This window comes from Pseudophryne corroboree, chromosome 6 (assembly GCF_028390025.1).
Source record: "Pseudophryne corroboree isolate aPseCor3 chromosome 6, aPseCor3.hap2, whole genome shotgun sequence".
NCBI lineage: Eukaryota > Metazoa > Chordata > Amphibia > Anura > Myobatrachidae > Pseudophryne > Pseudophryne corroboree.
Genome location: NC_086449.1, coordinates 792,140,928 through 792,285,106, shown reverse-complemented (window position 1 = coordinate 792,285,106; position 144,179 = coordinate 792,140,928). Strand labels below are relative to the sequence as shown.

The 144,179-nt window shown below is 47.4% G+C and overlaps 1 protein-coding gene across 2 annotated transcripts; it reads left to right on the top strand.

The window, feature by feature from the left end:
• The first annotated feature begins 27,758 nt into the window (after positions 1–27,758).
• Positions 27,759–131,129, top strand: LOC134933551 (protocadherin gamma-B3-like). Of its 2 annotated transcripts, none has more exons than XM_063928856.1 (4): positions 27,759–28,207; positions 123,960–124,018; positions 125,214–125,302; positions 127,652–131,129. In XM_063928856.1, exons 1-4 carry the CDS (start codon positions 28,013–28,015, stop codon positions 127,867–127,869), a joined length of 561 nt encoding a protein of 186 aa, XP_063784926.1. In that variant the 5' UTR covers positions 27,759–28,012; the 3' UTR covers positions 127,870–131,129. The 2 variants fall into 2 exon arrangements, with proteins under 2 accessions (XP_063784926.1, XP_063784925.1); XM_063928855.1 differs by having other exon boundaries at positions 27,759–30,457.
• The last annotated feature ends 13,050 nt before the right edge of the window (positions 131,130–144,179 follow it).

Genomic DNA, 144,179 nt, shown 5'->3' with positions numbered 1-144,179 from the left:
GCCAATCGCGGCTCCCGGAGCGGCAGCCAATCGGAGAGGGGCGCGGCGAGCCAATCGGCGCTTGCCGCGTCATAGGCCCCGCCCCCGGCGTCTGACGTCAGACGCCGGGCGGGAGCCTGAAGGAAGGACGGCGCGGAAGAGCGCGAAGAAGACAGACGCCGCGCGGAGGAGCCCGAAGAAGTCGTCGCGGTGGGAGCTCGGGTGGCCGCGGAAGAGGCCTGAAGACGTCCGGCGGCAGGAAGATGTCCAGCGGCGGCTGGACGCGGCGAGGCGACGGCGGCGCCGCTGGCCAGGACGGGCCAGCGGCCGAAGATTGAAGAAGAGCGCCGGAGAGGTCACCAGGGGTGGGAAGAAAAGAGCTGACGAAGCTCCCCCCTGGTGCCTCTCCCAGCGGGTCAGGTAGGCCCTTTTCAGGTGCCCCTGTACCCGCTCCTCCCTAGACCACCGGGTGTTCGGGCAATAGGCCCGTGGGCACAGTCAGGCCCTCCCGGCCTGTGGGCGCAGTAGGCGGGCACTAGGCCCGTGGCCAGATAGGCAGGCACTAGGCCTGGGGGCACAGGTTGGGCACTAGGCCCATAAGGATAGTCAGGCCACCGGCCTGTGGGCGCATTAGGCGGGCACTAGGCCCGGGGGCAGTTCAGGCAATAGGCCTGGGGACAAATAGAGGGCATTAGGCCCTAGGGTATTTCGGCCAAATAGGGGATATTAAGGGACCCTGGGCATTAGGCCCAGGTCACCCAACGGGCAACAAGTTAGGCGGGCACTAGGCCCGTGGGTGAAATCAGGCCTCCGGCCTGTGTGCAGCTAGGGGGCGCTAGGCCCACATAAGGGAAGGTACAGGAGGTGGGTAGGCCGTGCGGCGCCCACTCCTCTTTCCAGAGTCGGGTAACTAAAGGGACCGTACCGTCGCTTGCATTGTGTATCGTGATGTATGTTACCGTGCGGGGCAAAGTGTGAGCTCGTTAAGTGTGTTTAGTTTTGTTGCACCACACCCACAGAGCTAGTTTGAGGGCTCTGCCGTTGTAGTTAGTATAGGGTGTGACACTAGGTTAGAGTTAGGCCCTGCACGGCTGTTTGCTTGCTTGTTTGTTTACCTCCTTACAGGGACCTGTAAGAGAAGAAGACGTTCGCAGTGCGAAACTGACGGTGAGTAACATCTGTGTGCGTTTGTCCCTTGTCTGTCCCCGAGCGCCGGAGTCGGGATTGCTCACGGACGTGAGAATCCTGTTCATCACACTACGTGCGAGAGCGCGAGTGTGTGAAATCTGGGTGGCTGAGGCTTTGTGCCTGTGATGACCTTTCACCCAACCGGTGAAGGTCGCGGTCACCCCTGGGGTATCCCCTCTTCCAGTGGAAGAAGGGTCGATACCCCCTTTAAGGTAAACTATTCTCTCCTCAGCTCGGTCGTCGGTCAGCTCCGAGAGGGAATCGCCATGTCCGGATCCGACTGAAGATTTCCAGGTCCGTTGAAGGTTCCGGTACCTGAAGGTGAGAGAGAGCGGCGCCTGGTGAGTACCGAATCTACACCTGCACGGCAGCAGGCACCACACGCACCGCAGTCGCACCTCTCACACTTGGCGTAGTCGGCAGGATCAAAGAGACCGGATCACGGACACGATGTGGAACGCCACCAAGAAGACCTCCCTGCGGATGGCTCCGGAACAGACTCACCCACGGACGCGTGCGGACCAGAGCGACTGGGTGACGGTGTCTGGGGCAGACCTCCTGAAGATAGTGCAGCGGTCGGTCCAGCGTAGAAAAGAAGAGCGCCGGGAGAAGGGGCGCAAGAAGGCCGCTGTGACGCCCTGCAAGAAATGTCGGCAAACGGGGCACATTGCCGACGAGTGTACGTGGCGAGAGACGTCCCCAAAGAAGGTGGTCCAGGAAGCGGACCGAAGACGTCAGCAGGGCCAAGTGAAGAAAGAGTCCTGGTGTTTGCTCTGCGGAAACTACGGGCATGAGCACAACAGTTGTCCCTGGGACGAAGAGTTGAGCGAAGACGAGGTTGATCCCCGGTGTGAAAGCTGTGGAGATCCCCGACATCGGCTCCTGGAATGTCCATGGACGGAAGACAGGACGGACTATGAGGCCACGGTGAAGCAGATGACGGAGTCTCGTCAGCAACTTTGGGACCGGGTGGCTGCAGAGCCTGTGTGTGCGCTCTGCGAGGCGAGAGGACATGCGCTTCCCGATTGTCCGTGGAATGAAGACCGGATGATTGCGGATGGTCGCGCCCAGAGATGGGAGGAGGAAACCAGGGAAATGGAGCGGAAGGCCTTGCTTGAAGTTAGTTCGCAGGTGTCCATTTCCTCTGAGCCGGAACCAACGGGTGAAGATTCCCCAGTGAAGGAGGTGGACCAGGAACCCGTCTTGGAGAAGGTGGAAGTGGCCCTCCCTTGTTGGAAGTGTCGGCGACCAGGACATGCGGCCAGTGAGTGCCCCTGGGAAGATGCCGCGGACCTACTCTGTCCCAAGAAAGTGATCCCAGTAAGGCAGAATCCTTTCCCGCATGGGGCGGAGGTGGACGACTGGGAGGTGAAGAGACCACGCTGCGAAGAAAAGCGTGAAGACCCAGTGACGGAGACGTCCGGAATCTCCCCGCGATGGAACCGTCCACGACCAGGACGTGCGGAACAGGAGTGTCCTGGGTACCAAAAGATGCCAGCGGAAGCGAAGGAGTACGCTGAGGAAGTCACGATGCCAGCGGAAGCGAAGGAGTACGCTGAGGAAACAGAGGTGCCAGCGGAAAGGAACTAAGTACGCTGAGGAGGAAAATGATACCCCAGTCCAGATATCGGAGGAGGACTCGGACTACGGTGAGCTGTCCGCCGACGAATCCCTCCAAGAACAGACGGAGGACGACTCTGGCATCGGAAGCGCCGACGAGAGTGACTGTCAGGATCGGGTGGAGTCGTGCTCCCAGTTGAATGCCCTCCATGAAGAGGAGGAGATAGTCCTGGAGCAATACCTGCCGGAAGTACCGAGTTGGACGGACGTACGGGGAGAGGATCGTGATGCCGTGGGAGGACCCGTTCCAGAGGAAGACATGGGACCTTTGGAGATGCCCCACGAGGAGATGCGACAGATGGTGGTTGTTGCTCGGGAGGAAACGGATGCCCCGGAGGATTCCGCTGTTGGGTGGTGGTCAGTACCACCCCCTGAAGACAGGGACGATGCCACTGACGATCTGAAAGGCCAGGAGTGGGTGACTGTTGTCCCCGTGGAGGAAGAGTCCCCTTGGTGGCCAACGTCGAGCGACCGTGAGGAGATGCCACTCCCCCAGAGGATCCGCCGATGGAGGTCGGGAGGTAAGAAGAGGAACCCGGAGCTGGAGGAGGAAGGAGGTGGGGTCACAGCCCGTCCGGGCTGGGCCTTCGAACACAACCTCGCCGGAGGGACCTTGGAATTCCCTGACCCGCGGACGATGGACGTCGTGGAGATCTTTGTAGGGACTACAAAGGAAAAAGGGGGGGGAAATGTGGGAATGTGTCCTGTTTTACAGGACACATTCCAGCTGCAGCAGCCAGGGCGCCTGTGTCCCCTGCGGGACAATGTCTCTGACAGCGCGGGGACAGCTTGTCTGTCCCCAGCGCCTGTCAGTGTGTGGCGGCGGCGGGTGTCCGGTGCAGGGATTACCTTTTTCCCTGCACCGGACAAGAGACTGCAGGGGCGTTTGAATCTTGGCGCCCTCCGGGAGCCAATCGCGGCTCCCGGAGCAGCAGCCAATCGGAGAGGGGCGCGGCGAGCGCCGATTGGCTCGCCGCGCCCCTCTCCGATTGGCTGCTGCTCCGGGAGCCGCGATTGGCTCCCGGAGGGCGCCAAGATTCAAACATAGTCATAGGCCCCGCCCCCGGCGTCTGACGTCAGACGCCGGGCGGGAGCCTGAAGGAAGGACGGCGCGGAAGAGCGCGAAGAAGACAGACGCCGCGCGGAGGAGCCCGAAGAAGTCGTCGCGGTGGGAGCTCGGGTGGCCGCGGAAGAGGCCTGAAGACGTCCGGCGGCAGGAAGATGTCCAGCGGCGGCTGGATGCGGCGAGGCGACGGCGGCGCCGCTGGCCAGGACGGGCTAGCGGCCGAAGATTGAAGAAGAGCGCCGGAGAGGTCACCAGGGGTGGGAAGAAAAGAGCTGACGAAGCTCCCCCCTGGTGCCTCTCCCAGCGGGTCAGGTAGGCCCTTTTCAGGTGCCCCTGTACCCGCTCCTCCCTAGACCACCGGATGTTCGGGCAATAGGCCCATTGGCACAGTCAGGCCCTCCCGGCCTGTGGGCGCAGTAGGCGGGCACTAGGCCCGTGGCCAGATAGGCAGGCACTAGGCCTGGGGGCACAGGTTGGGCACTAGGCCCATAAGGATAGTCAGGCCACCGGCCTGTGGGCGCATTAGGCGGGCACTAGGCCCGGGGGCAGTTCAGGCAATAGGCCTGGGGACAAATAGAGGGCATTAGGCCCTAGGGTATTTCGGCCAAATAGGGGATATTAAGGGACCCTGGGCATTAGGCCCAGGTCACCCAACGGGCAACAAGTTAGGCGGGCACTAGGCCCGTGAGTGAAATCAGGCCTCCGGCCTGTGTGCAGCTAGGGGGCGCTAGGCCCACATAAGGGAAGGTACAGGAGGTGGGTAGGCCGTGCGGCGCCCACTCCCCTTTCCAGAGTCGGGTAACTAAAGGGACCGTACCGTCGCTTGCATTGTGTATCGTGATGTATGTTACCGTGCGGGGCAAAGTGTGAGCTCGTTAAGTGTGTTTAGTTTTGTTGCACCACACCCACAGAGCTAGTTTGAGGGCTCTGCCGTTGTAGTTAGTATAGGGTGTGACACTAGGTTAGAGTTAGGCCCTGCACGGCTGTTTGCTTGCTTGTTTGTTTACCTCCTTACAGGGACCTGTAAGAGAAGAAGACGTTCGCAGTGCGAAACTGACGGTGAGTAACATCTGTGTGCGTTTGTCCCTTGTCTGTCCCCGAGCGCCGGAGTCGGGATTGCTCACGGACGTGAGAATCCTGTTCATCACACTACGTGCGAGAGCGCGAGTGTGTGAAATCTGGGTGGCTGAGGCTTTGTGCCTGTGATGACCTTTTACCCAACCGGTGAAGGTCGCGGTCACCCCTGGGGTATCCCCTCTTCCAGTGGAAGAAGGGTCGATACCCCCTTTAAGGTAAACTATTCTCTCCTCAGCTCGGTCGTCGGTCAGCTCCGAGAGGGAATCGCCGTGTCCGGATCCGACTGAAGATTTCCAGGTCCGTTGAAGGTTCCGGTACCTGAAGGTGAGAGAGAGCGGCGCCTGTTGAGTACCGAGTCTACACCTGCACGGCAGCAGGCACCACACGCACCGCAGTCGCACCTCTCACATGTGTGCAGGAGGCCTATTGCACACCTTATACACCCAGCAAGCCAGCGCACGACACGTGATGTACTTTCATGTGCCACGCGCTGCCGACGTCATATGTAGGAGGTGGTCATAATAAAGTGACTTGACCATGTGTATTTTTTTTAAAACTTTTTTTTAAATGAAGCCATTATTATTGTAATATAAGAAAAAGTAACAACCAATAAAATAATAATTATAATAAAAACATATATACAAATATTATTACATTATTATTATTATTATTATTATTATTATTATTATTATTATTAATAATAATAATAATAATATAAAATACAATTTTATAACATTTTTAAATACTATTTGTTACTTATTATTTTACATAATACTTGTATATTAACAATAATAATAACAACTATTAAAAATAAAAAATATTTACTCTTTTATGTTTATTATAGTAAAAGTGATTTATTCAGTACAATACTATCTCTACGTCAGTTTGATACAGTACTATGGATTTTATGATTATAGGGGTCTATTTACTAAGCCTTGGATGGAGATAAAGTTGCTGGAGATAAAGTACCGGCCAATCAGCTCCTAACTGCCATGTCACAGTCTGTATTTGAAAAATGACAGTTAGGAGCTGATTGGCTGGTACTTTATCTCCAGCAACTTTATCTCCATCTAAGGCTTAGTAAATAGATCCCTTACTTTGGAGGAACTTGTGATTGTTTACTGTAGCTCATTCAACCAATCAGATTCTAACTGTAATTTATCTAGCACAGTCTTTGGAACGACCGGTATAAGCTGATTGGTTGGTTTGGGCAACTACTCCACTTTGGCCCTCATTCCGAGTCGTTCGCTCGGTAATTTTCTTCGCATCGCAGCGTTTTTCTGCTTAGTACGCATGCGCAATGTTCGCACTGCGACTGCGCCAAGTAATTTTGCTATGAAGATAGTATTTTTACTCACGGCTTTTTCATCGCTCCGGCGAACGTAATGTGATTGACAGGAAATGGGTGTTACTGGGCGGAAACACGGCGTTTTATGGGCGTGTGGATGAAAACGCTACCGTTTCCGGAAAAAACGCAGGAGTGGCCGGAGAAACGGGGGAGTGTCTGGGCGAACGCTAGGTGTGTTTGTGACGTCAAACCAGGAACGACAAGCACTGAACTGATCGCACAGGCAGAGTAAGTCTGGAGCTACTCTGAAACTGCTAAGTAGTTTGTAATCGCAATATTGCGAATACATCGTTCGCAATTTTAAGAAGCTAAGATTCACTCCCAGTAGGCGGCGGCTTAGCGTGTGTAAAACTGCTAAAATCGCCTTGCGAGCGAACAACTCGGAATGAGGGCCTTTATCTCTTTCCAAGCGGTAAATTTACCGTTTGAAAAATTGGGTTGGGCTTTTTGGGAAATTTTCTGTCGTTTTTGCAAACTGACTAAAACCGAATATCTACCAATGGCAAGACTGACACAAAACCAACCAAAAACCCGACTTTATAACACTTTAGAACATCAGACCAACAATCAATATTTTTAGCATAAACAATAATAGGATCTGCAGATTTACTAAAAGACTGTTTTAAAACCAACCAAAAACCGATGAGAAAATGATGGCGATCCCACCCAAACAATAGGCCTGCTTGTTGAAGGTGAGTTATGATCTGTGCAGGCTTTATTAGGAAAAAATGTAAAGAAAGAGTAAAAAATAAATAAAAAAAAATAAGATTTTAAACCTACCGGTAAATCTATTTCTCCTAGTCCGTAGAGGATGCTGGGGACTCCGTAAGGACCATGGGGTATAGACGGGCTCTGCAGGAGATAGGGCACCTAAAAAGAACTTTGACTATGGGTGTGCACTGGCTCCTCCCTCTATGCCCCTCCTCCAGACCTCAGTTAGAGAACTGTGCCCAGAGGAGATGGACAATACAAGGCAGGATTTAGCAATCCAAGGGCAAGATTCATACCAGCCCACACCAATCATACCATGTAACCTGGAACATACATAACCAGTTAACAGTATGAACAAACTACAGTAACGGTCCAAGACCGATGTCAACTGTAACATAACCCTTATGTAAGCAACAACTATATACAAGTCTTGCAGAGTTTCCGCACTGGGACGGGCGCCCAGCATCCTCTACGGACTAGGAGAAATAGATTTACCGGTAGGTTTAAAATCTTATTTTCTCTTACGTCCTAGAGGATGCTGGGGACTCCGTAAGGACCATGGGGTTTATACCAAAGCATCCAATCGGGCGGGAGAGTGCGTATGACTCTGCAGCACCGACTGAGCAAACGCTAGGTCCTCATCAGCCAGGGTATCAAACTTGTAGAATTTAGCAAAAGTGTTTGACCCCGACCAAGTTGCCGCTCGGCAAAGTTGTAATGCCGAGACGCCTCGGGCAGCCGCCCAAGAAGAGCCCACCTTCCTAGTGGAATGGGCCTTAACCGAATTTGGTACCGGCAATCCAGCCGTAGAGTGAGCCTGCTGAATCGTATTACAGATCCAGCGAGCAATAGTCTGCTTCGAAGCAGGAGCGCCAATCATATTGGCCGCATACAGGACAAATAGAGCCTCTGTTTTCCTAATTCTAGCCGTCCTGGCTACATAAATTTTTAAGGCCCTGACTACGTCCAGGGATCTGGAATCCTCCAGGTCACTTGTAGCCACAGGCACCACAATAGGTTGATTCATATGGAACGAAGAAACCACTTTAGGCAAAAATTGCGGACGTGTCCTCAATTCAGCTCGATCCACATGAAAAATCAAGTAGGGGCTCTTGTGTGACAAAGCCGCCAATTCTGACACTCGCCTTGCTGATGCTAAGGCCAACAACATGACCACCTTCCAGGTAAGAAATTTCAACTCAACCTTGTTAAGCGGTTCAAACCAGTGTGATTTTAGGAACTGCAACACCACGTTCAGGTCCCATGGTGCCACTGGAGGCACAAAAGGGGGCTGGATGTGCAGCACAAACGTCTGGACTTCTGGAAGAGAAGCCAATTCCTTCTGAAAGAAAATCGAGAGGGACGAAATCTGTACCTTAACAGAACCTAATTTCAGGCCCATATCCACTCCTGTCTGTAGGAAGTGGAGAAGACGACCCAGATGAAAATTTTCCGTAGGTGCATTCTTGGTCTCACACCAAGACACATACTTTCGCCAGATACGGTGAAAATGTTTTATTACCATCACCTCCTTCCTAGCCTTTATTAAAGTAGGGATGACCTCGTCCGGAATCCCCTTTTTCGCTAGGATTCGGCGTTCAACCGCCATGCCGTCAAACGTAACCGCGGTAAGTCTTGAAATACACAGGGCCCCTGCTGCAACAGGTCTTCCCTCAGAGGAAGAGGCCAGGGATCTCCTGTGAGCATTTATTGTAGATCCGAGTACCAGGCCCTTCTAGGCCAGTCTGGGACAACGAGTATCGTCTGTACTCTTCTTCGTCTTATGATCCTCAACACTTTTGTGATGAGAGGAAGAGGAGGAAACACGTAGACCGATTTGAACACCCACGGTGTTACCAGAGCCTCTACTGCTACTGCCTGAGGGTCCCGAGACCTGGCGCAATACCTCCGAAGTTTTTTGTTGAGGCGTGACGCCATCATGTCTATTTGAGGAGTTCCCCAAAGACGTGTTACGTCTGCAAAGACTTCTTGATGAAGTCCCCACTCTCCTGGATGGAGATCGTGTCTGCTGAGGAAGTCTGCTTCCCAGTTGTCCACTCCCGGAATGAAGACAGCCGACAGAGTGCTTACATGATTTTCCGCCCAGCGAAGGATCCTTGTGGCTTCCGCCATCGCGACTCTGCTTCTTGTCCCGCCTTGGCGGTTCACATGAGCCACTGCTGTGACATTGTCTGATTGAATCAGAACCGGTAGGTTTCGAAGAAAACTCTCCGCTTGTCGAAGGCCGTTGTAAAAGGCCCTGAGTTCCAACAAATTGATGTGTAGACAGGACTCCTGGTCTGACCAAAGACCCTGAAAATTTTTTCCCTGTGTGACTGCTCCCCATCCTCGGAGGCTCGCGTCCGTGGTAACCAGGATCCAATCCCGAATTCCGAACCTGCGACCCTCCAGGAGGTGAGCACTTTGCAACCACCACAGGAGGGACACTCTGGTCCCTGGGGACAGAGTTATTTTCCGATGTAAGTGCAGATGGGACCCGGACCACTTGTCCAGAAGGTCCCATTGAAAAGTCCTTGCCTGGAACCTTCCGAAGGGAATGGCCTCGTAGGCCGCCACCATTTTCCCCAGAACTCGAGTGCATTGGTGAACTGACACCCTTTTTGGTTTTAGCAGGTCTCTGACCATGTTCTGGATGTCTTGGGCTTTCTCTATTGGGAGGAAGACCTTCATTTGTTCCGTATCCAGTATCATACCTAGGAACGGTAGTCGAGTTGTCGGAATCAACTGTGACTTCGGTAGATTTAGAATCCAACCGTGTTGCTGGAGCACTCTCAGAGAGAGCGCCACACTGCTCAGCAATTTCTCCCTTGATCTCGCTTTTATCAGGAGATCGTCCAAGTATTCGATAATTGTGACTCCATGCTTGTGCAGGACCACCATCATTTCCGCCATTATCTTGGTGAAAATCCTCGGGGCCATGGAGAGTCCAAACGGCAACGTCTGAAATTGGTAATGACAATCCTGTACAGCGAATCTCAGGTATTCCTGATGGGGGGCATATATGGGGACATGAAGGTATCGCTCTGAGTGATTCCATTTTGAATTTGAATCTTTTTATGTACAGGTTTAGGGATTTCAGATTCAAAATAGGTCTGACCGAACCGTCCGGTTTCGGGACCACAAATAGGGTTGAGTAGTAACCTCTTCCCTGCTGGTGCAGGGGAACCTTGATTATCACTTGTATACACAGCGTTTGAATTGCAGCTAACACTACATCCCTTTCCGATGTGGAAGCTGGTAGGGCCGATTTGAAAAATCGGCGCGGGGGCACCTCCTCGAATTCCAGTTTGTACCCCTGGGAAACTATTTCCAACACCCAGGGATTCAGGTCTGATCTGACCCAGGCCTGACTGAAAAGTCGAAGACGTGCCCCCACCGGTGCGGACTCCCTCAGGGGAGCCCCAGCGTCATGCTGTGGGTTTTGGAGCAGCCGGGGAGGACTTTGGTTCCTGGGCATCTGCCGAAGCAGGTGCTCTTTTGCCTCTGCCCTTACCTCTGACGCGGAAAGAGGATCCCCGACCTCTTTTGGACTTGTGAGACCGAAAGGACTGCATCTGATAGGGTGTTACTTTCTTTTGCTATTGGGGAATATATGGTAAAAATCTGATTTACCTGCTGTAGCTGTGGAAACCAGGTCCGTCAGCCCATCCCCAAACAATACATTACCCTTATAGAGTCCATAAGGATCTTCTCGCTGAGATAGACATGGCATTGGCCCTAGAAGCCAGCAATCCAATGTCCCTTTGGGCATCCCTCATAAATAAGACTGCGTCTTTTATATGGGCTAGAGTTAAGAATATAGTATCCTTATCCATATTATCAAATTGATCTGTCAGTTCATCTGTCCAAGCTGCAATTGCGCTACACACCCAAGCCGACGCAATTGTCGGTCTTAGCACAGCCCCCGTATGAGAATAAATACACTTTAAGGTAGTATCTTGCCTGCGATCTTCAGGGTCCTTAAGGACCGCTGTGTCAGGAGACGGTAGCGCCACTTTCTTGGACAAGCGCGTCAGGGCCTTGTCCACAGTGGGGGATGATTCCCAAATCTCCCTGTCCTGCTTAGGGAAGGGGTATGCCATATAAATTCTTTTGGGGATCTGCGGTCTCTTTTCCGGAGTCTCCCAAGCTTTTCCAAAGAAATCATTTAATTCATGAGATGTGGGAAAATTAATAATCTGTTTCTTTTCCTTAAACATGTGTACCCTTGTGTCGGGGACCAAGGGTTCATCCTCAATATGTAACACATCCCTTATTGCCACAATCATACACTGAATGGTTTTATTCACCCTAGGGTGCAATTTTACTTCGTCGTAGTCGACACTGGAGTCAGAATCCGTGTCGGTAGTAGTGTCTTGTGTTAAGGGACGCTTTTGAGACCCCGACGGGCCCTGTGAGTCGGTCCAATCCGAGGATTGACCCCCTGATGTCCCCCCTAATTCAGCCTTATCAAGCCTTTTATGTAAAGATGCCACACTTGCATTCAACATATGCCACATGTCCATCCAATCCTGAGTCGGCACAACCGACGGGGACACACCACTCATTTGCTCCACCTCCTCCTTGGAGAAGCCTTCCGCCTCAGACATGTTGACACACGTACCGACACCCCACACACACAGGGATAAACCTATAAGGGGACAAAACCCCAACCAGGCCCTTAGGAGAGACAGAGAGAGAGTATGCCAGCACACACCAGCTCTTAAAAACACTGGAATATATATACCAGATAGCGCTTTTTATATATATAGCCTTAATTCCCACTCACTGCGTCTCCAAAGTGCCCCCCTCCTCTTTTTTCCAGCCTGTGAAGGTTCAGCAGGGGAGAGATCAGGGAGCCAGCTTTTCTCATGCAGTTTCTGTGGAGAAAATGGCGCTGGTTAGTGCTGAGGATCAAGCCCCGCCCACCCGACGGCGGGCTTCGGTCCCAGTAAACTTATATAAAAAATGGCGGGGGATTTGTGGATTTACTGTGCCACAGCCTAATCCTGCTTATATTGCCACAAAATGAGGAATATTGCTGCCCAGGGCGCCCCCCCCCCCCTGCGCCCTGCACCCTTCAGTGCCTGCTTGTGTGTGTTTACTGGGAGCAATGGCGCGCAGCTTACCGCTGCGCGCTTACCTCATGAAGATCTGATGTCTTCTGCCGCCTGATGTCTTCTTTGCCTTCTTATACTCACCTGGCTTCTATCTTCGGCATCTGTGAGGAGGACGGCGGCGCGGCTCCGGGACGAACCCCAGGTGAGACCTGTGTTCCGACTCCCTCTGGAGCTAATGGTGTCCAGTACCTTAGAAACAGTGCCCAACTTGACAAGCCAGCTCTGTTTCTCTCTCCTCAGTCCCACGATGCAGGGAGCCTGTTGCCAACAGGACTCCCTGAAAATAAAAACCTAACAAAATTCTTTAAAACAGAAAACTCTGGAGAGCTCTCTGCATTGTACCCATTCTCCTCTGGGCACAAGATCTAACTGAGGTCTGGAGGAGGGGCATAGAGGGAGGAGCCAGTGCACACCCATAGTCAAAGTTCTTTTTAGGTGCCCTATCTCCTGCGGAGCCCGTCTATACCCCATGGTCCTTACGGAGTCCCCAGCATCCTCTAGGACGTAAGAGAAACATTGCGTGGGAGACACAGCGTGGAGCCCCCCATCACATCGTAATCCAGCCCCATATTGGTCAGCCGAGGCATAGAGTTCCTCAGAATTCCCACCCAAATGGGGTCCCCCCTCCCAAGGAACCCCTAGGCCTGAGCTGAAAGCCCAGGTTTATTCCCCACACCCAGGGGCATATCCAGAACTTTGTGGCCCCATAGCAACATTTTGAAGGGGCCCCTGTCCCAATGCTTCTAGAGAGACACCTCTCATTTTCTAAACCATAGTAGTGCCTTAGTTAATGTTATGCCCCATAGTAGTGCCCTGATTTATTTTATGAACCATGGTAGTGCCCTAGTTCACATTATCTATAGGGCTGCCACTACACATTATGCCACACAGTACCCCCTTTTTACATTATGACATATCGTGTCTCCCAGTTCATATTATGCTACATTACAGTGCTGCCTCCAAGTTCATATTATGCCACATTACAGTGCCCCCGTTCATATTATGCCACATTACAGTGCTGCCTCCAAGTTCATATTATGCCACATTACAGTGCTGCCTCCAAGTTCATATTATGCCACATTACAGTGCCATCGTTCATATTATGCAACAGTATAGTGCCCCCATTTCATATTATGCCACATTACAGTGCCCAAGTATATATTATGTAACATTATAATGCCCTCCAGTTCATTTTATACCACATTACAGTGAGCAGGTCCAGAGACCTACCTAGATATATTGTAGGTACCAAGGCAAAAGTTTGTAAGGGCCTCTATGTACCCCCAAATGTTGAAAGATGTATATAACACATGGGGGGAGATTCAAATGTTTGAAATGTCAGTTAAGAGTCTGTTTTTTCCTATCTAATAGACAGACACCCAACCGACTTTTCAAACATTTGAATTTCCCCCATGTACTGTAACTCTCAGCTCTAACACCATAGCAGCTGCACTCCCTGCACCTATGGTAGCTACACCCTTGTATATATTACATATAACTGTGACATGAAAGGTGGCCCCTCTCAGAGCTGGGCCCCATAGCAGCTGCACTTCCTGCACCTATGGTAGCTACGCCCTGTATATAACACATGTAACTGTGACAGGGAAGGTGGCCCCTCTCAGCTCTTCGCCCCATAGCAGATGCACTCCCTGCACCTATGGTAGCTACACCCTTGTATATAATACATGTAACTGTGACAGGATAGGTGGCCCCTCTCAGAGCTGGGCCCCATAGCAGCTGCACTTCCTGCACCTATGGTAGCTACACCCTTGTATATAACACATGTAACTGTGACAGGGAAGGTGGCCCCTCTCAGCTCTGGGACCCATAGCAGCTGCACTCCCTGCACCTATGGTAGCTACACCATGTATACAACACATGTAACTGTGACAGGGAAGGTGGCCCCTCTCAGCTCTGGGCCCCATAGCAGCTGCACTCCCTGCACCTATGCTAGCTACACCCAGTGTCGGACTGGGGCATGAAGGGCCCACCGGGGGAATGCAGTGATAGAGGCCCATACTTAAGGGTGTGGCCAGCCTACAAAGGGGGTGTGGCCAGCCTCCACAGAGGCTTGAAATACACAATAGTTTAGTGCAGTGTAATGCAACATATCTACTATGTATAATACAAGTGCACAGTCTGGAACCTGATCCCTAGAGGAAGGAGTGGGCCCTCAGGCAGTGGGGCCTACCGGTGGTTTCCCTGGTACCCCTGTGGGCCAGTCCAACCCTGGCTACACCCTGTATATAATACATGTAGCTGTGACAGGGAAGGTGGGTCCCTCTCAGCTCTGGGCTCCATAGCAGCTGCACCCCCTGCAACTATGGTAGCTACACCCTTGTATATAGGGAAGGTGACCCCTCTCAGCTCTGGTCCCCATAGCAGCTGCACTCCCTGCACCTATGGTAGCTACACCCTGTATATAACACATGTAACTGACAGGGAAGTTGGCCCCTCTCAGCTCTGGGCCTCATAGCAGCTGCACTCCCTGCACCTATGGTAGCTACACCCTGTATATAACACATGTAACTGACAGGGAAGGTGGCCCCTCTCAGCTCTGGGCCTCATAGCAGCTGTACTCCCTGCACCTATGGTAGCTACACCCTTGCCCACATCCCTGGTGGCGGGGGTGGGTACAGGGTTAATAGTGTACAAAATAGAAAATAAAATTGTTCTTTACAGTGGGACTACAGGTCCCAGCAAACCTGTTCCTGTATGGCAGCACTTGTGGAACAATAAGTGCCAGCAACAGCATGACTGCACAATAAGGGCACGCTGGCACCAGTAGTCTGTCTGTATAGAAAATAAGATTTTAAACCTACCGGTAAATCTATTTCTCCTAGTCCGTAGAGGATGCTGGGGACTCCGTAAGGACCATAGGGTATAGACGGGCTCCGCAGGAGATAGGGCACCTAAAAAGAACAACTTTGACTATGGGTGTGCACTGGCTCCTCCCTCTATGCCCCTCCTCCAGACCTCAGTTAGAGAACTGTGCCCAGAGGAGATGGACAATACAAGGCAGGATTTAGCAATCCAAGGGCAAGATTCATACCAGCCCACACCAATCATACCATGTAACCTGGAACATACATAACCAGTTAACAGTATGAACAAACTACAGTAACGGTCCAAGACCGATGTCAACTGTAACATAACCCTTATGTAAGTAACAACTATATACAAGTCTTGCAGAGTTTCCGCACTGGGATGGGCGCCCAGCATCCTCTACGGACTAGGAGAAATAGATTTACCGGTAGGTTTAAAATCTTATTTCTCTAACGTCCTAGTGGATGCTGGGGACTCCGAAAGGACCATGGGGAATAGCGGCTCCGCAGGAGACTGGGCACAAAAGTAAAAAGCTTTAGGACTACCTGGTGTGCACTGGCTCCTCCCCCTATGACCCTCCTCCAAGCCCCAGTTAGATTTTTGTGCCCGAACGAGACAGGTGCAGGCTAAGGGGCTCTCCTGAGCTGCTTAGTGTAAAAGTTTAAAGTAGAACAGCAGCTATATTAGGGAAAAACACTTATATAAGGTTATCCCTGTATATATATAGCGCTCTGGTGTGTGCTGGCAAACTCTCCCTCTGTCTCCCCAAAGGGCTAGTGGGGTCCTGTCCTCTATCAGAGCATTCCCTGTGTGTGTGCTGTGTGTCGGTACGTTGTGTCGACATGTATGAGGAGGAAAATGGTGTGGAGGCGGAGCAATTGCCTGTGTTAGTGATGTCACCCCCTAGGGAGTCGACACCTGACTGGATGGTCTTATGGAAAGAATTACGTGATAGTGTCAGCACTTTACAAAAGACTGTTGACGACATGAGACAGCCGGCGAAGCAGTTAATACCTGTACAGGCGTCTCAAACACCGTCAGGGGCTCTAAAGCGCCCGTTACCTCAGGTCGATACAGACACAGACACGGACACTGACTCCAGTGTCGACGGTGAGGAAACAAACTTATTTTCCAGTAGGGCCACACGTTACATGATCACGGCAATGAAGGAGGTTTTGAACATTTCTGATACTACAAGTACCACAAAAAAGGGTATTATGTGGGGTGTGAAAAAACTACCCGTAGTTTTTCCCGAATCAGATTAATTAAATGAGGTGTGTGATGAAGCGTGGGTTTCCCCCGATAAAAAAACTGCTAATTTCTAAAAAGTTATTGGCATTATACCCTTTCCCGCCAGAGGTTAGGGCGCGTTGGGAAACACCCCCTAGCGTAGATAAGGCGCTCACACGCTTATCAAAACAAGTGGCGTTACCGTCCCCTGATACGTCCGCCCTCAAGGAACCAGCTGATAGGAAGCTGGAAAATATCCTTAAAAGTATATACATACATACTGGTATTATACTGCGACCAGCAATCGCCTCAGCCTAGATGTGCAGTGCTGGGGTGGCTTGGTCGGATTCCCTGACTGAAAATATTGATACCCTGGACAGGGACAATATATTATTGACTATAGAGCATTTAAAGGATGCATTTCTATATATGCGAGATGCACAGAGGGATATTTGCACTCTGGCATCAAGAGTAAGTGCGATGTCCATTTCTGCCAGAAGAGGATTATGGACGCGACAGTGGTCAGGGGATGCGGATTCCAAACGGCATATGGAAGTATTGCCGTATAAAGGGGAGGAGTTATTTGGGGTCGGTCTATCGGACCTGGTGGCCACGGCAACGGCTGGAAAATCCACCTTTTTACCCCAAGTCACCTCGCAGCAGAAAAAGATACCGTCTTTTCAGGCTCAGTCCTTTCGTCCCCATAAGGGGAAGCGGGCAAAAGGCCACTCATATCTGCCCCGGGGCAGAGGAAGGGGAAAAAGACTGCAGCAGACAGCCTCTTCCCACGAACAGAAGCCCTCCCCCGCTTCTGCCAAGTCCTCAGCATGACGCTGGGGCCTTACAAGCGGACTCAGGCACGGTGGGGGCCCGTCTCAAGAATTTCAGCGCGCAGTGGGCTCACTCGCAAGTGGACCCCTGGATCCTGCAGGTAGTATCTCAGGGGTACAAATTGGAATCCGAGACGTCTCCCCCTCGCCGGTTCCTGAAGTCTGCTTTGCCAACGTCTCCCCCCGACAGGGAGGCGGTATTGGAAGCCATTCACAAGCTGTATTCCCAGCAGGTGATAATCAAGGTACCCCTCCTACAACAGGGAAAGGGGTATTATTCCACGCTGTTTGTGGTACCGAAGCCGGACGGCTCGGTGAGACCCATTTTAAATCTGAAATCCTTGAACACTTACATAAAAAGGTTCAAGTTCAAGATGGAGTCACTCAGAGCAGTGATAGCGAACCTGGAAGAAGGGGACTATATGCTGTCTCTGGACATCAAGGATGCTTACCTCCATGTCCCAATTTGCCCTTCTCACCAAGGGTACCTCAGGTTTGTGGTACAGAACTGTCACTATCAGTTTCAGACGCTGCCGTTTGGATTGTCCACGGCACCCCGGGTCTTTACCAAGGTAATGGCCGAAATGATGATTCTTCTTCGAAGGAAAGGCGTCTTAATTATCCCTTACTTGGACGATCTCCTGATAAGGGCAAGGTCCAGAGAACAGTTAGAGGTCGGAGTAGCACTATCTCAAGTAGTACTACGACAGCACGGATGGATTCTAAATATTCCAAAATCGCATCTGATTCCGACGACACGTCTGCTGTTCCTAGGGATGATTCTGGACACAGTACAGAAAAAGGTGTTTCTCCCGGAGGAGAAAGCCAAGGAGTTATCCGACCTAGTCAGGAACCTCCTAAGACCAGGCCAAGTGTCAGTAAATCAATGCACAAGGGTCCTGGGAAAGATGGTGGCTTCTTACGAAGCGATTCCATTCGGCAGATTCCACGCAAGAACTTTTCAGTGGGATCTGCTGGACAAATGGTCCGGATCGCATCTTCAAATGCATCAGCGGATAACCCTGTCTTCAAGGACAAGGGTGTCTCTCCTGTGGTGGTTACAGAGTGCTCATCTCCTAGAGGGCCGCAAATTCGGCATTCAGGATTGGGTCCTGGTGACCACGGATGCCAGCCTGAGAGGCTGGGGAGCAGTCACACAGGGAAGAAATTTCCAGGGCTTGTGGTCAAGCATGGAAACGTCACTTCACATAAATATCCTGGAACTAAGGGCCATTTACAATGCCCTAAGTCAGGCAAGACCTCTGCTTCAGGGTCAGCCGGTGTTGATCCAGTCGGACAACATCACGGCAGTCGCCCACGTAAACAGACAGGGCGGCACAAGAAGCAGGAGGGCAATGATGGAAGTGGCAAGGATTCTTCGCTGGGCGGAGAATCATGTGATAGCACTGTCAGCAGTGTTCATTCCGGGAGTGGACAACTGGGAAGCAGACTTCCTCAGCAGACACGATCTTCACCCGGGGGAGTGGGGACTTCACCCAGAAGTCTTCCACATGATTGTGAACCGTTGGGAAAAACCAAAGGTGGACATGATGGCGTCCCGCCTCAACAAAAAACTGGACAGATATTGCGCCAGGTCAAGGGACCCTCAGGCAATAGCTGTGGACGCTCTGGTAACACCGTGGGTGTACCAGTCAGTGTATGTGTTCCCTCCTCTTCCTCTCATACCAAAAGTACTGAGAATCATAAGAAGGAGAGGAGTAAAGACTATACTCGTGGCTCCGGATTGGCCAAGAAGGACTTGGTACCCGGAAATTCAAGAGATGCTCACGGAAGACCCGTGGCCTCTACCTCTAAGAAAGGACCTGCTCCAGCAGGGACCATGTCTGTTCCAAGACTTACCGCGGCTGCGTTTGACGGCATGGCGGTTGAACGCCGGATCCTGAAGGAAAAAGGCATTCCGGATGAAGTCATCCCTACCCTGATCAAAGCCAGGAAGGATGTAACCGTACAACATTATCACCGTATTTGGCGTAAATATGTTGCGTGGTGCGAGGCCAGGAAGGCCCCTACAGAGGAATTTCAACTGGGTCGTTTCCTGCATTTCCTGCAAACAGGACTGTCTATGGGCCTCAAATTAGGGTCCATTAAGGTTCAAATTTCGGCCCTGTCAATATTCTTCCAAAAAGAACTGGCTTCTGTTCCTGAAGTTCAGACGTTTGTCAAGGGAGTACTGCATATACAGCCTCCTTTTGTGCCTCCAGTGGCACCTTGGGATCTCAATGTAGTTTTGGGATTCCTAAAATCACATTGGTTTGAACCACTCACCACTGTGGACTTAAAATATCTCACATGGAAAGTGGTAATGCTGTTAGCCCTGGCTTCAGCCAGGCGTGTCTCAGAATTGGCGGCTTTATCCTATAAAAGCCTTTACCTAATTTTTCATACGGACAGGGCAGAATTGAGGACTCGTCCTCAATTTCTCCCTAAGGTGGTTTCAGCTTTTCACTTAAACCAGCCTATTGTGGTGCCTACGGCTACTAGGGACTTGGAGGATTCCAAGTTGCTGGACGTAGTCAGGGCCCTGAAAAGTTTCCAGGATGGCTGGAGTCAGAAAATCTGATTCGCTGTTTATCCTGTATGCACCCAACAAGCTGGGTGCTCCTGCTTCTAAGCAGACGATTGCTCGTTGGATTTGTAGTACAATTCAGCTTGCACATTCTGTGGCAGGCCTGCCACAGCCAAAATCTGTAAAAGCCCATTCCACACGGAAAGTGGGCTCATCTTGGGCGGCTGCCCGAGGGGTCTCGGCTTTACAACTTTGCCGAGCAGCTACTTGGTCAGGGGCAAACACGTTTGCTAAATTCTACAAATTTGATACCCTGGCTGAGGAGAACCTGGAGTTCTCTCATTCGGTGCTGCAGAGTCATCCGCACTCTCCCGCCCGTTTGGGAGCTTTGGTATAATCCCCATGGTCCTTTCGGAGTCCCCAGCATCCACTAGGACGTTAGAGAAAATAAGAATTTACTTACCGATAATTCTATTTCTCATAGTCCATAGTGGATGCTGGGCGCCCATCCCAAGTGCGGATTGTCTGCATTACTTGTACATAGTTATTGTTACAAAAATCGGGTTATTGTTGTTGTGAGCCATCTTTTCAGAGGCTCCTTCTGTTATCATGCTGTTAACTGGGTTCAGATCACAAGTTGTACGGTGTGATTGGTGTGGCTGGTATGAGTCTTACCCGGGATTCAAAATCCTTCCTTATTGTGTACGCTCGTCCGGGCACAGTATCCTAACTGAGGCTTGGAGGAGGGTCATAGGGGGAGGAGCCAGTGCACACCAGGTAGTCCTAAAGCTTTTTACTTTTGTGCCCAGTCTCCTGCGGAGCCGCTATTCCCCATGGTCCTTTCGGAGTCCCCAGCATCCACTACGGACTATGAGAAATAGAATTATCGGTAAGTAAATTCTTATTTTTCTCTTACGTTCTAGAGGATGCTGGGGACTCCGTAAGGACCATGGGGTTTATACCAAAGCATCCAATCGGGCGGGAGAGTGCGTATGACTCTGCAGCACCGACTGAGCAAATGCTAGGTCCTCATCAGCCAGGGTATCAAACTTGTAGAATTTAGCAAAAGTGTTTGACCCCGACCAAGTCGCCGCTCGGCAAAGTTGTAATGCCGAGACGCCTCGGGCAGCCGCCCAAGAAGAGCCCACCTTCCTAGTGGAATGGGCCTTAACCGAATTTGGTACCGGCAATCCAGCCGTAGAGTGAGCCTGCTGAATCGTATTACAGATCCAACGAGCAATAGTCTGCTTCGAAGCAGGAGCACCAATCATATTGGCCGCATACAGGACAAACAGAGCCTCTGTTTTCCTAATTCTAGCCGTCCTGGCTACATAAATTTTTAAGGCCCTGACTACGTCCAGGGATCTGGAATCCTCCAGGTCACTTGTAGCCACAGGCACCACAATAGGTTGATTCATATGGAACGAAGAAACCACTTTAGGCAAAAATTGCGTACTTGTCCTCAATTCAGCTCGATCCACATGAAAAATCAAGTAGGGGCTCTTGTGTTACAAAGCCTCCAATTCTGACACTTGCCTTGCTGATGCTAAGGCCAACAACATGACCACCTTCCAGGTAAGAAATTTCAACTCAACGTTGTTAAGCGGTTCAAACCAGTGTGATTTTAGGAACTGCAACACCACGTTCAGGTCCCATGGTGCCACTGGAGGCACAAAAGGGGGCTGGATGTGCAGCACTCCCTTTACAAACGTCTGTACTTCTGGAAGAGAAGCCAATTCCTTCTGAAAGAAAATCGAGAGGGACGAAATCTGTACCTTAACAGAGCCTAATTTCAGGCCCATATCCACTCCTGTCTGTAGGAAGTGGAGAAGACGACCCAGATGAAAATCTTCCGTAGGTGCATTCTTGGTCTCACACCAAGACACATACTTTCGCCAGATACGGTGATAATGTTTTATCGTCACCTCCTTCCTAGCCTTTATTAAAGTAGGGATGACCTCTTCCGGAATCCCCTTTTTCGCTAGGATTCGGCGTTCAACCGCCATGCCGTCAAACGTAACCACGGTAAGTCTTGAAATACACAGGGCCCCTGCTGCAACAGGTCTTCCCTCAGAGGAAGAGGCTGGATCTCCTGTGAGCATCTCTTGTAGATCCAAGTACCAGGCTCTTCGAGGCCAGTCTGGGACAACGAGTATCGTTCGTACTCTTCTTTGTCTTATGATCCTCAACACTTTTGTGATGAGAGGAAGAGGAGGAAACACGTAGACCGATTTGAACACCCACGGTGTTACCAGAGCGTCCACTGCTATTGCCTGAGGGTCCCGAGACCTGGCGCAGTACCTCTGAAGTTTTTTGTTGAGGCGTGACGCCATCATGTCTATTTGAGGAGTTCCCCAAAGACGTGTTACGTCTGCAAAGACTTCTTGATGAAGTCCCCACTCTCCTGGATGGAGATCGTGTCTGCTGAGGAAGTCTGCTTCCCAGTTGTCCACTCCCGGAATGAAGACAGCTGACAGAGCGCTTACATGATTTTCCGCCCAGCGAAGGATCCTTGTGGCTTCCGCCATCGCGACTCTGCTTTTTGTCCCGCCTTGGCGGTTCACATGAGCCACTGCTGTGACATTGTCTGATTGAATCAGAACCGTTAGGTTTCGAAGAAAACTCTCCGCTTGTCGAAGGCCGTTGTAAAAGGCCCTGAGTTCCAACACATTGATGTGTAGACAGGACTCCTGGTCTGACCAAAGACCCTGAAATTTTTTTCCCTGTGTGACCGCTCTCCATCCTTGGAGGCTTGCGTCCGTGGTAACCAGGATCCAATCCTGAATTCCGAACCTGCGAACCTCCAGGAGGTGACCACTTTGCAACCACCACAGGAGGGACACTCTGGTCCCTGGGGACAGAGTTATTTTCCGATGTAAGTGCAGATGGGACCCGGACCACTTGTCCAGAAGGTCCCATTGAAAAGTTCTTGCATGGAACCTGCCGAAGGGAATGGCCTCGTAGGCCGCCACCATTTTCCCCAGAACTCGAGTGCATTGGTGAACTGACACCCCTTTCGGTTTTAGCAGGTCTCTGACCATGTTCTGTATGTCTGGGCTTTCTCTATTGGGAGGAAGACCTTCATTTGTTCCATATCCAGTATCATACCTAGGAACGGTAGTCGAGTTGTCGGAATCAACTGTGACTTCGGTAGATTTAGAATCCAACCGTGTTGCTGGAGCACTCTCAACGAGAGCGCCACACTGTTCAGCAATTTCTCCCTTGATCTCGCTTTTATCAGGAGATCGTCCAAGTATGGGATAATTGTGACTCCATGCTTGCGCAGGACCACCATCATTTCTGCCATTATCTTGGTGAAAATCCTCGGGGCCGTGGAGAGTCCAAACGGCAACGTCTGAAATTGGTATTGACAATCCTGTACAGCGAATCTCAGGTATTCCTGATGGGGGGCATATATGGGGACATGAAGGTACGCATCCTTTATGTCCAGAGACACCATAAACTCCCCCTCCTCCATGTTGGCTATTATCGCTCTGAGAGATTCCATTTTGAATCTGAATCTTCTTATGTACAGGTTTAGGGATTTCAGATTCAAAATAGGTCTGACCGAACCGTCCGGTTTCGAGACCACAAATAGGGTTGAATAGTAACCTCTTCCCTGCTGGTGCAGGGGAACCTTGATTATCACTTGCTGTATACACAGCGTTTGAATTGTAGCTAACACTACATCCCTTTCCGATGTGGAAGCTGGTAGGACCTATTTGAAAAATCGGCGCGGGGGCACCTCCTCAAATTCCAATTTGCAACCCTGGGAAACTATTTCCAACACCCAGGGATTCAGGTCCGAACTGACCCAGGCCTGACTGAAAAGTCGAAGACGTGCCCCCACCGGTGCGGACTCCCTCAGGGGAGCCCCAGCGTCATGCTGTGGGTTTTGGAGCAGCCGGGGAGGACTTTGGTTCCTGGGCATCTGCCGAAGCAGGTGCTCTCTTGCCTCTGCCCTTACCTCTGGCGAGGAAAGAGGATCCCCGACCTCTTTTGGACTTGTGCGACCGAAAGGACTGCATCTGATAGGGTGTTACTTTCTTTTGCTGTTGGGGAATATATGGTAAAAAATTTGATTTACCTGCTGTGGCTGTGGAAACCAGGTCCGTCAGCCCATCCCCAAACAATACATCACCCTTGTAGGGTAGTACTTCCATATGTTTCTTGGAATCCGCATCACCCGTCCATTGGCGCGTCCATAAGGATCTTCTCGCTGAGACATTGGCCCTAGAAGCTAGCAATCCAATGTCCCTTTGAGCATCCCTCATAAATAAGACTGCGTCTTTAATATGGGCTAGAGTTAGGAATATAGTATCCTTATCCATATTATCAAATTGATCTGTCAGCTCATCTGTCCAAGCTGCAATTGCGCTACACACCCATGCCGACGCAATTGTCGGTCTTAGCACAGAACCCGTATGAGAATAAATACACTTTAAGGTAGTTTCTTGCCTGCGATCTGCAGGGTCCTTAAGGGCTGCTGTGTCAGGAGACGGTAGCGCCACTTTCTTGGACAAGCGCGTCAGGGCTTTGTCCACAGTGGGGGGTGATTCCCAAATCTCCCTGTCCTGCTTAGGAAAAAGGGTATGCCATATAAATTCTTTTGGGGATCTGCGGTCTCTTATCCGGAGTCTCCCAAGCTTTTCCAAAGAATTAATTTCATTCATGAGATGTGGGAAAGTTAATAATCTGTTTCTTTTCCTTAAACATGTGTACCCTTGTGTCGGGTACAGAGGGTTCATCCACAATATGCAACACATCCCTTATTGTCACAATCATACACTGAATGGTTTTATTCACCCTAGGGTGCAATTTTACTTCGTCATAGTCGCCACTGGAATCAGAATCCGTGTCGGTAGTAGTGTCTTGTGTTAAGGGACGCTTTTGAGACCCCGACGGGCCCTGTGAGTCGGTCCAATCTGAGGATTGACCCCCTGATGTCCCCCCTGAATCAGCCTTATCAAGCCTTTTATGTAAAGATGCCACACTTGCATTCAACATATGCCACATGTCCATCCAATCCGGAGTCGGCACAACCGACGGGGACACACCACTCATTTGCTCCACCTCCTCCTTGGAAAAGCCTTCCGCTTCAGACATGTCGACACCACGTACCGACACCCCACACACACAGGGATTAACCTATAAGGGGACAAAACCCCAACCAGGCCCTTAGGAGAGACAGAGAGAGAGTATGCCAGCACACACCCAGCGCTTAATAACACTGGAAAAATATGACCAGATAGCGCTTTTATATATATATAAAATGACCAGATTCCCACTCACTGCGCTCAAAATGCCCCCCTCCTCTTTTTTCCAGCCTGAATGTTCAGCAGGGGAGAGATCAGGGAGCCAGCTTTTCTCATGCAGTTTCTGCGGAGAAAATGGCGCTGGTTAGTGCTGGGGATCAAGCTCCGTCCACCCGACGGCGGGCTTCGGTCCCGGTGATTTTTTAATAGAAAATGTCGGGGGATCGTAGAATTACTGCCCAGCAGCCTAATCTACCGTGTTAGTGCCCAAATGTGAGGTTTATTGCTGCCCAGGGCGCCCCCCCCTGCGCCCTGCACCCTTCAGTGCTGCTCTGTGTGTGTGTGACTGGGAGCAATGGCGCGCAGCTTACCGCTGCGCGCCTTACCTCATGAAGATCTGAAGTCTTCTGCCGCCTATGATGTCTTCTGCCTTCTCATACTCACCCGGCTTCTATCTTCGACATCTGTGAGGAGGACGGCGGCACGGCTCCGGGACGAACCCCAGGTGAGACCTGTGTTCCGACTCCCTCTGGAGCTAATGGTGTCCAGTAGCCTTAGAAGCAGTGCCCAACTTGACAAGCCAGCTCTGCTTCTCTCTCCTCGTTCCCACGATGCAGGGAGCCTGTTGCCAACAGGACTCCCTGAAAATAAAAAACCTAACAAAATTATTTTTCCACAGAAAACTCTGGAGAGCTCTCTGCAGTGCACCCATTCTCCTCTGTGCACAAGATCTAACTGAGGTCTGGAGGAGGGGCATAGAGGGAGGAGCCAGTGCACACCCATAGTCAAAGTTCTTTTTAGGTGCCCTATCTCCTGCGGAGCCTGTCTATACCCCATGGTCCTTACGGAGTCCCCAGCATCCTCTAGGATGTAAGAGAAAATAGTAAAATAAAAACAGAACTTGCAGACTGAAGGGGGACAAACACATCGACAATGTCAGTCGATTTTGGTTTGGAACCAAAACCGACCTTTAGTAAATTTACCCCCAAGGCTTGATACATATCCCTCTTTCTGAGCACAATAAATGAGATTGAGATTCAGTTACAGGGGTTGAGGTCCAACCCTGTCCCAATAATTGTGAAATCTGTACTACACCAAGCAAGCTTTTCATATCTAAGTGAGCATGCATATACTAGTCTCCTATTTTCATGAATGTGTTTTGTTGTTGGGAATAATCCCATCTCCTGTGCGACCACTATTGTAGACGGAACAAAGAAAAATTGTAGTGTCAAAACTAATTTCTAATACTGCATCTTTCTTTTTCTTTTCTTTTTTATTATACAATTCACACAGAAACGTGACCTCTCTTCAGCTCATCTGTAAAAGACCGACTCAAATCTGGGTTGTCTGAGAGGACTGTGCAGAACTGACAGGTGGAGGGGTAGGGGTATTGTGTCCAATTCTCTCTTTGTTTCCTTCCCCCTCTTGCAGTGAATGGCTGAATCCCTCCCTCCTCCCTTTTCTTGCCATTCACACTATGAAAGAAGCTACTACCCATCACAGAAACACCGTTGCTATATGCGAAAGGCAGTAAAAGATCCCCCCTGCTTTATATTTCCATTTCAGGACCTTGGTCAGCAGGGTACCATACTACACTCGGTCAGCAGACAGTGCATCTCCTAGATTGCAGTGGCCAAATTGTTGGTGGATTATTTTACTAAGGATATGCACTCCCAATGCTTCATAGAAGACGTAAGATGGCAAGTGTTTGTGTCTCTGTAGGTACTGGACTGTTGTTCTGCATACTGTATATCCTTTAAAAGAAAGACTGAGAATATTTGAAAAGTTTGTAATGTCAGTATTATCCTGCAGAATGTGCTGGGCTGAGAAGTAAGTTTTTTTAATATGGCATTTTAAACTTTTGTCATTGTGATTTTGCATTCAATGCCAACTGCTACTAAGGTTTATTTGTCTTAATCTTGCGTAAAAATTATATAAACAAATTTTGAGGATTAAGTAAAACTAAAAAGGGAGCATCACATTTACAGGGAGCTTCTTTAAGATAGATCCTGAATGACATTTAAATTATTGAATAGTAAGACGGCATTATTGCAAATATGTCCTGTACCATTTGTTTACTTCTTGCATCTTTTTGCTGTCAGACTGTTGGAAACAAGTGAAGTGTGTTGTGTCATCTAAAATAAAAATTAAAAAAAAACTGTTACAACTGTCATTTGCTAATTTCTCACAATGTTATTCTAATTAGCCCTCTGTGCTAGAACAGCAGATTGCGTTGTGGGAGTAATGTTTTTTTCTGTTTCCAAAACATGTTGTATATTCCAAAGCCCCCTCATTCCATTTCTGATTCCTGTCTCTGGCTGTAACTGATGATTCTTTGTCCGTGTGGCATGCTTCTTTATAATATTTAATTGCCTATATATATATATGGATGGATGGATGGATGGATGGATGGATGGATGGATGGATGGATGGATGGATGGATGGATGGATGGATGGATGGATGGATGGATGGATGGGTAGGTAGGTAGGTAGGTAGGTAGATAAGTAGGTAGAGAGATAGATAGATAGATAGATAGATAGATAGATAGATAGATAGATAGATAGATAGATAGGTAGATAGATAGATAGATAGGTAGATAGATAGATAGATAGATAGATAGATAGATAGATAGATAGATAGATAGATAGATAGATAGATAGATAGATAGATAGATAGATAGGTAGATAGTCATGAAGTATAACAGATTGGCTTAAATCATTGCTGGCTGCATTTGTTCCAGCTCATTTAACACTGTCCTATCTCCTAAATCAGAGTGTCAGCAAAGAAAGTGTTAATCCACAGATCATACCAACATGTTTTTTTTTTTCAAAAAAAACAAATATTTGTTCTTGTCTTGTGAGATCTGATTGCACCTTCTTGCCTTTTCAATGAGTTACGTTTCAATTTGAATTTGCTTTCCTGGAACGTCGGTAACTTATTTTAATACGTAGAAAATATTTTTCTCGCCGGTGATTGGATACACTAAAACATATCTGGAGCCAATGCAATGCTGCATACAATTCAATGGCTGCTATCTGCTCGCTCCTCCTTCCTTTCCTTTCTGTTGCCAGCTAGATTTTACCTTAGCCTCTCCGTCTGATGGAGAAAAAATTACAAAACAACGTCGACTGCATCCTTCTTTTTCTTCCAAAGGATTAGCTGCTCCGTATTCAAGATGTGCTGAGGGGGAGAGAGAAAAAAAAGGGACGGCTTTTCATACCAGGCGTTTCTGCAATGATTCATCCAGCAGGTTACCGTGTTTTGCAAGTCGGAATACTGCATCTCTTCCCTTTGTGGCTGCTTGTAAACCTTACATATGCACAGTTCCGATACTCTATCCCCGAGGAGCTGAACAGGGGAGAAATTGTGGGCAATATCGCTAAGGATCTTGGAACAGATGTGGCAAAACTAGTAGCTGCTAATCTCCAGGTACTTTCCGATTCTGATTCCCAATATTTCTCTGTAAATGTAAACAATGGAGCCATATTGGTGAATGACAGAATAGACAGGGAGCTGCTTTGTGGTCAGAGTGTTACATGTATCTTAAATCTAAAATTTGCTATAGAGAATCCGGTAGAAGTGTATAGGATTGAGGTGGAAATATTAGACATAAATGATAATTCCCCCCGATTCCAGAGTGAGGAGCTGACTTTAAAAATAAACGAGTTGGCATCCCCTGGTGCTAGATTTCTTATTCCAAATGCACAGGATCCAGATATAGGATCCAATGCTTTGCAGGAATACCACCTTAGCTCAAGTGAGAATTTTGCTCTCATAGTCAAAAAGCGCACTGACGGCACTAAATTTCCCGAGTTGGTTTTAGAAAAGGCTCTGGATAGAGAGCAGACAGCTGTCCACCATCTGGTGCTGAAAGCAGAGGATGGTGGAGTACCTTGTAGATCTAGCACCATGCAAATTACTATCATTGTCCTAGATGCCAATGATAATCACCCAGCATTCGATCAACCTTCTTATAATGTCCAGCTGAAAGAAAATGCCCCCAAAAACTCCCTAGTCATAAAACTTAATGCAACAGATCTAGACGAAGGGCCTAACGGAGAGATTGAATACTTCTTTAGCAGCCACAACTCTGAGGCCTTAAGCAATATTTTTCAACTCAACTCAGAGAGTGGAGAAATCCGTGTCCTCGGAAATCTAGATTTCGAGGAAATTTCAGTTTATGAGATTGATATTGAAGCTAGAGATAAAGGGAGTCCTATAATGGAGGAACATTGCAGTGTAATTGTCCATATTATTGATGTAAATGACAATACACCTGAGATGATGATCAGTGCGTTCTCTAGCTCAGTTCCAGAAGACTCACCAGCTGGGACAGTAGTTGCTGTGATAACTATAAAAGACAAAGATCACGGTGACAATGGAAGGGTACAGTGCCAAGTAGACAAAAATCTCCCGTTCACAGTACGGGAAGATTTCGAGCACCAATTCTCCTTGATTACAAGTGATAACTTAGACCGTGAAAGTGTCTCTGAGTACCATATAACTATTACCGCCAAGGATATGGGCAGCCCCCCTCTCTCCACAGTGAAAGTTATATCAGTTGGGGTCTCTGATGTGAATGACAACACCCCTCAGTTTGTTGAACCAGTTTATGAAGTCTTCGTGGAAGAGAATAATAAAGCCGGTGAGTTGCTTTGTACTGTTTCTGCCACGGACCCAGACTTGGACCAGAACTCACGACTCTCTTACTCCATTTTACAAAACCCTAAAGAGGACTACGCCAGCTCGTCCCACATCTACATCAATTCAGAAAATGGACAGGTCTACCTTAAGTTTCCTCTTGATTATGAGAGGATTAACTACTTCCAGTTCCAGATAGAAGTTTCCGATGCTGGTTCTCCACCCCTCAAAAACAAGACTGTTGTGCATGTTTTTGTTCTAGACCAAAATGACAATTATCCAGTGGTTGTGTTTCCTTTAGTTGGAGCTAATTCCGTTGCCCAGTGCAAGATCCCACGTTCCACTGGGCCGAATGTCATGGTGAGCAAGATATCTGCGGTAGACCATGACTCGGGCCGAAATGCTTGGCTCTCCTACAACTTACTGGAGGCGACAGATCCTACATTGTTCAGCATTGTCATGAGAACTGGGGAAATTAAAACCAAGCGCGCAATTCAAGATGTCGATCCTAACCTACATGAGCTTCTTCTGTTGGTAAAGGATTCTGGAGAACCTTGTCTATCCACCTCGGTTACAGTGATGATGACCCTGGAAGACAAAGATCTAGAAGTGTCACAGGGTGTAAAAGACCACTCTAAAAAGAGGAATATTTCTAGTCTCACTCTGTATCTGATTGTCTGTTTAATTGTGATTTCTGTCATCTCGTTAATTGGTTTGGCGGCCCTCGGAATTAAAATCCACAAATGCGAGAACAAGAATTTCCCCCTCTGTTGCCGGCAAAGCCAAAAGAAAGGTGTGATGGCAGGATCAAAGCTACATGGAACTTTTCAGCTTCACCCAAGCCTTTGTAACACTATAATAGGGGTTCGAGTGGATTGTGCTGGAAATATCCCATCTAATCGAAGGGTCAGGACATGTTTCTCCCCAGTCTCAGATATTAGTGAGTTTATGTTTATGAGACCACCTCATGTCACTGCTAGCTCCTCTTCCCCCGGAATATTGGTTCCAGATCCCAACTTCTCCATTGCTTCCAATGAGGTGAGCTCCCAGTATTTGCCATTACTTGAAACCAAAGTCAAGCAAGATGAATGTCATTAAATTTTCTATATTTCATCTTTCATGGCATCAGTGGAACGTATTTACAGCCCATTTCTATCATCACAGGTCATTATGCCATACTCTTCACTCTCTTAGGAGAGAACATTACTACGTTTGCTTTTTCAGCAAAACACTCTAGAACCGATTATTGGATGATTCGTCCATAATCTGTATTAATCTGTTGACAGAACAGGCAGTTAGATTATTTATTTACTATACTTTTAAAGGCGATATTAATCTGTCAGCAGATTTTATTTGTTATTACGTAGATCTGTCCGCAGGGGAAGGGCGGCTTTTATACAGTACCACCTAATACCATAAATGAGGGAAGTCATATAAGTAAGGGATTCATTAACGAACTATAATAAAATAGGGGCAGTATGTGGTGGGTTCATGGAGAATGTACTTGGTGTCTTCAAAACTTTACTATTTTTGATAAGCGGATAGTGTTACATAGACATCTTGGTAATATATAAGATATAATATGCCATTCCTGTTCTAAGCCAAAACTTTGAAAGCATTCCAAATATTTTACTTCAGTATGAAAGTGCCTGAAACATTATAAGGAGTTTTTGGGCCCACTGAAAGGGATGCGGTCACCCATACCCAACCCCATTGAAATTGGCTGCAATTTAATCTCAGTTGTTTTGTAGGAAATGCCAAATTTTTTATCTAAGTGAAGCACAGAAGTGACCAGTCCCAGTCACTAAATAAAAACATCCAGGCATGGACAAATGAACAAAGTTTACACAGATAATAGTTAATTTACTGGTGTAAAACTTAAAAAAAAAACTCAGCACTTAAATATTTATTCATTTCTTGTGCCAACAATAAAATGGGCAAATAAATTCTTTAAATGAAAAGTATATAGATAACTATTATGTTCAAATACTGCAAAATAGTCAATTTCTTCAAATTAATTTTGAGAAAAAAATATTTCCGTTTTCTCTGTTACATTTAAATCCTGGGTTTTGCAATAGTATATTTATTCCTATCCCGCCCATCCCCCCTCCCCCCAAAAGCTTGTACACGTGGCATTTTCCGTTACTAGTGTCAGTAGACATTCTGCAGTCATATATGATAGATATTATTAGTCCATTATCTTTGCTCAGCCCCAGGAATGGCCCATGCATTTCAATGGTACAGTATTTCTCAGCCCGTAGTCATTATTACAAGCCCGAATACTAGAAACCTTTTGCCTACGGACAATGATACTTGCCAAGATGTGATCTAGAATTAGCCGTTTTCACTGCGGATTGTCAATCTGGAATATATGTCACTTAAGAAACCTTTGGCAACCTCGAAGCATGAAAAGTCCACCAGATACTGTTGGGTTTTGGACCATGACTAAACAGCCGAATTGACTGATCGTCTATTTATAAACTTGCAGCACTTTTTTTAGAATGCCTTATAAAAGTTGGTACTGTAGTCGGAGCAGCCAGGAGAGACGTTTGATGAATACACACCAGCAAAAAAACTAAAAAAAAAACAAAAAAACGCCATAATTACAATGTAATCGACAAGGCGTTGTGAAATACGCTGACATAAGTTTCAGTCTGTTTTCACAGACACAGACTTGTTTATACAGTTTTTATAGTGAGTCCAGATTAACATACAAGCATCTTTCGAAGACCATACGATGGGGTAAGAAACGTCATGACTCATGAAATTATTATTTTAACATTTTTGCCATAGAAAAAAACAAAAAAAAAATCATTTTTGTGCAATACATTTTTCTGCATTCATAATAAAGCATTTTCACATTTTCTTTGTGTCAAATGAGTGTGTGGAACATTGTTTTTCTCATCCTGTTTTACACCGTTGTTTCAGCAATACTACTGTGTTTTGTGATGATGTCACTGACTTTTCTCTCGTTTTTAAGTCTGCTGAAAATAAATAAACTATTACATATTATGCTGTCAATGGGGCAGATTTATTAAAGCTTGGAGAAAGATAAGGTGGAGATAAACTACCAACCAATCAGCTTTTACCTGTCATTTTTTAAAACACAACCTTAAAATGACTGTTAGGTGCTGATTGGTTGGTTCTTAACTCTACTTTATCTCTCTCCAAGCTTTGACCCCCCACAATCTTAAAGTGTACGCAATACAGGCAGCCATTTTAACAGCTGAACCAATATCCATGAAAATCAGGGACGGAACACTGCATCACCAGGTCCTGTAACAAAACTTTGGTAGGGGCCCAGAGATACTGCTATGGCTACAGCCTCAAGGGAGACCTGCTGGAGCCTGGAAGCAGGAAGCAGGGGCCTCAAAGTGAGCCAGCAGCCTCTGCACCCACGGCCGTTTCACCACTAATGAGTATTCAGCTATCGTTTCGCCAGGAAAGGCTGATGTCATCATTGCCTGCTGAATCGATTCTGTGATGTCACTGGTTTTAGATACATTAATATAAGTTGCATGGATATAAGGTCAGCCCAAAAAAATTAGCTGCCTTCACTGTGTATAAATAATGTGTGCATTTTAATCAGCATATGCATGTAGCCAAACAAAATGTGGAATATAAAATCAACTCTTGGGTATGTATCCAACCTTTAACCTAGTGATATGAAATTATTGGGCAAGCACAGTATTCATGGATCATAAGGAGAGGTTTTTGTGTATCAGATGTTTAAACTAAATTTCTTTAATAAGCATTCTCTCGTGTTACTGTTCTGTTTGATATGTAAGCTGTGGTATACTGCCTCATACAGAGAACAGGCCTCATGTATTTTACATAATAGCTACGTGCACAGAAAAACAGCTTTGTATTTATTTTCTACGCTAGGCCTGGCCCACCTGTGGCCCTGCAGCTGTTGTGGAACTACACAGGTTTAGCATTTCCTAATAGCAAAATTGTGGCAGAGCACACTGGGACTTGTGGTTGGACAACAGCTGGAGAGCCACGGGTTGGCCAGACCTGGTCTACAGCAGCACCGGTTCGAGAAAACAGAATATGTAATTTTTGCATCATTTGAGTCCATATACAGTATGTGAGTGATGCTTTAGTGGTATATCCATGATGTTGCTTTTAGCTGATATCAATACATAATGGGGCAGATGTATTAAGCCTGGACAAGTGATAAAGCAGTGATAAGTGGAAGGTGATAACGTATCAGCTCCTTACTGTTAATTTACATATTGGAGCTGATTGGCTGGTGCGTTATCACCTTGCACTTATCACTGCTTGATCATTGCTTTATCACTTCTCCAGGCTTAATACATCTGCCCCAGTGTAGATTATCGCCATGTCCTTTTCTCCTTCCAAGTTTGAATGAAGCATCGATCCAGGAGGTAAGGTAGGTTACACATTCCCGACTGTAAGAATTACAGTACATATGTCAAAGCATCCAGCACGTGTCAAAGTCACAGATACACATTTGTGAATAGAAAAGAAGCAGTGTGGATACCTTACATGTTGTCTACTATCTAATGTGTTGGCATTAAGAGAAAGCCTCATGAGGTGGATTGTACATAAGACCAGGGCAGAGGCGGTTTAAGGAGGGGGCCCGATCGAAACCTGCATCGGGCCGCCTCCACTTCAGCGGTGCAGTAAACTCTGGCATTGTGCCACTTTTCTGGTGAATTCTGCAGCTCTGCAGCCAACGGACGGAGCGCTAAGTATAATTATATGGGTGCAAGGTGTGGAGTGCATGCCCCCCCCCCCCTGGACCCAGAGGCTCGTGTGCTCCGCACAGCTTGCTCCCACTATCGATATGCCAATGGACCAGAGGTGCCACTTGACATGAGTCAGTACTTTATTTATTCCTTTAATGTTACTTACTTTATATAGTATTAGACTGGGGCATGTATCGCCCACTAGGGAGGGTCATGGACGGCAGCCGGTGTAGGTGCAACCAGCCACCAGAGAGGCGTGCACGGCTGTTTCTACACAATTTGGCTCCCAGTGCGAACACGAAAAAATGCACCCCCCACAGTTATGGGGGGAGGGAAATGGAAAAGGGGTGTAGTCTAGCAGGAAATGGGTGTGACCTTGCTGCAATGGGCGTGGTCTTGCAGGAATATACTACCTTACGCCATATTATGCCCCAAACAGTAATGTCCCTAGCACCACATAATGCCCCACACAGTAATGCCACTAGCACCATATTATGCCCCACACAGTAATGCCCCTTGTACCTTATTATGCCCCACACAGTAATACCCCTAGCACCATATTATGCCCAACACAATAATGCCCTCGCACTAAAGTATGCTTCACTCAGTAATGCCACTTGTTATGCCCCACACAGTAATGCCCCTTGCACCATGCCTTACTTAGCAATAATGCATGCCTCTTAAAATTGGCACTGTACCTGCTTGTTGTAAGGAGATGTTTCATGCTGCTGCTAGCCTGCTCCCTCAGCTGCCAACGCCGCCGCTGCATTCCCAGCACTGCTGTGCCGTTGCCTGCCTCCTCCCTCCGCCCGAAAATGGCTGCTGCCTCCTCTAGTATCCTTCAAAACTGTCCTCTCCTCGGCTGCGGCCATTTTGGGAGGGACGTTTTCACAGTATTCTTTGTGGCCAGCGAGACCGCATATAATACTGCGCACAGGACTGGCCCAGCCCTAAAAATGGCACTGGGTTTTTATGCAGAAAACATAATAGACATTGAATAATTTATAGAGGCCTTAATTGATATTGCTTGCCTATTGTAAACTTTTATAAATACTGTATATACCATATACAGTACGGATGGTGTAATGGTTAGCATTACTGCCTCACAGCACTGAGGTCCTGGGTTCAATTCCCATGGCACTAACTGTATGTAGTTGGTATATTCTCCCTGTACATGCAAAGGTTTCCTCCCACAATCCAAAAATATACAGGTAGATTAATTGGCTCCTGGGAACAAGCACATTGTTTGTACATTTCCATACCTGCCCACTGTTTCTGACGTTCCAGATAATATAATACTTTAATTTTGTTAAAGTTATTTGCTTTACAATATATATTCCTACAGTACATGTTAAAACATAAAAAGTGTATACCAAAATGACACCTAAACCAGACTACAGTAACAAACCATACATACTGTATCACAATGTTTATCAGGACTTCGTGAAATTCAAATCCCTCCCTCCACTGCCAATGCAGCAGCCACATTCCTGGCACTGCTGTGCCATTTCCTGCCTCATCCCTCCGGTCTCTGTCTATTAAATGTCCCTCTCAAAATGTCCGCCGCCTCCTCTGGTATTCTTCAAAACTGTCTTCTCTCAGGCGTTGCCATTTTGGGTGGGATACTTTCACAGTATTCTGCCAAGTCACATAGTTGGGGGGTGTGGAGGAGGTGGTACGGGGGTGTGGTGATACAATCACAACATCATAGCCCTGCCCACCACATTTCAATGCCCCACCCGCATCTCCTCTGTGACACGATGTTGGGGGGGGGGAGGCGACGAGGGTGCTGCATACCTCCCAACATGACCCTCTCCAGGAGGGACCCAATGCTCTGCTTCTGGACTTTTCTCTTAACTTATAATTGGCGGGACCTAATGGATAAGAAAGGTGTTTCAGCACAGGTGATGGCAATCGTAAATGAAGAGAGAAGTCCAGGAGCAGAGCATTCTGTCCCTCCTGGAGAGGGTCATGTTGGGAGGTATGGTGCTGTAAGTATGCTACAATACTGCACACAGAGGGGGTGATTCCGAGTTGTTCGCTCGCTAGCTGCTTTTAGCAGCATTGCACACGCTAAGCCGCCGCCCTCTGGGAGTGTATCTTAGCTTAGCAGAAGTGCGAACGAAAGATTAGCAGAATTGCGACCAGCTCAGTCCTTTTCGTTCCTGGTTTGACGTCACAAACACACCCAGCGTTTGCCCAACCACTCCCCCGTTTCTCCAGCCACTCCTGCGTTTTGCAACTCGAACGCCTGCGTTTTTCCGCACACTCCCATAAAACGCCCAGTTTCCGCCCAGAAACACCCATTTCCTGTCAATCACACTACGATCAGCACAGCGATGAAAAAGCTTCATTATGCCGTGAGTAAAATACCTAACTTTTGTGTAAAATAACTAACCGCATGCGCTCTGCGAACCTTGCACATGCGCAGTAAGCGACTAATCGCAGTATAGCGAAAATCGGCAACGAGCGAACAACTCGGAATGACCCCCAGTGTGCACACAATGGGACGTGGCGACACCCCATGCAATTGCACGGCTGATACGGCCCTAGAAACGGCACTGGAGGCATAGCCTGTTATTAGAAGGAGCACTGTCAGTCCATGGTGGACATGGATGGTTAGTGCCACATAGTGTAGTAAAATAACAGTATATCTTTCAAATAAGGCCAATTCCACCTGTAAGATGCAAGAGAACTACAGTACAATACTCAAAAAGGCCTATTGATCAAATACATATTTCTGCTGCAGGGTACACTGGGCTCCACAAGTCTGGACAATAGGTGTAGAGTAGGATCTTGATCCGGGGCACCAACAGGCTCAAAGCTTTGACCTTCTTCCCAAGATGCATAGCGCCGTCTCCTATATCACCCCGCCTCCCAGCACAGGAGCTCAGTTTGTCAGTTGGTGCTGCAGTAAGCAGGCACATAACAGAGGGGCTGCTCCAGGCAGCCCTGAGAAAAGCTTTTTACATACTTGCCTACTTTTGAAAACTAGTTTCAGGGAGATTCCAGGCAGCAGAATACGCCGCACAAAGCGTGGCGCGCCGTTGAGGGGGGGGTGTCATGCTTCGCCCAAAGTGCGTGTTGAGGACTACCTATTAGCATATTTATTGCCACTTAGGGGCAGTGGCGTAACTAGAAATTTTTCTCCCCCAAGCCCAAAAATTCTCCAGCGCCCCCCCCCCCCCCTCATCCCCCATAATTGACACTAGTAAAGGGATGAATCTGCGTGCGCCAAAAAGGGGTGTGGCTTTGTGGAAATAGGTGTGGCTTTACATAAAGGGGTGTGGTATTGCAGGAAAAGACTACCTTATACCCCAGTTTTGCAACCTGCACGCCCAGACGTTAGCCACCACAGGGGTTTTCATGCTCAGTGTGTCATGCTTGTTGCCAGGGGTTTCATGCACTGGGTGTCATGCTCGTTGCTAGGGAGTAATGCTTGTTGCTAGGGCTGTGTTCCCAGTGCCACATATGCCCCCAGTGCCAGATATTCCCCCACAGTGCCAGGTACACACATGCCCCCAATGCCAAATATGCCCCCCCCCATGTGCCAGGTACACATATACCCCTCAGTGTCACATATGCCCCCTCAGTGCCACATATGCCCCCCCAAGTGCCAAATATGTTCCCCCTCCCCCAGTGCCAGGTACAGCTCCCCCCCCCCCCCCCCCGTGCTCCCCCGCTGTTTTGTGAAGGAGGGACACGGAGGGCACAGCGCGCGCCTCCTGCGTCTCCGGCCTGTCTGTTGAATGAAGTGCCGGTTTGTGAGCCAATCAGAGCTCACGAACGGGCACTTCATTCAATAGACCCGCCGGAGACGCAGGAGGGACACAGGAGAGGCGCGCGCTGTGTCCTCCGTGTCCCTCCTTCACAGCAGCGGCTAGGGAAGGAGGGAGTCAGCAGATTGACATGCGGACGGCTCGTCCGCATGTCAATCTGTTCTAAATCAGTGGCGGCACCCCCCGCAGCCGTGCGCCTCAAGCCACCGCGAGGGCTGCGGAGGCAGTAGTTACGCCACTGCTCAGGGGTGTGTCCTGCAATGGCAGGTGAAAATTAGTACTAAAAGCAGCAGCAAAAAAAAAAAGGGTAATACTATAGGTACACTAGAGTAATAATACAGGTGCACTAAATTATGATACTGTGTACATTTCTGAGAAGAAACGGACAGTATATTACACCCAGTACACACAGCATATAATACATTATATTATACACAGCCCCCCTCCCCATATTGTACCCAGTACCATATTACATTACATTATACACAGTCTCACTCCCCCATATTACAGCCAGTACACCCGGTACCACATAACATTACATTATACATAGCCCCAGTCAGTGCCTTAAGTAGACATTTTTTTTTTAGCACTGTGTGCAAGAAACAGCATCGGTACCACCCTATAAAAAAACTGGGCAAGTGTGTGCCGTAGGCGCGTGTGAGCCAAAAATTTAGGGGCGTGGCTTCATGGGGAAGTGGCGTGGCCACAGAGCTCCCTTTTGCAGATTACGGCAGGCAGAACTCCATTTTACACATTACGGCAGGCAAAGTCCCCTTTTTTTACACATTACAGCAGCATGACCCCCTTTTTTTACACAGTGCGGCAGGCAATCCCCCTTTTTTTATTTTTTTTATTTACACATTATGGTAGGCAGTCCACCTTATTTATACATTATGGCAGGCGAGAGAGAGAGACTCACCTTTGACAAGCCGGCATGCCTCTCCTCTTCCCGCCCTATGCTCCCACAGCACAGGGCATTATGGGTGGGCTGGGGGCGGGCTGGAAGAGACGTCATCTCTCCCAGCACATAGGAAGGGAGCGGAGGAGGAGCTGCAGCGCTGCCTGGCTACCTAGGTGAGAGAAGCGGTGATGGCGGGGGGAGGAGGGTCGGACCCCACAGTGCGACGGAGTGGCCAGGTGGGTGTTGCTGGTGGTCCTGCGCCTCCAGTGGCACACACCTCGTTACGGCCCTGGCCCCAGTTCCCCATATTACAGCCAGTACACACAGGCCCATATTACATTATACAGAGCCCCACTCCCTCATATTACAGCAAGTACACACAGTACCATATTATATTACATCAGGGCTTAAAGTGGTCCTGGAGAGGCAGGGGAACTCACCTCCCCCATGACTGTTCCTGCTTGCGTGCGTGCCGCAGAAAGTGGTGTGGCCTCACAAGGAAGGGGAGTGGCCACACAAAAGTACCCCAATTCAAAATGTCTCACAGTAGCACAATTTTATTCACATTGCCCGCCCCACATACTAGTGCTCCATTGCCGGTCCATGAGCTGCCCGGCGTCAAATCCTTGCCCCTGTCATTGCTACTCCTTAGTCCAGCAGCACCCTCCTCAATGTGGCTGTGTGCTTCAGTGGCTGTGGGCTGGAGCATCAGGTCCCAGCTGCGGTGTAAAGCTATCAGCGGCTACCAGACAGTCCTGGCTCACGGACCGGCTGCTATTGAAAGAAGCGAGGCCGCACTTTGAATCTGGCGCCAATTGTGCACCAGTCACGGCTCCCGGACCGCCAGCTAATGAGAAGCTGCCACTTGGCAGCTTCTCATTGGCTGGCGGTCTCGCGAGCCGTGATTGGCTCACGCCAGATTTTAAAAAGCCGCCCCTATTTTTGATTGGTGCTGCAGCCGGTCCGCGAGCCTTGGCTGGCGGCCGCTGCCACCATTACAATGCAGCAGGGACCTGATGCTGTGGCCGGGCGGAGGTGGAACTGGTTCCGCCTGCCATTAGAGGTGACGGAACGCAGTTCCGCCCCACTTTAACCACTGCATTACATTATACATAGCCCCAGTCCCCCATATTACAGCCAGTACACCCGGACCCATATTACATTAAATTATACACAGCCTACACAGTCCCCACAATATTACACCGAGTAGCACATTATATTTCACACAGCCCCCCCCCCCCACCCCCCCATATCACAGATAGTACACAGCACCATATTACATTATATTATACACAGCACAATTCCCCACCCCCCCTAATATTACACCCGGTAGCACATTGCATATCACACAGCACCCCCCCCCCTACCTTATTACAGAAAGTACCATGTAACATTACATCATGCACAGTACACCACACACCCCTCCCCCGACCACATTATACACATATCCCCTTTCTCATAAAACCCCCCAGCACACATAGCACCCACCTGGCTATTGCTGCTCCTTCCTGTGAAGAGCAGGAGCCGGGGCTGGGACAGTGTGGTGGAGGGAGGCAGCAGCACTGGGCAGGCACATGAGGAGGAGCAGGAAGAGGTCAGACGGGCTGTACTGTGCTACACGCAGCCCTGTGAGTGTGGTGGGCGGGGCCAGCAGAAGTGAAGCAGAGCACTGGCTATCAGTAGACCAGCTGCTCTGCTGTTTATTCTCCTGCCTCCGCTCAGGCATGCCGGCTCTGTGTGCACAGCAGGAGGCAGGACGGCCACCACGGATGGCTGTGACCTCTTACGTGTAGGCCCCGCCCCCCGCATTTCTGGACTCGCGCATGCGCAGTCCGGATTTACAGGGAGCTAATTTAAAAACCGGGAGGTCAGGCAAGGTATGCGGGGCAGCGGGAGGCTCATTGAAAAATCGGGAGCCTCCCACTGAATGCGGGAGGGTAGGCAAGTCTGGCTTTTTATGAGGTAAAAAGTGAAGACTTCAAGGGCAGCAGCGGTGGTAAATGTTTTGTGACATTCTCTGCTGCAGCTCCAGCTCTCCCCAGCGGCGCTGTACACTCCCGAGCCCTGGTTGCCGGGTACCTACAACGGAGGCTCCGGTTTTCTTCATGTTAGACACACACGGCTGGGGCTCTCCAGGATCGCGTGGCCGCGCTTTGGGAGGTGGTAAGTGGGTCCCGCTCGCGGGACCCGGTCTTTATCGCGATCCAGCGCGGTCAGTGGGAGGCGGGCCGCGTGGTGGCGGTGGACACTGTGCATACAGGCGATCCCACTAGATCACCAGGGCATGGGCGCAGGTCAGGTTTTCTCTTAAAACCGATTTTAATATCGCCCACAGTACCCGGTGGTTTTGCCAGCAAGGGGGATAAGGCTTAGACCTGAAGCCCCTCCCCCAGCCCCAGGGCGCCATTTCCAGCAAGTGTTCCCGCCCTGGAGCATACTTGCCTACTTTTGAAAACTAGTTTCAGGGAGATTGCAAGTGGTAGCAGAATGTGTAGCGTGCTGTTGAGGGGGCGTGTCATGTACAACCCAAAGGGCGTGTCTAGATCCGCCTATGGGCGTATCTATTGCCACTCAGGGGTGTGTCCTGCAGCAGAGCTGCTGGGTTTAGTATCTGTGTGGCTCCCAGTGCCAGCAATGTGGAAGGTTTGTGGGCAAGGTGAGGTCACTTAAATTAATTTAAAGATCATCCTTTGCTCCCTTCTGTAATTACCCTGGTAAATTATACACAACAAATGAGAATTTGCATATACGACTGTACAAATAACATTTATTCATTTTAAGTTGGGCCACTGTGAGATTGGCTTCCTTTGTACACTAACCCAAGTCCCAAATGCTGGAAGATGAAAGGAAAGAAACTAGGTGCCGAGTGTCACAGGCACTACCCAGAGAGAGCACTCACTGATAGCCATGGATGACTGTCAGTCACTGCCCTTTCAGAGTGCAGTTAATGCCTGTGACACTCCGCACCCAGTCCCTTCCCATTCTCCTGCCCAATCACCACGGACCGATTGATGCAGTTCTGGTTTACTTAATTCATACCTCCCAACATTTCTTCTTTGTAAAGCGGGACCGGAAAAGGGGTGTGGCCTAAGAAAAGGGGGTGTGGTTTCACGGAGGACCCGCAATTGCGAGCCACGCCCCATTTTCATCACTAAGGGGGCATGCCCAGCGCTCTGTGAGCCGCTGGCATGCCCCCTCTCCCTCTGACTTCAGTGAATAGACGCTGTGCACGTCTATTCACCGCTGCTCTGCTAAGCAGGGCAGCGGGTGACAGAGCCTCCCAACTGCCCCCCCCCCCCCCCCCCCCCCGCGGGACACTGTGGCCCGCGGGTGGGACAGCGGGACAGTCCCCAAAAAACGGGACTGTCCCACGAAAATCGGGACAGTTTGGAGGTATGCTTCATTCCCTTACATTCTAACAGACCACCGTGTGGGGAGACGAGGTCACCACTACAGCTGACACTCACACTGCCGTAAAGCACACTAGCCTCCGCTTAGGCTACACACTAGAAGATATGAAATCATTCCAGGAACACAGCAATATATGCTTATACAGCAGCTGCTGAAAGGGATACCAGCCCCAATAAATGGTAACAACAAAACAAAACAAAGAATTTAAGCAGCACTGACATTTACATAAAAACCAAGTAAAATTCAATTCAGCTCTATTATTTAAGTAGATATAGGAATTTATTTACACAGAAAAACAACATAAATGTATTAATCAGATGTAAACTGCTGGTACCTAAAAAAAAAATCGAAAAAATTACAATGCAACATGTAACATATTCCCATCCGTCAAAATAGTTGTATGATACATAGTTGAAACCAATTAACACATTTGTGACCACTACAAATATAGAATATTCAGGTTTAATTGAATAAAAAAAGTGTCTTTGAAAGTCCAACCAATAGTCCGGATAAATAGGACTATATAAGAAAGCGTGCAGTAAACAATTAGAGAAGAGGGCTGTAATCTAATGAAGAGTTCTCCTTAAAGATAGTAATTAGCTAAAAGCACTGCACATTAGTTTCAATAGTCTAAAAAGCTGTGGCCATGTTGGGTAGAGGATCCCGAAAGTCATAATCCTGACACATTTTGGTACTGTAATGCTTACTATACCCCTAACCCACCCTTGCCGCAGCCTAACCCTCCACTCCCGCAGCCTAACCCTCCCTTCCCACTGCCTAACCCTAACCCTCCCTTCCCGCTGCCTAACCCTCCCTTCCCGCTGCCTAACCCTAACCCTCTCTTCCCGCTGCCTAACCCTAACCCTCCCTTCCCGCTGCCTAACCCTAACCCTCCCTTCCCGCTGCCTAACCTAACCCTCCCTTCCCGCTGCCTAACCCTAACCCTCCCTTCCCGCTGCCTAACCCTAACCCTCCCTTCCCGCTGCCTAACCCTGACCCTCCCGCTGCCTAACCCTAACCCTCCCTTCCCGCTGCCTAACCCTAACCCTCCCCTCCCGCTGCCTAACCCTAACCCTCCCTTCCCGCTGCCTAACCCTAACCCTCCCTTCCCGCTGCCTAACCCTAACCCTCCCCACTGCCTAACCCTAACCCTCCCTTCCCGCTGCCTAACCCTTCCCTCCCACAGCCTAACCCTAACCCTCCCTTCCCGCTGCCTAACCCTAACCCTCCCTTCCTGCTGCCTAACCCTCCCTTCCCGCTGCCTAACCCTAACCCTCCCTTCCCGCTGCCTAACCCTAACCCTCCCCTCCCGCTGCCTAACCCTTCCTTCCTGCTGCCTAACCCTCAACTCCCGCTGCCTAACCCTAACCCTCCCTTCCCGCTGCCTAACCCTAACCCTCCCCTCCCGCTGCCTAACCCTTCCTTCCCGCTGCCTAACCCTCCCCTCCCGCTGCCTAACCCTAACCCTCCCTTCCCGCTGCCTAACCCTAACCCTCCCTTCCCGCTGCCTAACCCTAACCCTCCCTTCCCGCTGCCTAACCCTAACCCTCCCTTCCCGCTGCCTAACCCTCCCTTCCCGCTGCCTAACCCTAACCCTTCCCTCCCGCTGCCTAACCCTAACCCTCCCTTCCCACTGCCTAACCCTCCCCTCCCGCTGCCTAACCCTAACCCTCCCTTCCCGCTTCCTAACCCTAACTCTCCCTTCCCGCTGCCTAACCCTCCCTTCCCGCTGCCTAACCCTAACCCTCCCCTCCCGCAGCCAAACCCTAACCCTCCCTTCCTGCTGCCTAACCCTCCCCTCTCGCAGCCTAACCCTCCTTTCCCGCTGCCTAACCCTCCCATCCCGCAGCCTAACCCTCCTTCTAGTGCTAACTATCCCCTTCCACAGCCTAACCCTCCTCCTAGTGCTAACCCTCCCCTTCCACAGCCTAACCCTCCTCCTAGTGCTAACCCTCCCCTTCCACAGCCTAACCCTCCTCCTAGTGCTAACCCTCCCCTTCCACAGCCTAACCCTCCTCCAAGTGCTAACTATCCCCTTCCACAGCATAACCCTCCTCCTAGTGCTAACTATCCCCTTCCACAGCCTAACCCTCCTCCTAGTGCTAACTATCCCCTTCCACAGCCTAACCCTCCTCCTAGTGCTAACCCTCCCCTTCCACAGCCTAACTCTCCTCCTAGTGCTAACTATCCCCTTCCACAGCATAACCCTCCTCCTAGTGCTAACCCTCCCCTTCCACAGCCTAACCCTCCTCCTAGTGCTAACTATCCCCTTCCACAGCATAACCCTCCTCCTAGTGCTAACTATCCCCTTCCACAGCCTAACCCTTCTCCTAGTGCTAACCCTCCCCTTCCACAGCCTAACTCTCCTCCTAGTGCTAACTATCCCCTTCCACAGCCTAACCCTCCTCCTAGTGCTAACTATCCCCTTCCACAGCATAACCCTCCTCCTAGTGCTAACTATCCCCTTCCACAGCCTAACCCTCCTCCTAGTGCTAACCCTCCCCTTCCACAGCCTAACCCTTCTCCTAGTGCTAACCCTCCCCTCCCACAGCCTAACCCTCCCATCCACCCTTCCAGCAGCCTAACCCTCCCCTCCCACAGCATAACCCTATTCCATCCCTCCTCTTCCCCGCAGCCTCACCCTAACCCTAATGCTTATTGGTGGAATGTGTCAGGATTCTGACAGTCGGGATGCCACTGTCGGTATTGTGACTGTTGGCATCCTGTCGGAATGTGGACTACATCCCCTCTGGCCAGTGTGCCAAGTCTCTCTGTTTAGTAATGGGACACAAACTGCTCACCTGCACAGCCAAGCCCTGATGCTGTTAATGATCAGATGATCTACTTTGCCAGGACTGGTTATATGGCACCTGTGGATTCCCGCAAAGAGTGATTGGAAGTGGTGCATGCAGACCCATGAAGCTAGTGTAAGAATACAAGCTGCTGCTACCGTTGTTGCTAAATCCAAGTGGGATCAAGTACCTCTGGCTTCTCAACCACGTGACACCCGCCGGCAGTGGAAGGGGCAAGGAAGTTTGGATAGCACTGTCACTATCCACGTCACCACCTATTGCCTTTAGTAACCAGGTGGAGAACCAGGTGGAGAGCAAAGTGAGCCACTGTGCCCAAAGCGTGGCGAGTGAAGTAAGCCTGCAAGAGTGCATTTGGGCTCCCATGTTTGGACCGTGATCATCCCCCTGTTGCTGAGTGTCACGTGCTTGTGATGTCAGGGGTCCTTTAGCCACATAGGATTTAAACCTAACTCTGCTGCTACTGCTAATCTCACAGCGCTAACAGTGCAGTGGTCGGCAGGAGAGAGCAGTTGAGAGTGATCTGATGCTGCACTTGGACAGAATTAGGGTCTGAAGCTGGTGCTCAGGAACAATGCAGGCAGCTTAGCAGCATCTGAGACTGGCAGAGTTGCTCTGGCTGATGAGGCTGCCGCAGTGAGGCTCAGAGCGGAGTTAGAAATGGCAATGGCAGTGACTGTGAGTTTTGCCTCTCTGAACGTGCACTGCTAGGTGGCCACTGCTACCCACAACCCGCGGTGGCCGGCCTTTAAGTAACATGACGTCATGTGTCATGATGTCTCCCGTACAGGCCCCACCTCATACTTGCCTACCCTCCCGGAGTGGCCGGGAGGCTCCCGAAAATCGGGTGACCCTCCCGGCCCCCCGGAAAGGTGGGCAAGCCTCCCGCTTTCCCCCTCTTTCCCCCTCGGCCGCCCGAAGCAGTGAACAAGTGGGCGGCCCGAGGGGGTCCGATGACGCGATTCGCGCTGAATCGCGTCATCGTAGCTCCGCCCCCCGCTATGCAGCGCCTCGTTTCTCGGCACAGCACAGCGGAGGGTGGAGTCACGATGACGCGACCCTGATGCAACGCCCCCGGACCGCCCATCCTGCTGCCGGCCACGCCCCCATGCACCTACAACGCTGCCTCCTCCCGGAGGAGGAGGCAGCAAAGTAGGTAAGTATGCCCCTCCTCCAGCATTTCCAGACTTGCGCATGTGCAGTCCAGATTCTCACAGGCGACAGTGAAAAACCGTGAGGACAAGTAAGATTTGTGGGACAGTGGAAGCCTATATTAAAAAAAACAGGAGCCTCCTGCTCAATATGGGGTGGGTAGGCAAGCCTGGGATAGCAGCAGAGTGGGGAGAATGCCTCTACAGCAAGGCTCCTTCCTGCCTTTGCTGAGCACATCACTCCGGCCCTGTCTACAGGGTCTGTAAATCAAATAAACACTTTACGGTATATGCTATTTGAGTTACTTAGTGCTCCATCCTGTGTCAGGCAGTGGTGCCAAGAGGTGGGGGAGCGGGTACTTTTTACCCGGGCTCGTTGGAGGGGCCTGGGTCCCGCTACCCTCCCCCTTTGGTGACAGCTGAACGTAGGGCAGGGAGAGAGGACTGACCGCTGCTGCAGCAGCCTCTCTCCCCAGCCCAGCACTGCACAGGCTGCTGTGTGCTGGGAAGGAGGCTGCAGCAGCGGTCAGTCCTCTCTCCCTGCATGATGAGAGGAAGGAAAGCAATCGCGCCCGACCACCCGCTTGGCAGCCGCCACCCACTGATTCTGACACCAGTGCCCACTACGTCGTTAAACAGAAATTTCATTTTTGATATATTTTGGAAAAAGCAGAGTCTGGCCACACCTCCCCCATTGACCACATCCCCTTTTATTACCGGGACCGGCAGTGCTGTCGGCGCCCCTGGTATCAGGTTATTTTGAAGGAAAAATAGTGGACCCATGCAGTGACAACATTATGTTTTCTAGGCTTGTCATGCTGTAATATAGTGGTGGCAGAGCTGTGAAAATGGAAAGTACTGAGAGCTCTTACCTGTAGGATCTCTGGCCCTCATTCCGAGTTGATCGGTCGCAAGGCGATTTTAGCAGAGTTGCTCACGCTAAGCCTACGCCTACTGGGAGTGTATCTTAGCTTCTTAAAATTGCGACCGATGTATTCGCAATATTGCGATTACAAACTACTTAGCAGTTTCAGAGTAGCTTCAGACTTACTCGGCATCTGCGATCAGTTCAGTGCTTGTCGTTCCTGTTTTGACGTCACAAACACACCCAGCGTTCGCCCAGACACTCCCCCGTTTCCCCGGCCACTCCTGCGTTTTTTCCGGAAACGGTAGCGTTTTTTCCCGCACGCCCATAAAACGGCCTGTTTCCGCCCAGTAACACCCATTTCCTGTCAATCACATTACGATCGCCGGAGCGATGAAAAAGCCGTGAGTAAAAATACTATCTCCATTGTAAAATTACTTGGCGCAGTCGCAGTGCGATTATTGCGCATGCGTACTAAGCGGAATTTCACTGCGATGCGATGAAAAATACCGAGCGAACGACTCGGAATGAGGGCCTCTGTGCAGGATCCACAAAGCTGCAGCTGTAGGGGGCGGGGCCTTTGATATGGGCGGGGCCTCGGCTTCTGGCTGCCTGCTGCAGCAGGGAAATATGTTCCTGTCTCTGAGAGGAGGAGGAAGATCGCTGGAGGGGGCGGGGCCAGTGTGGTGGGCGGGGCCTCGGCTTCTGGCTGCCTGCTGCAGCAGGGAAATCTGTTCCTGTCTCTGAGGGGAGGAGGAAGATTGCAGGAGGGGGCTGGTCCTCGGCAGTGGGTTGGCTGCTGTAGCAGGAAAAATCCCTTTTGCCATCTCTGAGAGGGTGAGTGGAGACCCGGCCAGGGAGATCAGCACTGAGACTGCTGTTCTGCAACAGCTGATAGTTTCAACACTGCGGGGACCAAAGCTCACCTGGCAAAGCTGTGGCAGGATACAGTCTCTGCGTCAAGCTTCTGACCCACACTGATGACGGCTGCAGTTAAGTGTTTCAGACTGTCTCTGCAGGACAGTCACTCAGCCAGAGCCGGCCCTAACCAATATGATGCCCTAGGCAAGATTTTGGCTGGTGCCCCCTAGCACCACCGCTAGTTCCACCTCTGACCATGCACCCCTTTTCTAACACCATCACCTCTCACCCATAGCAGTCCTCATTTTGATGCTCCTACCCCCTATATTTTAAATAGGAACAGTGCGCACATTCGGCATACAGCCCAAAAAGGGGGGTGTTTTTGGTGGCAAGGGGCATGGCCACACAATAGAACCCCCAATTCAAATTACGCCACACAGTACTGCAACTTTTTTCACATTTTATCATGGGATAGTGTTCCTTATTCACGTTACATCACACAGTATTACCACTTTACCTTATAAACGTTACTCCTCACAATAGTGCCCCTTATTCACATTACATCACACTGAATTGCTCCTTATTCACGTTACATCACACAGTATTACCACTTTACCTTATAAACGTTACTCCTCACAATAGTGCCCCTTATTCACATTACATCACACTGAATTGCTCCTTATTCACATTACACCACACCCTATTGCTCTTTATTCACATTAGACCACACAGTAGTGCCCTTTCTTTATGTAACTCCACACAGTAGAGCACCTTATACACATAATGCCACACATTAGTAATGCATTTATACACATAATACCACACAGTAATGCCCCTTACACATAAGACACACATTATTAATGTCCTTATAAACATAATGAACCTTACACATTATGCCAACCTTTATTAGTGCCATTATTCACATAATGTCCCTTATGCATATGCCACAAATTATGAATGCCCTTATACACATAATGAAACATATAATGTCCCTTATACATATGCTGCACATTATTAGTGCCCTTATACACATAATGACACACATAGTGCCCCTTACACATTTGCTGCACATTAATAATGCATTTATACACATGACGCACATAATGCACCTTACACATTGGGGGTAATTCCAAGTTGATCGCAGCAGGAAATTTTTTAGTAGTTGGGCAAAACCATGTGCACTGCCGGGGGGGCAGATATAACGTGGAAAGAGAGTTAGATTTGGGTGGGTTATTTTGTTTCTGTGCAGGGTAAATACTGGCTGCTTTATGTTTACACTGCAATTTAGATTGCAGATTGAACTCACCACACCCAAATCTAACTCTCTCTGCACATGTTATATCTGCCCCCCCCCTGCAGTGCACATGGTTTTGCCCAACTGCTAAAAAATTTCCTGCTGCGATCAACTTGGAATTACCCCCATATGCCGAACACTATTGCACAACCAACCCTCCCACACACAGCACTCACACGGCCGCTTACACTGTGACCACTGCCTCTGCTTGGATACAGATGTGTCCTCATAAATCTTGCCTCAGTGCGACATGCAGCAGGAGAAGCCTGGCGTGAGTCAGTTGGCAACTCTGCTAATGTTGGGCACTTTTTTTTATGAAAATGCATCTTATTTGCATTGCTATGTGGCTGGGATGCACAAGCAGCTTCTGCTGATTAAAATGATATGCAGCATGCCTATATACGTGTGCGACTGTGGCTGTATCTGCATACGAAATGCTACACACAGAATATAGGCATGCCACATATCATTTTAATCAGCAGAAGCTGCTGGTGCCCCTAGGCATACCAAATGCCCTAGGCAATTGCCTAGTTTGCCTATAGCTAGGGCCGGCTCTGCACTCAGCCACCGGTCCGCTACCTATAATGACAGGTGGCTCTCGTGCAGGCCCCGCCCCTCATTAGTTCGGGACTCGCTCATGCGCAGTCCATATTTTCACAGAGGGACATGTTAAAAATCGGGGGCAAAGCAAGGTTTGCGGGCGGCGGGAGGGTAAATTAAAAAACGGGAGCCTCCCGCTAAATGCGGGAGGGTAGGCAAGCCTGGATTGAACACACCACACCCAAATCTAACTCTCTCTGCACATGTTAAATCTGCCTCCCTGCAGTGCACATGGGGGGTAATTCCAAGTTGATCGCAGCAGGATTTTTGTTAGCAATTGGGCAAAACCATGTGCACTGCAGGGGAGGCAGATATAACATGTGCAGAGAGAGTTAGATTTGGGTGGGGTGTGTTCAATCTGCAATCTAAATTGCAGTGTAAAAATAAAGCAGCCAGTATTTACCCTGCACAGAAACAAAATAACCCACCCAAATCTAACTCTTTCTGCACATGTTATATCTGCCTCCCCTGCAGTGCACATGGTTTTGCCCAATTGCTATCAAAAATTCTGCTGCGATCAACTTGGAATTACCCCCAAAGTTCCTGCTGCGATCAACTCGGAATTTAACCCCTTGTGCAAGGCGGGGGGGGGGGGGGCAGATGTAACATGTGCAGAGAGATTTCGATTTGGGTGGGGTGTGTTCAAACTGAAATCTAAATTGCAGTGTAAAAATAAAGCAGACAGTATTTACCCTGCACAGAAATAAAATAACCCACCCTAATCTAACTCTTTCTGCACATGTTATATCTGCCTCCCCTGCAGTGCACATGGTTTTTCCCAATTGCTATCAAAAATCCTGCTGCAATCAACTTGGAATTACCCCCAAAGTTCCTGCTGCGATCAACTCGGAATTCAACCCCTTGTGCAAGGCGGGGGGGGCAGATGTAACATGTGCAGAGAGAGTTCGATTTGGGTGGGGTGTGTTCAAACTGAAATCTAAATTGCAGTGTAAAAATAAAGCAGCCAGTATTTACCCTGCACAGAAACAATATAACCCACCCAAATTTTTTAAAAAAAACTACTGCAGAGGGGGGGCAGATGTAACATGTGCAGAGAGAGTTAGATTTGGGTGGGTTATATTGTTTCTGTGCAGGGTAAATACCGCTTGCTTTACTTTTACACTGCAATTAAGATTTCAGTGTGAACACACCCCACCCAAATCCACCTCCCTCTGCACATGTTATATACATACTTACCTACATTTCTTTTCTCCTCTCCGGGAGATACCCAGAGAGTAGAAGCAGGTGGGCGGCGCCGAGACAATGGCATCATTAGGCCCCACCCACCACATGAGAAAATACCGCGATTGGTCAGTATTTGCATAGGGGTGGAGCTTCGATGATGAGATTTGCATCTGGCAGGTGGTGCACACCGCCGAGAGACACACCCACCACAGCAGCAGCAGAATAGGACTCCCAATATTGCCTTTTTACAAGTCCATTCCTCTGCTAGAAGGTGCTTTATCACCAATCGCTCCACAGCATACCTGCAGCTTCTGGAAAGGAGCACTTAGGAGTGGACATTCAGTGTGGCAGAGAGTGGAGGCAGCTGAACCCACGACAAGTGGAGACTTTTGCGAATTCTGATACTACAAACTACATTATAGCACGTTGGAGTCCATGTATGTTACAAAGTTTTAATCCTCTTGTTGGGACATTATAAATGAGGATAGTTTATATATTTCTCTTACGTCCTAGAGGATGCTGGGGACTCCGTAAGGACCATGGGGAATAGACGGGCTCCGCAGGAGACATGGGCACTAAAAAGAACTTTAGGTATGGGTGTGCACTGGCTCCTCCCTCTATGCCCCTCCCCCAGACCTCAGTTTAATACTGTGCCCAGAGGAGACTGGGTGCACTACAGGGAGCTCTCCTGAGCTTCCTGAAAGAAAGTATTTTGTTAGGTTTTTTATTTTCAGGGAGACCTGCTGGCAACAGGCTCCCTGCATCGTGGGACTGAGGAGAGAGAAGCAGACCTACTTAAATGATAGGCTCTGCTTCTTAGGCTACTGGACACCATTAGCTCCAGAGGGAGTCAGAACGCAGGTCTCCCCTAGCGGTTCGTCCCGGAGCCGCGCCGCTGTCCTCCTCGCAGAGCCGGAAGATAGAAGCCGGGTGAGTATAAGAAGATAGAAGACTTCAGAGGCGGCAGAAGACTTCAGATCTTCAAGGAGGTAACGCGCAGCGGTAACGCTGCGCGCCATTGCTCCCACACAGAACACACAGCACACACTGTGGGGTGCAGGGCGCGGGGGGGGGGGGGGCGCCATGGGCAGCAATGTATACCTCTAGGACTGGCTATGATTAGATTTACACTCTTTAGTGGTATTTCAGAGTATCCCCGCCAGTTTGTTTTAAAAAAGCGGGACCGAAGCCCGCCACTGAGGGGGCGGGGCTTCTTCCTCAGCACTCACCAGCGCCATTTTCTCCACAGCACAGCGGTGGCTCATGTAAACGAGGAGCAGAGTGGCAATGGCAGAAGTCTCAAGGATTCTTCGATGGGCGGAGAGTCATGTAAGCGCTCTGACAGCAGTCTTCATTCCGGGAGTGGACAACTGGGAAGCAGACTTCCTAAGCAGACACGATCTGCATCCAGGAGAGTGGGGACTTCATCAAGAAGTCTTCGCAGAGATTGTAAGTCAGTGGGGACTGCCTCAAATAGACATGATGGCTTCACGCCTCAACAAAAAACTTCCGAGATATTGCGCCAGGTCAAGGGACCCTCAGGCGGTGGCAGTGGACGCCCTGGTGACACCGTGGGTGTTTCAGTTGGTCTATGTGTTCCCCCCTCTTCCTCTCATCTCAAAGATACTGAGAATCATAAGGCGAAGAGGAATTCGGACAATTCTCATTGTTCCAGATTGGCCTCGAAGGGCCTGGTATCCGGATCTGCAGGAGATGCTCACCGAAGATCCGTGGCCTCTTCCTCTCAGGGAAGACCTGTTACAACAAGGACCCTGTCTATTCCAGGACTTACCGCGACTGCGTTTGACGGCATGGCGGTTGAACGCAGGATCCTAGCGGAGAAGGGCATTCCTCCGGAGGTCATTCCTACTCTGATAAAGGCTAGGAAGGAGGTGACATTGAAACATTATCACCGTATCTGGAGGAAGTATGTGTCTTGGTGCGAAGCCAAGACTGCTCCTCTGGCAGAATTCCATCTGGGCCGTTTTCTCCACTTCCTACAAACTGGAGTGAATTTGGGCCTAAAATTAGGCTCCATTAAGGTTCAGATTTCGGCCCTATCCATTTTCTTTCAAAAGGAATTGGCTTCTCTTCCAGAAGTCCAGACTTTCGTGAAAGAGGTGCTGCATATCCAGCCTCCTTTTGTGCCCCTGGTGGCACCATGGGACCTTGACGTGGTGTTACGGTTCCTTAAGTCTCACTGGTTTGAGCCTCTTCAGACAGTTGAATTAAAGTATCTCACTTGGAAAGTGGTCATGCTATTGGCCTTGGCGTCGGCACGGCGAGTGTCGGAGTTGGCGGCTTTGTCTCACAAAAGCCCTTACCTGATTTTCCATGTGGATAGAGCTGAGTTGCGGACTCGTCCTCAATTTTTGCCTAAGGTAGTTTCTTCTTTTCACATGAACAAACCTATTGTGGTGCCTGTGGCTACAAGGGACGTGGAGGATTCCGAGTCCCTCGATGTGGTCAGGGCATTGAAAATTTATGTGGCCAGAACGGCTCGGGTTAGGAAAACAGAGGCCCTGTTTATCCTATATGCAGCCAACGAGGTTGGCGCTCCTGCGTCTAAACAGACTATTGCTCGCTGGATCTGTAACACGATTCAGCAGGCTCATTCTACAGCTGGATTTCCGTTACCGAATTCGGTAAAAGCCCATTCCACAAGGAAGGTGGGCTCTTCTTGGGCGGCTGCCCGAGGCGTCTCGGCATTACAGCTTTGCTGGGCAGCGACTTGGTCGGGTTCAAACACTTTTGCAAAATTCTAGAAGTTTGATACCCTGGCTGAGGAGGACCTCATGTTTGCTCATTCGGTGCTGCAGAGTCATCCGCACTCTCCCGCCCGTTTTGGAGCTTTGGTATAATCCCCATGGTCCTTACGGAGTCCCCAGCATCCTCTAGGACGTAAGAGAAAATAAGATTTTAAACCTACCGGTAAATCTTTTTCTCCTAGTCCGTAGAGGATGCTGGACGCCCATCCCAGTGCGGACTAAATTCTGCAAGACTTGTATATAGTTTCTGCTTACATAAGGGTTATGTTACAGTTTGATCAGTCTCGGGCTGATGCTGTTTTGTTTCATACTGTTAACTGGTTCGTATATTCCATGTTATACGGTGTGGTTGGTGTGGGCTGGTATGAATCTTGCCCTTAGATTAACAAAAATCCTTTCCTCGTACTGTCCGTCTCCTCTGGGCACAGTTTCTCTGAGGTCTGGAGGAGGGGCATAGAGGGAGGAGCCAGTGCACCCCCATACCTAAAGTTCTTTTTAGTGCCCATGTCTCCTGCGGAGCCCGTCTATTCCCCATGGTCCTTACGGAGTCCCCAGCATCCTCTACGGACTAGGAGAAAAATATTTACCGGTAGGTTTAAAATCTTATTTTTTTATGGTGTCTATAGTAGACACAATGGGGGTCATTCCGACCCGATCGCTTGCTGCGGTTTCTCGCAGCGCAGCGATCGGGTCGGAACTGCACATGCGCCGGCGCCACAGTGCCGTCGTTGCCTAGTGATCGCCTCTGAGGCAGAGGCGGTCGCTGGGCAGGAAGGGGCTGGACAGCGGCATTAAGCCACCGTTTAGGGGGCGCTGCGGGCCGGGGAGTGATGAGTAGCTCCCGGCCAGCACGCTAAAGCTGTGCTGGTCGGGAGCTACTCTTGAAGTGTAAAGGCATCGCCACTGTCTGCGGGGGGGGGGGCACTGACAAGCCCTGTGCTGGGCGTCCCCTCGCATGTCAGTATGAATGCTCGTAGCTGTGCTACATTTAGCACAGCTACGATCAACTCAGAATGACCCCCAATAACAGTCACGTGACCAACAATTTTTATGTATAGCATTGGATGCCGTTCATTAATTAACATTAAATGTAATGAATTGTTTTTGTATGTATGAAATACATTTTTATATGATTTAAAGTTATAGTAATCTATTGAAGCAGTGTGTGTTCAGTCATTTATACACCTGAATTTTTAGAAGTGCATAAAGTCACTGGTAAGTTGGATTGTTTTTAGTATAGGCATTAAGAGCCTTACTTATTTTAGCTGTGTGCACACAGACACTGCTGGACTTAATTGCTGCTCATCGTTATTGCAGGATAAGATTATTAAATATAAACTTTCTATTCATAATAAAGAGTGTTTCCATATATTAGCGCCTGAAAAAAAGAGTTGTGTGAGGATTTTAGAAGAATGCGGGAGGGGTGCCCACTCTTCCGGGGCTGTGGGGGACTACCCGAGAAACCGGGTAGTAGGTAAGTATGGTTATATCTGCCCGCCTGCAGTGCACATGGGGGGTCATTCCGAGTTGTTCGCTCGCAAGCTGCTTTTAGCAGCTTTGCACACGCTAAGCCGCCGCCTACTGGGAGTGAATCTTAGCATATCAAAATTGCGAACGAAAGATTAGCAGAATTGCGAATAGACACTTCTTAGCAGTTTCTGAGTAGCTTCAAACTTACTCGGCATCTGCGATCAGTTCAGTGCTTGTCGTTCCTGGTTTGACGTCACAAACACACCCAGCGTTCGCCCAGACACTCCCCCGTTTCTCCAGCCACTCCCGCGTTTTTCCCGGAAACGGTAGCGTTTTTTCGCACACTCCCATAAAACGGCCTGTTTCCGCCCAGAAACACCCACTTCCTGTCAATCACACTACGATCACCAGAACGAAGAAAAAACCTTGTAATGCCGTGAGTAAAATACCTAAAATACCTAACTGCATAGCAAATTTACTTGGCGCAGTCGCACTGCGGACATTGCGCATGCGCATTAGCGACTAATCGCTCCGTTGCGAGAAAAAATACAGAGCGAACAACTTGGAATGACCCCCATGGTTTTGCCCATTTGCTAACAAATTTGCTGCTGTGACCAGATCTGAATTAGGCCCGCTATTCACTACACACAGGCCACTAGTGCACACAAGAGGGAGGGGGGGGGGGGGGGGGTTCAGAGTACATAGAAACACCCCTTTTTTTAACTACTGTGGTCCTGCTGCCAGCAAACGGAGCCATGCCCCCTCAGCCACGGCATACTTCCCATTGAATCGTGTCATATTGGCTCCTCCCACTTTCCCTAACCCGCAAATTGTGTCATTCTGTAGTGGGGTCAGAGCCTAATGATGAAAAGTACCCTTGCTCAGCCTGAGACCTCTAGCAATGACCTCCTGCAGCATCCTCAAGGCAGGCTCCAGATGTGTTTGGGGGTATATGTGTTCTACATTTACAGTATGTGTGTATGTATGTGTTCTATTGTATTGTATTGTATATGTGCTCTATGTGTGTGTGTGTGTGTGTGTGTGTGTGTGTGTGTGTGTGTGTGTGTGTGTGTGTGTGTGTGTGTGTGTGTGTGTGTGTGCTTCTGTGTATATGTATGCATTCTATGTGTGTATAGGTATGTGTGTATTTGTATGTTTGTGTGTGTATGTGTTCTAAGTGTGTGTACATGTGCCCTAGGGCAAACACAGGATTTTCTGAGGGGGTTTCTGTACTGTACACATATACATACAGTAGCACATCACACACGCACATTCATATTGCATACACATACATAGCATAACACACACACACACACACACACACACACACACACACACACACTGTATACATAGCACACCACACATACATACATACATACATACTGTAGCTCACAACACACATTGCATACACGTACATAGCACACAAATATACATTACATAGCACACCACACAAATACACACATTGCGCGCACACACATACAGTATACATAGCACACCACATGCACATATACATAGTACAAAACATAGCAAGACAAAATAACCAAATTGCGCTGACACTTGGTTACAAAACTACCTAAAATACAATAGTCCTTGGGGGAGTTGGCGGCTAATCCCAGACAGGTCCTCTTGCCAGCGGAGAACCACAAATTTAATGGAGTACAATGGTTGTCAAAGGAGCGCTCAAAAACACTTGAAAGTTCTTAAAAGTTCTTAAAGATACTTTTTGCAATTTCTTTCAGACCGAAGATCAGATGGAGATGGAACTGGTAACTCTGGAATAGACCTATTGCAGAATTACCAATTCCATCTCCATCTGATCTTCAGTCTGAAAGAAATTGCAAAAAGTATCTTTAAGAACTTTTAAGAACTTTCAAGTGTTTTTGAGCGCTCCTTTGACAACCATTGTACTTCATAGTACAAAACATATACATATATACACAGTATCCCACACAAATACACACATAGATCACCTCACACATTGCACACACATACATAGTACAAAATGACCATACACAGCATACCACACACACATATATAGCTCACCACAAACATTGCACACACATACATAGTACACTAAACAAACATACATATCATACCACACACAGTAGCACTGCAATCAAATACACATTGCAAATACATATCATACCACACACACACACTGTACATATATACACACAAACATACTGTACCTAGTGCTGAGAGGAGGAGACTGGCGGGAGCTGGCCCATGCATTTCAGAGTGTGAGAAGTCGGACGAAGGAGCAGCTGCGGGATGAGCAAGCGCAGCAACTCCCCAGCTCTCCCGTCCGTGATATTCTCTTGAGCTCTGCCGGAAAAAGCGCTGTGCCGCGGTCGCGGTTTATTCTGAGACGGAGACATAGCTGGCTCCGTCTCTGGAAAAAATAATTGGTCCATCAGGGGGGTTTCTGGGTACTCAGAAACCCCCCCTCCGTGTGCCACTGGTTCCATGTGTGTGTACAGTATATGTGTGCATGTGAGTATGTGTTATATGTTTATGTATTTCTATGTACAGTATATGTGTGTATATATGTATCTGTTCTATGAGTGCTTTTGTGTGTATGTGTTCTATCATCTATGTAACATGTCTGTTGTATATATGCGCATATACATAGACGCACACGCGTGTGCACATAGAATAACCCCCCACCCCCACCCCCCCAGGTCACACTGAGATCACACACCTAATACACACTGATCACTACACACAGGTCACACTGATATCACACACCTGATACACACTGATCACTATACACAGTTCACACTGATATCATACACCTAATACACACTGATCACTATATACACAGGTCACATTGATATCACACACCGGATACACACTGATCACTATACACTGATCACACTTATATCACACATGTAATACACACTGATCAATATACACAGGTCACACTGATATCACACACCTGATACACACTGATCCCTATACACAGGTCACACAGATATCACACACCTGATACACACTGATCACTATACACAGGTCATACTGACATCACACACCTGATACACACTGATCACTATACACTGATCACACTGATATCACACACCTGATACACACTGATCACTATACACTGGGCACACTGATATTACACACCTGATACACACTGATCCCTATACACAGGTAAAACTGATATCACACACGTAATACACACTGATCACTATACACGGGTCACACTGAAGGGATGCGGTCAAGATCCCGCCGGACGGAATCCCGGCGGTCGGAATACCGACACAGGAATCCTGACCGGCACAATCCCAACATATTCACCCTCTGTGGGTGTCCACGACACCCATAGAGGGAGAATAAATTAGTGTGCCGTGCGTAGCGAGGCACCGTACCTGCAGCGTGGTGAGCGCAGCGAGCCCGCAAAGGGGCTGCGTTGCGCTCGCCCCCCTGTCAGGATTGCGCCGGTCGGGATTCCGGTGTCGGGATTCCGACCGCTGGGATCCCGTCCGGTGGGATTTCGTACTGATCCCACACTGATATCACAGACCTGATACACAATGATCACTATACAGAGGTCACATTGATATCACAAACCTGATACACACTGATCACTACACACAGGTCACACTGACATCACACACCTGATACACACTGATCACTATACACAGGGCACACCAATATTACACACCTGATACACACTGATCACTATACACAGGTCACACTGATATTACACGCCTGATACACACTGATCACTATACACTGATCACACTGACATCACACACCTGATACACACTGATCACTATACACAGGGCACACCAATATTACACACCTGATACACACTGATCCTTATACACAGGACACACTGATATCACACATCTGATACACAATGATCACTATACACAGGACACACTGATTTCACACATCTGATACACACTGATCACTATACACTGAACACACTGATATCACACATCTGATACACACTGATCACTACATACAGGTCATACTGATATCACACACCTGATACACACTGATCACTACATACAGGTCACACTGATATCACACACCTGATACACACTGATCACTACATACAGGTCACACTGATATCACACACCTGATACACACTGATCACTATACACTGAACACACTGATATCACACACCTGATACACACTGATCACTATACATTGATCACACTTATATCCCACACCTGACACGCTGATCACTATACACACTGATATCACACACATAATACACACTTATGGTGCTAGAGGATTTGGGAACCTTACACTACAGAAAATGTGGGGTAAATTATTATGATAATAAAAATGACCGTTTGTCAAGGAATATTGTAATTATATGAAAAATAAGATTTTACACCTACCGGTAAATCTATTTCTCGTAGTCCGTAGAGGATGCTGGGACTCCGTAAGGACCATGGGAAATAGACGGGCTCCGCAGGAGACATGGGCACTTTAAGAAAGAACTGAACTCTGGGTGTGCACTGGCTCCTCCCTCTATGCCCCTCCTCCAGACCTCAGTTAGAGAAACTGTGCCCAGAGGAGATGGACACTACGAGGAAAGGATTTTGATAATCCATGGGCAAGATTCATACCAGCCACACCAATCACACCGTATAACTTGTGATAAACTACCCAGTTAACAGTATGAACAAACAATATAGTCTCGGTCCAAACCGATGAAACTACAACATAACCCTTATGTAAGCAATAACTATATACAAGTCTTGCAAAAGAAGTCCGCACTTGGGACGGGCGCCCAGTATCCTCTACGGACTACGAGAAATAGATTTACCGGTAGGTGTAAAATCTTATTTTCTCTAACGTCCTAGAGGATGCTGGGACTCTGTAAGGACCATGGGGATTATACCAAAGCTCCCAAACGGGCGGGAGAGTGCGGATGACTCTGCAGCACCGATTGAGCAAAGAGGAGGTCCTCCTCAGCCAGGGTATCAAACTTATAGAACTTTGCAAAGGTGTTTGATCACGACCAAGTAGCTGCTCGGCACAACTGTAAAGCCGAGACCCCTCGGGCAGCCGCCCAGGAAGAACCCACTTTCCTAGTGGAATGGGCTTTTACCGATTTTGGCAACGGCAATCCTGCCGAAGATTGCGGTTGCTGAATCGTGTTACAGACCCAGCGAGCAATAGTCTGCTTTGAAGCAGGAGCGCCAACCTTGTTGGCAGCATATAGAACAAACAATGCTTCTGTCTTCCTGACCCTTTCTGTTCTGGCCACATAAATCTTCAAAGCCCTGACCACATCAAGGGACTCGGAATCCTCCAAGTCACGCGTAGCCACAGGCACAACAATAGGTTGGTTCATATGAAAAGATGAAACTACCTTAGGAAGGAATTGAGGACGAGTTCTCAACTCCGCCCTATCCACATGAAAAACCAGATAGGGGCTTTTATGTGACAAAGCCGCTAATTCCGACACTCGCCTTGCAGAAGCTAAGGCTAACAACATGACCACTTTCCAAGTGATGTACTTCAATTCCACCGTTTTGAGTGGTTCAAACCAAGGTGACTTAAGGAGCCGTAACACCACGTTAAGGTCCCAAGGCGCCACCGGAGGTACAAAAGGAGGCTGAATATGCAGTACTCCCTTCACAAACGTCTGTACTTCAGGAAGAAAAGCCAATTCTTTTTGGAAGAAAATGGATAAGGCCGAAATTTGAACCTTTATAGATCCTAATTTCAGGCCCAAGTTCACACCAGTTTGAAGGAAGTGAAGAAGACGGCCCAAATGGAATTCCTCCGTAGGAGCATTCCTGGCCTCACACCAGGAAACATATTTTCGCCATATTCGGTGATAATGTTTAGATGTCGCATCCTTCCTAGCCTTAATCAGGGTAGGAATTACCTCCTCCGGAATACCCTTTTCCGCTAGGATCCTGCGTTCAACCGCCATGCCGTCAAACGCAGCCGCGGTAAGTCTTGGAACAGACAGGGACCCTGCTGCAGCAGGTCCTGTCGCAGAGGAAGAGGCCACGGATCTTCTGTGAGCAACTCTTGCAGATCTGGATACCAAGTCCTTCGTGGCCAATCTGGAACAATGAGGATTGTTCTCACCCTTCTTAGTCGTATTATTCTCAACACCTTGGGTATGAGAGGTAGAGGAGGGAACACATAGACCGATCTGAACACCCATGGTGTCACCAGGGCTTCTACAGCTACCGCCTGAGGGTCTCTTGACCTGGCGCAATATCGTTTTAGCTTTTTGTTGAGACGGGACGCCATCATGTCTATTTGAGGCAGTCCCCACCGACTCACGATCTGCGCGAAGACTTCCTGATGAAGTCCCCACTCTCCCGGATGCAGGTCGTGTCTGCTGAGGAAGTCCGCTTCCCTGTTGTCCACTCCCGGGATGAACACTGCTGACAGTGCGCTTACATGACCTTCCGCCCAGAGAAGAATCCTGGTGGCTTCTGCCATTGCCACTTTGCTCCTTGTGCCACCTTGGCGGTTTACATGAGCCACTGCTGTGACATTGTCCGACTGAATCAGAACCGGCCTGTTGCGAAGTAATTCTTTCGCTTGACGCAGAGCGTTGTATATGGCCCTCAACTCCAGGACGTTGATGTGGAGACAAGTCTCTAGACATCACCAGAGACCTTGAAAATTTCTTCCCAGTGTGACTGCTCCCCAACCTCGGAGGCTCGCATCCGTGGTTACCAGGATCCAGTCCTGAATGCCGAACCTGCAGCCCTCTAGGAGGTGAGCACTGTGCAGCCACCACAGGAGAAATACCCTGGCTCTGGGAGACAGGGTGATCCTTTGATGCATGTGTAGATGAGACCCGGACCATTTGTCCAGTAGGTCCCATTGAAAAGTCCTCGCATGGAATCTGCCGAAGGGGATGGCCTCGTAAGATGCCACCATCTTCCCCAGGACACGTGTACAGTGATGTACCGAAACCTTTTTTGGCTTTAATAGGTTCCTGACCAGAGCCATGAGCTCCTGAGCCTTTTCCATCGGAAGAAAAACCTTTTTCTGGTCTGTGTCCAGAATCAGGCCCAAAAAGGTCAGACGCGTTGTAGGAACCAGTTGGGACTTCGGAAGATAGAGAATCTAACCGTGCTGCTGTAACGTCTTCACAGACAGTGACACGCTGTCCAGTAACTTCTCCCGAGATCTTGCCTTTATGAGGAGATCGTCCAAGTATGGGATAATTGTGACACCCTGCTTGCGTAGGAACACCATCATTTCCGCCATTACCTTGGTGAAAATTCTCGGGGCCGTGGAAAGCCCAAACGGTAACGTCTGAAATTGGTAATGACAGTCCTGTACTGCAAATCTCAGGAACGCCTGGTGAGGAGGGAAAATCGGAACATGAAGGTATGCATCCTTTATGTCCAGGGACACCATCCAATCCCCCCTTCTAGGCTGGCGATGACCGCTCTGAGCGATTCCATCTTGAACTTGAACTTCTTCAAGTACAGATTTAGGGATTTTAGATTCAAAATGGGTCTGACCGAACCGTCCGGTTTTGGGACCACAACAGGGTAAAGTAATACCCCTTTCCTTGCTGGAGAAGAGGAACTTTGACTATCACCTGTTGAAGATACAATTTTTGAATTGCAGTCAACACTAACTCCCTCTCTGACGGAGAAGCTGGCAGAGCCGATTTGAAAAACCGGCGAGGAGGCACCTCTTCGAATTCCAGCCTGTATCCCTGAGAAACAATCTCTATTGCCCAGGGATCCACCTGTGAGTGAACCCAGACTTGGCTGAAAAGTCGAAGATGTGCCCCCACTTGAGCTGACTCCGCCAGGGAAGCCCCAGCGTCATGCGGTGGATTTTGCAGATGTAGGGAAGGACTTTTGCTCCTGGGAACTAGCTGTGTGCAGCTTTTTTCCCTTACCTTTACCCCTGGCAAGAAAGGACGATCCCCATACCTTCTTGCTTTTATTTGAACGAAAGGACTGCATTTTATAATGAGGTGCCTTCTTAGTATGTTGCGGGGGAACATAAGGTAAGAAATTCGATTTACCGGCCGTAGCAGTAGAGACCAGGTCCGAGAGGCCTACTCCAAACAACTCCTCCCCCTTGTAAGGCAACGACTCCATATGCCGCTTTGAGTCGGCATCCCCCGTCCACTGTCGGGTCCACAAGAGTCGTCTAGCCGAAATAGACATAGCATTTATTCTGGAGCTTAGTAAACAAATGTCTCTTTGAGCATCCCTCATATATAAAGCAGCATCTTTGATATGCTCTAGGGTCATTAGAATGGTATCCTTATCTAGGGTGTCAATCTCCGTAGATAAGGAATCTGTCCATGCTGCGACAGCACTACAAACCCAGGCCGATGCCATAGCCGGTCTAACAATAGTACCGGAATGTGTGTAAATGTACTTCATGGTAACCTCCTGCTTACGATCAGCAGGATCCTTGAGGGTAGCTGTATCCTGGGAAGGCAGCGCCACCTTCTTGGATAAGCGTGTCAGCGCCTTGTCTACTTTAGGCGAAGATTCCCATCGTATCCTGTCCTTGTGTGGAAAGGGATACGCCATAAGAATCCTTTTGGGAACTTGTAGTCTCCTATCTGGAGATTCCCAAGCCTTTTCGCACAATTCGCTTAGCTCAAATGAGGACGGAAAAGTGACCTCAGGCTTTTTCCCTTTATACATGTGTACCCTCGTGTCAGGGACAGGGGGTTCTTCAGTGATATGCAAAACCTCTTTAATGGCAATAATCATGTAACGAATACATTTTGCCACCTTTGGCTGTAATTTTGCATCCTCATAGTCGACACTAGAATCTGAATCCGTGTCGGTATCTGTGTCAGTAATCTGGGAGATAGTGCGTTTTTGAGACCCAGAAGGTCCCGGTGCCACTGGGGCAGGCATGGTCTGACTACCTGACTGCTCCCTAGCCTCCGCCTTGTCTAACCTCTTATGCAATAAATTTACATTTGCATTCAAGACATTCCACATATCTACCCAGTCCGGTGTCGGCGTTGCCGACGGTGACCTGACAATCATGCACTCCCCCTCCTCCTTAGGTGAGCTTTCATCGTCAAACATGTCGACACACGCGTACCGATACACTCCACACACACAGGGAATCTCTTAACTGAAGACAGGTTCCCCCTAGGCCCTTTGGAGAGACAGAGTGAGAGTATGCCAGCACACACCCCAGCGCTATATAACCCCGGAAAAAACACAGAATGTTTTCCCAGTAGCGCTGCTGTAATGTATAATCGCCAAATATGTGCCCCCCCCCCCCCCCCCCATCTACTTTAAAACCCTCTTTCACCGTGTGACAAGCAGGGGAGAGTCCGGGGAGCTTCCTCTCAGCGGTGCTGTGGAGAGAAAATGGCGCTGGTGAGTGCTGAGGGAGAAGCCCCGCCCCCTCGGGTGCGGGCTTCTGTCCCGCTCAAACTTAATAAAATATGGCGGGGGCTCTTTTACATACATGTACAGTGCCCACCTGTACATGTATATAGTCATCTGCCATAGGAGAGGTATTCTATTGCTGCCCAGGGCGCCCCCCCTGCGCCCTGCACCCTTACAGTGACCGGAGTGTGTGAGGTGTATGGGAGCAATGACGCACAGCTGCAGTGCTGTGTGTTACCTCAGTGAAGCACCCGAAGGCTTCTGCCGCCTCAGTAGTCTTCTTTCTTCGTTTCTTCCGGCTCTGTGAGGAGAACGGCGGCGCGGCTCTGGGATGAACGCCCAGGACGAACCTGTGTTTCACTCCCTCTGGAGCTAATGGTGTCCAGTAGCCGAGAAGCAGAGCCTATCATTCAAGTAGGTCTGCTCCTCTCTCCTCAGTCCCTCGATGCAGGGAGTCTGTTGCCAGCAGTGCTCCCTGAAAATAAGAAAAAAACCTAACAAAATGCTTTCTCAGCAGGAAACTCAGGAGAGCTCCCTGCAGTGCACCCATCTTCCTCTGGGCACAGTCTAAAACTGAGGTCTGGAGGAGGGGCATAGAGGGAGGAGCCAGTGCACACCCAGAGTTCAGTTCTTTCTTAAAGTGCCCATGTCTCCTGCGGAGCCCGTCTATTCCCCATGGTCCTTACGGAGTCCCAGCATCCTCTAGGACGTTAGAGAAATACTGGATTAACGTTAGATGGTGTAGGGGTCCTGCCAGCCACTCCTTCCCAGCACATACCACTTTGACGGTTGTTGCTCAGCCTCACATAACTGTAATCAGGGCCACCCAGAGATCTACACTAGGAGGCTCAGAACAAGCATGTGGGGAATGGTGGTGCCCCACTATAGATGCCGTGGCCCTCGGCACAAAGGGGTCTGTTTACTAAGCATTGGATGGAGATAAAGTGGATGGAGATAAAGTACCAGCCAATCGGCTCCTGTCATTTTTCAAACACATCCTGTGACATGGCAGTTGGGAGCCGATTGGCCGGGACTTTGTCTCTGCCGACTTTATCTCCATTCAAGGCTTAGTAAATAGACCCCACAATGCCCAGCAAATGGGGCATGTCCATGCCATCTTGTGGGCGCAGTTACATTTCCCTAGCAGGTTCGACCAGTTCCCCTCTCAGTGCCCCTGACTGGGGCTGAGTGAGAGCAAGCTGAGCGGGAATCAGACCAGACAGGGGCCATCTTAGTGAATCGCTGTAAGACCAGCCTGCATCTCCCTCTGCTGTTCCACCAGAATGGCCGATCATCTTGTCTCCTCTGACAGGGCTGGTTCCTGTGCAGTATGGCCATCTGCATCCCGCAGGTTCATATACAAATTTATGAATTTATAGGTCTAGTTTATATATAGTCCATGGAGCTATCCATGGACTCATCCAAGTCTCATTCAAGAAGAAAATTTTGGTATTTCCAAAAATAAAGCTTCTGAATCCACAGCGATAGTAACATATACAGGGAATAATGGTGATAATCGCGTCGTCTCATGGTCTTTCTGCACTGACTCCAGGCCTGTGCAGCTATATTACTATAGTTTCTATTCATGAAGCAGTGAAAAGTGTGGAGAAGTTGCCCATGGCAACCAATCAGCATTGAAGAAACATTTATAATTTGCATACTATACAATTGTACAGAGCAGTTTATTGGTTGCCATGGGCAACTTCTCCACAGGCTCACTTCTCCACTCTTTTCACTGCATCATGAATAGACCCCCTCATTCATACTGCTAAATCATGATCCAGACTTAGGGGTACATTTACTAAGCAGTGATAAGAGCGGAGAAGTGAGCCAGTGGAGAAGTTGCCCATGGCAACCAATCAGCACTGAAGTAACATCTATAATTTGCATACTGTAAAATGATACAGAGCTGCTGATTGGTTGATGGGGACATTTCTCCACTGGCTCACTTCTCCGTTCTTATCACTGCTTAGTAAATGTACCCCTTAGGGTCCTATTTACTAAGCCTTGGATGGAGATAAAGTGTATGGAGATAAAGTCCCAGCCAATCAGCTCCTAACTGTCATTTTTCAAACACAGCCTGTGACATGGCAGTTAGGAGCTGATTGGTTGGTACTTTATCTCCAGCGACTTTATCTCCATCCAAGGCTTAGTAAATAGATCCCTTAGTGGTCTATTCATGAAGCAGTGAAAAGTGTGGAAAAGTAAGCCAGTGGAGAAGTTGCCCATGGCAACCAATCAGCATTGAAGTAACATTTATAATTTGCATACTATGAAATTATACAGAGCAGCTGATTGGTTGCCATGGGCAACTTCTCTACTGGCTCACTTCTCCACACTTTTCACTGCTTCATGAATAGAACCCTATGATGGTAACTATGTAAGTATGGTGATTATATTAATGTACTTTAGAAATATTATTATTATTATTATTATTATCAACCTTTATTTATATACCACGACAAAGGACCGCAGCAAAGGATCTGTGGGCGACCTGAATCGGCCTCTCAGGGTGGATGCCATGCATATGGGCTGCAAGGGCATCCACCCTGAGGGGCCGATTCAGGCAGACGCATGTGCACGCCAGCTCTCATTCAAATCTATGGCATAGCGGGAGCAAACAATTGCATGCGCCCACTATGCCGTGCTGTCAAGCATGTAAAGGGACACATCTGTATGTGTATAAGAGGCACTACTACTGTGGGCATTATGTATAAAGGGTACTACTACAGTGGGCATTATGTGTGTAAAGGGACACTACTATATTGGGCATTATGTGTATAAAGGGCACTACTGCTGTGGGCAGTATGTGTATAAGGGGCACTAATATGGTGGGCATTATGTATAAAGGGCACTACTATGGTGGGCATTATGTATACGAGACACTACTGTGGGCATTATGTGTAATGGGCACTACTACGGTGGGCATTCTGTGTATAAGGGACACTACTATGGTGGGCATTATGTGTAAGGGGCACTACTACTGTGGGCATTGTGTGTATAACGGGCACTACGCCATTCTCTGCACCTGGCCCTCCTCTTCTAGGTCTGTCCCATGTCAATCGCAATGGGAGCAGCTAGAGCGTATGCCCAGGCTTCATCTGTGCATGTATTGAGGAGACTGGACGCTATGTCACCCACTGACTCACTATCTCACGCCCCACCCACTGCCTCTCTCCTGCGTCACTTTGCCTCTCCAAGGCTTCACCCTCTCCCCGTCACCCTCTGCTTCACTCTGTCACCCACTGCCACACCCTGTCACCTTCTCCTTGTCACCCACTGCCTCTCCCTCTCACCCTTTCCTGTCACCCACTGCCTTTCCATCTCCCACTATCTCTCCTCATCACCTCTCTCTCCTGTCATACTTTCCCTGTAACCTACTGCCTCTCCCCATCATCCCCATGTCACCCACTGCCTCTCCCTGACAACTATTCCCTGGCGTCACCCACTGACTCCCCCGTCACCCATTACATGGCGTCAACCACTGCCTCTCCCTGTCACCCATTGCCTGTAGTCACCAACTGCCTCTGCTTGTCACCCTCTCCTGTCACATTCTGCCTCTTCCTGTCAACCACTGCCTCTCCATCTCCCACTATCTCTCCTCGTCTCTCTCTCTGCTTCACTCTCTGTCTCTCCCCTCCATCACCATCCCTCCATCACCCTCTCTCTCCTGTTATCCTCTGCCTCTCCAAGGCATCACCCTCTCCACGTTATACGGATATGGCATTCCCTTTGAAGACACGCCCCTTGTTTTAAGGCCACACCCACTTTATCAGCAGCGAGTGTGGATTTGGCTTACACAAATTACACTCCCCCCCCCATATTCTCCTGTCATGGTGCCCCCCTGTCATTTTGTTCTGGATCCACCCCTGGTGTGACCTGTGTGTAGTGATTAGTGTCTACCAGGTATGTGATATCGGTGTGACCTGTGTGTAGTGATCAGTGTGTACCAGGTGTGTGATATTGGTGCGACCTGTGTGTAGTGATCAGTGTATACCAGGTGTGTGAATCGTTGTGACCTTGTGTGTAGTGATCAGTGTGTACCAGGTGTGTGATATCGGTGTGACCTATGTATAGTGATCAGTGTGTACTAGGTGTGTGACATCAGTGTGACCTGTGCGTAGAGAGCAGTATGTACCAGGTGTATGATATTGGTGTGACCTGTGTATAGTGATCAGTGTGCACCAGGTGTGTGATATCGGTGTGACCTGTGTATAGTGATCAGTGTGTACCAGGTGTGTGACATCAGTGTGACCTGTGTGTAGAGATCAGTATGTACCAGGTGTATGATATTGGTGTGACCTGTGTATAGTGATCAGTGTGTACCAGGTGTGTGATATCGGTGTGACCTGTGTGGTGATCAGTGTGTATCGGTGTAGTACGGCTGACCGGCGGTCTCCTGACCGCCTGTCAGCTTACCGACGCCGGGATCCCGGCAGCATACCGACGCCGGGATCCCGGCGGGGAGGGGCGAGTGCAGCAAGCCCCTTGCGGGCTCGCTGCTCTCGCCACGCTGCGGGCTCGGTGGCGACCTGAGGTCGCCACGGGTTCTATTCCCACTCTATGGGTGTCGTGGACACCCACGAGTGGAAATAGTCCCTGTTGGTCGGCATGCCGACCATCGGGACAGTGACCCGTCGGGCTGGTGGAGGAGGTCATGTGACTGTCGGTGTGTATCAGGTGTGTGATATCGGTGTGGCCAGATGTGTTATGTCAGTGGGATCATCTCTGTGTATCGGGAATGTGTATCAGGCACAGGATAAGTAAGTAGAGTGGTATGGATGGATAAAGGGTCATTATGGAGGTACAATTTTCCTTATTATAAGAATGTTTATGTTTTTTAATTGAAACATCACCACTTAAAAGTTAGATCATCACTAAAAATATACATACAGTATAATAGCTCCAGGAGTTTGTACATTTAGCAATTTGATATTATAGATGTATTAGACATACTTGTGATGACAGTTCGGATTGGAAGATTATTATCTTGCGCGTCTGTCTGCTTACATGGGCGTTTGTAGCCATATCTTTGGCAGCTTTCAGACAACTATAAGATAAAAGTCTCCACATTATTAGTCAGACAGAATTCCCACGCAGACTGTATCCTCCACACTCAATTTCCCTGTTCTAATATGATACATGAACTCTATAAATGCACACTGCATATATTGCAGAATGTTTTAAAATGATAAATGAACAGTTATCTTATATACAGGGCTGCGGCCACAATGAGGCAAGCGGTAAATATCATCCTTGGTGACAGAAGTTTAGGTATGAAGATTGGCCTTGCCTTTGGCCTGCAGTATAATATATCTCCTTCCCAGTACTTTCACTCCATAGTTACTATAGGGGGAACTGCTCAGCTACACGGCCACAGCTCATTATTTTTAATTAAACTACACTTATCACATACCTCCCAACTGTCCCGATTTTGGCGGGACAGTCCCGTTTTTCACGGTCTGTCCCGCTGTCCCACCCGCGGGTCGCAGTGTCCCGCGGGTGAGGGGGCAGTTGGGAGATATCCCCTGTCACTCGCTGCTCTGAGGAGAGCAGCGGTGAATAGATGCTGTGCGCATGCGCACAGCGTCTATTCACGGCAGAGAGGGACAGGGGGCATGACCAGCAGCTCTCACAGCGCTGTTCATGCCCCCATGACGAAAACAGGGGCGTGGCTTGCGATCGTGGCACTTGCCACGAGGTCACGCCCCCTTTCGTTATGCCACGCCCCCTAAAATTGGGTGCGCGCCTTCGGCGCGCGATGTGGTCCCTCTTCCAGAGATGTCAAAGTTGGGAGGTATGCTTATCACCCCCTTTGCTTGGAGTAGTGGAAGGTAGTATTATACTTGCCTACACTCCTAGAATGGCCAGGAGGCTCCCGAAAATCGGGTGACCCTCCCGGCACCCAGGAAGAGCAGACAAGTCTCCCGATTTTTAAAGTCCCCCCCCTGCCCGGCTGTGAGTAAAGTGGGCGGTCCGGCAAATTTCCAGGAGTTTATACTGCTGCACCTGTGTATAATGCCCACATGTACCCCGTGGCTCATATATTGCATGTAAATCTGGCTCTGGTGCTAGCCAGTGACTCCTGAGCCATCTCACTGCACGCCCCTGATAGGTGCTCTACCTGGCATAATGTATAGAGGCTTTATCTGGCATAATGTATAGGTGCTCTACCTGGCGTAATGTTTATAAGGGGCTCTACCTGGCATAATGTATAAGTGCTCTACCTGGCAACATATATAGGTACTCTACTTGGCATAATGTATAGAGGCTTTATCTGGCATAATGTTAGGTGATCTACCTTGCGTAATGTGTATAAGCGACTCTACCTGGTGTAATATGTATAAGGGTCTCTACCTGGCATAATGTATAGGTGCTCTACCTGGCAATATATATAGGTACTCTACCTGGCATAATGTATAGGTGCTCTACCTGGCATAATGTATAGAGGCTTTATCTGGCATAATGTATAGGTGCTCTACCTGGCGTAATGTTTATAAGGGGCTCTACCTGGCATAATGTATAGGTGCTCTACCTGGCAATATATATAGGTACTCTACTTGGCATAATGTATAGAGGCTCTATCTGGAATAATGTTAGGTGCTCTACCTTGCGTAATGTGTATAAGAGACTCTACCTGGTGTAATATGTATAAGGGGCTCTACCTAGCATAATGTATAGGTGCTCTATCTGGCAATATATATAGGTACTCTACTTAACATAATCTATAGAGGCTCTATATGGCATAATGTTAGGTGCTCTACCTGGCGTAATGTGTATAAGGGACTCTACCTGGCGTAATGTGTATAAGGGGCTCTACCTGCTATAATATGTGTAGGGGTACTACATAGTGTAACGTGTATGAGGGGTACTACCTGACGTAACATGTATAAGGGGTACTACCTTACATAATGTGTATAAGGGGTACTACCTGGCATAATGTGTATGAGGGGTACTACTGTGTGGTGTAATGTGAATAATGGACACTACTGTGCGGCATAATGAGAATTGGTACTATTCTGTGGCCATGCCCCTTCCCCATGAAGCCATGTCCCTATATTTTGCAACGTGCCTTAGGTGTGCACTATACCTGCTTTAAATATGGAGCGGGGGAGGGGGCGGCACCAATTCTCCTTGTTGCGCAGGGCACCAGAACGTCTAGTTATGGCACTGGCCCTGGTTACACATGGTCATGGGCAGTCATGGCTACACATGGGCTTTGGAAAGCAGTGACACAGACACAGCCCCTATTGTGAGAAGGGATCCCCCTCCCTCTGCTGCCTCTGATTTGCGACTGTCTGTGAATTAGAAGCAGTACATAGCTGTCATCATAGTCGTCGGCATATCAGTCCAACTCTGCACCTGTCAGCGTGCGGCACTCTGCTACTGGACAGGTGGAAGAACATTAAAGGTCAGGGTGGGCGGGTCTGGGACTCCAGGTCGACAACAAAAAGGTCGACACACCTTAGGTCGTCGCCAATTGGTCGACACACCTTAGGTCGACATGGACAAAATGTCGACAGGAACAAGGTCGACATGGAAAAAGGTCGACATGAGTTTTTTATGTTTTTTTGGTGTCGTTCTCTTCGTAGAGTGACCGGGAACCCCAATTAGTGCACCGCGTCCCCTCGCATGGCTCGCTACGCTCACCATGCTTCGGGCATGGTGCCTTCGCTTCGCTCGGCACAGATTACCGTTCCAATCGTAGTCCACGTGGATCGTTAAGTATGAAAAGGTTCCAAAAAAGAAAAAAAATGTGAAAAACTCATGTCGACCTTTTTCCATATCGACCTTGTTCCTGTCGACCTTGTGTCCATGTCGACCTTTTGGCCATGTCGACCTATGGTGTGTCGACCAATTGGCGTCGACCTAGGGTGTGTCGACCTTTTTGTTTTCGACCTGGAGTCCGGATACCGGGTGGGCAGTGGTCATGAGACCCCAAGGGCATCTTGACCTGGGCAATGACCACAACAACCTGTCTATAGCCCTACTCCATATATAACTCTTCCCACTACACATAGGGGGTTATACTACTAGCCCAAAATATTTTTAGGGAGAACAAAAGGGATTTCGTTGTGATTTTTTGCCCAATGTTTTTTTTAGGGCAATTCAATTGTAGCCCTTTTTATTTCTCCCGAAAAAAATGTTCCATTTTCAGTCAAAAACACATAAAATCCAGGATAAGTTCCCAGACCTATGTGTTTTTCACCGCCGCGAACCCGAAAACAGGACTGCCTCAGGCTGGTGGGGAAAAAAATTCCCGAACAGTGCCGGCTTCGGAGCTAATTGAATAGTCCTGGGGGGACTCAAAGGGGTAGGATGTACTAAAGGGAAAACGCGGTAAAAACCCATTGTCTGGATTTGTACCGCATTTCCATATATACTAAGCCCTGGACCCTTGTGGGCTTCTTTCCAATCGGATCCCTCCCAGCACCCCCCACAGACGCTTGCGCCACTCTGTGCATGCGCAGACGGACTCCAAGATCATTAATCTGGTAGTCCAGTGACCGGCTCTTACCAGGAGAGCTGTCCTTAGCTGTACTAATTGCATATGTTAGTACTTATGTGATTAGTAACAATGCAATATTTGGCGGGATGTTCCGCGGATGCTTAGCACATCCTGCCCTAGTTTTGGTAAAAAAAATTTTTACCCAAATCAGTCTGGGTGATGTTTCTCCTGTCCAGGCGGGAAATCAGGGAATTCCGAGGCCTCTACTCAAGTGGGGAATACAATGCTACAGTAATGAAAACATTGATTCGTATGCGCCTGCCGAGTGAACACTGCATACTTGCCGACATGTCGGCTGTCACCTCCTGGTGGGGGCTGCTTAGTGTGAGGTGCAGGGAGGGATGCAGTTAGATGGGAGACGTAGGGAGCCATGTGACAAATATTATTTTTTTTTTATTTTAAATAAAATCTTCCTTATGAGGTACAGAGCCCATGAACCAGGTGAGAGGGGGTCTGCAAATGTTGATTGTGGGGAAAAGGTCAATATACCAGTAGTCAGAATCCCAACAGTCCCGAAACAGAATCCCGACTCATCCCGGAGGTAGGTACAGGGTTAAGCACTAGGGGGAGGGTTAGTGTTAGACTTCCAGGGGTGGGGAAGGTTAGGGTTAGGCTGCAGGAGGGGGAGGTTAGGGTTAGGCTGTGGGAGAAGGAGGTTAGGGTTTCATACCCCTAAACCTGAATGGGGATGTAGTTATGTGACCTGGGGTCACATGACTTCCCCCTACATCCCGCCCCCTCACAATCTCGACGGTCGGCATGCCGACCAACAGGGACTATTCCCACTCGTGGGTGTCCACGACACCCATAGAGTAGGAATAAAACCCGCTCGCCACCGAGCCCGCAAGGGGCTTGCTGCACTCGCCACCCCCTGCAGGGATTCCGGCGTCGGTATGCTGACCGCTGGTCTCCTGACCACCAGTCACGCATACCACACCCCCTGAATGTGCCTTGGGTCAGCACCTATAGGGTTAATGGCAGGGGGAAGACGCTGTCCCGGCAGCAGCTATAGTGAGCGACTGAACGTGCAGTAAGGGCTATTATTCTTGCTGCAGGATATCTATTGGCTTAGCCTCCATCACATGGGTCAGAAGAGTCCTGATTGGAGGGAATTATTATCACCTCTGTAGGTAAAAGCCATGTGTTCTTCTAAGACCTGTGTTTACAATTGCAAAATGTGTTGTACTACTACACACATAGGGGTAAATGTACTAAGATGGGAGTCCTATTTAAGATGGGATGGTGCCTATAGCAACCAATCAGATTCCAGGTATTATATTCTAGAAGGTGCTAGATAAATGAGAAGTAGAATCTGATTGGTTGCTATGGGCAACATCCCATCTTAAATAGAATTCCCATCTTAGTACATTTACCCCATTGGGGTAAATTTAATAAGGTGGGAGTTTTTTAGAACTGGTGACGTTGCCCATAGCAACCAATCAGATGCTATCTATTATACTCTAGAAGCACCTAGATAAATGTTAAGATGAATCTGATTGGTTGCTATGAGCAACATCACCAGTTCTGAAAAAACTCCCAGCTTAGTAAATTAACTCCATCGTGTAGAACTGCTCACAATAGGCCTGATCAATAGTAGTACGCAAACCCGATGATTGTTGTGGGTCTGAAAGGTTCTGCATTGTCATCCGCAGTTCCCGCAAGCCTCAACATCACTGACATGCAGCGGATGTTAGCGGGCGGAGTGGGGGCGGAGTGGGGGCGTGGTTGGCCAGCGTTTCTGGAAACGGGGGCATGCCGTTTTCTGGGAGTGCCGAGCCCCGGATGTGCGTCGGAGGATGCTGATGCTGGAGACTGATGGTCGCAATGGTGATCTGATGCTGCATACAAAGATCTGCGATGGGGTCAGGAGGCGTATCGTCTCCTTAGACGCCTCAGCATTAGCTTATGAGCTGTAGCTCATCTGTGGCTGTATAATACCGTACAACTATGAATCAGGCCCAAAATTTGTTAGACAGTGGATCGCTCTGCTGTCTGTCTCTGTTCCCAGCACTAGAGGTAGCTTCCCTGCTCTAGTGTTTTCCCTCCTAGTGTCAGCTCAGTGCAGGAGGAGGAGCTTAGTGCACAGTCTGAGAGAGTTCTTCCTGGGAGAGACAACTGCACTGACATGCAGCTTCTGCTCTCCTCAGTGTCAGGTCCGGGTGTTTTTGTGAATCCGTTAACCCGGGACCAACCACAGGTGTAGGTGCTGGGCTATGAAGAAAGCAGGGAGGACGAAGAAAGTTCCGATTCATATATTTATTCAAAATAACAATTCAGTAAAGAGTTAACGGACAAGTTGTTAATCATCATATTATACTGAAGTATTGCAGGAATAATATGCAAGAGAAAACTCAAAAATACATAAAAGAAATGTTCATGGAAACATATGCAAAACAAGCTGATGAATAAATGTTGGATTGTCCAAATATAAACGAGCTTTGATGCTGAACTGCAGAATATGATTAACTGGATAATGCAGACATGAAGAGATAACTGTAAGGATTTGCAATGGAGTTTTGAGAGTTAACCGAGAGACTGTGAAGAATTATCCTTGTTATGACAACATAGCAAATATAAACAGGCTTTGATGCTGAACTGCAGAATGTTATTAACTGGATAATGCAGACATGAAGAGATAACTGTAAGGATTTGCAATGGAGTTTTGAGAGTTAACTGAGAGACTGAAGAATTATCCTTGTTATGACAACATAGCAAATATAAACAAGCTTTGATGCTGAACTGCAGAATGTTATTAACTGGATAATGCAGACATGGAGAATTAACTGTAAGAATTGGCAATGGAGCTTTGAGAGTTAACTGAGAGACTGTGATGAATTATCCTTGTAATGACAACATAGCAAATAAAAGTACTGAATTGGGTTACTTGCGGGTTCCGGAGATCAGTGTGAAACTGTAGTAGAAGACAAGGTGATGAATGGGTTAAATGCAGAGTTGAACAAACGAACAGCTGAGAGAAACAGAATCCTCCAGACTTTGAATGATAAGCAGACTGACAAGGTAACCTCATACAGGACACTGGGAATCCAACTATTTCCAATAGGAGTGCAATTAACTGACAGCACAGCAGAGAGCCGGTGGATCTTTCAGCAGTGAAGGCTGCAGACGGACCTCTGGGAACGGAGGCGATATCTGGACCACGGGAATCACACAGGAATGCACGGAGAGAGCTCAGAGCTAGAGCACAGCTTTGATACAACAAAGCACTGGCCCAGAGTAACATAATCCCAGCCTACTTAAAGGCAGCACAAGCACGGGATTGGCTTACACCTGCCCACAGGTGTTTTCACAAGTGCTCTGTATTAGCTATTTGGTCTCCAACATGGCCACCTCCTATACAGCAGACACACCGCAGTGCCTTAGGCCATTTGGTCCCCGCACTCACAGTTCCCAGACTCTGCATTACCTGTGCCATTGATCACGCCGTGTCCCCACACGGGCGCACAGCACCGCGAGCAACCGCACTGGCAACGGATGAACCCCAGAACCCGCAGAGGTAAGAGACCGGTTCGTGACAGTACCCCCTCCTCTAAGGGTGGTCTCCGAACACCTTTGAACCTTATCAGGATTTTTGGAGAAGTATTTCTGTACCAGTCTTGGAGCATGAACATCTTCAGAGAAAACCCAGGATCTTTCCTCTGGACCGTAACCCTTCCAGTCGACCAGAAACTGTAAACGTCCATATCGGGAACGTGAGTCCACAATCTCTTTAACTTCAAATTCCTCATTCTGCAAAGAGTGAACTTTAGGAGATTTGGACTGGGTAGTACGGAACTTATTGAGAATCAAAGGCTTCAGTAAAGATGTATGAAAGGCGTTAGGAATTCTCAAAGACGGTGGCAACTTGACTTTGTATGACACAGGGTTGAGTACCTTAACAATGGGAAATGGACCAATAAACTTGGGAGCAAATTTCTTAGAAGGAACTTTGAACTTGAGATTGCGCGTAGAAATCCAAACTTGGTCTCCCACTTTGTAACTCGGTACAGCTTTACGTTTTCTATCTGCAAAAGATTTATAACGAGCGGAAGTTTTGACCAAGGACTTACGTACACAACTCCAGATGCTAGATAGACGTTGAAGCTCTTGATCTGCTGCTGGAACCTCTAGGGCTGGCAATGGATGAAACTCTGGTGGAGAACTTCTTGGACTCTTATGTTGGGCACATTTAGGACATGCTGCTATAAACTCTTGGACATCGGCTTTGAGACGTGGCCACCAATAAGACTGTTGAATAAATTTGAGAGTCTTTAGAACCCCAGGATGACCCATGAAGGAAGAGGAGTGAGCCCAGGTAAGCAGCCGTTTTCGAAGACTTGTGGCGACAAAGGTCTTGCCAGGCGGAGGAACTGGAGAGGTTCGAGTCATTAAGAAGGACGTAGGATTCACAATGGCTTGATTCGTGGTAGCATCATTTAATTCAGAAGAAGCAAAGGACCGGGAAAGGGCATCTGCCTTTTTGTTCTGAGACCCTGGACGATAGGCGAGTTTGAAATCAAATCGTGAGAAGAAAAGCGCCCATCGAGCTTGTCGTGGATTCAAACACTGAGCTGACTGCAGATACAGAAGATTCTTATGATCAGTATAAACTGTAATGCGATGTTGAGCTCCTTCTAGAAGGTATCTCCACTCCTCAAATGCCAACTTGATGGCAAGTAACTCTTGCTCACCGATTGCATAATTACGTTCTGCCGGGAGGAACTTACGGGAGAAATATCCGCAGGGATGGACCTTTTTATCTTCAAAGACTTGTGACAACACAGCTCCTACTGCTTCTGTAGATGCATGCACCTCTAGTAGAAAGGGACGATTCAAATCAGGCTGTCGAAGAATGGGGGCTGACACAAAGGCTTGCTTTAAATCAGAGAAGGCTTTGATTGCTTCAGAAGACCAGTTCGTAGGATTTGCTCCCTTGCGAGTTAGGGCTGTGATAGTAGCAGCTAACGTAGAATAATTCTTAATGAATCTCCTATAGAAATTAGCAAAGCCAAGAAATCGCTGAATCCCCTTGAGAGTTGTAGGAGTGGACCAATCCCGGATAGCTCGCGTCTCTGGGATGGATAGCGGATGAATTTGTCCCCTAGGAGGGGTCTTGCCCGGAACCAGGATGACTGGGCAGTCCCATTCACGATGAGGAGGTAGAGAGTCTGCTGCTTGCTTACTGGAAACATCCGCAAGGGATTGATACACCGGAGGTAGATCGGAAAGGCTAATTGACCGAATGGTACAATTGCAGCTACACAGTCCTTGGTACAAGATTTACCCCATGAAAGGACTTCCATGGTTTGCCAATTAAGTTGAGGATTATGTTTCTGCAGCCAAGGTAAACCAAGTATCACATCTTGAGAGGCTTTGGGAATCACGTAGAAGGAGAGGTATTCGGAATGGAGCTCACCAACTTTCATCTTGAGACATACGGTTCGATGAGTAATTATACCATCTGGAATTCGACTTCCATCCACTGCTGTAACAGCAACTGCTGCTTCCAGGGGCATGGTTTGAACTTTAGACCGTATGACAAAGGCTGAGGAGATGAAGTTCTTGGCTGCCCCGGAATCTAGGAGGGCTGAAACTTTCACTGTAGAACTTGGAACTTCTAATTGAATAGACAAGGTTGGCTCTTTCCCAGAACGTGATTCTAAAGTAACTCCTAGCTTAACCTCTCTTGAATAAGCTAGGAGGCGAGAGTTTCCCGGTCGGAGTTTGCAGAATTTAACTAAATGTTCGGAGGACCCACAGTACATGCAGAGGTTACCCTGTCGACGACGAAGTCGTTCCTCCTCTGTGAGGCGAGAGTGCCCAATCTGCATAGGTTCTTCAGTCATTACTGGAGACTGTGAAGAAGAATCTTGTCGAGGTCTAAGATGATCACGTGGACTGGATCGCTCTGCCCTGGATTTCTCTAAACATCGCTCTCTGTAACGTAGATCAAGTTTGTTACAGAGAGAAATCAATTCATCCAGTTTAATTGGCACATCCCGGATAGTTAAATCATCCTTGATTCTTTCTGAAAGTCCATTCCAAAACGCGGCGATCAGGGCCTCCTCATTCCAGTTTAACTCTGAAGACAACGTGCGAAACTGAATAATATATTGACTGACAGGACGTAAACCTTGACGTAGACGGAGAATCTCCAAGGATGCTGAGGTGGTCCTGCCTGGTTCGTCAAAGATTCTCCGGAAGGAAGATACGAACTCTTTGTAATTAGAGAGGATAGGATCACCTCTCTCCCATAATGGTGATGCCCACTCCAGAGCCTGACCGGAGAGGAGGGCAATAATATATGCAACCTTAGAACGAGCTGATGGGAAACTGGCAGACATCAGTTCAAACTGGATCTCGCATTGATTCAGGAATCCTCTGCAAAGTTTTGGAGTTCCGTCAAACTTACTCGGAGAGGGTAACTGCAAGCGGGACGTAGGCAGCGTCACAGGAGAAGCTGTAGTGGTAACTGGGACATCTGGGGTTGGAATCTGGACTTGGAACGTTTTAATAGCCGTATGAAGAGTCTCTAAACGGTCTGCCATAGTTTGCATAAACTGCACTATTTGTGTCTGTATAGACTCCTGGTTTTCCAGACGGGAAAGGATATCTGACGTAGCACCGCCTCCTGCGAATTGGTCACTTGACGGATCCATGTGGCCAGTGCTTACTGTCAGGTCCGGGTGTTTTTGTGAATCCGTTAACCCGGGACCAACCACAGGTGTAGGTGCTGGGCTATGAAGAAAGCAGCGAGGACGAAGAAAGTTCCGATTCATATATTTATTCAAAATAACAATTCAGTAAAGAGTTAACGGACAAGTTGTTAATTATCATATTATACTGAAGTATTGCAGGAATAATATGCAAGAGAAAACTCAAAAATACATAAAAGAAATGTTCATGGAAACATATGCAAAACAAGCTGATGAATAAATGTTGGATTGTCCAAATATAAACGAGCTTTGATGCTGAACTGCAGAATATGATTAACTGGATAATGCAGACATGAAGAGATAACTGTAAGGATTTGCAATGGAGTTTTGAGAGTTAACCGAGAGACTGTGAAGAATTATCCTTGTTATGACAACATAGCAAATATAAACAAGCTTTGATGCTGAACTGCAGAATGTTATTAACTGGATAATGCAGACATGAAGAGATAACTGTAAGGATTTGCAATGGAGTTTTGAGAGTTAACTGAGAGACTGAAGAATTATCCTTGTTATGACAACATAGCAAATATAAACAAGCTTTGATGCTGAACTGCAGATTGTGTTTAACTGGTTAATGCAGACATGGAGAATTAACTGTAAGAATTGGCAATGGAGCTTTGAGAGTTAACTGAGAGACTGTGATGAATTATCCTTGTAATGACAACATAGCAAATAAAAGTACTGAATTGGGTTACTTGCGGGTTCCGGAGATCAGTGTGAAACTGTAATAGAAGACAAGGTGATGAATGGGTTAAATGCAGAGTTGAACAAACGAACAGCTGAGAGAAACAGAATCCTCCAGACTTTGAATGATAGGCAGACTGACAAGGTAACCTCATACAGGACACTGGGAATCCAACTATTTCCAATAGGAGTGCAATTAACTGACAGCACAGCAGAGAGCCGGTGGATCTTTCAGCAGTGAAGGCTGCAGACGGACCTCTGGGAACGGAGGCGATATCTGGACCACGGGAATCACACAGGAATGCACGGAGAGAGCTCAGAGCTAGAGCACAGCTTTGATACAACAAAGCACTGGCCCAGAGTAACATAATCCCAGCCTACTTAAAGGCAGCACAAGCACGGGATTGGCTTACACCTGCCCACAGGTGTTTTCACAAGTGCTCTGTATTAGCTATTTGGTCTCCAACATGGCCACCTCCTATACAGCAGACACACCGCAGTGCCTTAGGCCATTTGGTCCCCGCACTCACAGTTCCCAGACTCTGCATTACCTGTGCCATTGATCACGCCGTGTCCCCACACGGGCGCACAGCACCGCGAGCAACCGCACTGGCAACGGATGAACCCCAGAACCCGCAGAGGTAAGAGACCGGTTCGTGACACTCAGTGTGTGACCTTGTCTACCCCGCAGCCGCACCCTGGGGGTCATTACGATTTGATTGCTAGCTGCTTTCGTTCGCTGTGCAGCGATGAGGCAAAAATACGGCACTTCTGCGCATGCGAATGCGGCGCAATGCGCGCTCGCGAAGTAATATTACAACGAACGATGTAGTATCACACAAGGTCTAGCAAAGGTTTTCAGTCGCACTGCTGGCCGCAGAGTGATTGACAGGAAGAGGGCGTTCCTGAGTGGCAACTGACCGTTTTCAGGGAGTGTTCGTAAAAACGCAGGCGTGCCAGGAAAAATGCAGGCGTGGCTGGGCGAGCGCAGGGCGTTTTTTTAACGTCAAAACAGGAACTGAACAGTCTGATGTGATCGCAAGCGCTGAGTAGGTTTTGAGCTACTCTAAAACTGCACAAAATAATTATGCCGCTGCTCTGCGATCCTTTCGTACGCACTTCTGCTAAGCTAAAATATACTCCCAGTGGGAGGCGGCATAGCGTTTTCACGACTGCTAAAAACTGCTAGCGAGCGATCAACTCGGAAATGACCACCCATGTGTGTACTAGATCGGTGTGTTACCGCTGTACTGCTTCACATGTATACTGTAAGTTCCTGCTGCTGCAGAACATCTTCTATATACTACAAGCTGTTATCTCTGTTATCTGAATAAACCAATCATCCTGGTTAAGTGCCGTTGTGTGGACTAACATCTCTATCCGACACTGCAACATTCTGCCAACAATATTATCCACAGAGACCTCCCACTCACATTATTCAGGCTGACTGACTAGAATCATTTTCCAGTTATGTATTACAGAACTAGCAGAGCCCTGGAAGAAGTGGCAGCATATTGTGGCTAATTCAGACCTGTTCGCTCGCTAGTTTTTTTTGCAGTTCTGCGTTTGCATAGTCGCCGCCCATAGGGGAGTGTATTTTCGCTTTGCAAGTGTGTGAACGCATGTGTACCAGTCCAGAGCTGTACAAACAGATCTTGGGGGTAATTCCAAGTTGATCGCAGCAGGAAATTTTTTAGCAGTTGGGCAAAACCATGTGCACTGCAGGGGGGGCAGATATAACATGTGCAGAGAGAGTTAGATTTGGGTGGGTTATTTTGTTTCTGTGCTGGGTAAATACTGGCTGCTTTATTTTTACACTGCAATTTAGATTGCAGATTGAACACACCCCTCCCAAATCTATCTCTCTCTGCACATGTTATATCTGCCTCCCCTGCTCTGCACATGGGTGGTCATTCCGAGTTGTTCGCTCGGTAATTTTCTTCGCATCGCAGCGATTTTCCGCTAATTGCGCATGCACAATGTTCGCACTGCGACTGCGCCAAGTAAATTTGCTATGCAGTTAGGAATTTTACTCACGGCATTACGAGGTTTTTTCTTCGTTCTGGTGATCGTAATGTGATTGACAGGAAGTGGGTGTTTCTGGGCGGAAACTGGCCGTTTTATGGGTGTGTGTGTAAAAACGCTACCGTTTCTGGGAAAAACGCGGGAGTGTCTGAAGAAACGGGGGGGTGTCTGGGCGAACGCTGGGTGTGTTTGTGACGTCAAACCAGGAACGAAACTGGCTGAACTGATCGCAGTTGCCGAGTAAGTGTGGAGCTACTCAGAAACTGCTAAGAAGTGTCTATTCGCAATTCTGCTAATCTTTCGTTCGCAATTTTACTATGCTAAGATTCACTCCCAGTAGGCGGCGGCTTAGCGTGTGCAATGCTGCTAAAAGCAGCTTGCGAGCGAACATTCCGAGTTGTTCGCTCGCTAGCAGATTTTAGCAGCATTGCACACGCTAAGCCGCCGCCTACTGGGAGTGAATCTTAGCTTAGCAGAATTGCGAATAGAAATTTCTTTGCAGTTTCTGAGTAGCTCGAGACTTACTCCTACACTGCGATCAGTTCAGTCAGTTTCGTTCCTAGTTTGACGTCACAAACACACCCAGCGTTTGCCCAGACACTCCCCCGTTTCTTCAGACACTCCCGCGTTTTTCCCAGAAACGGCAGCGTTTTTTCGCGCTCACCCATAAAACGGCTAGCTTCCACCCAGAAACACCCACTTCCTGTCAATCACACTACGATCACCAGAACGAAGAAAATTCTTCGTTAGGCCGTGAGTAAATTACCAAACTTTTGTGCAGATTTACTTGGCGCAGGCGCACTGCAAACATTGCGCATGCGCAGTTTGCGACTAATCGCTCCGTTGCGAAAAAATCTAACGAGCGAACAACTCGGAATGACCCCCATGGTTTTGCCCAACTGCTAACAAAAATCCTGCTGCGATCAACTCAGAATTACCCCCCTTGTGCAGTCTCTGTACAGCCCAGGATTTACTCAGCCGCTGCGATCACTTCAGCCTGTCCGGGAATGGAATTGACGTCAGGAACCCGCCCTGCAAACGCTTGGACACGCCTACTTTTTTCCAACCACTCCCAGAAAACGTTCAGTTGCCACCCACAAACGCCTTCTTCCTGTCAATCTCCTTGCGAACGCCCGTGCGAATGGATCCTTCGCACAAACCCATCGCTGAGCGGCGATCCGCTTTGTACCCGTGCAACGTGCCTGCGCATTGCGGTGCATATGCATGCGCAGTTAAGAAGTATAGGTGTGACGTACCAGTGTGATTCCCTTTGCTGTCATGTGTGACATATCTGTGACTTAATAATGAGCGTGTATTTTGTGCAGGTAAACTCCTCACTGGTGTTGTGAGATATTGATTCAGCTGCCGTGGGCGGGAGCTGCGGGTCAGTTGCAATGGGTCGCGGTCAGTGTTGCATACTGTCCCCGGTCGGGTGTATATGGTATGTTCCGCCTGACGGAACCTCATTCCTTCACTGTGTCTGTCTGCGGCAGGTGGTCTTATCGTGGCCCCCGGCTGGTGGTCTGGCTGTGTTCTGCCAGGCATCGCGCTTACCCTGGAGCGGAGCAACAGGTGAACCTAAGCTGCAGACGGAGGGAGCTCCGGCGCAGCCGAAAAAGGTGATTGTTGAGAAATATGTGTTAGAGGCGGTCCGCAGCACATATCCCGTCCCGTTTGGCACCCAGCATGGCACCAGCCTGTGTTGCAGTGGCAGGAGTTAGCTCTGGGGTGTGGGGGTCAACAGGCAGGCAAGTTATGTATCCGAGAGAGGTGCGGCAGGTGGCAACCAGCTGCTTGCAAGTAAGTACCCTCAGTATTTTCTGCCGCCCAGCATGGCACCACTCTTTGTTGCTGCGGTAGGGGTTTGGCCAGGGGTGTGGGGGTCAACAGGCAGCCAAATTATGTAGCCGGGAGAAGAACGCAAGTACTCTCAGTATCTGTGGTGTTACCTTCCCTGTAGATGCTGTCAGTGTCCATAGTGTACCTGTCGCTGCTGCTACTGCTGGCCATGTACACCTCCCTGTACTGTAAGTAGTGTCATTGTGCATATTGGGGGTCATTCTGAGTTGATCGCTTGCTAGCTACTTTTAGCAGCCGTGCAAACGCATAGTCGCCGCCCACAGGGTAGTGTGTTTTCGCTTTACAAGTGTGCGAACACGTGTGCAGCCGAGCGGGATGAAAACGTTTTTGCAGTTTCTGAGTAGCTCTGGACCCGGAATTGACGTCAGACACCCGCCCTGCAAACGCCTTGACACGCCTGCGTTTTTCCAAACACTCCCTGAAAACGGTCAGTTGACACCCATAAACGCCCTCTTCCTGTCAGTCTCTTTGCGATCGGCTGTGCGAATGGATTCTTCGTTAAATCCATCGCCCAGCAACGAACCGCTTTGTACCCATACGACGCGCCTGCGCATTGCGGTGCATATGCATGCGCAGTAGTAACCTGTTCGCTGCACTGCGAAAAACGTCAGCGAGCGATCAACTCGAAATGACCCCCATTGTACCTCACTCTGCTGCTGGCACAGGAAACGGTGTAGTTCCCTGCAGATGATGTGAGTGTATGACTCTGACTCCAGACTCCGCCCAGCATTATACACACAGGGGTAGATTTATTAAAATGCACATAAGGTTCTTTATAAGCAGGGTCCCGCTTCACCGCATTATCGTGGTGAAGCGGGACCTCTTTTCAAGTGAATTTACTAACCCTGCCTTGTTCGTTATGGGAGCACGTTATCTCACCCTTCTGGTGATACGTGTCCTCCCATAACATGCGTCCGCTTCGGCTGCAGTATCTACTTCCACGCCTGCGCCGTCCAGTAACTCCCAGCGTGCCTTTCGGGAGTTAAGCTGGCGCATGCGCACTTTCATTCTGTGGATGCCGGAGCTTGTCGTGTGTGTAGGGGGAGGAACTGCTTGTACACCCACAGCGCTGGATCTGGGAGGCGAAGAGGAGCAGGGTAGGAGTGACTAACGTTCGGGCACACCGAACGTTCATAAGTTAGCAAGCTTATCGGTGTTCTATCTAACAGATAGAGGCGCCGATAAGGCAGCGGGCGCATAGCGCCCCAGCCTTCTATACCGCATTGCCGGGATACTACATCAGGGGATGCGCTATCTGCGGCACATAACGTGTGCAGATAGCGCTTTAACCCCTAAAGAACTTTAATAAATCTACCCCACAGTCACTCTAGGCTAAAATATAGGAGATATCAGCATGCTAGATTTGGGAGGGGCCTATCCATACTCAGATGCAAATTGCTGTGTAAGCTGGGCTGGTCAGCATTTGTGGACTACATGCAAACGCAATACACGTATGTGCATAGTTACATGCCTCTCAACAGCATACTTGCCAATATTGTGGATGCCCCCTCCGGGAGGAGGCAGCCATCTCGGCAAGGTGGGGGGCATGGTGCAGCACACTGAGGGCGTGGCCACTGTTGCTGCTGGGCAGGGCGGGGCAGGGGGGTGTCCACATTTTCCCGTCATCGCGGACCCGATATTACAGACATTGGCCCTCACTCCGAGTTGATCGCTTGCTAGCTGCTTTTAGCAGCAGTGCAAACGCTAAGCCGCCGCCCTCTGGGAGTGTATCTTAGCTTAGCAGAAGTGCGATCGAAAGATTAGCAGAATTGCTTGAAAATCCTCTCCTGCAGTTTCTGAGTAGCTCCAGACCTACTCCTAGATTGCAATCACTGCAGACTGTTTAGTTCCTGGTTTGACGTCACAAACACGCCTTGCGTTCGGCCAGCCACTCCCCCGTTTCTCCAGCCACTCCTGCGTTTTAGCCTAACACGCCTGCGTTTTTTTAGCACACTCCCGGAAAACGGTCAGTTTCCGCCCAGAAACACTTTCCTGTCAATCACTCACCGAACAGCAGAGCGACTGAAAAGCGTCGCTCACCCCTGCGTAAAATTGCATAGTTTTGTGTGAAATTACTTGGCACCTGCACCCTGCGGCCCATACGCATGCGCAGAACAGCCGAGGGACCATCACTAAAGATTCAGGCTTACACCTATTAGTAAGGGAGTGTCTACAAATATTAATACACTAACATCACATCCTCTTTTCTTTAAATATAAGCCCTGTACGCAGGGCCGGTGCTAGGGTGTTCGGCGTCCCCCTGCAAACTATAAATTTGCACCCTCCCATATTCCTTTGGCGCGCGCCGGGAAAATATGAATTTACTTACCGATAATTCTATTTCTCATAGTCCGTAGTGTATGCTGGGAACTCCGAAAGGACCATGGGGAATAGCGGCTCCGCAGGAGACTGGGCACAAAAGTAAAAGCTTTAGGACTAGCTGGTGTGCACTGGCTCCTCCCCCTATGACCCTCCTCCAAGCCTCAGTTAGGATACTGTGCCCGGACGAGCGTACACAATAAGGAAGGATTTTGAATCCCGGGTAAGACTCATACCAGCCACACCAATCACACCGTATAACCTGTGATCTGAACCCAGTTAACAGCATGATAACAGAGGAGCCTCTGAAAAGATGGCTCACAACAATAATAACCCGATTTTTGTAACTATGTACAAGTATTGCAGACAATCCGCACTTGGGATGGGCGCCCAGCATCCACTACGGACTATGAGAAATAGAATTATCGGTAAGTAAATTCTTATTTTCTCTGACGTCCTAGTGGATGCTGGGAACTCCGAAAGGACCATGGGGATTATACCAAAGCTCCCAAATGGGCGGGAGAGTGCGGATGACTCTGCAGCACCAAATGAGAGAACTCCAGGTCCTCCTCAGCCAGGGTATCAATTTTGTAGAATTTTACAAACGTATTTGCTCCTGACCAAGTAGCTGCTCGGCAAAGTTGTAAAGCCGAGACCCCTCGGGCAGCCGCCCAAGATGAGCCCATCTTCCTTGTGGAGTGGGCATTTACAGATTTTTGGCTGTGGCATGCCTGCCACAGAATGTGCAAGCTGAATTGTACTACAATTCCAACGAGCAATAGTCTGCTTAGAAGCAGGAGCACCCAGCTTGTTGGGTGCATACAGGATAAACAGCGAGTCAGATTTTCTGACTCCAGCCGTCCTGGAAACATATATTTTCAGGGCCCTGACAACGTCTAGCAACTTGGAGTCCTCCAAGTCCCTAGTAGCCGCAGGCACCACAATAGGTTGGTTCAGGTGAAACGCTGAAACCACCTTAGGGAGAAACTGAGGACGAGTCCTCAATTCCGCCCTGTCCGAATGGAAAATCAGATAAGGGCTTTTACAGGATAAAGCCGCCAATTCTGACACGCGCCTGGCCCAGGCCAGGGCCAACAGCATGACCACTTTCCATGTGAGATATTTTAACTCCAAGGATTTAAGTGGTTCAAACCAATGTGACTTTTTGGAACCCAAAAACGACATTGAGATCCCAAGGTGCCACTGGAGGCACAAAAGGAGGCTGTATATGCAGTACCCCTTTTACAACGTCTGAACTTCATGGACTGAAGCTAGTTCTTTTTGGAAGAAAATTGACAGGGCCGAAATTTGAACCTTAATGGACCCCAATTTCAGGCCCATAGACACTCCTGTTTGCAGGAAATGTAGGAATCGACCCAGTTGAATTTCCTCCGTCGGGCCTTACTGGCCTCGCACCACGCAACATATTTTTGCCAAATGCGGTGATAATGTTTTGCGGTTACATCCTTCCTGGCTTTGATCAGGATAGGGATGACCTCATCCGGAATGCCTATTTTCCTTCAGGATCCGGCGTTCAACCGCCATGCCGTCAAATGCAGTCGCGGTAAGTCTTGGAACAGACAGGGTCCTTGCTGAAGCAGGTCCCTTCTTAGAGGTAGAGGCCACGGATCCTCCGTGAGCATCTTTTGAAGTTCCGGTTACCAAGTCCTTCTTGGCCAATCCGGAGCCACGAATATAGTGCTTACTCCTCTCCATCTTATCAATCTCAGTACCTTGGGTATGAGAGGCAGATGAGGGAACACATACACTGACTGGTACACCCACGGTGTTACCAGAGCGTCTACAGCTATTGCCTGAGGGTCCCTTGACCTGGCGCAATACCTGTCGAGTTTTTCCCAACGGTTTATAATCATGTGGAAGACTTCTGGGTGAAGTCCCCACTCTCCCGGGTGGAGGTCGTGTCTGCTGAGGAAGTCTGCTTCCCAGTTGTCCACTCCCGGAATTGCTGACAGTGCTATCACATGATTTTCCGCCCAGCGAAGAATCCTTGCAGCTTCTGCCATTGCCCTCCTGCTTCTTGTGCCACCCTGTCTGTTTACGTGGGTGACTGCCGTGATGTTGTCCGACTGGATCAACACCGGCTGACCTTGAAGCAGAGGTCTTGCTAAGCTTAGAGCATTGTAAATGGCCCTTAGCTTCAGGATATTTATGTGAAGTGATGTCTCCAGGCTTGACCATAAGCCCTGGAAATTCCTTCCCTGTGTGACTGCTCCCCAGCCTCGCAGGCTGGCATCCGTGGTCACCAGGACCCAGTCCTGAATGCCGAATCTGCGGCCCTCTAGAAGATGAGCACTCTGCAACCACCACAGGAGGGACACCCTTGTTCTTGGTGACAGGGTTATCCGCTGATGCATCTGAAGATGCGACCCGGACCATTTGTCCAGCAGGTCCCACTGGAAAGTTCTTGCGTGGAATCTGCCGAATGGGATTGCTTCGTAGGAAGCCACCATTTTACCCAGAACCCTTGTGCATTGATGCACTGAGACTTGGCTCGGTTTTAGGAGGTTCCTGACTAGCTCGGATAACTCCCTGGCTTTCTCCTCCGGGAGAAACACCTTTTTCTGGACTGTGTCCAGGATCATCCCTAGGAACAGAAGACGAGTCGTCGGAACCAGCTGCGATTTTGGAATATTGAGAATCCAATCGTGCTGCCGCAACACTACCTGAGATAGTGCTACACCAACCTCCAACTGTTCCCTGGATCTTACCCTTATCAGGGAATCGTCCAAGTAAGGGATAACTAAAATTCCCTTCCTTCGAAGGAATATCATCATTTCGGCCATTACCTTGGTAAAGACCCGGGGTGCCGTGGACCATCCATACGGCAGCGTCTGAACTGATAGTGACAGTTCTGTACCATAAACCTGAGGTACCCTTGGTGAGAATGGTAAATTTGGACATGAAGGTAAGCATCCTTGATGTCCCGAGACATCATGTAGTCCCCTTCTTCCAGGTTCGCAATCACTGCTCTGAGTGACTCAATCTTGAATTTGAACCTCTGTATGTAAGTGTTCAAAGATTTTAGATTTAGAATCGGTCTCACCGAGCCGTCCGGCTTCGGTACCACAACAGTGTGGAATAATACCCCGTTCCCTGTTGCAGGAGGGGTACCTTGATTATCACCTGCTGGGAATACAGCTTGTGAATGGCTTCCAAAACTGTCTCCCTGTCAGAAGGAGACATCGGTAAAGCCGACTTTAGGAAACGGCGAGGGGGAGACGTCTCGAATTCCAATTTGTACCCCTGAGATATCACCTGAAGGATCCAGGGGTCTACTTGCGAGTGAGCCCACTGCGCGCTGAAATTCATTGAGACGGGCCCCCCACCGTGCCTGATTCTGCTTGTAAAGCCCCAGCGTCATACTGAGGGCTTGGCAGAGGCGGGAGAGGGTTTCTGTTCCTGGGAACTGGCTGATTTCTGCAGCCTTTTTCCTCTCCCTCTGTCACGGGGCAGAAATGAGGAACCTTTTGCCCGCTTGTCCACGAAAAGACTGCGCCTGATAATACGGCGTCTTCTCATGTTGAGAGGCGACCTGGGGTACAAACGTGGATTTCCCAGCAGTTGCCGTGGCCACCAGGTCTGAAAGACCGACCCCAAATAACTCCTCTCCTTAATAAGGCAATACTTCCAAATGCCGTTTGAAATCCGCATCACCTGACCACTGTCGTGTCCATAACCCTCTACTGGTAGAAATGGACAACGCACTTAGACTTGATGCCAGTTAGCAAATATTCCGCTGTGCATCACGCATATATAGAAATGCATCTTTTAAATGCTCTATAGGCAAAAATATACTGTCCCTATCTAGGGTATCAATATTTTCAGTCAGGGAATCCGACCACGCCAACCCAGCACTGCACATCCAGGCTGAGGCGATTGCTGGTCGCAGTATAACACCAGTATGTGTGTAAATACATTTTAGGATACCCTCCTGCTTTCTATCAGCAGGATCCTTAAGGGCGGCCATCTCAGGAGAGGGTAGAGCCCTTACAAGCGTGTGAGCGCTTTATCCACCCTAGGGGGTGTTTCCCAACGCACCCTAACCTCTGGCGGGAAAGGATATAATGCCAATAACATTTTAGAAATTATCAGTTGTTATCGGGGGAAACCCACGCATCATCACACACCTCATTTAATTTCTCAGATTCAGGAAAACTACAGGTAGTTTTTCCTCACCGAACATAATACCCCTTTTTGGTGGTACTCGTATTATCAGAAATGTGTAAAACATTTTTCATTGCCTCAATCATGTAACGTGTGGCCCTACTGGAAGTCACATTTGTCTCTTCACCGTCGACACTGGAGTCAGTATCCGTGTCGGCGTCTATATCTGCCATCTGAGGTAACGGGCGCTTTAGAGCCCCTGACGGCCTATGAGACGTCTGGACAGGCACAAGCTGAGTAGCCGGCTGTCTCATGTCAACCACTGTCTTTTATACAGAGCTGACACTGTCACGTAATTCCTTCCAACAGTTCATCCACTCAGGTGTCGACCCCCTAGGGGGTGACATCACTATTACAGGCAATCTGCTCCGTCTCCACATCATTTTTCTCCTCATACATGTCGACACAAACGTACCGACATACAGCACACACACAGGGAATGCTCTGATAGAGGACAGGACCCCACTAGCCCTTTGGGGAGACAGAGGGAGAGTTTGCCAGCACACACCAGAGCGCTATATATATACAGGGATAACCTTATATAAGTGTTTTTCCCCTTATAGCTGCTGTATCTTTAATACTGCGCGTAATTAGTGCCCCCCCTCTCTTTTTTAACCCTTTCTGTAGTGTAGTGACTGCAGGGGAGAGCCAGGGAGCTTCCCTCCAACGGAGCTGTGAGGGAAAATGGCGCCAGTGTGCTGAGGAGATAGGCTCCGCCCCCTTATCGGCGGCCTTATCTCCCGTTTTTCTATGTATTCTGGCAGGGGTTAAATGCATCCATATAGCCCAGGAGCTATATGTGATGTATTTTTTGCCATCTAAGGTATTTTTTATTGCGTCTCAGGGCGCCCCCCCCCAGCGCCCTGCACCCTCAGTGACCTGAGTGTGAAGTGTGCTGAGAGCAATGGCGCACAGCTGCGGTGCTGTGCGCTACCTTATTGAAGACAGGACGTCTTCTGCCGCCGATTTTCCGGACCTCTTCTGCTCTTCTGGCTCTGTAAGGGGGACGGCGGCGCGGCTCTGGGACCCATCCATGGCTGGGCCTGTGATCGTCCCTCTGGAGCTAATGTCCAGTAGCCTAAGAAGCCCAATCCACTCTGCACGCAGGTGAGTTCGCTTCTTCTCCCCTTAGTCCCTCGATGCAGTGAGCCTGTTGCCAGCAGGACTCACTGAAAATAAAAAACCTAATTTAAACTTTTACTCTAAGCAGCTCAGGAGAGCCACCTAGATTGCACCCTTCTCGTTCGGGCACAAAAATCTAACTGAGGCTTGGAGGAGGGTCATAGGGGGAGGAGCCAGTGCACACCAGCTAGTCCTAAAGCTTTTACTTTTGTGCCCAGTCTCCTGCGGAGCCGCTATTCCCCATGGTCCTTTCGGAGTTCCCAGCATCCACTAGGACGTCAGAGAAAAGGGGTGCAGTCTCACAAGTAAGGGGCATAGCCACACAATAGTACCCCCATTCAAAATTACGCCACAATGTAGCACAATCTTATTCATCTTATACGTAATGCCCCACCCGTAGTAGTAGCGTCCTTATACATAGTGCACAACCAGTAGTAGTAGCATCCTTATACATAATGCCCCCCAGTAGTAGTAGCAGCCTTATACATAATGCCCCCCAGTAGTAGTAGCATCCTTATACATAATGCCCCCCCAGTAGTAGTAGCATCCTTATACGTAATTCCCCCTAGTAGTAGTAGCGTCCTTATACATAATGCCCCCTCCAGTTGTAGTAGCGTCCTTATACGTAATGCCCCCCCAGTAGTAGTAGCATCCTTATACATAATGACCCCTCTAGTAGTAGTAGCATCCTTATACATAATGCCCCCCCAGTAGTAGTAGCATCCTTATACATAATGACCCCTCTAGTAGTAGTAGCGTCCTTATACGTAATGCCCCCTCCAGTAGTAGTAGCGTCCTTATACGTAATGCCCCCCCAGTAGTAGTAGCATCCTTATACATAATGACCCCTCTAGTAGTAGTAGCATCCTTATACGTATTGCACCCCCAGTAGTAGAAGCGTCCATATGCATAATTCCGCCCTAGTAGTAGTAGCGTCCTTATACGTAATACCCCCCAGTTGTAGTAGCGTCCTTATACGTAGTGCACCCCCAGCAGTAGTAGCGTCCTTATGCGTAATTCCCCCTAGTAGTAGTAGCGTCCTTATACGTAATGCCCCCTCCAGTTGTAGTAGCGTCCTTATAAGTAGTGCACCCCCAGTAGTAGAAGCGTCCTTATACGTAATTTCCCCCCAGTTGTAGTAGCGTCCTTATACGTAATACCCCCCAAGTTGTAGTAGCGTCCTTATACGTAGTGCACCCCCAGTAGTAGAAGCGTCCTTATACGTAATGCGCTCCCAGTAGTAGTACCGTCCTTATACATAATGCCCCCCCCCAGTAGTAGCATCATTATACGTAATGCCCTCCCCCAGTAGTAGTATTGTTATACGTAATGCCCCCCCAGTAATAGTAGCGTCCTATACATAATGCCCCCAAGTAGTAGTATCGTCCTTATACGTAATGACCCCCCAGTAGTAGCGTCATTACACGCAATGGCCCCCATTAGTAGCGTCGTTACACGTAATGACCCCCCAGTAGTAGCGTCGTTACACGCAATGGCCCCCATTAGTAGCGTTGTTACACGTAATGCCCCCCCTGTAGTAGTAGCGTCCTTAAAGCACACATAAACACACACAGACATACCACACACACACACACACACACACACACACACACACACACACACACACACACTTCCCTCTTACACTTCACTTACCTAAGCCAGTCTCTCTACACTACAGCAGCCTGGTCCGTGTAGCTCCGCCCCCTTCTGTCCCGTTTAGCCTGCCCCCTTCCGGCCCGCTTAGCTCCGCCCCCTTCTGTACTGTGCACAGCGCTGTCCTGTCACACAGGTGAGGGAGGAGGATTTTCATGCTGCAGGTGCCGCAGCCAGTGCCTGTCATACAGTGACAGGCACAGCAGCAGCAGCAGCAGGGGGCACAGGACGGCGCAGCAGGGAAGGAATGCAGAGCAGGGGGAGCGCCTCTCCGTCCCAGCGCCTCCCTGCACTGCATCCCTTCGCTGAGCGGGTAGCGCCGGGCCTGTCTGTACGCTTCAATGCAACAATTAACAACGTCATATTAAGAACATCATCTAACATGTTTTAATGAGTCTCTCAGGTCTGCGTATTTCCCTTTTGGGTCTTTCATACACAGTCTGTGTTTCATCGACCATGTTGGACCTTTCTAGAATCGTGGTTGGTTCACCATTATCAGGATCATCATACATGTCAGATGAAGGGTATTCTTCAGTCATGTTGTCTTCATTATGGTTAGGTTGAGATCTTAAATCCACCCGATTTCTTCTTACTTCCGTTCCATGCTCTGTAACATACTGATCAAATCCATCTACAGACTTCTGATCACATGTGAAAAACTTATATCTTTCATATGTCACATTTTTCCTTGGCACAAAGTAATCTTCAAACTTTTGCATTATAGAAGATAGCACCATATTCTGCCCCTCATCAACTATTATAAATGTCCTGCACATCCTCTCCTATCACATGGAGAAAAATGGATGCCTTCGTTTTGTCAGCCTCTGAATCAGCTCCACATGTAGCAAGATATATATTAAACCTTTGCTTAAATCTTTTCCAGTTTTCAGACAAGTTACCAGACATCAGCATGCCAGTTGGAGGAGCCAGTTTATCCATGGTTACTCACTGTTTGAAGAGAGGAGCACACGGCAGGCTTTGCAGACACTGAGTATCACAGCCTTACAGACTGCTGCAAGATTCTTTCACACTCTGAGAGCACTAGCAGTCCAAGTTAAACTTCTTCAGACACCATGTTTTGTTCATATGTTTGTAAATCCAGTCATCAGGACACAGAGACATATGAGTTCACTGCTGTGCTGTTTATTCCCTCCAACTCCAGGCACACTGCGCACTGGACCACCCACTTCCCAGCATCCCCCTGGTCCCAGGGACCATCACTAAAGATTCAGGCTTACACCTATTAGTAAGGGAGTGACTACAAATATTAATACACTAACATCACAATCGCTATGCTGCGAAAAACGTCAGCAAGAGATCAACTCGGAATGACCCCCATCGTGCAGTAAGGTGGCAGGGACGTCATCGTCCCCCCTCAGCAGCTGCGGGAGGATGTGAGTGGCGGCGGGGGATTGTAGGCAGGTGGCGACGGGCCGGGAGACTTGCCCACCCTTCCGGAGTAAGCAAGTATGCCCAACAGTCCTAAATTCTGCGGGACAGTGTCCAAATAGCGTGCAGAGTGGGGAGCATTTGATCACTGCTGCTCTGCACAGCAAAGCAGCAGATGATCACAAAATAGTGCAAGGAAGAGAGTCTGGGGGGCTGTCCCCAAAGTGCTGAAAACAATGGACGTGCCACAAGGCTACTCCCCTACAGCCGAGTGTACGCCTCCTGCAGACAAGGCCACGCCCCCTTTTCAGTCCCTACTTAAGAAGCACAAATGTTGGGAGGTATGTATTTGCACTCCATGTATTGCAACATGGTTTGTTCCAGGGGCAAAGTTACTTGCCTTATTTCCTTTGCACTCTATACAAGTATACAGTATATCTGTATATCTCTTATAAATCCAAATGAATTTATCATTTAATTGACTACTTAGAGTTGGGATCCCACTACACATGGTCCTCAGGCATTAATAATATGCCCGTGGCTAAGCCAACTAGTACTACTCACTGTGCATCAGGCCATTTCACAGGCAGCTCCATTTCCTGCTATATCCATAGGAAGGTCTGTGTTATACATCATATAAATTCAGAGCGTATTCTTCCAGTCTCGCTTCATTACAGCTTTATCTCTAGAAATATAAATCGATAGATTTTCATATCAGGGACAGAGCCTGTGTCACACACACTGTACTGTGGAGTATGTCTAAAATATGGCCGGCTGAGTCGTTTCCACTAGCTTGCCAAGAATTCAGCTCTGCGCGCTGTAGGTTCTGGGATACACTGAGGAAATTATGGGGGTCATTCTGAGTTGATCGCTCGCTAGCTACTTTTTGCAGCCGTGCGATCAGATAGTCGCCGCCCACTGGGGAATGTATATTTGCTGTGCAAGTGTGTGATCGCGTGTGCAGCCGAGCGGTACAAAAATACAGTGCCTTGCTAAAGTATTCACCCCTCTTTGCATTTTTCATGTTTCGTTGCCTCACAACCTGGAATTATAATGGTCTGTTTGAAGGTTTGCATCATTTCATTCACAGAACACGCCTACAACTTTGAAGATGTTTTTTTTTTATTGTGAAGCAAACAACAAATAGGACAAAATAACAGAAAACTTCAGCGTGCATAACTATTCACCACCCTAATGTCAGTACTTTGTAGAGCCACCTACTGCGGCAATTACAGCTACAAGTCGGTTTAGATAAGTCTCTATGAGCTTGCCACATCTTGCCACTGGGATTTTTGCCCATTCCTCAAGGCAAAACTGCTCCAGCTCCTTCATGTTGGATGGTTTCCGCTTGTGAACAGCAATCTTCATGTCTGACCACAGATTCTCAATTGGATTGAGATCTGGGCTTTGACTAGGCCATTCCAACACATTTAAATGTTTCCCCTTAAACCACCCGAGTGTTGCTTTAGCAGTATGTTTCGGGTCATTGTCCTGCTGGAAGGTGAACCTCCATCCCAGTCTCAAATTACAGGCAGACTGAAACAGGTTTTGCTCAAGAATATCCCTATATTTGGGATGCAGTCAAGATCCCGCCAGACGGAATCCCGGCGGTCGATATACCGACACCGGGATCCCGACCGGCACAACCACAACATATTCTCCCTCTGTGGGTGTCCACGACACCCATAGAGGGAGAATAAATTAGTGTGCCGAGCGTAACGAGGCACCGTGCCCGCAGCGTGGCGAGCGCAGCGAGCCCGCAAGGGGCTGCGTTGCGCTCGCCCCCCTGTCTGGATTGTGCCAGTCGGGATCCCGGTGTCGGTATTCCGACCGCCGGGATGCCATCCGGTGGGATTTCGTACTGATCCCCTGTATTTAGCACCATTCATTTTTCCCTCGACTCGAAACAGTTTCCCAGTCCATGCTGCTGAAAAACATCCCCACAGCATGATGCTGCCACCACCATGTTTCACTGTGGGGATGGTGTTCTTGGGGTGATGGGATGTGTTGGGTTTGCGCCAGACATAGCGTTTTCCTTGGTGGCCGAAAAGTTAAATTTTTGTCTCATCTGACCAGATGGCAAACTCAAAACGTGCCTTCTTATTCATCACTAAGTAATGGCTTTTTTTCTGGCCACTTTTCCATAAAGCCCAGCTCTATGGAGTGTACGGCTTATTGTGGTCACATGCGCAGATACATCAGTCTTTGCTGTGGAACTCTGCAGCTCCTTACAGGGTTACCATTGGTCTCTGTGCTGGCTCTCTGATTAATGCCCTCCTTGCCCGGTCTGTGAGTTTTGGTGGCCTGCCCTCTCTTGGTAGGTTTGTTGTGGTACCATGGGGCAGATGTATCAAGCCTGGAGAAGGCATAAGGAAGTGATAAACCAGTGATAAGTGCAAGGTGATAACTCACCAGCCAGTCAGCTCCTGTCAATTTACACATTGGAGCTGATTGGCTGGTGCATTTATCACCTTGCACTTATCGGTGGTTTATCACTTCCTTATGCCTTCTCCAGGTTAATACAACTGCCCCCATGTTCTTTCCATTTGAGATGATGGATTTGATGGTGCTCCGGGGGATCATCAAATATTTGGATATTTTTTATTTATCCAACCCTGACTTGTACTTCTCAACAACTTTGTCCCTGACTTGTTTGGAGTGCTCCTTGGTCTTCATGGTGTGATGCCTCTGTGAAGCAGTTCCACCCGGTAATTTCATGTAACAGACGGGTCCTTTTTCTGTGTGAAAGGGTCAACCCGAGTTGTAATTCAGGGTCGGAGACACGGGAATTGGGACACGGGTAGACCCATTCACACAGACAAAATACCCGTGTTGATCTGCAAATTACCGGGTCGAAAATTTCGACCCGGTAATTTGCATGTCTGTGTGAAGGGGGGGGTTTCAGGCAGGTCCCGGCAAAACGGTATTAGTGTTGTTGCAGCCTCTGGGGCATTTCAGAAAAGGTGTGTTTATACTAACAGATCGCGTGACACTTAGATTGCACACAGGTGAATTTCATTTCACTAATTATGTGATTTCTGATGGTAATTGGTTGCATCAGAACTTTTGAGGGACTTCATAGCAAAGGGTGTGAATACATATGCACATGCCAATTTTCTAATTTTTATTTATAAAAATTATTTTTTTATATAAATGTTTCTCATTTCACTTCACCAGCTTAGACTATTTTGTACATATCCATCACATAAAATTCATATAAAACAAAAAATTCAGTTACAGGTTGTAATGTAACAAAATAGGTAAAAAGTCAAGGGGAGTGAATACTTTAGCAAGGCACTGTAGTTTGTGCAGTTGCTGAGTAGCTCTGGACTTACTCAGCCGCTGCGATCACTTCAGCCTGTCCGGTGAATTGACGTCAGACACCCGCCCTGCAAACGCTTTGACACGCCTGCGTTTTTCCAAACACTCCCAGAAAACGGTCAGTTGGCACCCATAAACGCCCTCTTTCTGTCAATCTCCTTGCAATCGGCTGTGCGAATTGATTCTTCATTAAATCCATCGCACAGCAACGATCCGCTTTGTACCCATATTGACGCGCCTGCGCATTGCGGTGCATATGCATGCGCAATAGTAACCTGATCGGTGCGCTGCGATAAACAGCAGCATGCGATCAGGTTGGAATGACCCCCAATGTGTGTACTTTGTTTTACAGGCTCTATTATAAAGCAAAGGCCAAATGAGCAACTATTGATCACTTTTGGCTCAGTTGTCACTGTTTTAGAGTATTAAAGTATTGTAAATAATTGAATTCCAGGTCTACGCAGTTCCATACTGCGCACGTGCAACAGTCTTCAGTGGGGCTGGTGGCAGTTCCTGCACCTCCTGAGGACCTGCCAGCGCCTGCCGTTGCGCCCCCGTCGCACCATGAGCAAGGGGGAGCTAAAAAAAACAAACAGGCTTGCGCAGTCAGTGTTGTGGGAGGAGAAAAAAATCCTCGACAGCGGCAGGCATGCGCACTGACTTCTATGGACTGCACCGGATGCAGCCCACAGAAAAACATTACGGCTGGCAGGGAGAACTGCGCAACTGCACTCCCTTTCTTCCCTGCGGCTTCTAGCGACTGCATCGGCTGCGGTCCTAGAAGCACATTAAAGCTGACAGAAAAGCTTCCCATTGGAAGCCGCAACTGCCAATCACAGTCCAGCATGTGATTAACAGATAGTGCATCCAATAGGAAGCCACTGCAATTACTATGGGCTTACTGGCAGTGGTGGATTTTTACTGGGGGCAAAATCCACCAAAATCCACCAACATTAGTAGATAAAATCCGCCACTGCACATGCGAATGTCAGTACTAAGCATCCGCGGTACATCGTACCACATTTCGCATTGATACTAATCGCGTATGTATTAACACAATGATGGCTAACCTTGACACTCCAGCTGTTGTTGAACTACACATCCCAGCATGCCCTGCATCAGTTTTAGCATGGCCAAATAACAAAACTGTAGCAGGGCATGCTGGAATATGTAGTTCAACAACAGCTGGAGTGTCAAGGTTAGCAATCACTGTACTAACATATGCGATAAGTACCTCAAATGACAGCTCTCCGGATAAGAGTTGCCCTATGTGTGATAGCCGGGCAGGGCAAGGTCCATTAGTGATTTTAAAAGCATTGCACGCCAGGCCGTCTCATCACATAAGCAAGCAGTTTATTCACAGTTCAGACAGGGTTATCACGACAATAACATTTGATTTCTTGTTCTCCTCTCTCCAGCGTAATATTCATATGGGTTAAATCAGGTTAGCATTTCCTTCCATTCACTTAATTGGCAATAACAGCATTAACAATGATGTGACAACATTACAGTACAGTACAGTACATACCAGCGCAGTCTCTGGGAATCAGTAGTGCGAAGTCCACAAACTGAGATTCATTTTGGTGTGCTCTCCCCTATACGCTGGGGGCTCTATCTAAACGGGATCTCTCATGGACACGTTACTGGGGGCCTTCCGCCACACATGGTTTCCTACCACTCACCCAGATAGTCCTCTCCCGAAGACTCACACCTCCCATCCTGCTTCTTGGGTACCCCTGAAGGTGGGGATCCCCTTTGTTACTGGTTCCTTCCACTGTACTCTGCATACTGTGGCTCTCACACTGCACTCTCCATCTCTCACTGAAGCTGCTGGCTCTCCTGTTACACTGCAGATATGGGCTCTCCCTCTCTTCATAGCAACACCCACACGCTGCTCGTCTCTCCATAATGCCAGGGACTGTGGAGTACCATGCTTGTCCCACAGTCCCCAGACTGTGTTTCTCCTGGTCACTTAGCCTGTGCCCTCCATCTCAGTCCTCAGCTCACACTAAATTCTAGCCTGTGTTTTTTCCTTGTCCTTTAAAACCCCTACACTTCCTGTCCTAACCCCCTACATGTGGCAGGGTCTGCAAGTAACTGGTTTAACTGGTTTTGGGGCCATAAACTCCCCCACTCACTGATAAGAATCAAATGGCTTTTGGAACTTTCCAATATCTGTTAACATTCCAGTATGCCACATATGCGATCAGGGCCAGTCGCTGGACTTCTGGGTTTTTGACCCGGGAGTCTGTTTGTGCGTGCGCATACCTCTCAGGGGGTAATTCCAAGTTGATCGCAGCAGGACATTTTTTAGCAGTTGGGCAAAACCATGTGCACTGCAGGGGGGGCAGATATAACATTTGCAGAGAGAGTTAGATTTGGGTGGGTTATTTTATTTCTGTGCAGGGTAAATACTGGCTGCTTTATTTTTACACTGCAATTTAGATTGCAGATTGAACACACCCCACCCAAATCTAACTCTTTCTGCACATGTTATATCTGCCTCCCCTGCAGTGCACATGATTTTGCCCAATTGCTAACAGAATTCCTGCTGCGATCACCTTGGAATTACCCCCTCAGTGCTGTATACCTCTCAGTGCTGAATGTGGAAAGAAGCCCATAGGCTTCTATAGAGTAATACCGAGCTTTTGTGGGGCTTAGTACATACGTATGGAAATGTGGTAAAGACCCTGAAAAACAGGGTTTTTACAGTATTTTTCCTTTAGTATATCCTGCCCTCTAAGCTTAAATTTGCCCCTTAGAGATTTTAGTAAAAATTAACTAAAATGTAAAACAATCTTAAAAAGAATAATTTCAGTCACAAAAATTAGACCCAGGAACGGCCAGATTTGCCCAGCAGCTTCTCCTATGAAATGCAAAAATTGTGCTAAGACTAGCAAAAATCGTCTCTGCGCCTGAGGAAATTTTTTGCGATGTTTGTAACGGACCCGATATAACAAGGGGAACCAGATCTGTTAGAAATGTATTGATATCATTTTTTCTTTTGGTTCAGTTCAGCGCGTTTTATATGTTATTTTCTTCCTGTTCATTTCCCTCTGTTTCTCACTGTGCGCCTTGGTTCTTTATTCCAATTACAGTTGTTATTTTTAACACCCACTTAAAATAAAAAGCATATACCCTCAATGTGGCACTATGCTGGAGAAGCAGCACACGCAGGGCCGTGTAAACAAACTGGCAATAGGTTGTCATGGCGACTGCGAAGGGAATTGCAGGCCTCAGAATTTGATACACAGCTTTACAACTAGGCCATGCCTTCAATCGGTGGCCTGCATTGGGTTGTGAGGTATAAATCCTCCATATAAAGCCTGCTGACTATTTTGGTCCCAGCAAATGCAGGCAGAGTACAAATGAGGAGACGTACGCGCTGTCTGAATGATTTTCTATCACTGAACGAGGCGTCTTTTCTACCAATCCACTTATTGTAATTAGATGCGTACATTTGTATTGTTTATCAGTTTCACAGTGTGCTGCATTACAATGAAGACTTCTGCCGAGCTGGGCATGCACACCGAAACAATAAGTTATTTGATTTTTAAATGAAATCCAGTGACGGTCACAGGCTTCCCACCCCATCTACTGTACCCGCTGCATTAGAAGTGCTGTGACTGATGCAGTGATTGGATTAGGGGCAGGAGATTACGCTGTTGTGGTTCTCTCACAGACATACAACGCTGCAGTGATTGCAGGTGCCAGGATGCAGTGCACATGACACGTCACTCTGCAATTTTCCCTGGCATTCAATTATTTACAGAGCTAGGCCCCGTCAACATGCACAAGAGCTTATACCCATTGCAATTAAGTCATTATGAAATATCCAGTGACAAATAGGAATAGGCAGGAAAATCACACTACACCCATTCTGTTTTATTTAACACCAGAAAGATGCTTAATCATAGAGTATAAGGTCTATTACTGCAACACTGCCAGAGGTAGGAAGCAAGGGCACAGCCATAGCTACCATAGGTGCAGGGAGTGCAGCTGCTATGGGGCCCAGAGCTGAGAGGGGCCACCTTCCCTGTCACAGTTACATGTGTTATATACAAGGTCATAGCTACCATAGGTGCAGGGAGTGCAGCTGCTATGGGGCCAGAGCTGAGAGGGGCCACCTTCCCTGTCACAGTTACATGTGTTATATACAGGGGTATAGCTATCATATGTGCAGGGAGTGCAGCTGCTATGGGGCCCAGAGCTGAGAGGGGCCACCTTCCCTGTCACAGTTACATGTGTTATATACAAGGTAATAGCTACCATAGGTGCAGGAAGTGCAGCTGCTATGGGGCCAGAGCTGAGAGGGGCCACCTTCCCTGTCACAGTTACATGTGTTATATACATGGGTGTAGCTACCATAGGTGCAGGGAGTGCAGCTGCTATGAGGCCCAGAGCTGAGAGGGGCCACCTTCCCTGTCACAGTTACATGTGTTATATACAGGGTGTAGCTACCATAGGTGCAGGGAGTGCAGCTGCTATGGGGCCCAGAGCTGAGAGGGGCCACCTTCCCTGTCACAGTTACATGTGTTATATACATGGGTGTAGCTACCATAAGTGCAGGAAGTGCAGCTGCTATGGGGCCCAGAGCTGAGAGGGGCCACCTTCCCTGTCACAGTTACATGTGTTATATACAGGGTGTAGCTACCATAGGTGCAGGGAGTGCAGCTGCTATGGGGCCCAGAGCTGAGAGGGGCCACCTTCCCTGTCACAGTTACATGTGTTATATACATGGGTGTAGCTACCATAGGTGCAGGAAGTGCAGCTGCTATGGGGCCCAGAGCTGAGAGGGGCCACCTTCCCTGTCACAGTTACATGTGTTATATACAGGGTGTAGCTACCATAGGTCATACTTGCCTACTTTTGAAAAAGCATTTCAGGAAGATTGTGAAAGTAACAGCTATCAGCGCGGACGTGTGCTGCTACATTGGAGAGGTGTGTCATGAAAATGACTTACATCCAAATAAAAATGCCCCAAAGTTAGTACAGGTTGAGTATCCCATATCCATATATTCCGAAATACAGAATATTCCGAAATACAGACTTTTTTGAGTGAGAGTGAGATAGTGAAACCTTTGTTTTCTGATGGCTCAATGTACACAAACTTTGTTTAATACACAAAGTTATTAATAATATTGTATTAAATGACCTTCAGGCTGCGTGTATAAGGTGTATATGAAACATAAATGAATTGTGTGAATGTACACACACTTTGTTTAATGCACAAAGTTATAAAAAATATTGGCTAAAATTACCTTCAGGCTGTGTGTATAAGGTGTATATGAAACATAAATGCATTCTGTGCTTAGATTTAGGTCCCATCACCATGATATCTCATTATGGTATGCAATTATTCAAAAATACGGAAAAATCCGATATCCAAAATACCTCTGGTCCCAAGCATTTTGGATAAGGGATACTCAACCTGTAAGGTCTACTTGTTGAAGTAAAGACATTGATATTTCGCAGGAATTTTTCATGTATTGTGCTTTACAAGAGGTTCCATATACTGTAAGTGGCCACGAGAAACCTTATTTAAAATGCATGGGGATCATTGTGCCTTATAACCAATGCAGGGAAATGGTACTGATGAGCCGATGAGCCCATTTGAATGTATGTATCTCTGATTAATTTTTTCTCCCCAAGAATGTAATAGCTACATAATGGGGGTCAGGTGCAATCAGGGAGATTGCTGGACTATTCAGGGAGTGAGGGAGATGCTACTATTTCAGGGAGTCTCCTGCAGAATGAGGGAGGGTAGGCAACTATGCCATAGGTGCAGGGAGTGCAGCTGCTATGGGGCCCAGAGCTGAGAGGGGCCACCTTCCCTGTCACAGTTACATGTGTTATATACAAGGGTGTAGCTACCATAGGTGCAGGGAGTGCAGCTGCTATGGGGCCCAGAGCTGAGAGGGGCCACCTTCCCTGTCACAGTTACATGTGTTATATACAAGGGTGTAGCTACCATAGGTGCAGGGAGTACAGCTGCTATGGGGCCCAGAGCTGAGAGGGGCCACCTTCCCTGTCACAGTTACATGTGTTATATACAGGGTGTAGCTACCATAGGTGCAGGCAGTGCAGCTGCTATGAGGCCAGAGCTGAGAGGGGCCACCTTCCCTGTCACAGTTACATGTGCTATATACAGGGGTGTAGCTACCATAGGTGCAGGGAGTGCAGCTGCTATGGGGCCCAGAGCTGAGAGGGGCCACCTTCCCTGTCACAGTTACATGTGTTATATACATGGGTGTAGCCAGGGCCGGTGCTAGGGTGGTCGGCGCCTTCCTGCAAACTATATATTTTGCGCCTTCCTACGGCCGCATCATAGTCATTGGCCCAAATTTATTAAGCCTTAAAAAGTGATAATATGGAGATGGATAAAGAGTAATAAAGAACCAGCCAATCACACACTACCGCTGCAACGAAGCAACCCCCTCTTCCCACACACGCTACCTTATGCTACCTGGCTCCCCTCTCCCCGCACACACTACACTACCATTGCTAACGTGCACTCCCTTTCTCTGTACACAATACATTACACTGCTACCCTGCACCCTCTCTCTAAACATACTACATTATACTGCCACCTGCACCCCCACTCCCCACACACACTACCGCCACTACCCAGCACACCTCTCCCCGCACACACTACCGTCACTACCCAGCACACCTCTCCCCACACACACTACCGTCACTACCCAGCACACCTCTCCCCACACACACTACCGTCACTACCCAGCACACCTCTCCCCACACACACTACCGTCACTACCCAGCACACCTCTCCCCACACAAACTACATTACAGTACCCCCGCTACCCTGGACCCCCCCTCCCCAGCACACAAGAATATGATACCCCCCCTCCCCAGCGCATATGAATATGATACCCCCCCTCCCCAGCACATATGAATATGATACTCCCCCCCTCCCAAGCTCACATGCATATGATACTTCCCCCCTCCCCAGCGCACATGAATATGATACGCTCCCCCTCCCCAGCGCACATAAATATGATACTCCCCCCCCTCCCCAGCTCACATTAATATACTAACCCCCTCCCCAGCATACATGAATATATTAACCCCCTCCCCAGCACACATGAATATATTAACCCCCTCCCCAGCTCACATGAATATGATACTCTCCCCCTCCCCAGTGCACATGAATATGATACTCCCCCCCCCCTCCCCAGCGCACGTGAATATACTACCCCCCTACCCAGCACACCTGAATATGATACTACAACCCCTTCCTCCATAACACACTCCGCAGCACACATGAATGATACTCCCCCCATTCCCCAGCACACATGGGGAGGCAGAACTTAATTCAATGGTGTCACAGAATGGGAGGAGAGGTGCCCCCTTCAGAGCAGGAGCCCGGCGGCAGACGGAATCATCTGCCGCCGGGCTCCTGCTCTGAAGGGGGGCACCTCTCCTCCCATTCTGTGACACCATTGAATCAAGTTAATTGATAGCTGCCGCTGTCTTTTCAGTGGCCGACTTCCTCACTGGTCCCTGCACCTTACAAATCACACCCTCTTTATTATACTGAATATACACATCTTACAAGTGTCACACCCAGGATTAGAAACCACAACCTATTACACTGGAAGCAGACACCTTACTGATGAAGCTGTTTGCTCCTGTATAGGAAATATGAGAATTCTAACTATATGAAGCTACTTCTCTGACAATTACACGTAACTTCATATAGTAAGAATTCTCATCCTTCCTGTACAGGAGCAAATAGCTCCATCAGTAAAGCGTCTGCTGTTAGTGTAACAGGTCATGGGTTCTAATCCTGGGTATGACTGCTAAGAAATGTGTGATTTAAAATAAAAGACAATTAAATGTATAAATACAGTATATAATTGGGGGCACCAATATTTATCTTGCCTCCGGGCGACTGTGACGAATTTACGCCACTGACTCCCCCCTCCATTCCCCAGCACACATGAATGATACTCCCCCCCCCCCCATTCCCCAGCACACATGGATGATACTCCCCATTTCCCAGCACACATGAATGATACTCCCCCCCCATTCCCCAACACACATGAATGATACTAGGGAGGCCAATCCCGGGATCTGGATCGGCGGGATCCCGGGATTTAGGCCCAAAAACAGCCGGGATTCAATCCCGGGATTGGAAGCTCCAATCCCGGGGATTGAGGGATCAGCGTTGAGCTGCCCAGCTTCCTCCTCCTGTCTCCCCCTGCGCAGCGTGACCTGTGCCTGTGAGGTCACGCTGCGCTGTCAGCAGCCACAGAGCCGGAAAGTACGGCGGACTCCCCAGCACTCACCCGCCGGCTCCCCAGCACTCACCCACCGGCTCACCTGCTCTCACCCACCGGCTCACCTGCACTCACCCACCGGATCCTCCTCACCCGCTACCTCGCTGTGCAGGTTTGTAGGGTTTTTTTATGTCTGCAGGGCGGGTAGGGAGGGGCGGGGCGACAGCCGGACACAATCTAAAGCCAATCCCGGGTATCCCAGGATTGACCATTTTTCAATCCCGATACCCGGGAATGAAAAAATGGCCCGGGATTGGCTTCCCTAAATGATACCCCCTCCCCCCATTCCCCAGCACACGTGAATGATACTTTCCCCCCCATTCCCCAGCACACATGAATGTTACTCCCCCCCCCATTCCCCAGCACACGTGAATGATACTTCCCCCCCCCCCATTCCCCAGCACACGTGAATGATACTTTCCCCCCCCCATTTCCCAGCACACATGAATGATACTCCCCCCTCCCCATTCCCCAGCACACATGAATGATACTCCCTCCCCCCATTCCCCAGCACACATGAATGATACTCCCCCCCCATTCCCCAGCACACATGAATTATACTTCCCCCCCCCATTCCCCAGCATACATGAATGATACTCCCCCCCCATTCCCCAGCACACATGAATGGTACTCCCCCTCCATTCCCCAGCACACGTGAATGATACTTTCCCCCCCATTCCCCAGCACACAAGAATGATACTCCCCCCCCATTCCCCAGCACACGTGAATGATACTTCCCCCCCCCATTCCCAAGCACACATGAATGGTACTCCCCCCCCATTCCCCAGCACACATGAATGATACTCCCCCCCCCTATTCCCCAGCACACATGAATTATACTCCCCCCCCCCCATTCCCCAGCACACATGAATTATACTCCCCCCCCCCCATTCCCCAGCACACGTGAATGATACTTCCCACCCCATTCCCCAGCACACGTGAATGATACTTCCCCCCACATTCCCCAGCACACGTGAATGATACTCCCCCCCCATTCCCCAGCACACATGAATGATACTCCCCCCCCCATTCCCCAGCACACATGAATGATATCCCCCCCCCATTCCCCAGCACACATGAATATCATACCTCCCAACTGTCCCGATTTTCGCGGGACAGTCCCGTTTTTTGGGGACTGTCCCACCCGCGGGCCACAGTGTCCCGCGGTGGGGGGGTCAGTTGGGAGGCTCTGTCAATCGCTGCTCTGCTTAGCAGAGCAGCGGTGAATAGACGCTGTGCGCATGCGCACAGCGTCTATTCAGTGGAGTCAGAGGGAGAGGGAGCATGCCAGCGGCTCACAAAGCGCTGGGCATGCCCCCTCAGTGACGGAAACGGGGCGTGGCTCACGACACCCACCCACCCCCGCGCGAAGCCACGCCCCCTTTTCATAGGCCACACCCCCTTTTCGAGAGCGTGCGCTCCACAATTAAAGAAAGTTGGGAGGTATGGAATATACCATACCCTCCAACATTTTACACAGAAAAATCGGTACAAATCTGAAAGGAGGCGTGGCCGCGGGCAAAGGGGGCGTGGTCACGCCCCTTTTCCTATACTTTCAATGGAAGTTTGGGGAGGCAAAAATTGGTACAGACCATGAAAAAAAGGTACTGTACCGATTAAAAAGGTACAGTTGGAGGGTATGATATACTATCCCCCTCCTTTGTTTATCAGCAGCAGTACTATTTACCAGTCTCAGCAACTCTGTGGCTGGTTGCTAGGGCTGCAGGCTGCTACACTGGCCGGCTGGCTGCTCCTCTTCTTACGACAGCTTGCTCCTCCAGACACAGTGCACTGTCAAATGTACATCATGTGACTTCCTGTGACCCCTATCTGAATCCACCACAGACGGGAGGGGAGAGAGGGGGGGGGGGGCTTAAGACTTATGTGTCTTCAGTGACAGATGGGAGGCGATGCTGCTGCCTGTCTTCAGGATGACATGGACGGGGGAGGAGCGGGGTGGGGAGGGAGGGCTGACGCACAGGAGATCTGTTCATACTGCTGGTGCCGCTGCCTGTCACAGTGTAACAGATGCAGCGGGAGCCGGCAGCAACATGGCGCATCAGCAAGGTAGCAGAGCGGGGACAGCGCCTCTTCAGCCAGGCGCCTCGCTGCTTTGCAGACCTTGCTGAGCAGGTAGCACCGGCACTGGGTGTAGCTACCATAGGTGCAGTAAGTGCCATAGGTGCAGTAAGTGCGGCTGCTATGGGGCCCAGAGCTGAGAGGTGCCACCTTCCCTGTCACATTTACATGTGTTATATACAGGGCATAGCTACCATAGGTGCAGGGAGTGCAGCTGCCATGGGGCACAGAGCTGAGAGAGGCCACCTTCCCTGTCACATTTACATGTGTTATATACATGGGCATAGCTACCATAGGTGCAGGGAGTGCAGCTGCTATAGGGCCAGAGCTGAGAGGGGCCACCTTCCCTGTCACATTTACATGTGTTATATACAAGGGTGTAGATACCATAGGTGCAGAGAGTGCAGCTGCTATAGGGCCAGAGCTGAGAGGGGCCACCTTCCCTGTCACAGTTACATGTGTTATATACAAGGGTGTAGCTACCATAGGTGCAGGGAGTGCAGCTGCTATGGGGCCCAGAGGTGAGAGGGGCCACCTTCCCTGTCACAGTTACATGTGTTATATACATGGGTGTAGCTACCATAGGTGCAGGGGGTGCAGCTCCTATGGGGCCCAGAGCTGAGAGGGGCCACCTTCCCTGTCACAGTTACATGTGTTATATACAGGGTGTAGTTACCATAGGTGCAGGGAGTGCAGCTGCTATGGGGCCCAGAGCTGAGAGGGGCAACCTTCCCTGTCACAGTTACATGTGTTATATACAGGGTTTAGCTACCATAGGTGCAGAGAGAGCAGCTGCTATGGGGCCAGAGCTGAGAGAGGCCACCTTCCCTGTCACAGTTACATGTGTTATATAGAAGGGTGTAGCTACCATAGGTGCAGGAGGTGCAGCTGCTATGGGGCCCAGAGCTGAGAGGGGCCACCTTCCCTGTCACAGTTACATGTGTTATATACAGGAGTGTAGCTGCCATAAGTGCAGGGAGTGCAGCTGCTATGGGGCCCAGAGGTGAGAGGGGAGACCTTCCCTGTCACATTTACATGTGTTATATACAGGGGTTAGCCACCATAGGTGCAGGGAGTGCAGCTGTTATGGGGCCCAGAGCTGAGAGGAGCCACCTTCCCTGTGACAGTTACATGTGTTATATACAGGGTGTAGCTACCATAGGTGCAGGGAGTGCAGCTGCTATGGGGCCCAGAGCTGAGAGGGGCCACCTTCCCTGTCACAGTTACATGTGTTATATACAGGGTGTAGCTACCATAGGTGCAGGCAGTGCAGCTGCTATGGGGCCCAGAGCTGAGAGGGGCCACCTTCTCTGTCACAGTTACATGTGTTATATACAAGTGTGTAGCTACCATAGGTGCAGGGGGTGCAGCTCCTATGTGGCCCAGAGCTGAGAGGGGCCACCTTCCCTGTCACAGTTACATGTGTTATATACAGGGGTGTAGCTGCCATAAGTGCAGGGAGTGCAGCTGCTATGGGTCCCAGAGCTGAGAGGGGCCACCTTCCCTGTCACAGTTACATGTGTTATATACAGGGTGTAGCTACCATAGATGCAGGGAGTGCAGCTGCTATGGAGCCAGAGCTGAGAGGGGCCACCTTCCCTGTCACAGTTACATGTGTTATATACAGGGTGTAGCCACCATAGGTGCAGGGAGTGCAGCTGCTATGGGGCCCAGAGCTGAGAGGGGCCACCTTCCCTGTCACAGTTACATGTGTTATATACAGGGTGTAGCTACCATAGGTGCAGGCAGTGCAGCTGCTATGGGGCCCAGAGCTGAGAGGGGCCACCTTCTCTGTCACAGTTACATGTGTTATATACAAGTGTGTAGCTACCATAGGTGCAGGGGGTGCAGCTCCTATGTGGCCCAGAGCTGAGAGGGGCCACCTTCCCTGTCACAGTTACATGTGTTATATACAGGGGTGTAGCTGCCATAAGTGCAGGGAGTGCAGCTGCTATGGGTCCCAGAGCTGAGAGGGGCCACCTTCCCTGTCACAGTTACATGTGTTATATACAGGGTGTAGCTACCATAGATGCAGGGAGTGCAGCTGCTATGGAGCCAGAGCTGAGAGGGGCCACCTTCCCTGTCACAGTTACATGTGTTATATACAGGGTGTAGCCACCATAGGTGCAGGGAGTGCAGCTGCTATGGGGCCCAGAGCTGAGAGGGACCACCTTCCCTGTCACAGTTATTCAGGTGTACTCTGCGTGACTATCACCACGCAGCAGGCTCGGTGGCTCGCCGCAGGTTCTCTTCCCACTCTATGGGTGTTGTGGACACCCACGAGTGGGAATAGTCCCTGTCAGTCAGCATGCTGACTGTTGAGCTGGTAAGCGGGTGAACACCGGGATACCAAGCGCCGGTCACATGACCGGATCCCCTTATACCAGTGTACTCTGTGGACTACTACGGTAACACATATTGTACATCTTATATCGGGATGCAGTTAATTTGCTGGCAGTCGGGATCCCAGCGGTCAGGATACCGGCTACTCCCACTCGTGGGTGTCCACGACACCCATAGAGTGGGAATAGAACCTGTGGTGAGCGCAGCGAGCCCGCAAGGGGACTCTTTGTGCTCGCTCTGCTGCCGGCATACTGACGACCGGGATGCCGTTGTTGGTATTCTGATGGCCGACATACTGACCATCGGTAAATAATGCTGAACCGCTTACGTCAGTGTACTCTTTGGACTATTGTGGTAACACATATTGTACACCTTATATCAGTGTACTCTTTGGACTATTATGGTAACACATATTGTACACCTTATATCGGTTTACTCTGTGGACTATTATGGTAACACATATTGTACATCTTATATCGGTGTACTCTGTGGACTATTGTGGTAACACATATTGCACATCTTATATCAGTGTACTCTGTGGACTATTATGGTAACACATATTGTACATCTTATATCAGTGTACTCTGTGGACTATTGTGGTAACACATATTGTACATCTTATATCGGTGTACTCTGTGGACTATTATGGTAACACATATTGTACATCTTATATCGGTGTACTCTGTGGACTATTGTGGTAACACATATTGCACATCTTATATCAGTGTACTCTGTGGACTATTATGGTAACACATATTGTACATCTTATATCAGTGTACTCTGTGGACTATTGTGGTAACACATATTGTACATCTTATATCGGTGTACTCTGTGGACTATTATGGTAACACATATTGTACATCTTATATCGGTGTACTCTGTGGACTATTATGGTAACACATATTGTACATCTTATATCGGTGTACTCTGTGGACTATTGTGGTAACACATATTGTACATCTTATATCGGTGTACTCTGTGGACTATTGTGGTAACACATATTGCACATCTTATATCAGTGTACTCTGTGGACTATTATGGTAACACATATTGTACATCTTATATCGGTGTACTCTGTGGACTATTGTGGTAACACTTATTGTACATCTTATATCGGTTTACTCTGTGGACTATTATGGTAACACATATTGTACATCTTATATCGGTGTACTCTGTGGACTATAATGGTAACACATATTGTACATCTTATATCGGTGTACTCTGTGGACTATTGTGGTAACACATATTGCACATCTTATATCAGTGTACTCTGTGGACTATTATGGTAACACATATTGTACATCTTATATCAGTGTACTCTGTGGACTATTGTGGTAACACATATTGTACATCTTATATCAGTGTACTCTGTGGACTATAATGGTAACACATATTGTACATCTTATATCGGTGTACTCTGTGGACTATTATGGTAACACATATTGTACATCTTATATCGGTGAACTCTGTGGACTATTGTGGTAACACATATTGCACATCTTATATCAGTGTACTCTGTGGACTATTGTGGTAACACATATTGTACATCTTATATCAGTGTACTCTGTGGACTATTATGGTAACACATATTGTACATCTTATATCAGTGTACTCTGTGGACTATTGTGGTAACACATATTGTACATCTTATATCAGTGTACTCTGTGGACTATTGTGGTAACACATATTGTACATCTTATATCAGTGTACTCTGTGGACTATTATGGTAACACATATTGTACATCTTATATCGGTGTACTCTGTGGACTATTGTGGTAACACATATTGTACATCTTATATCGGTGTACTCTGTGGACTATTGTGGTAACACATGTTGTACATCTTATGTCAGTGTACTCTGTGGACTATTATGGTAACACATATTGTACATCTTATATCGGTGTACTCTGTGGACTATTGTGGTAACACATATTGTACATCTTATATCAGTGTACTCTGTGGACTATTGTGGTAACACATATTGTACACATAGGTGTGCGCAGGGGGGGTGCCTGGTGCGCACAGGCACCCCCTTATATCTGGCACCCCGATCTCACATGCCTGATACAGCGATTGCCGAGCAGGCAGATTACTGTCCCCTCTGCGCTGCACCCTGTCAGGACTGCATTACTGACCGGATGCCTGGGTTAATCAAGGGTGCCACTGCCACCGGCTTTCAAACTCCCGGCTCCACCTCCATGTACAAAAACAGCGTGATGTGACGTGATGATGTCATGCTGCTCGCACGCCCACCCGCCACACCCACCACATGCCCACCTCTCTCCTTCTATGCTATGCCAACGCCAGACACTGATGAGGATCAGCATGCAGCCAGCGTTCCTCTTAGGAAGACAAGTTCAATACTGGCAGGCGGTCTGCAGCAGCATTTACACGTCACTTGTTTTTCCAGCAGCAGCAGTACTAGTCTGCGACTGTCAGTGTCAGTGAGTGGCTGACTTGTAAGTAAGCTGCTGCAGCTTACAGGGGAAAGTGAGGGGGATCCAGACCAGGCTGAGGAGGAGCACTGTAATTGCAGTGAGTGCCATCAGGGGTGTTTGTTTGGTGCACACCACAACATCTGACAATGTATCTGCTTTATTAGGATTGGTACAAGGGTGGATATTTTATATTGCGTTGACCGTCAATAGATGGTGCTAAACACGCCCAAAAGGCGGTGCTAGACACACCCCTCCGACGGTGCACCCCCTAATAAAATGTGCTGCGCACGCCTATGATTGTACATCTTATATCGGTGTACTCTGTGGACTATTATGGTAACACATATTGTACATCTTATATCAGTGTACTCTGTGGACTATTATGGTAACACATATTGTACATCTTATATCGGTGTACTCTGTGGACTATTATGGTAACACATATTGTACATCTTATATCAGTGTACTCTGTGGACTATTGTGGTAACACATATTGTACATCTTATATCGGTGTACTCTGTGGACTATTGTGGTAACACATATTGTACATCTTATATCGGTGTACTCTGTGGACTATTATGGTAACACATATTGTACATCTTATATCGGTGTACTCTGTGGACTATTATGGTAACACATATTGTACATCTTATATCAGTGTACTCTGTGGACTATTATGGTAACACATATTGTACATCTTATATCGGTGTACTCTGTGGACTATTATGGTAACACATATTGTACATCTTATATCAGTGTACTCTGTGGACTATTGTGGTAACACATATTGTACATCTTATGTCAGTGTACTCTGTGGACTATTATGGTAACACATATTGTACACCTTATATCGGTGTACTCTGTGGACTATTATGGTAACACATATTGTACATCTTATATCAGTGTACTCTGTGGACTATTGTGGTAACACATATTGTACATCTTATGTCAGTGTACTCTGTGGACTATTATGGTAACACATATTGTACATCTTATATCGGTGTACTCTGTGGACTATTATGGTGACACATATTGTACATCTTATATCGGTGTACTCTGTGGACTATTGTGGTAACACATATTGTACATCTTATATCAGTGTACTCTGTGGACTATTGTGGTAACACATATTGTACATCTTATATCAGTGTACTCTGTGGACTATTGTGGTAACACATATTGTACATCTTATATCAGTGTACTCTGTGGACTATTATGGTAACACATATTTTACATCTTATATCAGTGTACTCTGTGGACTATTATGGTAACACATATTGCACATCTTATATCAGTGTACTCTGTGGACTATTGTGGTAACACATATTGTACATCTTATATCAGTGTACTCTTTGGACTATTGTGGTAACACATATTGTACATCTTATATCAGTGTACTCTGTGCACTATTATGGTAACACATATTGTACATCTTATATCGGTGTACTCTTTGGACTATTGTGGTAACACATATTGTACATCTTATATCAGTGTACTCTGTGGACTGTTATGGTAACACATATTGTACATCTTATATCGGTGTACTCTGTGGACCATTATGGTAACACTTATTGTACATCTTATATCGGTGTACTCTTTGGACTATTGTGGTAACACTTATTGTACATCTTATATCGGTGTACTCTTTGGACTATTGTGGTAACACATATTGTACATCTTATATCAGTGTACTCTGTGGACTATTATGGTAACACATATTGTACATCTTATATCAGTGTACTCTGTGGACTATTATGTTAACACATATTGTACATCTTATATCGGTTTACTCTGTGGACTATTATGGTAACACATATTGTACATCTTATATCGGTGTACTCTGTGGACTATTGTGGTAACACATATTGTACATCTTATATCAGTGTACTTTGTGGACTATTGTGTTAACACATATTGTACATCTTATATCGGTGTACTCTGTGGACTATTATGTTAACACATATTGTACATCTTATATCAGTTTACTCTGTGGACTATTATGGTAACACATATTGTACATCTTATATCGGTGTACTCTGTGGACTATTGTGGTAACACTTATTGTACATCTTATATCGGTGTACTCTGTGGACTATTGTGGTAACACATATTGTACATTTTATATCAGTGTACTCTGTGGACTATTGTGGTAACACATATTGTACATCTTATATCAGTGTACTCTGTGGACTATTGTGGTAACACATCTTATATCAGTGTACTCTGTGGACTATTGTGGTAACACATATTGTACATCTTATATCGGTGTACTCTGTGGACTATTATGGTAACACATATTGTACATCTTATATCGGTGTACTCTGTGGACTATTATGGTAACACATATTGTACATCTTATATCGGTTTACTCTGTGGACTATTGTGGTAACACATATTGTACATCTTATATCGGTGTACTCTGTGGACTATTATGGTAACACATATTGTACATCTTATATCGGTGTACTCTGTGGACTATTATGGTAACACATATTGTACATCTTATATCGGTTTACTCTGTGGACTATTATGGTAACACATATTGTACATCTTATATCGGTGTACTCTGTGGACTATTATGGTAACACATATTGTACATCTTATATCAGTGTACTCTGTGGACTATTATGGTAACACATATTGTACATCTTATATCGGTGTACTCTTTGGACTATTGTGGTAACACATATTGTACATCTTATATCAGTGTACTCTGTGGACTGTTATGGTAACACATATTGTACATCTTATATCGGTGTACTCTGTGGACTATTGTGGTAACACATATTGTACATCTTATATCAGTGTACTTTGTGGACTATTGTGTTAACACATATTGTACATCTTATATCGGTGTAGTCTGTGGACTATTGTGGTAACACTTATTGTACATCTTATATCGGTGTACTCTGTGGACTATTATGGTAACACATATTGTACATCTTATATCGGTGTACTCTGTGGACTATTATGGTAACACATATTGTACATCTTATATCGGTTTACTCTGTGGACTATTATGGTAACACATATTGTACATCTTATATCGGTGTACTCTTTGGACTATTGTGGTAACACATATTGTACATCTTATATCAGTGTACTCTGTGGACTGTTATGGTAACACATATTGTACATCTTATATCGGTGTACTCTGTGGACTATTGTGGTAACACATATTGTACATCTTATATCAGTGTACTTTGTGGACTATTGTGTTAACACATATTGTACATCTTATATCGGTGTACTCTGTGGACTATTGTGGTAACACTTATTGTACATCTTATATCGGTGTACTCTGTGGACTATTGTGGTAACACATATTGTACATTTTATATCAGTGTACTCTGTGGACTATTGTGGTAACACATATTGTACATCTTATATCAGTGTACTCTGTGGACTATTGTGGTAACACATCTTATATCAGTGTACTCTGTGGACTATTGTGGTAACACATATTGTACATCTTATATCGGTGTACTCTGTGGACTATTATGGTAACACATATTGTACATCTTATATCGGTGTACTCTGTGGACTATTATGGTAACACATATTGTACATCTTATATCGGTTTACTCTGTGGACTATTATGGTAACACATATTGTACATCTTATATCGGTGTACTCTGTGGACTATTATGGTAACACATATTGTACATCTTATATCAGTGTACTCTGTGGACTATTGTGGTAACACATATTGTACATCTTATATCGGTGTACTCTGTGGACTATTGTGGTAACACATATTGTACATCTTATATCAGTGTACTCTTTGGACTATTGTGGTAACACATATTGTACATCTTATATCGGTGTACTCTGTCTCTGTGGACTATTATGTTAACACATATTGTACATCTTATATCAGTGTACTCTGTGGACTATTATGGTAACACATATTGTACATCTTATATCAGTTTACTCTGTGGACTATTATGGTAACACATATTGTACATCTTATATCGGTGTACTCTGTGGACTATTGTGGTAACACATATTGTACATCTTATATCAGTGTACTCTGTGGACTATTATGGTAACACATATTTTACATCTTATATCAGTGTACTCTGTGGACTATTATGGTAACACATATTGCACATCTTATATCAGTGTACTCTGTGGACTATTGTGGTAACACATATTGTACATCTTATATCAGTGTACTCTTTGGACTATTGTGGTAACACATATTGTACATCTTATATCAGTGTACTCTGTGCACTATTATGGTAACACATATTGTACATCTTATATCGGTGTACTCTTTGGACTATTGTGGTAACACATATTGTACATCTTATATCAGTGTACTCTGTGGACTGTTATGGTAACACATATTGTACATCTTATATCGGTGTACTCTGTGGACCATTATGGTAACACTTATTGTACATCTTATATCGGTGTACTCTTTGGACTATTGTGGTAACACTTATTGTACATCTTATATCGGTGTACTCTTTGGACTATTGTGGTAACACATATTGTACATCTTATATCAGTGTACTCTGTGGACTATTATGGTAACACATATTGTACATCTTATATCAGTGTACTCTGTGGACTATTATGTTAACACATATTGTACATCTTATATCGGTTTACTTTGTGGACTATTATGGTAACACATATTGTACATCTTATATCGGTGTACTCTGTGGACTATTGTGGTAACACATATTGTACATCTTATATCAGTGTACTTTGTGGACTATTGTGTTAACACATATTGTACATCTTATATCGGTGTACTCTGTGGACTATTATGTTAACACATATTGTACATCTTATATCAGTTTACTCTGTGGACTATTATGGTAACACATATTGTACATCTTATATCGGTGTACTCTGTGGACTATTGTGGTAACACTTATTGTACATCTTATATCGGTGTACTCTGTGGACTATTGTGGTAACACATATTGTACATTTTATATCAGTGTACTCTGTGGACTATTGTGGTAACACATAGGGGTATATTTACTAAGATTCGTAATTTCCGAAAATAGGTCAAAGTTCAATCACGAATGACATCGACAGTGTAAAACTGCAACTTTTTGAATTGATTACGATGGATTTACTAAGCTGTCGTATTCGTATTTTTCTTTGCTTCCGATGTCGATGTAATTCGTTTTTTTTTTCCTATTTTTACGGCAGTGATTAGCAAAACACTGCCGTTTTTTTTTACAATCAATCTCGGCCGGATCTGTGTGATCCGTGCTGGGGTTCTTATTTTTTTTTTATTTAATTAAACAATGTAAAATCACAAAAAAAAATGCGTGGGGTCCCCCCTCCTAAGCATAACCAGCCTCGGGCTCTTTGAGCCGATCCTGGTTGCAGAAATATGGGGAAAAAAATGACAGGGGTTCCCCCATATTTAAGCAACCAGCATCGGGCTCTGCGCCTGGTCCTGGTCCCAAAAATACGGGGGACAAAAAGAGTAGGGGTCCCCCGTATTTTTAAAACCAGCACCGGGCTCCACTAGCTGGACAGATAATGCCACAGCCGGGGGTCACTTTTATACAGCGCCCTGCGGCCGTGGCATCAAAAATCCAACTAGTCACCCCTGGCCGGGGTACCCTGGGGGAGTGGGGACCCCTTCAATCAAGGGGTCCCCCCCCCCCAGCCACCCAAGGGCCAGGGGTGAAGCCCGAGGCTGTCCCCCCCCATCCAATGGGCTGCGGATGGGAGGGCTGATAGCCTTTGTTGTAAAATAAAAGATATTGTTTTTAGTAGCAGTACTACAAGTCCCAGCAAGCCTCCCCCGCATGCTGGTACTTGGAGAACCACAAGTACCAGCATGCGGCAGAAAAACGGGCCCGCTGGTACCTGTAGTACTACCACTAAAAAAATACCCAAAAAAAGACAAGACACACACAACGTGAAAGTATAATTTTATTACATACATACACACATACATACATACTTACCTTATGTTCTCACGCAGGTCGGTCCTCTTCTCCAGTAGAATCCAAGGGTACCTGTTGAAGAAATTCTACTCACCAGATCCATGGGTCCAGGCTCCTCGGCAAATCCAGGGTTAATCCACGTACTTGAATAAATAAAAAAAAACGGTGTCCCGACCACGAACTGAAAGGGGACCCATGTTTGCACATGGGTCACCTTCCCACGAATGCCAGAAACCCACTTTGACTTCTGTCTAAGTGGGTTTCTTCAGCCAATCAGGGAGTGCCACGTTGTAGCACTCTCCTGATCAGCTGTGTGCTCCTGTCCTCACTGACAGGCAGCACACGGCAGTGTTACAATGTAGCGCCTATGCGCTACATTGTAACCAATGATGGGAACTTTCTGCTCAGCGGTGACGTCACTTTAGGTCAACCGCAGGGCAGAAAGTTCCCATCATTGGTTACAATGTAGCGCATAGGCGCTACATTGTAACACTGCCGTGTGCTGCCTGTCAGTGAGGACAGGAGCACACAGCTGATCAGGAGAGTGCTACAACGTGGCACTCCCTGATTGGCTGAAGAAACCCACTTAGACAGAAGTCAAAGTGGGTTTCTGGCATTCGTGGGAAGGTGACCCATGTGCAAACATGGGTCCCCTTTCAGTTCGTGGTCGGGACACCGTTTTTTTTTATTTATTCAAGTACGTGGATTAACCCTGGATTTGCCGAGGAGCCTGGACCCATGGATCTGGTGAGTAGAATTTCTTCAACAGGTACCCTTGGATTCTACTGGAGAAGAGGACCGACCTGCGTGAGAACATAAGGTAAGTATGTATGTATGTGTGTATGTATGTAATAAAATTATACTTTCACGGTGTGTGTGTCTTGTGTTTTTCTGGGTATTTTTTTAGTGGTAGTACTACAGGTACCAGCGGGCCCGTTTTTCCGCCGCATGCTGGTACTTGTGGTTCTCCAAGTACCAGCATGCGGGGGAGGCTTGCTGGGACTTGTAGTACTGCTACTAAAAACAATATCTTTTCATTATCACAAATGGCTATCAGCCTCCCCATCCGCAGCCCATTGGATGGGGGGGGACAGCCTCGGGCTTCACCCCTGGCCCTTGGGTGGCTGGGGGGGGGGGACCCCTTGATTGAAGGGGTTCCCACTCCCCCAGGGTACCCCGGCCAGGGGTGACTAGTTGGATTTTTGATGCCACGGCCGCAGGGCGCTGTATAAAAGTGACCCCCGGCTGTGGCATTATCTGTCCAGCTAGTGGAGCCCGATGCTGGTTGCTTAAATATGGGGGAACCCCTGTCATTTTTTTCCCCATATTTCTGCAACCAGGATCGGCTCAAAGAGCCCGAGGCTGGTTATGCTTAGGAGGGGGGACCCCACGCAATTTTTTTGGCAAAAATAAGCACTTTCCCACCCCTTCCCACTGATATACATGCACGGATCTCATGGATCCCTGCATGCATCTCAAATCACGGAAAAAAAAAGCAGGTCTGTTTTTTTTTAGGACTTTTTTACGAGTTGTAATTTTTCACGGCAGTGTTTTGTGTTTTTTTGCTTTGCACTTCTTAGTAAATGACCGAGATTCATATCTAAACAGGCGTAATTTGACCGATGGTGTATTCATTCGTAATTTTTTACCTGAACTAGCAAAAAATTACGAATGCCCTCATCACTGCCGTGATTAGTGTTTAGTAAATGACCGAGATTAACCGAGATGACACTTTGAAGAAAAAACGGCATCTCGGTCAAAATCGGGAGCTTAGTAAATATACCCCATATTGTACATCTTATATCAGTGTACTCTGTGGACTATTGTGGTAACACATATTGTACATCTTATATCGGTGTACTCTGTGGACTATTATGGTAACACATATTGTACATCTTATATCGGTGTACTCTGTGGACTATTATGGTAACACATATTGTACATCTTATATCGGTTTACTCTGTGGACTATTGTGGTAACACATATTGTACATCTTATATCGGTGTACTCTGTGGACTATTATGGTAACACATATTGTACATCTTATATCGGTGTACTCTGTGGACTATTATGGTAACACATATTGTACATCTTATATCGGTTTACTCTGTGGACTATTATGGTAACACATATTGTACATCTTATATCGGTGTACTCTGTGGACTATTATGGTAACACATATTGTACATCTTATATCAGTGTACTCTGTGGACTATTATGGTAACACATATTGTACATCTTATATCGGTGTACTCTTTGGACTATTGTGGTAACACATATTGTACATCTTATATCAGTGTACTCTGTGGACTGTTATGGTAACACATATTGTACATCTTATATCGGTGTACTCTGTGGACTATTGTGGTAACACATATTGTACATCTTATATCAGTGTACTTTGTGGACTATTGTGTTAACACATATTGTACATCTTATATCGGTGTAGTCTGTGGACTATTGTGGTAACACTTATTGTACATCTTATATCGGTGTACTCTGTGGACTATTATGGTAACACATATTGTACATCTTATATCGGTGTACTCTGTGGACTATTATGGTAACACATATTGTACATCTTATATCGGTTTACTCTGTGGACTATTATGGTAACACATATTGTACATCTTATATCGGTGTACTCTTTGGACTATTGTGGTAACACATATTGTACATCTTATATCAGTGTACTCTGTGGACTGTTATGGTAACACATATTGTACATCTTATATCGGTGTACTCTGTGGACTATTGTGGTAACACATATTGTACATCTTATATCAGTGTACTTTGTGGACTATTGTGTTAACACATATTGTACATCTTATATCGGTGTACTCTGTGGACTATTGTGGTAACACTTATTGTACATCTTATATCGGTGTACTCTGTGGACTATTGTGGTAACACATATTGTACATTTTATATCAGTGTACTCTGTGGACTATTGTGGTAACACATATTGTACATCTTATATCAGTGTACTCTGTGGACTATTGTGGTAACACATCTTATATCAGTGTACTCTGTGGACTATTGTGGTAACACATATTGTACATCTTATATCGGTGTACTCTGTGGACTATTATGGTAACACATATTGTACATCTTATATCGGTGTACTCTGTGGACTATTATGGTAACACATATTGTACATCTTATATCGGTTTACTCTGTGGACTATTATGGTAACACATATTGTACATCTTATATCGGTGTACTCTGTGGACTATTATGGTAACACATATTGTACATCTTATATCAGTGTACTCTGTGGACTATTGTGGTAACACATATTGTACATCTTATATCGGTGTACTCTGTGGACTATTGTGGTAACACATATTGTACATCTTATATCAGTGTACTCTTTGGACTATTGTGGTAACACATATTGTACATCTTATATCGGTGTACTCTGTCTCTGTGGACTATTATGTTAACACATATTGTACATCTTATATCAGTGTACTCTGTGGACTATTATGGTAACACATATTGTACATCTTATATCAGTTTACTCTGTGGACTATTATGGTAACACATATTGTACATCTTATATCGGTGTACTCTGTGGACTATTATGGTAACACATATTGTACATCTTATATCGGTTTACTCTGTGGACTATTATGGTAACACATATTGTACATCTTATATCGGTGTACTCTGTGGACTATTATGGTAACACATATTGTACATCTTATATCAGTGTACTCTGTGGACTATTGTGGTAACACATATTGTACATCTTATATCGGTGTACTCTGTGGACTATTGTGGTAACACATATTGTACATCTTATATCAGTGTACTCTTTGGACTATTGTGGTAACACATATTGTACATCTTATATCGGTGTACTCTGTCTCTGTGGACTATTATGTTAACACATATTGTACATCTTATATCAGTGTACTCTGTGGACTATTATGGTAACACATATTGTACATCTTATATCAGTTTACTCTGTGGACTATTATGGTAACACATATTGTACATCTTATATCAGTGTACTCTGTGGACTATTATGGTAACACATATTGTACATCTTATATCGGTGTACTCTGTGGACTATTGTGGTAACACATATTGTACATCTTATATCAGTGTACTCTTTGGACTAATGTGGTAACACATATTGTACATCTTATATCGGTGTACTCTGTGGACTATTGTGGTAACACTTATTGTACATCTTATATCAGTGTACTCTGTGGACTATTGTGGTAACACATATTGTACATCTTATATCGGTGTACTCTGTATATTGTGGTAACACATAGTGTACATTTTATATCAGTGTACTCATGAAAGATCAGTTAATTGTAATAATTTCTTTTTTTTATAGAACATAACATGGGAAAATATTATATTTTTTTTAATGTTTATTTAAATACAAATTTAAGGCACGTTCTACAGTTCCAGTGAATTACTACTAATTCTGAGGAGACGTCTAGAATCTCATAATGCTCATTACAATTTTTTAATTTGTTTAATTATTTTCCTCCCCTCTTTTTTTCAGCAGGCGCAGGCCAACATGGACTGGCACTTCTCACAGGCGCAAAGGCCTGGGACAAGCGGGTTAGTACATTTCGTAAACATTTTCTATGAAATTCTGTTGCATTATTATTATTATTATTATTATTATTATATTTTATTTATAAGGCATCACAAGCGTTCCATACGGCTGAACAAGCCAAATAAAAGAGGGAGATTTATGAAGACATCTAAAGATTGAAGAAGTGGGCATGGAAACCAAGTGAAGCGGACATTGCACCAATCAGCTTTGATGTAGCTTTTATCAAGTACTTTCTATAAAATGATATGTTAAAGCTGATTGGTTACTATGGACAACTTCTCCACTTCTTTACTCTTTAGAAGCCTTGATACATCTCCCCCTACGTTGCATAAGAACAGCTAACAATTTCACATAAATAGATAATTACATCGTGCAATTAGCATAATCACATAGAGAAGACAAAGTAGACAGTGCTGGCAGCGTGATACAGAGGTGGACGCAGAAGCAGCTGCATCTATTGACTGTCACCTGCCTGTGACTTTATGCAAGTGCTGCTACAAATGGGCAGTAGCAGAACAATTGCCCCACTGTGCCTGTTGTGGCGGGCACCACTGAGTCCGTGGCATAGGTGTACATTACTGATAGACACGTCAGTGGCAAACGCAGGATTTGTAGAGGGGGGTTTCCAAATGCAATCCACAATCTCTTACTCTGCAGAACATGGAATACAGGTTAATATTTAACACTACATCTGGTCTATAGTACAGGCTGTAGCAAACATATTTAAATAACATAAATAAGATAAGTGGTCAGGAAACAATTAAACATACAATAATAAATACACAAACATAATAGAACCAGCACTGCACTTTCTAAGCACACATTCTCCCACCACATGTTAAGGCTCCTGTCTCTTCTTTCTGGTAGCTACTTTCTGGTCCAGTGCACTGATTGAGGACTCAGAACCACACAGAGCAAACTTGTTAGAAGAAGCTGCTACCTCTGGGCATGTGCAGCAGCTCTGCTCTGTCCCTTAAACTGCAAGATGTGGCAGCAGCTCCAGTAATCGTATTATATACCATTGCTATTGTTGTCATAATTTGAGCCACTTGCCATGAGGAGAGGTTTCCAGGCAACCGGAAACCCCCCTGCGTTTGCCTATGCACGTGACTGTGTAGGAGATGAAAAGTTTCTGCATCATGAAATAATAACATCCTCATTTTCTATTTGTTTCCCGCTGAATGTCTGATTTCTTAGCGCTCAACCTGCAGAGGAAGCCGGGGTCTGGCCAAACAACCCTGTGGAAACAGAAAGGCTTCAGGCCATGATCCTGGCGTCAGCAACTGGTTAGTTTCTAAAACTATTGTGCATGCTGTGTAATATTCACAACTTCTTCATAAATGTGACACACAGTCAGGGGTGAAAGTACAGCGGTACGGTCCGGCGTACCGTTAAGAGATTGGCAGCCGGTATGCCGAACCGCCCATCCCACAGCTGCTGTGAGCACTTTGTATTAAGTAGGCGACGCATCCGTTTAGTGAAACGGAGGCCATTGCTGCCCCCTTCACGCCCCCAAACGGCTGCAGACTGCCAATCACTGACGTCTGCAGCTGTACTACTTTTTTGAAACAAAACAGAAAAGAAATAAGCACGCTCTTGATTGTACCCATATTGTACATGGTACCAGCTACGTGGCAGTATTAATGCCATATATGTATACAAAACAGAAAGACTTTTGTATATGAGCTAAGAGTAATATTCTGCCAATCTGTGTGTATGTGACAAATAAAACAGAGAGGCTTTTGTCATATTTTGGCCAAAGCTTTTAAGCATGCAGCCCATCAAGGGACCCCAATTGTCTGCAAGTTGAATGTCAATGGGGGTCATTCCGAGTTGATCGCTCGCTAGCAGTTTTTTGCAGCCGTGTAAACGCTATGCCGCCGCCCACTGGGGAGTGTATTTTAGCTTAGCAGAAGTGCGAACGCATGTGCAGCCGAGCTCTGCAAAAACAGTTTGTGCAGTTTCATAGTAGCTCTGAACCTACTCAGCGCTTGCGAACACTTCAGCCTATTCGTGACCGGATTTGACGTCATATACCCGCCCAGCCACGCCTGCGTTTTTTCAGACACGTCTGCGTTTTTGCAAACACTCCCTGAAAACGGTCAGTTGACACCCAGAAACGCCCCCTTCCTGTCAATCTTCTTGCGGCTGTCAGTGCGAAGGAAAACTTCGCTAGAACCTGTGCACAACCACAAAGAGCTTTGTACCCATACGTCGCGCGTGGGCATTGCGGGGCATACGCATGCGCATGAATGCCATTTTTTCACCTGATCGTTGCGCTGTGAAAATCGGCAGCGAGCGATCAACTCGGAATGACCCCCTATAGCCGGAATGTTGCCAGCCAGAATGTCAACACCCAATTTCTGGGTTAAGGTTAGATTACATTTAGGCTGCAGTTAAAGTTAGGCTATAATTAATGTAAGGCTTATGGTTAGATTTACATTTAAAATCCTATTGTCAACATTCTAACTGTTGAAATCCACAATTTTGACATTCTGGCCATGTCATTGTGTCATTGTGACATTGTGAATATATCAAACCCTATACTTGTACCCAAAACATAAAGAAGTATAGTAACATACAATACAGAGAGAATCCTAGAGACTTCTATACAATACAGCGGCATCCCAGTGACCAATACACTATCAAGAGAGCATTCTAGTGACATCCATACTGTACAGAGAGCATCTTGGTGAATGCCATAAAATATTGTATACTTCCCAGTGAGCACCATAGAATAGTGAGAGCACTTCAGTGACCACAATACAATACAGAGCACCCCAGTGAATCCCATACAATACATAGAGCATGTTATTGATTGCCTCACTTAAAGAGAGCATCCCAGTGCCGGTCAACTATGCTTTGTCCTTTTTCCTTCCAAACTGACCTATTTTTGGGACTGATCTATTAATAAATAAATATTAATAATGGGCGCCTCCATCTAAGGTCCATAAAAGACAAACATTAAATCCAAAATACTGTCAAAATCAAATGCATGGTGAGACATTACCGTATCTCTCGACTTCAACATAAGAGCTCCACATGTTACTCTGTGATAAGAAGCGGGATGTCTTTTTCAAACCCACACTGCCTGGGCTACCTCATTTAGGCCGATCCCCAGTAAATCCTGACAGCCTAGGCAGCCCCAAATAATACCCCTTTTCCACCTTAGAAGCACGGGTCGCAGCCGGGAGTCTGACACTGGAGCTACCTGGCTGCGGCCCGTGCTCAGCCCCCTTTCCCACTACACTCACCAACCCGGCGATTGGTGACGCTGCTGGTGACGCGCGTCGCCCTTCCATACACAGTGAATGGGAGTCGTGTCGATGCTTCCGTTTACACTGCACAGCTTACCGGGTTGAACTCGTGTTGAACCCGGTAAGCTACCCGGGTAGGATTCCCGGATCACTTGATCCGGGATTTTGCAGAGGGACCCTTTTCCACTAGCAAAAAACACGGGTAAATGCGCATCCCCATGCATTTACCTGTGTTTTTTTAGATAGTGGAAAAGGGGTATAAATGATAGCTAGAATCTGATTGGCTGTTCTCTATGTATGGTTTGATACATCCCCCGCCCCCTTTCTCCCGCATTTGTGTGCCGTTTTAAATGTACCTTTTTCCCTTTCGTGTTACAGAAGCTGCTGAAAATTCCAACATTGGATGCGGAACGGGGACTATGGGTCTAGGGGCCTGTTACGGGCCTCAATTTACTCTGCAGCATGTTCCTGACTACAGACAGAACGTGTATATTCCAGGGACTGCTACTCTTAACGCTGCTGTGAAACAGGAAGGGAAGGTTCCTGCGCCTTCAGGAGGGAACAAGAAGAAAGCATCCAAAAAGGAGAAAAAATAAAATTTTGCACCGACATAGTGCAACCCTCTAAGCACTTATCCCCAGCCAAATCATGACGAATGTTACAGAGAAAGGCAAAATAATGAAGGCGATTGTTCTAATGAAGGCGATTGGAAACAAAGTGAATTTTCCTGGTAGAAATTGGCGTGAAAACATATATAAGATTATTATTCTGTTTTCATACATGCAGTGATACAATGCTACTTTATGCTTTTTTTCTGGTCTACTGTATAAAACAAAAATATTCCCCTTCTTAAAATAGTAGTATTAAAAATACATAATTAATTAATTAAAATATACAGGTCAACCTATAATTAAAAAAAAAAAAAAAAAAGTCAGTTGACTCTAACCTTTGAACTATAGATAGAAGTAGCGAAGAAGTTACTGGAAAGCACATTTTCCTTCTTTTAATTATAATTACAGTCCTTATTTTTCTTGAAAGACCCCCTACCCCAATATGTTTCAAAAGTTCCCAGGGACCTGTGAAATTAAATCACAACTCAAGTCAATGGCTATAACTGTTACTAAAGGGTCATACTGAAGTGTATTGGACAAAATAACCAGATTCAGGTTTGTGCATTAAATGGTTCATACATTTCTAGGAAGAATAGGCAGGCAAGTCGTAAAACCACAAATGTTCTGTATACGGACCTGGCGTCTAAAGTGCACCTATTCTGAAGGCCAATCTGGTTAATTACACAGAATAATGGTCAGTTTTGGAATCCTAATTGAAACAGAAAGGAATGCTTTCAAAAAAACAAACTCTTAGATAAAAAAAAAAAAGAAGATTACGTAAAACAAGATGAGACAATAAGACACATGTATGGGGAAGGCTACATGGAAATTGGCAACGTTGATTTTTAAAGATGTTTTTAGCGTCTGGTTGGCGCCTGCAGCCAGGACAGTGCCCGATTTTTCTATATATGTGAGACATAATCAGCATAAAAAAAAAAAATAACAGGATTGCAAAGCGAAAAGAGAAAAAATCATTTGTTCACTCAAATGTAACGAATGTATGTTGTGATTGTAATAATATATAAGCGATTGTGTAGCAAATAATCTAGTACTATTCATTGTGATATGTTGATTTTTATTCTGGTAGGGGAAAAAAAAAAAGTTAAGGTTAACACTTAACGTAATATGTACCCTGTCAGCAGCAACAGTGGCAGGCATTGGGGGGGAAGGCTGATCAGCATTCATCAGAATACAGCCCTTAATGCGCTAGGAATCCGTGTCACCAGTGAGGCACAATGTATCTCATTGGTTCTTAGAAAGTCACTGATTGGTGCACATGAATTGTTCAAGTCTACTGTATATACTGTAGGTGACAGGTCCAAGTTAAAGGAAAACTATCATCAAATTTTATTTAATAACCTTATTTCATTCAGAAAAATGCAGTTATCATGTAATATTTAGGGATGTTTATTATTTGTTTTCTTTTTTTTTCTTTCCTTCTTTCTTTCTTTCTTTTTTTTTTTTTCTATCTTTTTTTCCTTCTTTCTAGTTTTCTTTCCTTACTTCCTTCTTTCTTTCCTTTTCTTTCTTTCTTTCTTTCTTTCTTTTTGTCCCTTCTTTCTTTTGTTCTTTTTTTTCGTTCTCTGTTACAGCTTCCAGGTTTCACTGTCTTGTAGCAATCAGATGTATGTTTGCTAAGCAAAAGTTTTTCATAGCCACCAATTCTTGGCAATTCTAGATATAAATTTGAAATAATGTTAAAAGCAAAGTTCTGCAGAACCGATGACAATCAGTGGCTTTGAAAAGCTGCTGATTAGTAAGTATACCCCTTACTTTCTGATCAAATATATTGTAGCGTAATAACAAGGGCATTCTATCTTTATCAAATAAACTGCAATTTAAAAATTGGTATTTATTTTGCACAATACAGCATAAAGTACAATTAGATGATAGTTTTCATTTAAGATTTGGGGAGATTTTATTCCAAGACACAACTCTAGAGGGGCAGTAATTCTAGCTGCAGCGATTGATGGAGGTTGATCATGCTTTTACATAACTGTACAGAAAAGTGCATGCTGACAATCCATAAAGTATCCACAGGTGCATTGGAATAAGATCCATCATTTGCATGCCTTAGTAAAGCATGGGGTTCACTTAATTTGTTTGCATAGTCAAAATTAAAGAGGACATAACTGGGCAAAAGGAATGAAAGTCTACCTATAGCCTAGACACAATGGAGGTAGCCATTCTGTGGGATCTACATCAGATCACTAGGAACTAGACATAATTGAGGCTCAGTCTTGTCCCAACTTTCAGACGGGGGTGGACTGGGAGCAAGAATTGGCCCTGGCATTTTTTGTGTACACATGTACATGAAAAATAAGGCATGGACACGCATCACAGGATCATGAGTCATGGGATGTAGCCTCCTCGTTGCCCTCCCCCGTCTCATCATGCTGACCAAGCAGAGCTCCAGGAGGTGGAACTGCTCAGCCAGGCCTTCAGGGGTTTGCCAGAAGTGCCAGATGGCCAGTCCATCCTGATAAGTCATAAACTGCTTTGTCACACAATGGCTGCCTCCACTGTGTACCGTTTGTAGGTGATGGGTGTTAAAGAACTATGGGGCAGATGTATTAAGCCTGAAGACAGCATAAGGAAGTGATAAACCAGTGAAAAGTACAATGTGATAAACACACCAGCCAATCAGCTCCTAACTGTTAATTTAGATATTGGAGCTGATTGGCTGGTGCTTTTATCACCTTCCACTTATCACTGGTTTATCACTTCCTTATGCCTTCTCCAGGTTAATACATCTGCCCCTATGACTGCTGTTTCACTTACTGTGGTGTAAACGTGTGCTGAACATTTTGGTAGCAGATTATTTTACAGCTTGAAAGACTTGGATTCACCAGCTCATTTGGTGAGGGTTTTTGTTAAATAGCTATTTGTGCTTTCCCCCCTAATGTTTATTTTATATAGTTCTATAGCTTTGTTCTGTGTTGTCTTAAATTTTTGCAATCAGTTCAATGCAATCGCTATCTCAACATAGTACGTTTACTGAGCAAAGGCTCTAATGTTATGTTTTTGGGTTTTAGACACCCCACCTAAAGAAAGATAAATGTATAAAGCCTGCATTATAACTTCCGGTTGTGGGGATTATATAAAATATAAAGAATAAGATGAATAGAATGGAACGGTTAATCCAGAGTTTCTCAATAGTCCAGGAAACGGTTTCCAGAGACAAATGATGGATACCTGGGACTGCATCTGGAAAACAGGGACAGCTGGCAGCGGGTGGTCTTCTGTATGCCGGCGGTCGGGCTCCCGGCGCTCAGTATACCGGCGCCGGGAGCCCGACAGCCGGCATACCGACACTTATTTTCCCTCGTGGGGGTCCACGACCTCCATAGAGGGAGAATAAAATAGTGTGGCGCGCGTAGCGCGCCACCGTGCCCGTAGCGTAGCGAGCGCAGCGAGCCCGCAAGGGGCTCATTTGCGCTCGCCACGCTGTCGGTAAGCCGGAGGTCGGGCTCCCGGCGCCGGGATGCTGGTCGCCGGGAGCCCGACCGCCGGCCAGCCGTAGTGAACCCCTGGCAGCTAAGCACTTTAGGATTGTAGCAAACAAGAGGCCATATGAAGTGAGATGGAAAGGGAAGAACCTGGTTAGGATGACGGCACTTTGCATTTTATGAAGCGTGGCATAAATAAAACAATGTATCCCAACTTATGTTATAAGAATATCAGAAGCACTGATAAATTCCACGACCATATAACAGGGATGCAGACCAAGTGCTTTCATGATTGATGACTACTTATATCTTTAGGATTTTCTTTCACTATTGGACATGTTATTCCTTCTAATATGCTGGTAAATAAATAATATGCTGGTAGATAAATGTTGAAGTCATGACATCAGATCTCATCTTTTATACAGCTAAAATTTACAACACATGATACATTAACATCACTTGTGTATTACGTATCATGTAACACTTCGATAAAGTGCCTGATTGAGGTTTGTAAGCGAAGCAAAAAAGCACACTAATGGACAAAACCAAGATGCACTGCAGGTGGGGCAGATGTAACGTGCAGAGAGAATTAGATTTGGGTGCAGGGGCAAACACAGGATTTCTAGAGGGGGGCTTTCAAATGCAATCCACAATCTCCCACTCTGCAAAAAATTGGAGCAAGTGTGGGAGTCTGGGGGAGCGGTAGAAGAACCTAGTAACACTGGACATTAATGTAAACATTGGTCTTTTATACACTAGACAGTGAATGGAATACTGTATTTATATTTAACACTATAGATGGTATATAGTATAGGCTGTATCAAACATATTTAATTAATACAAAAATAAAATAAGTGGTCAGGAAAAGGTTAAACAGCTCCTAAAAAAAATGAAAACACAAACATAATAGAGCCAGAAGAGACAGAACTTCAATTTCTAAGAACACATTCTCCCACCTCAGGGTAAGGCTCCTGTCTCTTCTTCCTGACAGCTACTCTCTGGTCCAGGGCACTGATTGAGGGCTCAGATCTACACACACAGCAAACTTGGTAGGGTAAGACACTACCACAGGACATGTGCCGCAGATCTGTATTCATATTATACACTACTGCTAGCGTAATAATTTGAGCGGCTGGCCAAGAGGATGCCAAGAGGATGGGGTTTCCGGGCAATCAGAAACCCTCCCTGCTTTTGCCTATGGGGGGGGGTTATATTTTTTTTCTGTGCAGGGTAAATACTAGCTGCTTTTGCATGTAGCCCACAAATGTTAGAACGCTTTATTTTTACACTGCAATAGGGATTTCAGTGTGTACACACCCCACCCAAATCTATCTCTCTGCACATGTTACATCTGCCCCACCTGCAGTGCAGCATGGTTTTGCCCAGTTGTTTGCTTTTTTGCTTTGCTTACAAACCTGAATCAGGCCCAAAGTCCCGTGTTCGGGCTGCCGGCAAACAGTAAGGGAAATTAGAAGGGTCCCCTTGTAAAAAGACTCAATATTGATGTCATCATTTATATGACTGTGTTTCTGGATACCGTGTTTCCCCGATAATAAGACACTGTCTTATTATTTTTTTTCCAACAAAAAACACCATAGGGCTTATTTTTGGGGTAGGGCTTATTTTAATTAACATTGACAGCAAATTTAAAAAAACAGGTGCCACCATGCCCCCAGTCCTGCTTTTACAGCCCCCAGTCCTCCTTTTACAGCCACCATTCCCCCAGTCCTGCTTTTACAGCCCCCCTTTTACAACCACCATGCCCCCAGTCCTGCTTTCACAGCCCCCAGTCCTCCTTTTACAGCCACCATGCCCCCAGTCCTGCTCCTCACCTACAGCACTTTCCAGTTCCAGTTCTTCTTCTTGCTTTCTGCCAGCGCCACTGCTACTCCGCTCCCGCCATGTACAGAAGCCGCATGATGTGCGCGGTGACATCATGCGCAGGGCGCAATGCATCCCTGGGACTTGGAGATGGAGTCTTCAGTACTGTACAGCATCCCTCAAGCAGGGCGGCGGTGAAGGGGGTTAGCGGGGGTGGAGCTGGGGGCATTGAATTTAGTGCACGGACTCGGGTAATAAGAATTTTGATAGGGCTTATTTTCGGGGTAGGGCTTATTTTGGACCAGTTTCCAAAAGCAAGGGTAGGGCTTATTTTCGGGGTAGGGCTTATTATCGGGGAAACACGGTAGGAATTTAGTTTCATGAGACCTTGTCTGTGTTTCTTTTTATATGTCTATATGTCAATATGTCTAGTTTGCAAAGAACCTAACATCCTCTACGTTCCATATGTGCCAGACTGCTGAGCTCAGGGCTGTATACAACCCAGCCTTTATTTGATTGGTGTTACATTAGGACTAGTGCACCTATGGGCATGTTACTGTGCGGCAGACTGAAACGGCCCTGACAAATGGGAAATGATAATAATACTTTACATTTATCGCAAGGCATGTTAAGAACAGTTCAACCTTCTTAATGATCTACTAATCATCTTTCCATCATCTTTAATGCTTGTCTTGTGACGCTTACACCATCGTTTAGTAGTGATTTAGGGCCTGATTCTGAGTCGGGCTCATTGCCGAAATTCAAGCAGATTGTCAATGTATCTAAAGATGCATCAAGTCGCATTCCATGGTCTAAAGACACACCAAGTGGGTTACATGGTCTACAGACGCACCAAGTGGGTTACATGGTCTAAAGACGCACCAAGTGGGTTACATGGTCTACAGACGCACCAAGTGGGTTACATGGTCTAAAGACGCTCCAAGTGGGTTACATGGTCTAAAGACGCACCAAGTGGGTTACATGGTCTAAAGACGCTCCAAGTGGGTTACATGGTCTAAAGACGCACCAAGTGGGTTACATGGTCTAAAGACGCTCCAAGTGGGTTACATGGTCTAAAGACGCTCCAAGTGGGTTACATGGTCTAAAGACGCTCCAAGTGGGTTACATGGTCTAAAGACGCTCCAAGTGGGTTACATGGTCTAAAGACGCTCCAAGTGGGTTACATGGTCTAAAGAAGCGCCAAGTGGGTTACATGGTCTATAGAAGCACCAAGTGGGTTTACATCAACTAAAAACGCACCAAGTGTGTAACATGGTCTAAAGACGTACCAAGTGTGTAACATGGTCTAAAGACGTACCAAGTGGGTTACATGGTCTAAAGACGCACCAAGTGGGTTACATGGTCTATAGACGCTCCAAGTGGGTTACATGGTCTAAAGACGCTCCAAGTGGGTCACATGGTCTAAAGACGCTCCAAGTGGGTTACATAGTCTAAAGACGCTCCAAGTGGGTTACATGGTCTAAAGACGCACCAAGTGGGTTACATGGTCTAAAGATGCACCAAGTGGGTTACATGGTCTAAAGACGCACCAAGTGGGTTATATGGTCTAAAGACGTACCAAGTGGGTTACATGGTCTAAAGACACACCAAGTGGGTTACATAGAAACATAGAAACATAGAATTTGTCGGCAGATAAGAACCACTTGGCCCATCTAGTCTGCCCCTTATTTTTTTTTTATTTTTTTATATTATTTTTTAACACTAACCTTATTTGATCCTTATTTCTTTGTAAGGATATCCTTATGTCTATCCCATGCATGTTTAAATTGCTCTACTGTCTTAGCCTCTGCCACCTCTGATGGGAGGCTATTCCACTTGTCCACTACCCTTTCTGTGAAATAATTTTTCCGCAAATTTCCCCTGAACCTCCCCCCCTCCAGTCTCAGTGCATGTCCTTGTGTCCTATTGCTTCTCTTCATTTGGAGAATGTTTCCCTCCTGGACTTTGTTAAAACCCTTGATATATTTGAAAGTTTCTATCATGTCCCCCCTTTCCCTTCTCTGCTCCAAACTATACATATTGAGATTTCATTAGTCTTTCTGGGTATGTTTTGTGATGTAGGCCATGCACCATTTTAGTTGCCCTCCTTTGTACAGTTTCTAATGTATTAATATCCTTTTGAAGATATGGCCTCCAGAGCTGAATACAGTATTCTAGATGAGGCCGTACCAATGACCTATACAGTGGCATTATTACTTCTTTCTTTCTGCTGCTGATTCCCCTCCCAATGCAGCCAAGCATCTGACTAGCCTTCCTCATTGCCTTGTTACATTGCTTACCTGCTTTTAAGTCATCTGAAATAGTGACTCCTAGATCCCTTTCCTCCTCAGTAGTTTCCAGTATAGTGCCATTAATACTGTATTTAGCTTTAGGATTTTTGAGACCCAAGTGCATGATTTTGCATTTTTTGGCATTAAACTGTAATTGCCAGACTCTTGACCATTCCTCTAGTCTACCTAGATCCTCAATCATTTGTTTTACCCCACCTGGTGTGTCTACCCTGTTGCATACCTTTGTGTCATCTGCAAAAAGGCATACTTTCCCTTTAATGCCATTTGCAATGTCACCAATAAAGATATTAAAAAGCACTGGTCCAAGTACAGATCCCTGGGGTACTCCACTGGTAACATTTCCCTCCTGTGAATGCACTCCATTTACCACAACTCTCTGTTTTCTATCCTTCAACCAAGATCTTATCCATTCAATAATCCTAATATCCAATCCCAAACTTTCAAGTTTATTTAGCAATCTGCGATGTGGAACTGTGTCAAAAGCCTTACTAAAGTCTAGATAAGCTATATCCATGGCTCCACCTTTATCCATCACTTTAGTCACACAATCAAAAAAGTCAATAAGATTTGTTTGACATGATCTCCCCCCAGTGAATCCATGCTGTTTGGGATCCAGTAAATTGCCGGATTTGAGATAATCTACAACTCTTTCTTTTAAGAGTGTTTCCATCAATTTCCCTACTACTGATGTAAGACTCACTGGTCTGTAGTTGTTTGCCTCTTCCTTGCTTCCACTTTTGTGCAGTGGGACTACGTTTGCTCTTTTCCAGTCCCCTGGAATTTCTCCTGTAGCTAAAGACGCATCAAGTGGGTTACATGGTCTAAAGACGTACCAAGTGGGCAACATGGTCTAAAGACGCACCAAGTGGGTTACATGGTCTAAAGACGCACCAAGTGGGTTACATGGTCTAAAGACGTACCAAGTGGGTTACATGGTCTAAAGACGTACCAAGTGGGATTACATGGTCTAAAGACGCACCAAGTGGGTTACATGGTCTAAAAATGCACCAGGTGGCTTTACATCATCTAAAGACGCACAAAGCGGCTACCCAAGTCCTTGCACATTCAGATACATGGATGTACCCCAGCGAAGGGCTTTTAACAGCATTAGCATATAGTCACAGACAGGACTACGGCAAAAGACTCTAAATCGGTGGCAGCAACGTAAGACTTGGAATCAGCCCCTTACTCTGTATGCTAATAACCTGTAGATATCAGACATCCGACCTCCCCTTTAAATCCTCCTGTGTTGCTCGTGATGTACATGTCTATTATACCAATGCACCTGTATGTCCAGTGTATCATACAGTACATTCTACTCTTCATTATATTATATACTATGATCCGTTTAATCCATTGTCGTTGTATTACATGCAAGTTTTATACTCTAATATTTCTATTGCTTTTTTTTTCCCCACTGGGGAAAAATAAAATGTTTTCTTCAAAATGAGTCGTTTCTCTGTGTGACGCAAAACTTCCTGTAAAGTAAAATAAAATATTTTTCTTCATATATGTAGCACAGTCAATTTGACCAAAAGAGATGATAAGATACGGGCTGGCTCACCCAAACCGTGAGGCACGGGCTGTATATGAAACGGGATTCTGATATTTAAACAGCCAATAGAATCACACACAACAATAATGGGGATCCGGTCCGCATACTGGTGTTCGGGATGCCGGCATTCGGAATCCCAACACTGGTCAATAGACCGACGCCGGGACACCGGCATCGATCACAATGCCGTCTCCGGAATCCCGACTGTAGACATCCGAAACATAAGTATGCCAGGGAGGGTTAGGGTTAGGCTGAGGGAGGGAGGGTGGGGATTAGGTTTAGGCTGCAGGAAGGGGGGGAAGGTAAGTCTGCAGGGTGGGGAAGAGGTTAGTGTTAGGCTGTGGGTAGGGAGGGGTAGATTTAGGCACTAAAAAAGGGGGTTAGGCACTAAGTGGGGAAGGTTAGGGTTTGGCTGCGGATAGGGAGGTTTAGGTTTAGGCACCGGCTGGGAGGATTAGGGTTAAACTGTGGAGGGGAGGGAGAGGGTGGTTAGGGTCAGGCTCAAAGGATGGTTAGGGTGGTAGAGGGTGAAGGGTAAAACACTTACCAACAAGGTGTTGGGATTCTGCGCATTTGGATGCGGCTGTCAGGATTCTGATTCACCCATGTACCGGATCCTGATACCATCCCCAATAATGTACTGTAATAATTTGGCATTTGTCTTACCACTGAGTACCAACAGTGGCACAGAGAGGGGGTGGAAGGGGTACTGTTTACCTGGGCCGAGGATTGCTGGAGGGACCCAGGTCATTTGCTGAGGGGGAAATCCCGGAATACACCCAGCCACCCTCATGTCTTGCAACCACCCCCGACTAAAGAGTGGGATCGGCTCGCCTCCCAACGACAGCCTCCTGCATCCCCTCCGGGCTACCGGGCCCTTTCAGTTTTTGCACAGCCCCAGCAGCTCCCCGTTCACCTCTGTAGGGAACAACACCATGCCCGGGCACAGTATGGTGTATTTTACATTTTTCTAGGAGGGGATGTGGTCACGCCTACTGGATTTGGTCACTCACCTGCCTAGTCCCCTTGGTGGTAAGTGGTAAAAAAAAATTGGCCACTGTGTGGGGTGAGCAATCCTATCTTCCTCCCACCCTGGATACGGCATTAAGCATAAAACCTACCCTCCAAATGACTCTGACTATTCCTATGTTGCATATTCTTTACATTCTGCTGCTAAACTACATTACAGCATCACAAAATGTATTTTCTTTATTAATAATAATAATAATAATAATAATAATAATATTATTGAAAAAAAAATGGTGGCCCAAGTGTACTTGTTAATAATGTCTCTTGAAAAATTCCTAATGAGTATCTCTTTTCTGTTTTCATAACAGTATATAATTTTGACAATAGTATTGGTAGGTTGCACCACAAACCTGTATGCACCCCTATGTGGTGGGTCTACTTTGAGACACTCGAGTTAGTTCTCAAATTCAGCAGATCCGATAATGGCTCAGATCCAACCAAGCGATTATAGAATCATTGTGCACCATGCACACTGAGCGATTTTTAGCTAGTGTGTGATGTCTTCAACGGAACTGGTAGGTTGGAAACGAGTTTGTGCAAGCCATCATATCATCCGCCCAATAATTGTATAGTGTGTACCAGGCTTTACTGTAATGGGCCCTACTCACTTGGCGATGTGCCGCCGAGGTGCCCGACGGCCGATACGGCCGACGAGCGACCCGGCGGCGGGGGGGGAGTGAAGTTTCTTCACTCCCCCCGTCACCCGGCTGCATTGAAGTGCAGGCAAATATGGACGAGATCGTCCATATTGGCCTGCATGCACAGCCGACGGGACACCAGCGATGAACGAGCGCGGGGACGCGCATCGTTCATCGCTTAAGTCTCCACACTGAAAGATATGAACGAGTTCTCGTTCATTTATGAACGAGATCGTTCATATCTTTCAGAATATCGCCAAGTGTGTAGGGCCCATTAGATCACGATTTCAATCCACCAATGCTAACAGCCATGAGCTCCCTGGTTACAATGAATATATAAAAGCAGGCATTCTGTATCTCTGTACTTTACAGAGCTTAATGATTTACTTGTCCTATATTTCTAGGAACGCTTTCATTGTTGGAAGTAGGAAGTTGAAGTGCAATCACATACTAGTAAATTAAATGGATTTTGACAAATATTATGTTTTATGTGGTAGGAAATTTATAGGCAAATAACATTTTCTCTTACGTCCTAGAGCAGGCCTGGCCAACCTGTGGCTCTCCAGCTGTTGTGAAACTACACATCCCAGCATGCCTTGCCACAGTTTTAGCATTCCCTAATAGCAAAGACTGTGGCAAAACATGCTGGGACTTGTAGTTTCGCAACAGCTGGAGAGCCACAGGTTGGCCAGGCCTGTCCTAGAGGATGCTGGGGTTCCTTTTAGTACCATGGGGTATAGACGGGTCCACTAGGAGCCATGGGCACTTTAAGAGTTTAATAGTGTGGGCTGGCTCCTCCCTCTATGCCCCTCCCACCAGACTCAGTTTAGAAAATGTACCTGGAGGAGCCGGTCACAGCTAGGGGAGCTCCTAGGAGTTTTCTTAGTTTTATTGTTTTCTAGAGTATGTTATTTTACAGGGATGCTGCTGGCAACAGTGTCCCTGCTTCGTGAGACTTAGGGTGGGGGGGAGTAGGATCCAACTTAATAGAGAGTTAATGGTTCTCTACTCCGCTGACAGTACACTGAGCTCCTGAGGGTGCTGATCGCAAGCCCACGAGGCGACCGCTCACTCCCGCAGCACGTTCGCCACCTCCTAACAGAGCCAGAAGATTGAAGAGTGGTGAGTACAGCGCCGGCATCCCGGTTAGCGGGTCGTCGGGGGGTATGGCGGCACAAGGGCGGGAGCGCAGCTCTGACAGGCTGCGTCCAGGAAGGCTCAGCAACATACACTGTAGGCGCTGTTGAGGGGCGTCCTGAGCCAGCGCAAATAAACCCTACACTGGTCACACAGCTAACAGGGGCTAATCCCACTGTTAGCACTAATACCTCAGGCCAGTATAAATAACAAAGTGCGGGAAGCCGCGCGCCATGGCAGGGGGCGGGGCTTCTTCTCAGAGCGGATCCAGCAGCACACCAGCGCCATTTTCTGCTTGCACATCTCCACACAAGACACTGACAGGGAAGCGCTGTCCCTCCACATAACTCCAGCCCCTCTGCGGTACCAGGGAGTTATGGGGGGGTGGGGGGTGGGAGTGTAATATTATTACTAACTACCCGGTACAGGGTAGCTAATCAGTGCCGGACTGTTGTCATAATAACAGCCTGATAGGACGCGGTGTGGCTGGTTCCTCATACTCGGTGACTCTCTGAAGGTACTTTGGGGGTAACTGTGTCTGACATTTTCCTGTATGTGTGTAAGTGTGTATATGCCACATTACCATGTCTAAGGACTCTGTGTCCTGTGCTGCAGAGTGTGTATCTTCTCCTGAGGAGTCTAGTCCATGTACTCAAGACTGCAATATACTTTCTCAGCCTTCTGGATCCGAACCCCCATGGGTGGATTCTTTAAGGGGAATGATATCCCAAATTTCAACAAGGATGTCACATACTGAGAGTTTGTTGAAAAAATCTGTGGAGGATATGATGTATTCAGCCCTTACTGCTTTGTCTAAAAACCCAGCTACATACCCACAAAAATGTACACTTGCCCAGATAATGCAGCTGACACTGATACCGACTCTGATGCAGGGAATGGTGATGGGGATATGCAGGGGGGGGGGGGGTGCATCCCTTGCTAAAGGGGTGCAACTAATGATTGAAGCTATTAGGGATGTTTTGCATATTACTGAGAAGGTACCTGAGCAGGAAGAGGAAACTTATTATACCGTAAATAAGAAATCCTCGCTTACCTTCCCTGCTTCTAAGGAGTTAAACTCCTTGTTTGAAAAATCCTGGGAAAACCCAGAGAAAAAAAATCCAGATCCCTAAAAGAATTCTCATTGCTTTCCCTTTCCCTGTGGAGGACAGAAAGAAGTGTGAAAACCCACCTATAGTGGACGCTTCTGTATCTAGGTTATCAAAAAAGGTTGTTTTACCTGTCCCTGGCTCAACCTCCTTAAAAGAGCCATCTGACCGCAAGATGGAGACTACGCTTAAATCACTATACACTGCTACAGGTGTGGCTCTGAGACCCACTATTGCTTGTGCGTGGATTTCTAGAGCCATAGTAAAGTATTCAGGCACATTACTGGAGGACTTAGATACTATGGATAGGAGTGACATTGACTTGTTTTTACGTCACAACATACAGGATTCTGCAGGTTTCATGTTGGAGGCCATGAAGGACACTGGCCTGCTTAATGCATGGGCTACATCCATGGCAGTCTTGGCACGCAGAGGACTCTGGCTACGCCAATGGACTGCGGATGAAGAATCAAAGAAAAGTGTGGAGAACCTGCCCTTCACAGGTCAGGCCCTGTTTGGGGACGCACTGGATGCGTAGATATCCACGGCAACTGCGGGTAAGTCGACCTTTCTTTCCTTCGCAGCTGCACTAGCAAAAAAATCTTATCCTACGCCTACACTGCAGTCCTTTCGGACCGCAAAAGTTAAAAGGTCCAAAGGTCCCCCCCCATCTTCTTTAGAGGAGGTCGGGGAAAATCCAGAAAACCTGCACCAACAGTTTCCCAGGAACAGAAACCAGGTTCTGCTTCCTCAAAATCTTCAGCATGACGGTGGACCTCCCAGCCTGGAGATCGGGCAGGTAGGGGCGATACTAAAAAATTTCAGTCACGTCTGGGCGTCATCATGCCTAGACCCTGGGTAAAAGATATTGTTGCCCAGGGCTTCAGACTGGAATTTCAGGAACTCCCACCTCACAGATTCTTCAAATCAGGCTTACCAGCTTCGCTGACAGAAAGGGCTATCCTACAGGAAGCCATTCAAAAATTGGTGCAAACAAATGTCATCGTTCCAGTTCCACCTCACCTGAAAAAATAAGAATTTACTCACCGGTAATTCTATTTCTCGTAGTCCGTAGTGGATGCTGGGGACTCCGTAAGGACCATGGGGATTAGCGGCTCTGCAGGAGACTGGGCACAACTATAAAGAAAGCTTTAGACTACTGGTGTGCACTGGCTCCTCCCACTAAGACCCTCCTCCAGACTTCAGTTAGGATACTGTGCCCGGAAGAGCTGACACAATAAGGAAGGATTTTGAATCCCGGGTAAGACTCATACCAGCCACACCAATCACACCGTATAACTCATGATACAATACCCAGTTAACAGTATGATAACAACTGAGCCTCTCAACAGATGGCTCAACAATAACCCATTAGTTAAGCAATAACTATATACAAGTATTGCAGACAATCCGCACTTGGGATGGGCGCCCAGCATCCACTACGGACTACGAGAAATAGAATTACCGGTGAGTAAATTCTTATTTTCTCTAACGTCCTAGTGGATGCTGGGAACTCCGTAAGGACCATGGGGATTATACCAAAGCTCCCAAACGGGCGGGAGAGTGCGGATGACTCTGTAGCACCGAATGAGAGAACTCCAGGTCCTCCTCAGCCAGGGTATCAAATTTGTAGAATTTTGCAAACGTGTTTGCCCCTGACCAAGTAGCTGCTCGGCACAGTTGTAAAGCCGAGACCCCTTGGGCAGCCGCCCAAGATGAGCCCACCTTCCTTGTGGAATGGGCATTTACAGATTTTGGCTGTGGTATGCCTGCCACAGAATGTGCAAGCTGAATTGTACTACAAATCCAGCGAGCAATAGACTGCTTAGAAGCAGGAGCACCCAGCTTGTTGGGTGCATACAGGATAAACAGCGAGACAGTTTTCCTGACCCCAGCCGTCCTGGAAACATATATTTTCAGGGCCCTGACAACGTCTAGCAACTTGGAGTCCTCCAATTCACTAGTAGCCGCCGGCACCACAATAGGCTGGTTCAGGTGAAACGCTGACACCACCTTAGGGAGAAATTGGGGACGAGTCCTCAACTCTGCCCTATCCATATGGAAAATCAGATAAGGGCTTTTACATGATAAAGCCGCTAATTCTGACACTCGCCTGGCTGAAGCCAAGGCTAATAACATGACCACTTTCCACGTGAGATATTTCAGATCCACGGTTTTTAGTGGCTCAAACCAATGTGATTTTAAGAAACTCAACATCACGTTGAGATCCCAAGGTGCCACAGGAGGCACAAACGGGGGCTGAATATGCAGCACTCCTTTTACAAAAGTCTGAACTTCAGGTACTGAAGCTAGTTCTTTTTGAAAGAAAATCGACAGAGCCGAGATCTGTACTTTAATGGAGCCTAGTTTTAGGCCCATATCCACTCCTGCTTGCAGGAAATGCAGAAATCGACCTAGTTGAAATTCCTCTGTTGGGGCCTTATTGGCCTCGCACCATGCAACATATTTTCGCCATATGCGGTGATAATGCGTTGCCGTAACATCTTTCCTGGCCTTAATAAGCGTAGGAATGACTTCTTCCGGAATACCCTTTTCCTTTAGGATCCGGTGTACAACCGCCATGCCGTCAAACGCCCAAGATGAGCCCACCTTCCTTGTGGAATGGGCATTTACAGATTTTGGCTGTGGTATGCCTGCCACAGAATGTGCAAGCTGAATCGTACTACAGATCCAGCGAGCAATAGTCTGCTTTGAAGCAGGTGCACCCAACTTGTTGGGCGCATACAGGATAAAGAGCGAGTCAGTCTTTCTGACTCCAGCTGTCCTGGAAACATAGATTTTCAGGGCCCTGACTACGTCCAAACACTTGGAAGCCTCCAAGTCATTTGTAGCCGCAGGCACCACGATAGGTTGGTTCAGATGAAAAGCTGATACCACTTTGGGGAGAAACTGGGGACGAGTCCTCAATTCTGCCCTATCCATATGGAAAATCAGATAAGGGCTTTTACATGACAAAGCCGCCAATTCTGATACACGCCTGGCCGAAGCTAAGGCCAACAACATGACCACTTTCCACGTGAGATATTTCAAATCCACGGTTTTCAGTGGCTCAAACCAATGTGACTTTAGGAAATCCAACACCACATTGAGATCCTAAGGTGCCACTGGAGGCACAAAAGGGGGCTGAATATGCAGCACTCCCTTAACAAAAGTCTGAACTTCAGGTAGTGAAGCCAGTTCTCTCTGGAAGAAAATCGATAGAGCCGAAATCTGGACCTTAATGG

Excerpts from the sequence above, each read along its gene's own strand:
- LOC134933551 (XM_063928855.1), top strand. The coding sequence starts at position 28,013 with ATGATTCATCCAGCAGGTTACCGTGTTTTGCAAGTCGGAATACTGCAT. Across the intron at positions 124,019-125,213 it reads CAAAGGCCTGGGACAAGCGG|CGCTCAACCTGCAGAGGAAG; the intron begins GTTAGTACATTT and ends CTGATTTCTTAG. Across the intron at positions 125,303-127,651 it reads GATCCTGGCGTCAGCAACTG|AAGCTGCTGAAAATTCCAAC; the intron begins GTTAGTTTCTAA and ends TTCGTGTTACAG.